At 39.0% G+C, this 144,179-nt stretch overlaps 2 protein-coding genes and 1 long non-coding RNA gene across 4 annotated transcripts; 2 read left to right on the top strand and 1 right to left on the bottom strand.

Annotated features, from left to right (window-relative positions):
- Window positions 1–18,613: 18,613 nt before the first annotated feature.
- UTP23 (UTP23 small subunit processome component) lies at window positions 18,614–22,439 on the bottom strand. Its single transcript, XM_026110152.2, has 3 exons — window positions 22,193–22,439; window positions 20,044–20,218; window positions 18,614–19,114 (listed from the first exon to the last, which is right to left on the bottom strand). The coding sequence occupies exons 1-3, from the start codon at window positions 22,378–22,380 to the stop codon at window positions 18,704–18,706; spliced, it is 774 nt and encodes a 257-aa protein (XP_025965937.1). The 5' UTR covers window positions 22,381–22,439; the 3' UTR covers window positions 18,614–18,703.
- A 10,241-nt stretch (window positions 22,440–32,680) lies between these two features.
- Window positions 32,681–117,436, top strand: EIF3H (eukaryotic translation initiation factor 3 subunit H). 2 transcript variants are annotated; one of them, XM_026110099.2, is made up of 8 exons: window positions 32,681–32,854; window positions 51,691–51,847; window positions 100,552–100,719; window positions 102,204–102,303; window positions 103,689–103,838; window positions 112,156–112,276; window positions 114,449–114,581; window positions 117,172–117,436. In XM_026110099.2, the coding sequence occupies exons 1-8, from the start codon at window positions 32,735–32,737 to the stop codon at window positions 117,267–117,269; spliced, it is 1,047 nt and encodes a 348-aa protein (XP_025965884.1). In that variant the 5' UTR covers window positions 32,681–32,734; the 3' UTR covers window positions 117,270–117,436. The 2 variants fall into 2 exon arrangements, with proteins under 2 accessions (XP_025965884.1, XP_064363894.1); XM_064507824.1 differs by lacking the exon at window positions 32,681–32,854 and adding an exon at window positions 46,149–46,178.
- On the top strand, window positions 57,572–62,024 carry LOC135327361 (uncharacterized). The gene is made up of 3 exons (XR_010387477.1): window positions 57,572–57,882; window positions 59,983–60,108; window positions 61,973–62,024. It is a non-coding gene; the product is annotated as an uncharacterized LOC135327361 (long non-coding RNA).
- Window positions 117,437–144,179: the final 26,743 nt, after the last annotated feature.

The following is a 144,179-nucleotide window of genomic DNA, read 5'->3' as shown; positions in this document are numbered from 1 at the left end:
AAATTCATCGTGCAGCTTTGACCTATCATCTTTCTAATACTCCATCTCCTTGGGACTTTATCATTTCAAATTTCCCTGCCTCCTCAGCTGTTGCTCTGCCTCCTTCTATTCCTTTTTTTTTCCTTCTTCTTCTTTTCCCTTTATTAAAATCTGACTGAGGGACAAATGTTTCTTTGTATTCCTCCAGATATGGAAATCCCACCTGTTCTAGGCCAAAGGCAAGTGAAGCCTATCCAATAGTAGTGGAAGCTTGGCTACATGGAAAAACATCACCCTGAAAAAGTGGGGTAACTTGTCACACGTAAACAAAAATTGGCTGAAATCCCAGCCCTGTTGAAGCGAGTGGAAATTTCCCCATTGCTTTTAATAAAGTCAGTATTTCAATCCTGGAATTTCGGACCGTGGAGCTGGGCTATCCGGGGGTACACACACTGGCATCAGTCAGAAATGCCAGAGATCATGTCCCAGAGGAGCAGAGGGAATCGGGAACTTGTTCTGTGTCACGGCTCTCTCGCCCATCTCCAGTGCTGTACAAATAGAAACTGTTTTGTAGCAAGAGGATCTTGTTCATCACCCAGTGGGAATAGACCCCGGCAGATCTGCCACACGCTAATGAGTGCTGTGGCTGTCCCAGGCGATGGCACTGGGCAAACATGAGCTGCTCCCTCGCTGTAGGTCTCAGGCTCTCTTCTTATTTCTCTCTGTGCCAGAGAAAGTTTAATAACTTAACCCCATTACCTGCTACCAGACAGGATCCAGTGCTCTCCTTCAAAGGATATTTATAAGCCTGACAGTTTAAAACAAGACTAATAAGTGACACTACTAGGAACTGAAAAGCTGATTTATCAGGATTAAGAGAATCAATGGATATTTCTTATGCTGATAGAACAAAATTAACATTCAAATATTATCATTATGAGGCCATTTTCCAATCTGTTCAGTTAACTTATGCACTCCCCTTTCATTATAGATGGCAAAATTGAGAGAGTCAGAATAGGGCCTCATCTGTCTGAAACACAATCCACCCCACAGCCACTACTGGAAACAGGAACCCAGAGAAGTATCACCTTCCTCTGAAATACAAAACTACCAAACACTACAAATGGCTAGTGGAATTAAAAAGGCAGTGTTGAGAAGGAAGCCTACCCCTTAATCTTCTACAGATTGACCAAAGTAGATCAAAGTGACGGGATCTTTCAGAGTTTAAGAGATACAGGGGCAAATTGGCTGTCTGTCTCAGGTACCGGTTCACTCTTTAGATGACCAAAGGGAGTGAGATAGAGTTGGCTGCCGGATGAATATCACAGTTCAGTACCTATTGCTGTGTATTATTTTGTTTTTCTCAGGAATTCTTTCCTATTATCCTGTTTTAGCTGTTGTCTGCTAGTTATTTCCACGTTCAGCTACAACTTTCAAGGTCATTCTCCTCTCAAGACACTTGATTTGGTGAATGAAGGCAAGATGGGCATGCAATGGACTTTTCCTTGAATCCTTCAATTCAAATTTCTTTGAATCAGTTTGCCCTGCTGAGCAGGTACCTTGAAAAAACTCCTGGATGTAGCTGCTGTGGTCTTTGTCTAAGAGTAAAAATTCAGACGGGATGTTTGATCCTTCCTTAAAATAACCTCAGACCAAATTGTGTCCACCTTGGGCAATCTACCTCTACTATCCCATCCAGACATACCAGCAAGCTAGCTACGGTGGGGCTGTCTGATGCTCCCTGAACGGTCCTCATTTCTCTGCTTTGTCAGAAACAAAAAGACACCACACTTTGTGGTGGAATACTCTAAATTGATCTTTGTAGGGTGACCTGATCAAGACACCTGGTCTTTGTAGGTAGTTAATCTGGTGACTGGACACCTTCCTGGGGGAAGAATCCAGAGATATCTGTTAGAAACAAATCTACCAGCCCCCTCAGAGAAGCGCTCCTGGTTGCTGCGTTTGGGATTGCATCGGGGGAAAAATTAGCATAGGCTTGTCCTACCTGAACCTGCAGATGCCCAGTGCTGGCTGTTGGAAGCAGGATACTGAGCCAGATGGACCCTGGGGTTGGTCTTATGGTCTGCACAACCCCCTACCTTCTTGAAACCTGTTCTGACCGTGTCCTCCTGTCCAAGCTCCAAACCTGCACAAAAGCCCCTGCTCCCTTGTACAAAGCCAGGGCTGGCATAGCATTCACATCCGATGGAAATGCCGGTTGTTTCATTATTCCTGAAATGATTTGCTGAACTCAAAATAGTAGTGCCTGGCACGGAAAGATGCATAGCAGATACCACAGATCAAGCCAAGGAATTTGGGATACCTTATACCTACCGAGGGGTAAAGCTGATAAAGCCCTCCCGCCCTCTAAAATGCCCCTCTTTGTGAGGGTATCAGGGATATTCAGACTGTATTGTGGTAGTATTTGGGAATGCTTTAAAACGCATTTGCAGGCCACATCTAGCAGGCAGGCAGGTTGTCATCAGCTCTGATTTTGCCATTTCATTTCCACTCTCCCCGATTCATGTGGAAAGATCCTGGAGCGCCCTGGGCTGTGATCTGTTCAGTTCTATTTTTGGTGCTCTCCTTTCTGAAGGAAAGTGATTTCTCACGTGTGGTTGTTTTCCAATTATCACTTGTTGAGACATACCCCCTGGCCATATTACAAAGAGAATCAGATGGCAAGTACATATTTACAAGCCTTTATTCTAAGGCACAGGAATGCCTTATTGATCTAAGCTTTGAATTGAAAATATATGGACTCTCTGGAGTCATATTTCTTATGGCTGAGTTGATTCAGCCTCTTACTCTTCCATGGGAGACACAGAAAAATAAGTATCACCCAAGTTCCTTGCATGTGTGAATAGAGCGAGGAAGGTCCGTTACATAAGACTTAAAAAATCCAAGTGTCTCCTACAACGTGCTGTAACGTTTCCATTGTACTTGATATTAAGCAGGCTTTTTTCCAGTCACTGTCCACCCACTCCACACCAAGCTGTGACCCAGCTGCTTCCTTCACTGCAAACAAGAAGCTTTTTTTTTTTTTTTTTGCTTTATAATATTAGTTTGTAAAGCACTTTATCAGGAAAGCACAGATTTATGCAGGGATGAGTGCAGCTAGCAGTGCTGTGGCCTTTCTATTTGCTCTATTCCGGTCGCAAGATACACGGGATTATCTCTGAGCCCTCTTAGCAGCATAAGTTTGAAAACTGGAAAAAGCGTGACAATAAATGAAATATTCCCATAAGCAGACAGCAGATGGAATTGTTCTGCATCAAAAATTAGCTCAAATATTGACAATATCACAATAACACACCGAATACAGAAAAACAGAAGCCTTGGAGTCGGTGGCCTCAGCTTCAGCAAAGGACACCAAGGCCTGAGCAGAGCAGCACTTCTGCCTGTCGCCTGCTCTCAGCGAGTCCCAGCCCAGGTCCCACCAGCCTCCAGGGCATCCCCACGGCCACAGCACGGCCCTCGGGGCCTTGCTTTGAGCAGCCGTGTCAGCAGTGGCGGCTCCTTCTGCATGAACCTGTAGCACTAGCACTGTCGAACCCTCGTCCACCGGTTTTCTTCCCTTCTGCAAGCTCCCAGAAATGGCAACAGTCCCAGTGGGATCTGCAGAAAAGAGAGGATCTGTCCTGTCTGCACTGTAGATGTTTCACGGCTCATAACCTCTGATTTTTTTTGGCAGCAGCCCTTTCCTTTGCACCAGTGCAGTCAACAGCTGTCTTTTCTCCTTGAACTTGAACAAATTTGACATTTTTCTGCAGTTTCAGTTACTTCGGTGAGCAATTTGTTGTTCAGGGTCTGAGAACTCTAGTATTTGTACCAGCTGTTTTCCTTTTCTAGCTGTTTGCACACATCTGATGGAATGATTTTATTAGAGCAACTTCAGGCTCATTGTATTCAATGCCCCAGTTTCTCTTATAATTCATTTAGGTGCAGTTCATTTTCTTGCTTCTCGTTTTGGAGACTGAAATTGAGCTGCATCAACATTCTGGTAATTTCTGGTTGTTTCTTACTCATCTTTTCATTTATAGGCATCCTACTTCTTCGAGGCAAACAAAACAACCATTATCCGCCTTCTTTCTACACATTGTTTGATTCAGAAAATGCAATTTGAGAACCAGCTCATAGAGCTTTTCATCTTCAAAGGCATGTATTCAGTGAGTTGTTTTGGCTCTATTTCATATAAAAAAGATGTAAATAGTTAAAACTTGTAGGGCCAGGGAACTTGAAGGAGAAAAACAGCATCGTTGACAGTGCCAGAAGGACAGAAACAAGTAAGCGTAGGAGCTCTCTGCTTAAGATGCAGGGACAGTAAGGAAAGGGGACCATGAGCCTGGGCTGCACAGGCTTATTTGGTAGCTGTGTTTTCAGTGTTGGAGCTTTCTGTGAAAAACAGCTAACAGAAAGCACACTGGGAAAGACATAAAAGGTATGATCATGTTGCAAAAAGCATGGGCAATTCGCTGAAAAGTTCAATAGTAATACCAGATGGCTGGAATGGAAAATGCCCTAAAAATGTATGATTACTCCCTAAGCCAAACAGTTGAAATTTCAATGCACTAAGTGGACTATTTCCTTATCAAACATGACAGTAGGCAAAGCTGGCGGTAAGGTAATGTATAAATATGAACAAAGACCGGTATTTAAAGCCATCCTACTGAATCACCTCAAAATCCATCTACCAGTAAGAACAGTTATTTTGTCCATGTCTAAATCACATATCTGAACCTTTTTTGTCTGTCAGTAGTTAAGTCAGAAATAATTGCAGTATACAACAGTGTTTTTTCCAGAAAAAAAATCAGAAGTATGAGAAAAACAGGTCTTTTTTCCCTATTCAGCTTTGTGTTTTCCATGGCTCCCTTCTGTGTTGCTCTCACTCTCCAAGTTTATGAGGTATTCGTATTAATTTAAAAGAAGAATCAAGTGGCCTGGAAATACCTTATTTTAAATTACTTCTGCACTTGGGCTTCTGACCCATGCTGCAATCTCATGTAATAAACTGTTGTGGTACACTTACAGATTTTATTGAAAAGGATAAGCAAGAGAGTTTACTCTTAGGGCAGCAAGGGTTAATCTACTACAAGTTTGCTGGGTTAATTAAAAAGGGAACAATGCAGTGATCACATCAGGGTTCCAATTAAGACTAAATTGATAAAACTAAGGGTTGAAACCACAGCATCAGCAGATTAATGCAGCGGGTAATCAAACTGGAGTATGAGGTTGGAAACGTAAGGAATTATTTTGTGTCAGTCTGGTGTCAAGCTCTCCTGAGAGCAAGAGACAAAATTTAAGGAAAAGCCAGCTTTCTTTCTGCCCGAGGCTGCAGGCTGTCTGTAGTCTAACTAGAACACGAAATTATTTAGCCAGTGAAGAACCATTCTGGTCTTAGGCCCACGCCAAGATTGCCCAGCAGATATCATAATCCTGTCCTCTTTCGTTTTAAGGAAATGCAATTTAGAGAGTTCTCAGTGATTTCCCTTTAATGCCTCCATTTCTACTTGGCTGCTGTTACCAGTTACGGGCTAACTGTTCTCTCTGAATACCACAAAAGCCAGAAACTTCTCAGAAATGAAAAAGGACTCCTTCCATGAAGTTCAAAAGAAGTGATATAAAAAGGAGTCCACTGCTCCCTGACCAAGTGTTCCTTCCCCTCCCCAAGCACTTGGTTTCATCAGCAAAGTGTGGGGCAGCGCTCTTCCAACCCGCTTCCTTCTGGGGATAGTCTATTCCAGCACAAAAGCAAATATATGCTGTAGCAATTACTCCAATTTGGTAGCTTTGGAAGTGGAAAACTTACTCAAGAATGAAGTCACTTTTCTATTAAAAATATTCACCGTTCAGTATAACTAAATTACTCTGAATTTGTTATTCCAGTATAAAATGTCCATCAAATTGTTTATGGTGGTCAGCTTGCTTCATATCAGAAAGCCCCTCGTGTGGATTTCACGGTGCATCCTTTCTCTCCAGACCTTTGGGACTACAAATTCCCCCAGGAGACTGCCGTCTCTACCCACTGTTGCTAATCAGCCAACCAAAGGAAAAGTCCTCAGAGCTCAGAAGAGTTTTGAGTAGTGGATCTGTTTTTTGTTTTATTTAACTTTCCTTTAAAATTCAAGATGTTGTATTTCTCAGAAGAAGCCTCAGCCTCCTTGGTGCAGCTGTGCCTTGGTTGCTGCACTGCCTTTATCCTGGCATCTTCAGGGGAACATACCCTGTAAAACTAAATGCAATGCCAGTTTCCATGTATTTTCTTCTCAAGACAGAGTAGTGCAAGGAAAAAAGTGAGCTTTTATCTTTGAAGATTCAGTTCAGGCTTCACTGGTGAAGTTTTAAGACCCAGATTTTTAAAGATGCTTAAATAATTGAAGATCCTGACAGATGACTTGTAGGATTTTCAGTACTGCCTTTAGAGCTATTTGTAAATGTTTTAGTTTCTAACTCTCACTAAGATCAGTGTCTTTAGAAATCTGGTATAATGCCTAATGAATGGATGCTCTGACCAGGTGAAAAACTATCCTATGCATTTCCCAGTGTTTTTTAAAAAGTCTGCAATTAATCCCACTGTGCAAAATGTTCAGCTAGGTATCAGCTAGGTTATGATGTAATGTCTCAGGTGAGTGTGACCATCAGAAAAACATGCTCTTTAAGGATTTATTAGTCTATTATGATAAACACAAGATGAGGAAGCCAAAATGCTGTTTTGTTTTGTTTTGTTTTTTCTTACACATAAATTGGGGAAGTTATTTCTGCCTTTGTTTCCTTACACATGACATAGGGTAGGGAATTGTGCCCCCTCCTTCCCCATGGTCTGTCATCACAGGCACATGCTGTAACACTGGGGAGAGGGTCAAAGCTCTCTCTCAGTCAAGGTGGCTCCACACCTGATTTAGTATATTAATCCCCAGCAAAGGATGAATGGTGAAAATTTGGGAACAGCGTTCCTTCAGTGGCCATTCGTTAAAGTAACTGCAAATTCGGGAAAAAGTATTTGGCTGCAGTGGACAAATGGAGGTGTAGAAAGCTTGCCTTGGCCTCATGAGTGGTCAGTGATAATCAATGTATCTCCTGTCTTAATGCAAGGAAGCGCTGTGTGGTCCCCTTATCACACAGAACTGAAAAAATGGCCAAATGACTTATTGCAGCTGAAATCATTTTTATTGTTTAATGGCTGGGAGGTAAGCCTGCTGAGGATAAATACATTATATCTGGCAGAGCAGCCAGGGTTGTGCCACAAGTGGCTGACTCTAGAGGGCTGGATAGACAGTGATATCCCTGCCATAAAGTTCTATGGGATAAGTGAAATACATACAGACAGACTAGCATGCTGTATTGGATTTGACATATTGTTAATGAATTAAAAAAAAAAAAAAGGTAAATTCATTAAGACTTTTCCATGGGGGCTCTAATGTGAGACATAGCTGGGATTTAAAGGTCCTGAGACAAGATGTAGAAGTTTTCCCTTTGGATGAGGCCCAGGGAATGCACTGGCAAGATAAATGCACACTTCTCCCATCCTTGTCTTCTTCAGGACTCTGCAAAACATTTAGGCTTAGCTCTCCCATGGAGATACATTGGCACAGTTTCACTCACCGTGGCTGAGCTACAGTAATTTAGAAAGGCCCTATGCATTTTAAATCATGTCAGTTATGACAGAGCCAGAGAGCATACTCCAGACCACTGTCCCCTCTGAACTATTGCATCCCCTCCATTTCCCAGTCCCTGCATAACTGTTCTCCTCAGCTTTGATTTAAAACCAGACTTGTCATACATCTTCCCATCCACCAGCACAGCAGTTCTGACTTGAACCTGCTACAAAATCCGTGGAAATATGAATACTATTCTTTTGATGAAGCTCTTCAGGAATTAAACCCATGGTGGCACTTCATGCCCCAGAGCTGAGCTCCTAGACACTCTCATGTCCAAGCTGCCAAATGTGCCCCCAACCAATGAATTAAAAAATCAGTCTTCTGTCAGAAAATCGTTAGTGATACCCAGACAAACAACTCATAGAGCCCACGTGAAGGGACTTTCTAGCCCAATGATGAGGAGAAGTCACCTGGGGTGGGATGAATCCCTCCCCGACTTGCTGCAAACTGAATTTTAAGGCTTTTGACACTGTCTTCCATAACATCCTCACAGGCAAGCTCAGGAAGTGCACAATAGATTACCAGACAGTGAGGTGGATTGAAAACTGGCTGAATGGCAGAGCTCAGAGGGTTGTGATGAGTGGTGCAAACTCTAGTTGGAGGCCTGTAGCTAGCAACGTCCCCCAGTGGTCAGTACTGGGTCCAGTCTTGTTCAACTTATTCATCAGTGACCTAGATGAAGGGACAGAGTGCACCTTCAGCAAGTTTGCTGGTGATACACAACTGGGAGGAGTGGCCGATACACCAGAGGGCTGTGCTGCCATTCAGAGGGACCTCGACAGGCTGGAGAGATGGGCAGAGAGGAACCTCATGAAGTTCAACAAAGGGAAGTGCAGGGTCCTGCACCTAGGGCAGAATAGCCCCATGCCCTAATATAGGCTAGGTGCTGACCTGCTGGAAAGCAGCTCTGCGGAGATGGACCTGGGGGTCCTGGTGGCCAACAAGTTGACCGTGAGCCAGCAATGTGCCCTTGTAGCCAAGAAGGCCAATGGCATCCTGGGGTGCATTAGGAAGAGCATTGCCAGCAGGTCAAGGGAGGTGATCTTCCCCCTCTACTCAGCCCTGGTGAGGCCACATCTGGAGTACTGTGTCCGGTGCTGGGCTCCGCAGTACAAGAGAGACACGGAACTACTGGATTGAGTCTAGTGAAGGGCAACAGAGATGATGAAGGGACTGGATCATCTCTCCTATGAGGAAAGGCTGAGAGAGCTGAGACTGTTCAGCCTGGAGAAGAGAAGGCTGAGGGGTGTATGTAATGTGTGTAATGTAACTATCTGAAGGAAGGGTGTAAAGAGGGTGGGGCCAGACTCTTCTCAGTGGTGCCACTGACAGGACGAGAGGCAACGGGCACAAACTGAAACACAGGCAGTTCTGTCTGAACATGAGGAAAAAGTTCTTTACTGTGAGGGTGACTGAGCACTGGAACAGGTTCTCAAAGAGGTTGTGGAGTCTCCTTCTCTGGAGATATTCAAAAGCCATCTGGACAGAATCCTGGCAAACACGCTGTAGGTGACCCTGCTTGAGCAGTGGGTTTGGATCAGATGATCTCCAGAGGTCCTTTCCAACCTCAACCATTCTGATTCTATGAATTTGCTGTGGAGGCTTTACCCCGGTCACCAGCTGCACTTGCAGAGAGCCTGCAACGGGAGGAATGCTGGAGGGCAGAGACAACCCACAGCCCTGCCAGCTCTGACCACGTCTCTGCAGAGGTGGCAGTGTCATCCTCAGTGCCACAGTCCTGCTGTTGGCTCACAGCTCACGGGCTTGCTTCTCTGGGCAAACCCACCCCAAAGTGTCCACCTGCCTGGGAGTGGGCAGCCATGAAAGGAGAACAATTCTGAGAGTGTCTATGGGACAAGAAGAGCCATAAGGAGAAAAGCTTTAACCCGTAATCTGAGAGGTAGCTCCATGCCTATGTGCCTGGACCAAACAAGTATGCGTGGTTTGGCCTGCGGTGCTAGTGCGAGCAAATTTGAGGCACTCTGCAGAATGGCGCCCGTGCACGGCCAACATGACCATTTTACTGGGATGCCTTTTCAGCCTTGCTCTGAGCCCTAGAGTGTGTTCAGGCTGCTTCAATGGACAATGCAGGGCGCTGCATCCCACCTTGTCTCACAAATCCCTGAGCCTTCTCCTGGCGTCTTTGCAGATTTGGGTGTTTCTATTTTAACAGTCCTCTGAAGTAATTAATAGAGGGCTGTATCCTGGTTCTGCAGAGCCCATTAATCACTTTTGCTGAGGCAAAGCAACTATTTGTACAGAGTTTTCAGAGACTATCGCCCTGGCTCCAGGATTTGTCACGTTGCATTACAAATGGTATTTTAGTGAGCTCCTCAGTTCCCAGTGGGCCAGAACCTGTCTGAGGCAAAGTCAAATATTGTTGAGCAGGAGAGGTTTCCCAAGAAAGGGCTTATCTGTTCCAGATTGCTTGATTATATAAATAGGACTTAGATCTGGAATATAAACGCAATTAATTCCTTAAGGGTTACATATGATAATAGCATAGAAATTAATCTTTAGTGGCAGAAATAACACTGTGACCGTTTCATAGAGTTCTTTTTTAAGTAAAGACCTATGGAGATATCCACTATCCCACTAAAAATATTAGCTTATTTTCCCTTTTAAAATAATATATTTTATTATATTATTATTCTTTTAGCTCACTAAGATTGGAAACTGATATTTCTTATTTGGAAATGTTTTAACAGGGATTAATTCATTAGTAATTCAAAGAAAGGGCACAGCATTCACAAGCTAGCCTAGCTACAAGCATTTTACTGTACTGAGCAGGAGACTGAGCCAGAATTTCTGGCTTTCAGATCTACCCTCCCAATCATAATTTGGCAGAATAAAGAACTGAGATTGAGCTTTACAAAGTCATTTAGTTTGCCTAAATACTCCAGTGTGAGTTAGGTGCCTAATACCTTTAGGGAGCTGATCCTATATAACATAAAAAGTCATTTTCCAGCTATAGCTGGGAAACTATTATGCGATAACTAGATAAATCTCATGTGAACGTATCAAGAGATGCTGAACATAACATAAACTCATTCCTGCAAAAATTTACTAAGATAGTCATATAAGGACAGTCACAAAGCTAAGTCACTAGTGAATAGTAAATATTTTCAGGGCTATGTTACACATTTTTCAGCCCTCCCTTTTGCTTTCTACTAAACAGCAAAAATTCCACTGACTTAAGCTTTTACTTCGATAAAATAAATCTAGTAACTTAGATAGATAAACTTAAATTTATTTAAACTTACCTAAACTTAGTAATCTATATAGTTATCAGTTCATTTTGTTTCAGGCCAAACCTTTTTTTCTGGTCCCCTTCTACTTGTATATGTAAATACAGCCAGTGTCCTCCCCCAGTGCTTGTTCTCCATCCCATAAATCCCAGTTCTCCTCAGTTCACTGTCCATACACCTCATCTGTCCATGCAGAAGCCTTGTGCACCTCCAGCCCAAACTGAACATCACAAACTTTCCTGTGGCTTTCTGAGAGGAGAGACCCTGCCAGGGAAGGAGCAGTGAGCGGAAAGGAAAGAAGAGGCAAAGGCCAGTGGGACCTGGCTTTGGTGCAGAGCTTCCTCAGAGGTGCTGGTACAGCCAGAGGTAAGTGGTGTTTGTGGCACCCTCAAATATACCAAACAAGTGACAACACTATGCAGGTGAGTAGGATGTCAAGAGAAATGTGCCCAAGGCCCAGGACACATTGTTTTAGCCCAATGAACTGTAAAAATGCCGAGAAATCCTTCAACAAAAAGCAATGTGAAAGCAGGGCACTGCTGGTCTCCTTTGGTGGAATGGTACCGGGTTTGTTTGTGATGGAGGCAAGTTTGTGCCTAACCAGGGGGTAGCTGAAAAAGCCTTAATCAAGTGATGAATGGAGTTTAGAAAAGCATACATGAAAGAAAAGTTTTGTTATTAAAAAGTTCAGTGATTATGTATTATGAGCAATCCTACCACCTGCAGCTTGAGTCAGCTAGCTACTTCAGAGACTTTTGGAAGGCAGAAGCGAACAGATGGTGTGTTTTTGACACCATCAGGTAGTGGGCACTGAATATTAGTAAACTGGCAAGTATCCATTAAAAATGATTCCAAAGCAGATAATTAAATAAGTTATAAATAACACACAAAAAAATCTAAATAGTTGAAAAGGAAGGAATGGGGAGAAAGCATATTTTCAGATGAACTATACATTCTCATTTCTTACCTTTTCCTAGCCCGTTATATGCAGAGACCAATTAAAATTCTAATAAATTAAACATCCTTCAGATATTTCCTATAACTGAAGCTAATTATCTGCCATTTCAATGTGGTCAGGCATACGTAATAACACTGTTTCAGCTCACATTAGCATTAAGATATAAATACAGAAAGACACTTGAAATCAAGTTCCCCAGGTGTCACAACGAGCCAGACAGAAAGAAGTCCACTGATCGGCACAAAGCAGTGAACTGTATGAATGCCATATCCCCCTTTAATTGTACTGCCTTAAGTTCAGAAGCCTGGCCAGGCTTGCCTGTGTCCCAGGAGCATCCTGGTCACTGATTATGGTTTGGATTTTTTGTGCAAATTTCCCTGTAGTTCAAGCTTGACATCAGTGGTATTGTTCTTGTTTAGGACAATTTATTTGACTTCTTTTCTGTACAATGCACAACGAACTACTGCAATTCTGTGAGCATTCTAGTGATGATGCACAAACCTTATATCATTATTCAATATCCAGGTTAATTAAAAAAAAACTTAACTAAACAAGTAATTCCTGTTCTGAAAACTCATTGTGGAAAAAGATATTGAGAGGTGAGGGCTAATAGTATGATGGACATATGTTCATGAGACTTGGGGGAAGATTTTATTCAAATTATCATTTCTATCTTAATTTACAGGGCAAGTCTTGTGTGCTGCCATGTTTTAGTTAAGATTTATTGTGTACTGGGCCAAGTCTGGGCTCTTACAATGGTGTGAGTGCAGTAGTCCATTGACTCATGTGTGATCATAACCTCAGAAGAGCTTGGGAGCGTCAGGAAATATTTACACCATTATTGCACAGATGAGAAACCAAGACATGTCCAAATGCAATGACATACTACACAGATACCCAGGGAGGCAGTGGCAAGCCAAGCACCAAATGCAGGGGTCCTGTCTTTGGGCCTCTTCTAACAAGACTCTTCTTTTCCACACTCCACCTTGGGGAACGTTCAGCAGAAAGCAGAGACTCCCTGGCCCTCTGAAGTGGGCCTGAATAAGCTGGAATCTGCTATCTTGCTAGGTGCTGCTGTTTGTGATGCAGAAAACACTTCAACCTGAAAATATCATAGAAGACTTTATAGTCATCAGTGGCATGGGAAGCGTAGCTAAGGAGTGGCTGTTCATTGTTTCTTCCATTACAAGGACTAGCCAGTAGGTAGCACATTCAAAACAAACAGGAGAAGATGTTTTTCACAGAACATATTTGAGTTGTGCAACTCTTTACCACAGAAAATTATAGATGCTAAACATTTACATGGTCTCAAGGAGAGGCTGGACAAAATAGTTGAACAGAAAATCACTGAGTACTATTAAATATAAAACATTGTTTCTGAGTCAGGAACTCCCTAGCAAATTGTCAGAAGCTTGGAAAGTAATCTGGGGAAGCACCAAAAAATGCTTTGTTTATTTTCATCCCATTCCTAAGGAACAGCTTTTGGCCACTATTGGAGGTATGATGCTTGGCTGCGCAGATTTTTGGACTGTCGCAGCACAACCATTCTTGTATTCTGAGGAGCTGGCAGAGAGGTCAGAGGTAGAAAGAAGGAGTTATGAATTCTGTGAAGCTTCATTTTTTCTGATAACTTGCCCATCTAAAGGGGTGACAGTTCAGAGGTGAAAAGTTTCCTCAGGTGAAAAGTTTCAGATAGTCTGGGACAGAAACCACCCTGAGGAGTCAAATCAGTAGCATCTTTGGTCCCAATGGAATGAACATGGCAAAAAGATGGTTCTGCAACAACTAGAAGCCAAGACTGCAACAAAAAGCTTTGAAGTCTTCTATTGAGTTCCTAGGAGGAGATTAGGCTTAAAAAACATACCATGCGTTGGGTCATGATTTCCACAGGCAGAAGAGCCTAAGTCTGTCCCAGGCTATTGCTGCGAGGATCCTCAGGAGCAACTAACTACATGGACTCACCCTATCAATAATGGCACAAGTAAGATTGCTCCTGGATGTCGTATCTGCGTGCCAGGCAGTGAGCCGCATGCAATGTCAGGCTGGCTCTCTGGAAGGATTTGGCTGCAAACCTGCCAGTGGTGCAAAGCGTGTAATACTGAAAAAACATAAAAATGAGGAATGTTTTCGCATAACGAAACTTACACTCTGTGGGAACTCTGAGACTATAAATGTAGTATCTGTGACAGGGTTTTGCCGTGCATTAGTCAATCCAGACTCCTGTTTTAAAGATGCAGAAATTGAGTCGGAAAGGGCAAGAGAATATTCTTAAGGGGATTAGAAAGATTTTTCTATTTGTTTATGGCTTATTACTCCATTCCCTATTCTACTTGACAGCTAAGCCATTTCTGCCTCACCTTTCACTATTGGCCAATTCTTTCCTCAAGTTAACACCTAGAGATGCTCTTTCTTTTTTTCTTTTTTTTTCCTTCTCTCTCTCTTTCTTTTCCTTGGTTTCTTTTAAATCCCAGTGACTAATCTGCTGTCTTTTCTTCTTCCCAGCTCTTGGATCTGGGTTGTTTTTGACAGGATCCTTGTTAACAGCTTAGTTGTTTTCCTGTATCCATACACAAAATGCAGCTGTGTACTCTCAGGCCGAATAGCAGAAGAAATCAGAAGATAAAGTCCCCCCGAGAGAGCCCAGCCTGTCTCTTCTATAACAAGCTGAAGCAACTTTTTCAAAATGACTGCCTCTGTGGGCAGACAGCTGAGTTCTGAGATGAATTTTGGGCTCAGAGCACACAGACATAATCATTACCGAAATACATCACAAACCCTTCTCCACAGCATTAGTTAGCCTATTCCTAAATCACGAGGTGCGTTCTCTCTTTCACTCCTGACTCTCTGGGTACTAAAACTGTGCTTTCTGTCATTTTCTCTCTGTACAATGCCATCTTTTTCCCTGAAATTGTAAATAACACCTGCTGGGGCTCTTATTTGTTCATTCCCTGTATCTATGGTTGCTCCCTGTGTGAGATATTACGCCCACATAAAGGTATGAAATATACAGTAGCTTGTTGTGAAACTTTTATATGAAAGATGTACTATAGCTATATATAATGGTATTGTTCTTATATTCTTCATCTTGTACCTGACAGAATACATTCAAGAAACTACATGAACACATTAAAGCTGATGGAGAAGTAACTCGCACTGTATCAGTGTAGCAGAAGACAAATGAGCAGGACTTCTCTGGACATCCTATTTTCCTTTCACCACCAGAACACATTTATTTTTCAAGTCATACCATATTCATATTTACTTTAATGATTCATAAACATCCTAGGTTCCAGAAGCTTCTAATTAACTCATCTATTTACTGTTGTTAACAGATGTTCAGGGAGTGATTTATCATACAATACTGGATCACACCAACATATAAATCCAGCCAATTGAATTGGCAGACTCTCTTGGTAAGTATTTTCTGCTGCTGGTAGATGAGACTCTTCATCCTAAATTCGGTATTCATGCCCTGCAGACTGTGGCTGAGGCATCATTGTTTTCTCCCTATTACCTTGCAAATGTAGCATACGTTGCTGCCTACAATAGTTATTTCCCTCACTGAAAAAAAAGTAGTGAGGTACTGCCTGGAATTTGGGGTATATATTTATCCTGTCTGAGAAAAGAGGAAATCAATAGCTCCAAAGAACTTCCCACTCAAGCTCCTTTTAATTTACCTGTGGTTTTCTGTAGTTCTGAAAAGACCACCAGCCCCTCAGACATGCTGCAACAAAATGATCTGAAACTTTGTTAGAAAAGTCACACTGGGGACCTTCTCTATAGTAGAGATATGGCCAAATTGCTAGACCACTTGTTACATTGATAAATAAACGAATGAGACTAGCCATCCTCACTTTGGGCAGAACATTGAGCTGAAGCCCAGAGTTAGATCCAAGAAGCACTATGGGTATTTCTACAGCAGGGTTTTAACCACCACCTTGGAACATTCCCAGTAATCTGCACCTTCAGTTCTTAGAAGGGACCCTGGCATCGTTTCCAGCCCAGGCCTGCTAAACCTTCACCAATTTACTGCTAGGTATATAGTCAGCACAGGCCAGAGACCAGCCACGTGGGCCATTCACAGGCAGCCTTGGTGTTCGGGAGGCTGCAAAAGCCCAGTATGGATACAGGCCAGTCCCTGCCACCTGGGCTCAGTGTCACAGACTATGTTTAGCATCACTAATTTAATAATATAAATACAGCCTTTCAGTTTATGCTTGCTGCCTGAGCAGCTCTTTCCCAAAATGGAAAGGCATATTCATCTCAGTAGCCAAAGGCTGCAGACAACCTTCACAGATTTCCTGTCAGAGTTCACTCTTTCCATTCCGGTCTTTCTCAATGGCAACACCATGATTCGATTTGCATGGATGAAAGTACGAAGGGCACATGGATAAATACTGTTTTCAACTCTTAAGGTAGGAGTCATTAGGGGACCTTTAAATTGTTCTTTCTGCAGTAATTATGTTCATTTTTTGTCTGTCTTAAAAAAAATGTATTTTAGTTTTGTATTGCACCTACAATGAAAGTGGCTGTTTTAAATACTATGGGCCTGTATTCTGCTCACAGGTAATAAATAAATAAATAAATAAATAATTTCTCAAGTTACTGCTTTACTATACTCTTTACTCAGAACAACATTTTGAAGATGAACCATCCGTGAAAAAGTCTGCCTCAAGCTCCCTATATAGCAGCATTTCTGATTTTAGGTGGGTTTGGGAGGGAAAAGAAATATAAGCAACACTTACAGGAATGGGAAGCAAAACTACATCAACATTACATTATTCCCAAATAAATGAGAAAATGAATAGGACAGCTTGGGAAAGGCGGTATGTGTTAAACAATCAGGCTGCATTAAGGAAATTCTAGGAGATATGAGATTTCTCTTCAGGACCCGCTATGTATTAGCAATCAAGGGAGACACGAGAGATGTGCATGACTGCTTTAGATTTTTAATTAAAGCTTTCATCTAGAGTATAGTATCCTTCTTTGCTGCTCCAGTCTCTAGTGGTCACTTCCTAAGGTATAGCTTCTCATACAGAAAACTGAAAGGTACAGTGCACGCTTAACAGCTTTGTTGTGATGAACAGTTTTGATATGGGTCTGCAACAGCAGAGTACTGTGCTATAAGTACTGGATATACCGACATACTTCTCTTTCACCGGCTTGTGGGAAGCCTCTACAGGTTCTAGGGGAGGACCTTGCCATCTCCCCATAGGACTGGTTAACTCTCATTCCTCAAGCTGATTTCTCAAACTCTGTGAAACAATTGCCCTTACAATTAAAAAAAAAGGGAGAAAAGCATCATGTTATAGCTGCATATGCTCCTAGCATGCACTTAATGTAAATACTTAAGGATCTGTCCAGATAACATACACACAAGAAACATTTTGCAAAATGTATGATGTATACATTTAAAGATTACTTAAAAAGATGGCTTAACCTTATGTAGGTGGAGAAAAAAAAGTATTCTTTTTAAGAATTACATCTTGTTTAAGCAGAAATGCACAGAGCAAAGTTAAAATTGGTAAGATATGACTGGGAGCAATGTAACAGCATACCTATGTATTATATTGCATACCCCTGTATTATGTCATCTCAATTATTTAATTGTCTCCTAAAGTTATCAAGCGTGCATGAAATACCAACTAAAGAAAATCAGATACTTGAAATATTTTTTGCAGCTCCAACACAATTCCATTCTGTCTTACAGAACAGTGAAAGAATTGCAGCAGAATATTGCTCCTGTTACCTTGCCCTATTTGAGAAGTCACCTACAGCCGTGCTGTACTGCGACGGCATTATAGGTCAGGCAGTGCTTTGATTCAGTATGTTTCAGTTACGTTTTCCTTATTTAAATACTAGAGCACTAGTGCCTGAGTAGTGAGATCATAAAAGAGTTATGCATAAAGAGCTAGCTCCTATCTATTGAACCAAAGAGCAACACATCTGTCTTTGGAGAAGGATTAAAGCAAGCCTTCTTTGTCAAGATTCTCGAGTTAAGAGATGTGGACAGAACAGGCACAGAGAACTGGGGTGGCAGTCTACACAGTCCCTGAAACTTTCCACAGACAAGACAAAAAATAAGCTCTGGCAAAATCATTAAGCTATCCTGATTAACTCCAAGCTGGCTGAATTCGACTAAGTGCTTTTCTAATATTTTAGGATCTTATTTGCCAGGCTGGACACCAGCTTATGTGAATGAAGAAAGTGAGGTAAGTCAAGACACTGAGTTTAGGAGGGATGTCATAATAATACATTCCAGGAGTATCAAAACAATCACACATCCTACAGCATCTCCTTACTAAATGAAGACCATAAACAATAGATGCATTTGTTTACGTAGAACTTACAGAATAATTTAGGCTGGAAGGGACTTCCAGAGATCACCCAGTCACACTGTAGGAGAATTCACCTTTGTAAGAGCATATTCAAATAACACAGACATGTAAGATAAAGTGCTCTTCTACATCACTTTTCTACATCAGATTTTGTAAAACAGCTGTCAAAATTAGCTTTAGTAAGAATAGCAATCTAAATTAGAAAGAGGATGGGTATCCTACCAAAAATTCATGTGACCCTCAAGAAGTATTTTCTAAAAACTGCTGAAGACCATGTGAACTCTCTGGCCTGAATCAAGGTGCTGGAGAACGATGCTAAATAATGAACCATGCGGGTTCCTAAATATTTTGTCACAAACTCAATTACTGAATAACAGAATGAATTATCAGGGCAATAACCTGCAAATATTGAGGATGCAATAACAAGCAGTATCACCTCATAAAAATAAGTTTAATATAAACAACTTAATTTCACATTATTGCATATTAACCTTTCTTTCTGCAAAGTTCAAACAATGTTTTTCAAGTCCTGTATTGATTAGAAAGACAAATTTCTTCTTCTTCTTTCTTCTGCGCTGACTGCATGGCTTCTGTTTTAACCCTCTTTCGCTTTCTTTTTCTTTTCTTCTTTTCAGCAGAGAGCTCTTGGCTCTCCTGTGTTTTCTTTTTCTTCTTCAGACAGCTGAGAGGATTGGGGCCACCTGCCCTTTTACGTTTTCTCCTCTTTTCACCTTCTTGCTTTGTTAGGCCTTCTTTTTCTTTAAGTTGCACAATACTTTGTTTTTGGTGCTCTGGGACAAGTTGATTTGTCTGCAACATCTGAACAAATGCCAAAGATTTAGGAGAAGGTTTGTCTAGCACCATAGTGTTCTGAATAATAAAAAGGAGAGGAACACCAGCCTTCTTTTTCACTTTGTTTGCTAAATCCTGGTCCTGTAAAATTAAATACTTCAGTCAATATTTTGGGATTACACAGTATTTGCAATTCAAATGCACCTACTTTTAATAGAAAACCATAAAGATAAACTACATTATAAAAAAGGTAAGACACTTAATCTAGCAGATATTTCTGGCAGCATCTTTCAGAGCCATTTAATTTCAACTTCTATCCCTCTGATTAGCTGTACTCCTGGTGGAAAATTAATAAAACGTTTCCTTTTTCCTTGTAGGTATGTGCATATGTACATTTTTTGAGGAAAAGCCCCAGTCCACAGTATTAGCTCTAGGACTTTACAAGAAGCAACATAATTTCTTGTAACAAGTCATTTTAAATTCCTTTTATTTTATGTAAGTATACAGAATGTTATTCTAAACTATTTTGTATATTGTATGTATTTTACACAGTCACAATAGCAGACCTAAGAAAAGATAAGGTATCTTATTTGCACACAAGTTTTACCTTGATTTTTTAGTTAAAAACGCCAATATTCTTTCAAATTGCAGTTGAATAGTGGTTTAACACAATGTAATTTCACTTTACAGACTAATGTGCACAACAGAGTGTGGTGGGGGGAAGGTGTGCACACGCAAGCACAAAATGTTTCTGTTTGCACTCAATACACACATTAACACTCTTCAATTGTTTTCTTCCATGTCGATAGCTATTCTATATGTTGTCTACCCTTTGTGCTAAACTGCAATTAATACGCTTCTTGAGCAAAACAAACTAGTGGTGCCAGTAAAACCAAAATATTCCCCATTTCATGACCTGTAAGTACATTTAAAGGTAAGTAAGACTTAAAGATCTGTTTCCACAAGCTATTTAAAATCTCATAATCAAGGTTTCTGCAGGTTTCCTTATCCTTAGGTATCAAAGGATCACTTCCAAATGAAATGGAGTTATATCTCCTACGAGCATTTACCTGTGTAGCAATAAAGAAGTGATGAGGATTGCCCTCCTCAATCATGGAAAGTAAACAGGCTGAACCGCTTACAGGATTCTTGAGGTGAGGACAGTTTCGAACTTGAAATCTTTGGGCAATTAATTTTGCTCCATACAGCGCTTTCCCCAAAGATTCCAATTCTTTTAGAACACATCTGAAAAGCAAAAGTAACAGCGATTTCTAAACAAGAAAGTTTTTACAACAGCAAAAGATCGACATTATGAATTCTCACACATAAGAAGGAATGAACAATGCCCACTTGTTTAGGCTGTATGATTTGTAAATGGCACCCAGTAATCTCAAAGGAGTAACTAATTTGAACATTTCAGCAGGATTTCCTTGGTACTGAACAAGACTGACTAGTAACAAGTCATGTTACATGGATTTTAAAATATTTTGTATTGGCGAGAACGCTAATTCCTGACAGTTCTGTCTGGATACCACCTCACACATAAAATAATACTGTAACAAGTAAAACAAAAATAATCAGTTTGTGCTAACTTAAGTAATCACTGCATGCAAGTTAAACTCTGCATTAATGTTTGGCCTTGCTTCGAATTTGCTATTAGAATCCAACTGACTCAGGCAAAAGAAGAATGAGATTGTCCATATGATTGAGAACCTCGATACTGATGACTGCACAACACCCCTGTAAGACAGTAAAATGCAATCCTAAAATCCTCCTCTTTAGCATGACTTAAAGCTGTCAGGTGTGCACAGGACAGTGTAGCAGTCGACGAGGATGCTAGCTTGCATCCTAAATGCAAGAAACTCAGAACTGATCAGGAGCTAAAACCTAACTCACTTAGGTCACTGACCCTTCCTATTAAATGTGGGAAGTGGTAGGAATATACAGCCCTGCAATACAACTTCAAGGATATGGTAGCATGGTGATTCATCAAAAGAAGCAGACATTACAAAAACCTCTTTCAAACTATTATTTAGTTACTAGCATCTCTATAATAACTGCAAGATACTAAATAAAACTATATTCTTTCCAGAGAAGAAAGTTTAGCCTTTGAGGACAGTCTTTGTGGAAACTTTAACCCGTACTTTTTGCAAAGACTCTCAGAGTAAGACAGCTCATTTCTCTGGAGAATCTGCGATCACATCATAGAGGTGCTCTCTGACCAATCTAGCATTCCAACAGCTGGGGGGGTGGCATAAGTCCGAACAGGTTGAAAAGATTAGTAGATATTGCTAAAGGAAGCAAGAAGTGACAGCTCAAACATGACCAGAATATAGTTTGTCTCAAAATGATTCCTCAAACCTTTTAAAGTCATGCTCAGGTTATAATTTGATACTTTCTACTGTCCAGAAGCATGGATCAGTTCTATATACTTTCCAAGATGGATCACCACTTGATTTTTGTAGCCAAAGATTTACATCTTCCTGATATTTTCAATACTTACACTTGCTTCAGTGACAGGTAGCTGGCTATTCTGTTATTGCAAAAATCCAAGCTATAGAGCTTTCACTATACGTAGTATTTAAAGTCAAGTAAAAAAAATGACATCCAAGGCAACTTAGACTCCTGGCATTCATATTTTAATGGCTCATCATCTTTATCTAGCACATCTTTGTTTTCTCCTGAAAACAGCTACTTTAGAAAGAGTCCCTCTCTGGCAGGCTGAAACTGCAGACAACCACAGCTCGCATGCCCCAGAGCCGAGCTGGCCGCCCTCGTTCTCGCTCTGCCAAAGCAGGCCGGGAGCGGGCAGAGGCCCGCCCAGACCTCACCGGCATGCTGGGGTCACCCCTCGCCCCACCCCAGCCCTTCACCCCCACCGCGCTTTCTCCCATCTCCGGAAAGGCACGGGATACTGAAGGAAGCTCGTATCCTTCTGCCAGTTAATTAAAGGCCACAGAACCGAAGTCTACTCGTAAGCTACACCCGACGTGAGAAGCAGGACCCGCCACCACCGCACCCGGCCTATGAAGCGAGACTGCGGCTCGACCGCTGCCGGACCCCCGCCCGCGCATGCGCACTACGGCTCCTTGGCTCCAGCTCCCTTCCCCGCGCATGCGCACTGCGGCTCGCTCGCCGCCGCGGTCACCAGGCTCCTACTGGGCATGCGCAGTGCTGCGCGCTGGCGGCCGCCCCGTGCCGCGGCAGGCGGAGACGTACCGGGTGGTGCAGAGCTGCGTGGCCCCATCCAGGTAGCCGGGCAGCTGCTCCCGGATCTGGATCTTGTTGCGGAGCGCGGCGTGGCAGAAAGTGCCGTCCAGCAGCACCTGGAAGGGCTCGCGGAAGTGGAAGTTGTGCTTGTAGAAGCCCATGTTCTTCTTGGCGTGCTTCTGCCGCGTGATCTTCATCCTGCCGCCACCTCCCCGGAAGCGGGCCGGCGGCTCACCCGGAAGCTGTAGCCGCTTCAGCCCGCGCGGCAGCGGGGGCGGGGCTGCCAACGGCCGCGCGCCACCCCCGCTAGCGCCGCTGGGCTGCCTCAGAGCCCGCCGCCTCCCGCTAGTCTTAAACAAAGTGCCACGTACGGCCCGTAGTGCTGCTAGGGCTAAATACTGCACGTCTTCTCACCTTGGCGAGGGCTGAACCGCCTTTTTGCACTCCCTTCTAAAGCTTAACGAAGGGCAGTGGGCACTACAGCTGGGAATCAGTCGTGCCCCCGCGCATAGCTCTGGGGAGGGCTCAGTATGCCTTCTTGCCCTCGGCAGGGGACAAGTGTGTGAGGCAAACAGGTGGTCTCATTCACTTGTCACGCACTTCATGCGTGCTACCTAAAAATGAGTAGTTTATTTTGTAGTGCCAGTCTAACTCCCAACCATTGTCAAGATCAGAAAAAACACCAGATGTTTTTGCCTAATTACTAACTTTAAATTACTGTCCTGGAGACTTGAACATGGTTTAACCATACATCAGCATACTTCCTTTAGGAAGGCATATTCAATGCCTGCTTGTATTGTTTGGCTGTGTTTGGTACACAAACTCCTTATGTTCTATGTGCACAGAATTCATCTATAGTTGAAAAGTATATATTTTATGTTTTAATACTCCTCTTTATATAAAACAAATAGGCAAACAGAAAACTTAACTTCACTGTAATGTGGGGAAACAGCTGTCACTCAGAAAGTTAGACTGCACATAGGGAGCCCCTCCTGTTCATCAGAAAACCTGAGCACGCCATACATTTGGCAGTTAAGAAACTGAACTTAATGTGTATATATTAGGCAGGCGAAGGGAAGTGATGTCTTATCACCATCTAAATGATAATTAGGGACATCTGTTTCTCTGTACAGGGACAATAGGAGACATCTTTCTGCCAGGGACAACTGTAGTGCAAGCAAAAAATGGGAAGTACCTGACAGCTCAGTTGTAATCAGTCAGATTGCTCCAAGGTCATTTAAGTAAGTATCCACCTGTCACATTGCTCTTTTCGTTAGCAAATAGACATGAGGGATATCTGCTTCCAAGCAGGTCAGTTAGTATAATAGAAATTCAGTTTACTGAAAAAAACTAACCAATTATTATTCTAGGAATTCAGATCAACTTTAAATGGAAAATATTTTAAAGTGCTTATAAGAAAGATAAAAAGTGTGAAGAAGAATAAGTGATTGAGAGTATTTTCCTTGTGATACAACTGTGCTGTTGACAGTGTTTTTCTGTCTGTAAATCCTTCTTTCCCACTTTTCCCTAACTGGGGACAGATCCATTTGTTCGTGAATGGACATGCATGACATTCTATAGTTAAGTGATATGCTGAATTCATCATTCTTTATTAAACTTCTGCCATGTAACTTGCTTATTCTCATATTGGCATGGTATCCCAGTTCCTTTGTCTAACTTCATAAAGGAATCATTTAAAAAAATCAAGCCGAGGCACTCAACAAGAGTCCAAAGAAAAACATTATTGGATTAATTCTTTTTTTTTTTTTTTCCAAAGACTCTTTTCGCCAAATTAACTACCCACAGATAGGCAGTATTCCCTGTTAAGAACACTTTGCCAACACATCTCACCCTGCAACTGTCAGTAGAATGCAGAATCTATAATGATTGCAGCTGCTTTTACAGAATGGAGAGAAAAAGAAAAAGCAAGTGAATGAGAGCTTGAACTACTCATCATTTTGAACTAAATACAAAGTAAGATATAATCCAGGGCAGGGCATTAAATACCACTGTGATGAGATATTCTTTCCCCTGCTTATCCTGCTCAGTTGGTAAATAGTGTCATCATAGGCAAGCTGTCATGTGATTAGTATGGTAAAATACGTTCAGAAAGCTAGCAGGCAAGACAAGAGCACAGATTACTATTTCTTTGTGCAGAAGATAGCATTAATTATATGATAAACTACTTGCAATACCATTCTGCCAGTTGTATTTCAATTCTGTGCAATTCTTTTCAGATTTTTAAAATAAATTTTAACTGATAAAAATAATGTCTGTAGTTCAGAGACGTATTTTTCTTCAAAATTTTGATATTTTTGACAAAATTTTATTTAAAGTTCACTGCTATCCTTTTAAATTCAATTAATTTATTATTCCTCTATGTCTCCTGTACAGTGGATTAAAAAAACACAAAAACTTGTTAAGGTCATTATGGGAGCCACTGAATCCAGTGCACTCCAGGACTAGGGATTCCTCCTTCCCAGCTGCTCATGTCCAGGTCCTGGACTGCACTCTTAAGAGCCAGGAAGAGCCTAACAGGCTGAGCATGTATCGAAGAGAGGCACATATACACACACACACTACCTCATATAGAGCACTGCCCTTAGCATTGCCAACATACAACAAACACTACCTGAACTCACATAAACTCACAGAACTCCTGTTCCTCCTCTTCAGCCCACCAGCACTGAATTTACTAGTGAAAGCACACAGATCCACTCCGATCCTTCCCTTTCCCTGTCTTTGGCCCTTCCCTTGAATACCCCATAGTAAGTTTTATATAATCCCACAAACCCCTTCTGGTATCCCGTAAGCTTTGCACAGTCTCATAAGCCCCTTCAAATATCCCTTAATACTTAGGATAATCATGTTTTCTCCTTATCAGTGATTAAGTTCAAGCCTGAGCCTGAGTAGCTCCTTTAATGGCCCATCAATCAGTGGCTGCAGAGTTCTGGTCTTCATTATGGTCTCCATTATCACCTGCTTATTTGTTAATATTTTTGTGACTGTGTGTGTTTAATTTATCATTTTCCTTATTATTTGTTATTTCTTTTATACTGAATAGTCCGTAACCAGATAACCTAATGAACCAGATGCTCTCACATTCCACATACCCTTGCAGAAACTGTATCTGTAACACAACAAAGGTTGTCATAAAGCTTTGGGGATATCTTACTTGAAATTACTTGCTATTATATTTTAAATTGAGAATTTTCATCAGTTATCCATTAAAGGGCTTTGAGGGTTGGGGTTTGCTTTAAAGTAAGCATTTTATTGAAGGACTAACAAACCAAAGAATTGCTAAAGAATTGCCAGTAGATTGCTAACCATGGGTATCATTGTGGAAGTGAACCTGAAGAGGAGAGCTGAAGGTGTTGACTTGTTTGTTCATTGACAGGAAACAGAATCTGAAATGCAGAATTTCTTTTTCTAAACACAGGACCCTGACCACTGCCAGACAGGATGCTGATCTAAATTACATTTCTGATCTAAGAAAACAGTTTTTATGACTCTACCAAGAACATTAATGCACTGTGGGTAAATATATAATACTTAGGAAAATAAGTTGTCATGCAGAAGAAGGAGGCCGTCTATATACCCAAAGTATGAGAACAGTTTTGTACTGAACTTATCAAATGTGAGCAATGATGAGCCATGCATTATAGGAAACCAGGATTCACCGGTCGCATTGCTCATGAAATTAGTGTTTCAGTAAAATTTTAGCTCTTGCACAAAAGACTATCTCCTGGCATTCATGAGTTCAGGTCTTGTTTTGAGATAGTAGGTATTGCAGCAGTAGAATTAAATAAGATTAATTTGCTGTGACACATGGATCACTTGAAGCTATAGCTGTTCTTTAGTTGTTCTATGTCTGTTCTTTATCAAAAGAGCTTTGATGTAGGCCTAATAACAAAGATTTTTCTTAATAGTTGGCACTTGGCAAATGCTTGTAGCTTGGTGAGAAAAAGATCTGAACTCCTGATTCTCCCAAACTTGCCTTGTGTCAAACCTTTTTAATCTAAATGTGTTGCTTTTGGGCAAATGTGCTCTGTGGTTATCTATGATCATTCTTAACTTCAGACAAGCTTAAATACAAAACATGATCTTATTTACAAAAAAGAGCAAAGTTTTCAATTACAATATTTGGAAACAAAGCTATAATAAATAAACACAGGAGAATAAAACATGTTGTTGCAGTATGACTGAAGATACTTTCCTAGATGTAATTTAGAATTTTTCAGAGGTATGTTTTGGACACAGAAGAAGATTCAGCACCATTTAATATGCAAAATGATATTTGTCAGAATGTTTATTATTTATGGCTGGCCCTTCCTTCCATTACCTTCAGGCTGCTTTTGCTGTAGGAAGTTCTCTTGGAGCACAAATCATAGCCTTCATTATTTAGATTTACTTTTTATAATCCTTATTTTTCTAGTACCCCATGGGAATGCAGCATCTGGACTTACAATAAATGTGACTGTGACAAGCCCTGTTTTTATTTTATGAATGGGGTATGAACTCAGCACATGAGAATTTTATCTGTGATGAGAAGCTCTCAACCTTTTTGGCGCTACTGTTACCCTATGCCTTAATTAGAAAACTACCGCTGCCTTCAGTACCCATAATATCACAGTATGTTCCACATTAACACTTACCACAGTTTGTAAATTGTGTATCACAAGAAGTATACATTTAACATGCAAATGTTAGCACATTTAGGTACTTACTGGTGGCTTCCATAAGTAAGAAAAAGAATACATTGGATACATAGGGTTATAAATACTTATAATAGAGACTACTGTGGGAATGCTCTGGAGAACAAAGGTTTCACAGTCAATTTTAGCTTTCTTACGAGAGCTGAAAGAAAATGCAGAGCTGAAAATAACTAATAGGGTTCTCTACAGCTTCTCAAATGTTATGCCACCTTTTTTTTTCTCTTTTTTTTTTGACTTTGAGCTAAATTTACACAAATGCTGAACAAAATGGGATCTTTTGCATTTCTGAATGGATACACTGAGTACACATCACTTAGTTCATGCAGCTTTTTCAGTTGATGCAGCTCTTAAAGGTGTATGTGTTAAACAAATGTTTTGATGCTGCTGTAGAAATGCACAATGGCATCCTTTGAGGGCAGCTGTTCCTCCCTGCCCTGTTCATTGAGATCTGCACTAGTTAGTTGCCACTGCACTCTACGCATGACGTGTTGCAGTACTGCTACCTCTGCTTGCAAAGCTCTTAGATGCACCTGTGCTAAGAGTAAAGTAGAAGTGTCATCATGTGGAAGAACATACATACATAGGATGCCTTGGTAGAGGACTCAGGATTGTCACTTAACTTCAATTTGAGGAGCAGAAAGAAAGCAGAAGATAGGAAGATATCTTGCCAGACACTAATTATGTGATAGCTGATGTGATAGGTAGATAGTGGAGAAGAAGGGACTGATGTTTACATGGTGTCTCCTATTGTGCCTATGAAAGTATCTATTGTTTCGTTTTGTGCACAACATCCCTCTCCTCCTTTTTTTTTTGGTAGGAAGTAAATTTATGAGACCCAGTTTACTTCTTTTGTACAACTACACTGATGTCTTACTTTGAAGATAAAATATTTTGTATTTTTGGAAAGCTTACTCTCATTTGCTTCCTCATCTCTTGCTCTCCTGAGAGAAGATTGTTATCTTAGACATGTGATAGCATATGTGTCATGAAGAATCAAAAGGTGCATTAGCTGATTGTGAAGATAAGGCTGAACAAATTGACAACACAAGTGAAATTACCTGGGGAGCATATCTCAGATAAGAAATTAACTTTATGGCCAAAATTCTGATTTGTGCAACAGAATTCAGTTCTGTTGCATGAGATATATATGTCTTTTCACCCACTCATTGATTTCAGGGTGAAATCTCTCAATTAATTGGAGGAAGAGAAAAGCAGAAACTTTTTATTGTAGTGATGGCTTATATATATTCTCTATGCTTGTATAATTCTCTAACTTCATAATATAGCAAGAGTGTGGCTCTGCTTAGGAGCTTACAGTAAGTTTGTGCAAATAATTATTTTCTTTGTTTTACAGGCCAACTGTTGAAATGCCTCAGTCTTTTCCATCAACTACACTTTCATATGGTAAGTTTTTTGCTAATTCCTGTGTCCTTTTTTCATTCCTGTTAGTTGTATGTTGCAGGTTTTGAGGTGCTATAGTAAATGATCTATTAACAATGAAAATTAGCTATAAACACCTGGAATTTCAAAGAGTAGATAAGAATAGGAGGTAACTGAAAACAGTTATTGGAAAAAGCAGTTAAAAATATTGAGCAGTGAGAAAGATTTTTCTCTAGGGAAGAGCTCATATTACTAAAATACTTACTTTGTGTGCAGAAATATCTTCTTATGGCACTGCTCAGGATAGCTGCTCCATTATTTTTTTACTGTGATGCTTTTATATTTAGTCAAACAAATGCTAAAAGGTTGCCTTTCTAAAAGCGTGGCTGAAACCAAGATTGGCCTCTGAAACCTCCATTCTTGCAAAAAAGAAATTGTATTTTCAAAGCTCACATTCTGGTCCTGTAGTTCCTTTATTACATTTGGTGTTTGTCTCCAGGGCTTTCTTATGCTGTTGCAGCTCCCACCTTTACCATTGTGCTATGACTGGTGCACCTTATTATTTTTCATTTCTTATTTCAAATAAAAAATCCAATAAAACCAATTTCTTCACTTTGATTCTTTTGATGAAAATTAGAAAAAAAATGTGGACTGGGCCTCAATATAGGCACTAATAACTTCTAAAATCACAATTAGCCTCATGACATATACTAGTGCTTAAAAATTCTTTGGCACAAAATGCCAATGCAATTATATAACCTGATCTTACATTTTCATATTAAGCTAATATGTGGAAAGTGGTAAAGAAGTGCTGGATGAGTATCTGGCACCTTAGAGGATTATTATTTTTCAGTGAAACAGAATGTGGTAGATCCTGTAGAGGTAAGTATACAAAGGACCTGATTCTTCAGTGACTTGCATCTGGTGAAGTGATTTATATCTGAACGAAATAGGTGTAGAGTTCTACCTTATTTATCAGTGAGAGCCTTGGTCAGCACAGAGTTGATATGCCAGGGGATATTTTATTCACTTTAGAAAGGAAATTATGCAGGGTTTGTACACAACTCTGCTTCCTGAAGCTGTAGTAGGTATTTGAAATTGCCTGCACATGGCACTCAGTGTTACTGAGTTACATATAGCTTTAGTTAATGGAAGGACTAATGAATGCAGTTGCCAAATTTGTGACTACTATAGAGACCTGAGGGTTCCTGTTACATGTTTCCTCTGACCTCTTTCATCTGTAAACAAAGGAAAGAAGGGAATCATTTAAGACACCTTGTCTTCCCCCCTTCAGTATCGGTTTCTGAAACTGGTGCTGCTGTTGACACAGAGGGAGCCTCTTGTCGTAAGGATTTTCAGTCTCTCTATGGGATATGAGAATGGTATGTAAGTGAGAGGCTAATACTAAAAGGCATTCTGCGAGTAAGAAAGGGATTTCAGAAGGGGCAAAGTGACTGTGTCATTTAGCATGTGTAGAATTATGTGGAATAAGTTTTGTATTTGAATGCAGGAATTTATATTCACTAAAGCTCTCTCAAATACAGGCCTTACTTTAGACAGAAAAGGTGTGAGGTTTTTACTTTATTTTTTGAGTAATGTACCCACTTGCTAAGGCAGAGTAGGTATGTTATATGTAATGGCAGATTGAAGGAGGTCAGTATTACCCTCATAAGGAGAGGTGCCAAGTATTTGTATATCTTGAGCTTGAATACCTCATCTCTTCCAGAAAACCGAGCTTTTCTGAACTTGAAACTTCTAAAAGGGCACAAGATATTACAAGGCAATTTTAACTCTGCGTTAGGAGAATCTCTTACCACTGAGTTCTGGAGGTTATTTTAATGGAGCTAATTTCTTTTTGTAGATAATGAACGTTGTTTTAGGCAATTGTGGTTATTAACGTAGCTTTGTATTTGGGGTGCTGTTATGTCTCAATACAAGTACAGACTGCTATATGTGTTTCCTAAGTGATTTTTCCCTCTCCTTTATACTTTGTGATAATGAAATTAAGGTATTTGTTATGCTTAGAAATATTTGGAATTGTTGAGAGGGCAGGGAGAAAAATCACGGAATTCAGACACAACCCATTTACCAAGTGGTAACAAGTCATTGCAGGTTAGCTGATCTCTGGTAACTATTCCTGTGCACGCTCTTAGCCTGCAGCATATACAAAAGTAATTCCAGTTGGGTTAGCCCTTAAGGTAAAGTCAGTCTGACATTCTGAAAGGGATTACATCTTTGAACCTTTAATTAGATAATTTCCATTTAGCAACATTAGTTCTGCTCATAGCACTGATATGGTACAGCAATGCTGTAGAGGGAAATGATGCATCTAAGTTATACCAAAGTTTTTATTTAAACAGGAGTGGAGAAGAAGGCGGTTCTGTTCTGTTCCATCTGTCTTCTGGCTTAGAGTGTCATTTAAAAATGATTAATAGAGTTTGTGCACTACCTGAATTTTCTAAACCATGGTGGGATGCAAGTCTTCTGTTCTGTGGTTTTCCCAAGTAGCTTGGGCAACATGAGTAACATTTTTCAGTTTGATGTCTTTTTTATTCAAGAATTCAGTAGTTTTAGTAGTTTTAGTGCTAAAATTTTCTACTGTGGTCTCTTGACTTCCACTGATCTGATGAGTTATATATAGTAGAAAGTTGATGTTTGTGTTTCATTTTTCATGTTAATCATAATTAACCAAATTGACTGAATTATTTTGGCAGTGGATTAAATAATGCGAGCCTTATGCTAGTCCCTGTAATAGGGCTATTTTGGGTGCCCACAGCAACCTCCTTGAACATGCTGATGTTCTGTGTTGCAGCTACCGTGTTTTTTTTTTTTTTTTAATTACATGGAGTGTCTGTTCAAGAAGATCAGCACGAATAACGAATCACAGTTGATTTATCTCAGGCATTTTCAATCTTCTTCAATTTTTACATCCCTAGGAATTTGCCAGTGGTGAAGCACTGTGCATTTACTGACAGAAGGCATGTTTTTCCTTTTTAAGTACCTTTCACCAACATCTTTGAAGTAGCCCACAAATCTCCAGGAGTCCATGGACTGGAGTTGAAAACCACTGTTTTACCATAGTACTGTTTCCTAGCCTTAGTTTTCTTTAATTAAAGCTATTTGATTATATTTGTAAATTAAATCTGGATATGCATGTGCATATAACAGCACTGTGAAATACTAATATTGCATTAGGAAACTTTGCTCTCTAGAAAAACTTCAAAAGGCAGTGCCAATGGGAGTGCAACATTCGGTCATGGAAGTCTGCTAAGGGTAGGATTCAAATTTACAACACCTATGTGATGGTTGAGCTCATCAGCCGCAGTTACCACCTTGAAACTCTTTGTTGTTATTGCATTAGCCTCTCTACAAATCATACTTTTAAGAACAACGCCGTAATGCTGCTGCACATGCACACTTCATTCTCCTTGGGGCAGTGGGGCACATTTGACCTCAAGAATACCCCAATTCTGAACTTTCATCTCAATCTCCACTTAATAGGCTTTTTTCCCTAATGGGAAATTTAAGTGGTATTCATCTTACTTTACTGTAGATATCTATCATGGGGTGTTCATTGCCAAGTGAGGTATCCAGGTTTCTTGCTATAGCTAATGCAGATGTAGTCAGTGGAGCCAGTGGCATTGAAGATATGACTTGCCTGGTGGGTGCAAGCAACGTACTAGATTCTTTGCTTGAATTTCTTCTAGCCCTGACGTTAGGGATGTCTTACAGAACAGCAAATGCCGGGTCTGTGTCCGCTGGGAAGATGCAGACACATCTTGGTATTGGCACTAGTAAATGTGTCTCCCTCCTCCAGTTAGAAATTAGTGTCAACTACATTGTTAGAAAGGTCTGCAGTGAATTTTTATGAAGTCACATACCTGGCACGGAGCCTGGAGAACTTTGGGGTGTTTGATACATCTACCTATCTTTCAAAACCAATTTCATTTTCAATAGACTATGTAGGGACTGTGGTTTTTTAAATTTATTTTAAGCAAAGCAAAACCAGCAGTTGATTTTTCATATAACACTTTAAGCCCTTTCCTGAGAACAACATGAGGCATAGCCCAGGTTTTTGTTTCTATTTACCCCCCTCCCCCCCCAAACGCGGGTCGGTTACTCGGCTCAAGGCACACGCTCGCCCTGCCTCAAACGCCCTCGTTCTCGCTAGCTACAACCCCGAGCTTTCACAGCTGCCCTGCTGAGAAGCTCTCCTCCCCTCACTCCAAGCTGGTTTCTTAGCTGTAAATCCTCCCTCCAGTCTGCGGGAGCCCGGTACAACCCCGCCACCACCGCCATGTCGCCGCCGGGGCGCTGCGCATGCGCCGCCGCCCGGCTTCCTCGCGACCCGCTGCCCGCGCGTTTCCGCCCGGACGCGTTTCCCTGCGCGCCGCCGGGGCCTCGTGCCCGCTTCCGGTGTTTCGTTTTTCTCTTTCCGGCCGGCGGGAGGGGAAAGATGGCGTCTCGCAAGGAGGGCTCCGGGGCAGCCGGCAGTGGCTTCGGCGCCTCCAAGGGCAAAGGCAAGGCCGCCGCCACGGGGGACTCGGCCGTCAAGCAAGTGCAGATCGACGGGCTGGTGAGCGGTGGGGCCGGGGCCGCTGCTGGCGGAGGGGCGGGCGGGACGGGGCGGGCGGCCGGGGCCGCGTGGGGCTGGCGCCGGGGCGGTGCCGAGCGGGGGCGGCGGGGCCCGGGCCGGCGCCGGGGCCGCTGTGGCCACCCGAGTGGCAGGAGCAGCTTCATCCCCTCCCGAGCTTCCTGACGCCCGGCCCGTCTGCCCTGCTTAGCCCTGGAGAGGGCGACGTCTCCCTCCCTTCTGTAGACGAAGGCAGGGGTATTAATGGCCCTTCAGTATCTTATTCCTTTCTTCCTTCCACTCTCCTGCCATAACGTGCTAGTTTTCTGTTCCACCTTTCACCCCTCAGATTATTGAAAGCTGCATAATTGTAAGATATGGGAAGCAGGCTGGCTTTTTCTCTCACCAGTTGTCCTTCTTGCCTGCTTGTTAAGGCTGGCTGCATCTACAGACATAACCTTATCTTTATAAGAAATAAAACAGAAGAGTAAAGGGGTTTTAGCAGACAATAAAGTCTTAGTGGAGGCTGTCTGCTTAGACCTTGAGTGGAAGAGTATTTAGTCTTGGCTTTGCTGCTCTTTTTTTGTGTGTTTGCTCATGTCTCATACAGTTGATAATACTCAGGGTGGGAAGAAAAAATAACTACTTAATTGTTTTAAGGACAGAAGTATTGCTTGTCACTTCTTTGTTGTGTTTGCTGAGTGTCACTGGAACATTGTGCAGCTGAAGTGTAAAGGAGAATCAGTATAACAGTCATGAGAAAAGAAATCATACTTCTGAGGTAAGCTGCGGAGCATGCCTGGCATCTAGTAGTGGTCATTATCCTGGAGTTATATGGTATGTTAAGCATTTGGGTAGGGGAACTTATAAGCACTTGTATACACAAATGAGTTATGATTGGAAAGAGACTACTTGAATTAACAGGTTCCTGTAGGATTCTGTTTGATTGTTGCATATTTGTTGAATGTGTTTTTTTCAAGGAGGAGTGAAAACTGAGGAGTCAAGATGTAGCCCTAAAAAGACAGCAACTGGTAATAGACTGCTGCTGTTGCAAGCAGGCTATAGCCAAGTGGATAGGGGTGTATGGCTTTTTCATTGTTATTCAAGTTTGAGGGAAGCTTGAGAAAAGAAGTGGTTGAGTGCAGGAAATAGATTGGTACCTTTAATGTCATTTCTGTGGGTTTAAAAATGCTTTTTTCTTTTTTTTTTCTTTTTTTTTTTTTTTTTCCTCCTCCATGAATTCTGGATGAATTCTAGACAGCCACCTGTTGAATTGCTTCCTTTTGATCTTATATTAATGAAATAGAGAACACAGATTTGAAAGTCCTGTTCTCTTTATCAGATATGTAATCTGCTTTGTGAACTATTCTTCATTCAAGTTAGCTGTCTGTAGCCCCAATGGTCTGCTTTTACAGGTCCGACAGATGCCTGTGAACACTTTATGCATTTTTTTTGTGTCCATGGGTATTACTCTGATACAGCATGTTGGTGTCTCTGGCATAGAGTCTGTGGAGGGAAAAGTGGCTTTCTATTTTAGCTTTATGTCACCTGCTGGAGACTTCTGTTGGTGGATCTTACACAGAGCTCTGTCAGGATACTAACTGTGTTGTTCATAAATTTCCATGGTGCCTGTAGGGAAGAGAAGTCTCAGCATAAGTTTATTTGCTTTGTAACCAAAGTGGCTCCCATTGAAAGTTCTCAGAACGTCTCACTGAAATTCTGCTTAAACTTTTCTAATATCTTCCTGTTCTTGAGGTCTCATCTGTGCTCTCACAAAGTGATGAATCTTTGTCAGTCTTGTCTTGATGGTGACCAGGGTAATTATTTGCCAAAACTTGGGATGAATTTTGGGAGTCAGTGGTCTGTTACATTCTGCTGATGCCTCATCTCTACTAGGCAGTACCTGTCCTCCTCCTCCCCCCCCCCCTTTTTTTTTTGTCGGGGGGAATGGCATAGTCCTCTAGTTCCTTGAACTCTTCTGAGTGGTACTATTCTTCCTTCCCAAATCCTTATTCTTAGAGCTGTACATGTTTGTTCCACTTCCTCCACCAGCTGCAAGCAGTCCCATAACACAGATAACATCTACCCCTCTCAAATGGATGAACTGACTCATAGCAATGATTTTATTTATGCCTGCATAGCTAAACAGTGATAGAATTAGAAATGAGGCTGTTTGACTGCTAGGCCTGAGTTGTAACTTTCTTTTTTCTTCAGAAGAATGGATGAATGCTGTTAACTAGCATCATTGTGATTTAATTGGTATTAGTTTAGTGATAGTTAAATGAATAGCAATCTTTCTTCATAATTTTTAATGAAAATGTATTTAGCTTTACTATAAGTAAAACACAAATGTTGCATCTGAAATATAAATATGAAATACTGTTTTCCTAAATACAAACACATCAGTGATAAAAGATTGTTTTTACAATATGTAATATGATCAGTCATACATATGATCACTGGTGCATAAAGTTTGGGTGAACAAAGTTTTTGTTCTTCAGAGGTAAAAGTCTACAATTCTATTACTTTCATCACATCTGGTAGGGATTTTTTTTTTTTGTAAATAGCCTTATTGAGTTAGCTTTATTAAAGGCAATTTAAATGACTGCTGTTTCAACAAGGACTTGTAGGCCAACACCTGCATGTGGGCATAACTAATTCTTTCAAATGGAACTGTTTTGAAAGCAAAGACACACCATATAGGTTGCTTTTGAATCTGTATCTATAAAATGGAGATGTATCAATCTTCTGTATATGTCAGAATGTGACAGGAGTTTTAGAAAGTCTGTTATATCAGAGGAACAGTAAAATAAAAGACAGTAATATTAGTAACGAAGAGAAGAATTAGTAGTGGCAAACTGTGCTTGCTCTACAGATCACTATGCTTAACTTGTCCCTAGTGCTTTATGTATAGTCTATATAAGGATTTGTACAACTGTAGGGATAAGATAAGTTTAGTAGTATATTGTGTAAGGTCCTAATATGTCGCTGGTTTATGCTATTCCGAAGCGCTCATGTTAGCTTATATTGGTTATGTGCAGCTTATACCAATTCAGCAAACTGTCATATGTGTTGTGAGCTCTTGTTGATGCATCAGTGTGTCAGGGGAAGAAAAAAGCCTAATGAATACAGCTGTAGTGAAAGAAGTTTCTAATGTAGATGACTTAGCTTTGCTCTCTGCAAGAAATGTTAGAAGTCACAAGAAGAAGCTCCAGAAACCCACGTTTACAGTGTGATTCTGCCCCCCCCCCCCCCCAAACCCCCCCGGTGGAAAGACCTTGTAAGTTCTTGTGTATTCGTTTTGACTCTTCTGAGGGAAAAGATAGCAAGATCAGTGCAATACATAACGTTCTGTTGTCTTCACTTCTTGTAGCGGAAACTTCAACAGAGTAATTTTATTAGTTTCCACTGTGTTCCCTTTACTCAAATAGCCCAAGGAAAACTTGTGATCACAATAGTGGTGGTCACATGGATTAGGATATTTCTGCCTTTTTTGCAGGCTTTCTGTATAGCTATAGGTTAGTTGCCTTTTCATTTTTCTTTTTTGAGGGATTAGCACTTTCCTGATCACTCAGGTATGTGGTGATTATGATTACAAAGAAGTTTATGAAGAACCTTCACTACTTTCTGGAGTTCTTAGAATTTACAAATGCTGTTTCTATCCTGAGTGCCTGTTTGCAATAACCATAGAAGAACAAATGATGTTCGTAATGTATAAATCCAAGGGTTTTTTATAGTTCCTACAACTTGCTTTATAGTAGGCTTCTTCTGGACATAATTAAAGCTCACACCTTCTTAAAGGTCTTTCTCCATTTGGAATACTGTAATTTTTTTTCCCTTTGTGTGGATTGCTTTCTAAAGGCATTTTTAGAAGATGAGTGAGCTTGCTCTTTCAGTAGTCTCCCTTCGCTGAGCTGTTTGCATGAATTCCATTAGAACTTACTGCTGCAAAAGAGCTGTCTCTTTTAAGTTTACTGAAATCACCAGCAACTTTGAAAGTATAAGTGGAAGAACTTGCACTGTAATTATGCTCATACATAAGCTTTGTTTCTATAAGGAAATAGGCTTATGATTCCACTGGCTTAGTACCTTGTGTTACTGGAACATGTGCATCATGGTCACCTCAAGCTGTATTGTAGTTGTTTTAAAAGAAATAAAGGATTAAGGTTGCCCTATGGTGTCTTCTGCCATTTGACAACATGAAGTTAAATAGAACTCAAACATCTGAAGGCCAAAAAATACTTTGGTTTGTTATTAGCTCTGAAACTTTTGCATATTCTCCCTTGCTGGTCATAGGTGAGGCCAGCTGCATTCACAGTTGATTGTATTTAATAGCAGGGGCATTAATTAGAGGTTGGAAGAGATGTGCTTGTGGCCAGGCATCTGGGAGATCTTGCCTCTTGTAGTAGGTAATTACATTCTGTTCCTGCTCGCTTTCCTTTCTGGTGAAAGGAAAGATATGACGCGTGCTTTTTCTAAGCTTCACGTGGGGATGAGAGAGGGTAGCACAGATCCTGGGATTGTGTGTGTGTGTCTGCATCAGAGGAAAGAAAGCAGCATGCAGTTTCTCCAGTTTTTATATTTTCTACTGTTGAAAGTACCAGGAAACACTGTAGTCCTACTAGCAGATTTCTATTTTGCCTCAAAATTTGGAGACTGGTCTAGAATGTTTTTTTAGTGTAACTTGCAGCCCTTTGTACATTCAGCTGTCTAAAGTTGACTCCTTGCCTGCATTACTCTGCAGTTCTCTCAATTTCAGTAGCGACATCAACCATTTTAAAATATAAAACTGTAAAAACAGAAGTAAACTGGCATGTCACTCAGCGACATAAGATCAGGTAGGATGAGTAATGTTTTCACTAAATGAACATGAAAGCTGATGTGATGTAGAAGTTGAACTAATATTCAAAACCATAGTTACTTCATGTGGTGAATTGTGGGTTGTGTCTGACCACTAGTATGTAGATAATGGGTATATGGAAAGTTTTTTCTAAGGTAATAACAACTGTGGGTTGGGAGATGGGGACCTTCAAGTCAAGCATGCTGACGGGCAGACCAACCAAGTATTTCTTCATTAATCAGGTTTGCCTTCTAAGTAGTCACAAGGAAGTATTTTGTTATTGGGAACACTGTTTCATTCTTTGCATGTCGTTTGCATAAGGATATTCTCAGAAGAATAGTAAAAGTAAGATGAATAACAGCAGAGGTCTTTTGCAGAAAAACAACTTCTCATCCAACTAAGTTCTCAAACACCAGTATACGACTTTGTTTTTAAAAGTCCTAACCTATTGAATTTATACATGCATTCAAAAAATTATACCAGTAATGCTTCTGGAGAACACAATGTTGACTGGCAGAGTATAGTTTTCCCTATATATTGCTCTTGCATGGCAATGTAATTGGAGCCATAACAACATGATAAAGTGCTAATTTCCTACTTTGTCTTATCACTTCATTAATGAGAATGATGCATCCTTTTATTATTAAACCATTGTATATATGTTCCTTTTACGCTTAGGCCCATTGCACACCAATCTCATATAGTAGGAAGCAGCAGAAGTTATCCTAGGCATCTCAAAACCTTAACAGGTTTCTGCTTTCCTTTGTGTCTGTTAATGTGGAAAGCCTTAATATAAGTAACAAATTATTGTTCTGTAGTTAATGAAAATTGTCAATCCTTTCAACAGAAGCCCTTATGGATAGGACAGGCAAGGCATACCTGAATCTTTAGGCCTTCAAACTTGAAGATTAGGGATAGGGACAATGTTAAAACTCAAGATGATCTTCTAATGCCAGGTTATATTTTTTCCATCTGCTTAATTCTATGAATCTTTAAATATATATTTAGACACATTTTTAAAATTGTATACAACTTAAACTAAGCCTTAGGGTGTCCTTTTCTGTGTATTTAATTTAAATACAAATGTACATTGGCCAAAACATAAGTGCATGTCAAGAACAAGTCGAGGAGTTGTAGATCTTATCTGCATTTGTATTTATTTGCACCAGTGTAACTAGTGTAGATGTTTCTCTTGTGTAAGATATGACAGATGTACTCCCTGATTATTATTGTAAGCTTCATTACTTTGTCCCTGCTTCTGTGATGATGTAGTGTGTGTAATGGTCTTTATTCTTGTCTAATAGTATGCAGAGTTTTTTCACCTAGGTGAAAGTTTGAGTCTAAGTTTCTAAAAGCCTTAAATTTATCAGACTTTATTTTGTAGAATTATTGTAGAATTCATTAAATGGAAAAAATAATAAAAAACCACCCCCACGAGCATGGCTGCTCATGCCTTGTTTTCCTGCTACTAGCCATTTTGTCCTGAAGGTGTATGACAAATAGGGTCATATCCACAACTGTTTATAGGGAAGGCCTAATTAGCTTCTTGGCTGAAGAGATCTTTAAGAGGATTTGTTTCATTGTAATAAATAAAACAACGAAGTATCATGTTTATTGAAAATCAATTTTTGAGATTTATCTTGTAAATCTTCTTTTAAGCCCTTTCTTTTCTTTAGTGATTGCTTTCGATGCAGTCAGAAGGAAAGCAGTTCATTTCCATAGTATGTGAGTACCCCTCATTTAAAATCAGTAATGACAATGAAGCCTATACTTAAGTGGTTAAAAACAACTTTGACACTCTGTTAAGTTGTGAATATTCTGCTTTTCCTACTTCTTGTAGTTTCTTCCCCTCTTCCTTCCCCTTCTCTATGAAGGTTTTGCAAAGGTGTCCAGAGATGAGTCTGTGGCTGTGTGTTGGCTGCTGTGTTATGGCTGCAGCAGTCCAGACAGTTGTTTGACGCTGTCCAGCTGTAGAATGGGATCTTGGGGTAAAATATGCTTCAGGCAGTATTTTGTTTTGCTTTTCCTCCCATGGAGTCTGAGTGGAATTTTAAATAGACGCTTAGTCGCGTTGACTTTTCCTTGACCTGCTTCTCTAAAAACATAGATCAGAGATTATGCTGGCACTGAGAGTTAGTGTGTGAATTTGAGTACTAGCTTGTTCTGTTTGTGGATACTTGAACTGTGGTGAAGATGGAAGCATTTAATGTTAGTTGGATGGTATGTATAGACGTTGTATTAATCTTCAGACACAACAAATTGCATGAATGCAGCCTGGAGGTGAGCTGTTGGCTAGTAAATCATGCTCACATCCAGAAGAGAAAGGACTGAGGTGTACTGATAAGTCAAAGGGGAGAGAACCTCCTTGAAGAAGAATAATTTCCATTTTTCAGGCATAGCGAAGTGCCGGTGGAATTGTGAGACCTCCCATTGCTTTGACTGGTGGCAGCTCCCTTTTTCCACCTCTCTCTTTCTCCCTCACTTCCTCCCCCAGCTGGCTGTGTTGGTTTGTAATACTTCAGTAGGAGAGGAGACATCCTGCAGTGTCCAACTCTCTTGGTTTCACAAGTTGGCTTTGTACATTATCAGAGTAACAGCAGCACAAATCAAAGTGGTAGAGAGTTGGGTATAGTGACCCAAGTACATTTTTTTTCTCATTCCTATTTAAAACAAAACAAAAATGTGGGGATGTGTGATTCTTTCTTTTTCTTTTTTTATGTCTTCCCTAACCTAGAATTCCTTCAGCTCTTGGGCAATTGGCAGTTTCTTCTAACAAGGAAGGGAATTTGCTTTCTTTATTTTTCTATTACTTTTAAATTCTAAACTCTGTTCTTGATACTGATTTCACTCTTAAGTTGAAATCACAGAGGGGGTATGTCTATATTTAAAACAGGTAAAGTATCTACAATCATGGTGGTCTCAGGATTAAAATTTCAGCATTTCTTGTCAATGGAAAGCAGGTATACTTGCTAACAGAGCACAAACTTTAAATGATTTGAAAGAGTGCATTAGTGCACTCAGCATCTACTAAGTGTCAGGGTAAGTATACTCTGGTGAGGCATTTAAAACTAAAACATCTGGTATTACTTGGTACTGTGAAGCTAGTGTGCTGACAAAAGAAGTTAATCTAAATGTGAAGTTGGTTTAAATGTGTTGAACAGTGTTACGCTTCAAGACTTGAAGGGGAAAATATTTGAAACAGCCTTTTTTCTGTTTGGATGAACTAATGTGTTGCCCTCTATGCTACTGTCATTAACAGTTAAACTTCTCATTACTTTGTTTTCTTGTTGTGTGCATATCAAACTGGTCTCTCGCATTGTGACTATGTATGCTTAGCTGTTGACAAGAGTAAATCATGCTCTTTGGTACACATATGGCTGTTGTAATACCAAGGAAAAGAATTTTTTTCCCCAAGTATATTCAGAATGTTATGTTGAAAACAACCCAGATAGTAGTTAAATACAAACGTTACCTTCATCTCTTCTTTTAGATGATCAATTTGACTCAGCATGGAGAGGTGACAATTGCTAGGTTTGAAACTGAGACAATGCATTATGGCCTCTTGCTCACTGAAATGTTAAATGTACTCCTTTGGTCTTCATGTTACTGCAGGAAAATTAGATCTTTGCAGTTGATATGCAGTATGTTATAGTTCAGGGAAGCATGCAAAGTGTAGCAGGCCTCTTGCTGAAAAATAGCAGATACAGAAGCCTTGGAAATCTGACTACCTATAGAAAGGCCCTTTATAGTACATACAACATGAACAGCTTTTGTACTTTTTTTATATATATTCCGTAGGAATGTTTTCTTTTCTTCCACCTTTTAAATAAATCCTACGGAGAAGCCTTGGAAGAAATTTTTATTTTTTTTCTAATCTTCAGATTAGGAAATTATTAATTTTCTTATTGTTGCCATAGTCTTTTCTATTAATCTTTCTTTGCCACAGATGTTTTTTTGATCGGATTTGTGTGTTATTTTTCCATGTTTACGCACACACCTGAAATATTTTCAATGATGTTACAGTTTTAGCATGTTCTTCCCCGCCCCCACCTTCCAACCTTCAGGTAGTGTTAAGATTGCAGTGATGTGATATCTCTTTTAACAGGCAGTTAGATGATATTACAGCCTGTTAAATGGTGTCATCTTAATAGAAAGTAAGTGCATTATTACATAAAGTGTTTTGGAAACTTTCATGCTTGTATATCTGTATACTAAATATTATTGTTAGTATTTTATAAGATTATTGAATAGTCTAAAATCAAGGATCCAAAACAAAGAGAGCATATTTTGCCATATTTCACTTGAAGTGAAGTTTGAAGATGCACCTTAATTTTGCTGCATATGTGCATGCAAGAGCAGGCTAATTCTGTTATAACTATTTGATCTTTTACTTGAAAAGGAAGATTGGGATGCTGCATTGAGCATGTAAGGCCTGCCAGTCCCTATCTTTGTTCTGCTAAAATATTATATGCCAGTTTGTAGTCCTTTTACTGTGCATTCTTCCCATTCTGTGGAGCCCTCTATCTGTGCAAAAGATAATACACATACCTGTGCACGTTTACCAAGCACCATATTGTACCTGCTTGGTGTTTATTATCTTAGATGAACATATAATTCACTTTTTGTCACTGTGCTTTTTTTTATGTAGACCTGAGGAAAATATTTCATTAACATAGGGTTGAGTTTGGAGTACTTAATCATGGCATGGTTTAAAAAAAAAAAAAAAGTTACATCACTGCCAAAAGTCAATCATTTTGAACTTTTTTAAACTTGCATTAAGATGACATGTAGGGTATTTACTCTAGCTGTCATATCACTGTTGGAGAATAAATTGAAAATCATGCTACCTTATTCATTGCTGCTATCAGTGATGAAATTAAAGTGGTTGGTTTTAATCTTACCATGTCAGCTCTTACGGAAGTGGTTTTCACATTTACATCTTCAGATGGTGGCACAAAGGCAAGTCTCATCTCTGTTTTAAGGATGGGGAAGTTGAGGTTACCAGAAGTAGGTGACCTTCTTGTTTTTCCTCACTTTAATACATTAAGTCAGCAGGAAAACAGAGTCAATCCACTCTCTGTCCTCTGCACTGCACTGCCTGTTACTGGGATGATCTTTTTCCTTCTCAGTCCTTTGTCACATAACCAAGCATTTGCCAGTAAGGATGAGTGCCTGAACGTGAAAAATTTGTTACATTAAGGTTATAAATGATTAAAATGGCAATCATGTCCAGTAAGGATTTTACTGGCTACTTGTAAGTATGTATTGAATACGTGTGGCAGTCATGATGTTAACACACACACGCACACTTATATATATATGTATGTTCACACACATGGACTTTTTTTACTCTAGTGATGGGAATTCTTCAAATTGTGTTGGGTGGATTATGGTCTTCAAAGATCAGTAGTCTCTGAGCAACAAGGCACTCCCAAATGGGCAAAGTAAGCTTGTCCTCTCTCCCCCATCTAGCTCTGCCCTATTTTATTAAATTTTGAAGACCAAGCAAGTATGGGTAACTGTCTTTGCAGCTCTTCAGCTTCAAAATGACAGCAATTCTGCACAATCTGAAAGATAGGCTGTTTGATAAAATTTACTATTGCTGCTTTTGTCTGCCACCTTTAAATATTTTTATATGAAACTGCATAAAGAGTAAACCTTTTACTTGCAGATGCGCTCCTAGCTCTATGTGCACTGCAAATATTTGAAGGCTGATGGTTTACTAATGCATATAGTGTATTTCAGTGTACAGTCAATAGCTATAAGACTGTTGTGTACCAAGTGAAAAACGTTGAAACTGCCCATGCCTTTAATATTTCTGTATAATTTCCATGTGCTGTGCTCTAAAGGAGTATGCTCATGAGATTTCATTCTTAAAGTGCTGGTTATGTGTTGACATTTATTAAAAAAAATAAATTTTATTTATAAAATTGTCTAAATGCTTGCAAAATATTTGACTTCTGTGAGACTTGGGAAGTGGGAAAAGTAATCCACTAAGAAGTACCAGTGAAATGCTCTGTCCCACTTGTATCTCGCAGGATTTTGGACCTTAATCTTATTACAGCCCTATTGCTGCCTCCTACCAGTGTGGTAATAACATCTAATGCCCTGCTGCTTGCACAATTGGATCCTGGGGCTGTGTTATGAAATGTTTCTACAAGGAAGTCATTCAGCAGTGCCTGTGGCCTTGGTGGTTTCCATGGAAATGGACATGAATCTCTGTACTGTGAAATTTGTTATGAAACTTTGTATTGCAGAGAAATACATTATACCAGTGTGTGAATAAGGCAATGGGGAATTTAAATACACAAATGTAATGGTGCATTTTTTTACTTGTATTGAGGTAATATTTAAAGCATATTAATGACTTGCAGACGGAGAGGAGATAGTCGTTAACCTGAACAGCTGTGCACACTAAAAGAAAATGAGGCTGGAAAAAATCAAGAAGATACTGGTCGTCTAAAATTTGACTTTTTTTCTACGTTCCTTTCAAATAAACTTTTGCTTTTCTCCACTGTTTAATGACCTTTCCATTTGGCGCATTGCAGTTTGTTTAACTTCTTCCCTTTGCAAGACCAGGCGTCTCACTTGGACATAAATAGATAGATGACTTTAAACATGTTTCATGGTAGCTACAAAACGTTAGCTGATTAGTGTAAGTTCTTGACAGAGTTAAGGAAAACCTCAGCCTATGAAAGACTAACAGACCTCTAACCAAAACCCAGGAGTCTCAATTTCTAATGTTTCATTCCTACAGAAACAGGCTTAATGCTTGTACTATTTCAGGTTTTTCAGGCCAAATTCCACCTAGCTATTTATGTCAGTAGCAAAATCTTTTTCATTTATAGGACTTTTAGATAAGTATATTTACCAGTTTTGGTTCTAGATGTTAAATAATGATGTTTCATGCTATATGCTTGTTTTTATATAAACCCATTATTTTATAAATTGGAGTGGCTTGCTTCCCCCCCCCCCACCATAAATTTGATATTTTAAGTCCCTACAGTTTTTAAAGTATCCCAAAAATGGAATGAGTGAGAAGCAAACCCATATGTATAGGAGGCATGTGTGTGCCTCTAGTAAATACGGTATGTTTCTGTGACTCAGCTGGCAATGTCCATAGTGAACCTGAACTTGTACTGTGTGAACAGCCACTTTTATTGAAAAACTTTGGAAGTTTGTAGTTGCAGGTAGGCTGTATTTGTTGCAAAAGAAAGCCCTGTTTTTGTTAGAGTATGTTTCCCCCCTCCTTGAAGGAAAATTATAGAGCTTTTGAATCACAGCATCTTGGTAGTATTTCCTGGTTAAAGTACATACGGGTTTCTCTCATACTCAAAACTTAATGTAGTCAACATCTGTCAATGTGATCTCTGCTATAGCTTCTCTATGGAAGTAGTCTTTACAAATAATTAAGAATGTGTATTCTAGCCTAAAGATCTGTAGGTCCAGCTATGTTAACACCTTCTTTGTCCTGTTAAAAATCACAGGAAAGTATGGAATTAAGTGGCCATAAGCTCCATGAATCAGGAGGTCATACAGAAAACTGTGTAGATTCCTCAGGTGCCCTATAATTGCGGGCTGGTGTGGTTTCTAAATTAAGTAGAAATGATAGAAAATTTTGATGTTGAATGAGTAATCCTTTACAATTTAGGTAGTTTTCCTCAGCCTAAGGTACATGTTAAAAAGGAGTGCAGCTCCAGAATGGAAGTTACTGATGATACTTCTGTCATTAAATCAGGTGAAACTCTGGAGTTTAAAAACTAAGTAGGTGATATGGTACCAAGTGGTGTCACAGGTCACCCAGGGAATAAAAAGCTTAGGCTCCTTCTTATACCCTTTGTAGTAACTGAAAATATTTAAATGCTATAGGCACTTTAATTCCCCCCCCCCCCCCAAAAAAAAAAAAAACCTACAGTTCAAGGTGGAGTCTTTACCATTCACTTTAACACAAATTTCCAAAATGATGACTGAGGATCTGTATGAGACAAGACTAACAAGAGTCCTACCATTCATAATTTCCATGTGACAATACATGCAGTATCCGCTGCCTGAGGTGTATTTCACTTATAGATGGACCTTCTCAGATCAATATGCATTGTCTGTAATAGTTGGAGTCACGCTCAGCTCCAGGAAATTTCCAGTATACCGTCGAAAGAGAAGTTTCTGATACTTGCACCTAATTGAGCTGGCATGAAATGGCAACCATAGTTCTGTTGTGCCTCTTGTAGAATTACTGTTTTTAAGCATCAAATTTCTGTCAAGCTTAGGAATAAGGGTTTTTTTTACATCTGGTGCTTATTAGCTGCTGAATGACATAAAATGTAAGCTTACATATTCCAAAAATGGTATTTTCAAAAGCTTTGTAAATGTTGGTGTTAAGGCTCTAGCAAGTCAAGATAAGGGTAAAACACGTGTGGATCATTTATTTTTTCTTTTTTTTTTTCCCCTAGGTAGTCATCCTTTGGATAGCACATGCTACAAAGAATGGTGGGTGGTAGAGTTCTTTTGTTGTACACAAATATATCTATTTAATGCTACCGTAATTTTCAGGTCTACTTAGTCGTGTCCTTCTGGCTTTAAACCATGTACTGTATATTCAGATTGGGTATTTTTCTGATTTCTTGTTAAGGAACTTAAAAAATTAAACTCTTTGCAGTAAACATTGTTAGGATTGAAGATATTTGTGAAAACAATTACTTTAAGACTTTGAAGGTCTTAATAGAAAAGAGGTTTTTAAAAATTTTTTCCTGAGATCAAAATTGTTTTAACAATTACTATAGTTTTTAATTCCAAATTTAACTGTGGTTAAGGTGCATCTGAGAAGAAAAAAGAGTATTTTTAAACATTCTTCATGTCAGGAATGGTCAAAAAATCAACACTGTAGGTTCTGTAAGAGAATCAAGGAGAAATTCAAAAATCTTTACAGGTAGTCTAGAATATGCATTTAAGTAAATTGAGGCTGTGATTGTCAATAGAAATTGTTGCATTTCTAAAGATTGTTATAATGTAGAAAATCCAGTTTCATCTCTAGCCTTGAGTTACCTCATGGTACTACTTTGTGGTGGTACGGCAGTCTTGTGTTGTGAAGGTTCATGTATGAAACCTAAAGGATTAGGGTATCGACCTGTCGATTGCATGCTTTTGACATGGTATCTATCATCAGATAGAAGAAAGTTTCTGTGGACCATACTGATTAAGTTAGAAAATTTTGTCTGTTTTTGTAAATATCTGTCTCCTTAATCATCCAAAAGAGATAAGTATGGGTAGTAGACATGTTTTCTTCTTCTTAACCAATGCAATGGTACCGTAAGTTTATTTGAGAATTTTTGTTCTGGTGGCAGGAAAGTTGAGAGGCTTTGTTACTGTGTTTTCAAGAGGTGCTGTAGCCAGCAGACAAGCGAGCCTAAGGCAGGTTTTTGTTTGGTGAGCTTCCAGAACTTGTCTTTTGTGAGTGGAGGATAAGCACTTATCTACGGCATGTGAAAACATCATCTGGAACTATTCAAAAATGTGAACATTGCCCATGCTTCCCTGTATCCTGTTCTAATTTTCTTTTATTTTTTCAAGTCTTTCTTGAGAACAATGCCATTTCACAGTTATCTGAGGATTTCAGAGCTGTTGTGTTTAATTTCATTTTCTGAATTGCTCTGCAGTAGCTAATGAGTTAGCTCTCTTTCTCCGCACTGTGTCAAAAGTGAGTCTGCAGCCTGTGTTGTGCTGAAACTTATTCGCCTTGTCTCAGGCAGGTCCACAGAAATAGAGATGCTTGATTATGGGTATGTATTCATTTAGAGACTAAGCAGATTACCTAATTCTGTTTTTCCGAAGGTGCCATATGCGTATTTTATATATTTTAGGTAGATGTCTTAATTTTAGGCATCTTTGAGTTTAGAACCATTCAAACTTGCTTGCATGAGTAGTTGTTAGTTGTGGTGTTAGAGACCTATCCGTCTGCAAAAACGCAGTAACAGTTTCTGCTCTCATCTGAACTTTTGCTATGCTAGGAGCGCGAGTGAAATTGCCATTCAAGCTGTCGCTTTTAAATGCAAAAATCTGCTATTTGAGGTGTAAGAATTCACATGGAGAAGGCTCCAGAATTGTGATAGCATGCATTCAAAATGTCAGATACCGTTAACTGTATTAGTTTTGGAGGACTTTTTCTGCCAAGATAAACACTGATCAGAATTTCACCAGCATTAAAAATATTGAGGGCGTGTGGATATCTTGGCACCTTCTGTGTTTGTTGCCCTTGTCAGTTACGGTTGATTTGCAAATGGCTGCGTAGGGAAGCGTTACTTGCTCTCTCTGCCTGTCCCCTCCCCAGATGCTGGCCCCTTGGGGCTAGCGGTTGTGCTGATGAAGCTTTCTTGGGTAGGGAAAACTGTTAGGCTTTCAAAACACTTAAATACTGGATTTAAGAAAGTAAATCTGCTTGTTACGTCATGTAAGAAGTGCTCTCTCTACTGGATATTGCATCGCTAGGACAAAATATATCACAGGTACTAGAAACCTGGTTTCATCGTGGTGGTAACTTCCAGGTGTCTGCAACATAATTATACGTGAATCTCTAGAGCTCCAGTACAGCGTCACTTCTTTTCAGAGAAATATGAGAACATGCATCTTGGCATATTCATGATGTTACAGCTGAATGTTCCTAGGATTCCCCAAAAGGCCTATGGTATCTCAGCTGCCAGTTCGTGTTACAGGTGTTTCTATAATGAGATACACACTTCTTAAATTAATAATCATGCTATCAGAAGTAACCAAAGTTTCAAATTTGGCATTATACCTTACCACTAACGTATCTTGGATCATTTTAGCAGTTTCAGAATGGTTCTTTTCTGTAGTATGACTTCGTTTTTAATGTTTGAACAGTGCTTTGAAGATCAGAAGCAATGCTGAGCTACAAGCATATTTTGTTAATTGAGGATTAATGGCATTTAAATCTGGCAAGTGGCTACTCCAAGTGATGGAATTGCTTTGGGATTTTGAAGACTAAATTTACAAGGCTGGGGGATTCATGAGTTTTATTTAGTAGTTATTGTATATCCTTTTTTGAACAGCCTTTGTGTACTTAAATATTTCTTATGTACCAATTGTATTTACTATATTTTGCTGCAGGCAACTGTTGGTCTGCTTCCACAGGTATATGAAGTAGTATAAATGGAAAAGTGTTTCTATTTTAAAAAAGAAAATAAAAAAGAAAATAAGGATATTATGGATATATGAATAACATAAGAATGTATGAGTATTAGTAGCAGGGTCTACCTCAGAAAGGCTGCTTTAAAAATGAATAATTGATAGATTTAATGCCTTATGCGTTATGAGGTATCAGAATTTAAAAAAAGCTGTTTTTTTTTTTAATACAGTAAGTCATATTAACTGATATGGTTTCTACTTGTGTATGTAGCTTTTCTTGATATAGAAGAATATACCAAGAAATACCATTTCACCAAAGATGTGCTGCATTACTTAAAAATAACAAAGACAGTTGAAATGTGGTTTTTGTTACTGTTAGCTTCATGTAGCACTGTATAGCAATGATGGGTCTAAGGGTATTAAAAACAGTTACAGTTTGTACAAAGAGGCAGTATCTTTTGTTAGATGGTAGGGTTGGTGGATGGGAGCTAGAAATAGTATTTGGAAAAGTGAATCAGCACTGGATGAAAGGTGGGTTTTACTGGTGCTTATTCAGATTTCTTTGGGATATTCCTTTATTTGTCATTTGGAAAAATTGATTTGTAATTCTGAGTGTGTTTTGTTACTTATATTATTTTGACACTTCATAGTTTTATTAGTCTGAAAACAAACGTATTCCGATTCTGTTCTGATAATTTACAAACCTAATATCTTTTGGGGAAATGTGTAGGTTAGTGTTTATTTTTGTGGCTTACCCAGTATGAAGCATTAATTTATGCAATAAAATCGGGAAATGTCATGGTGCTGTCATTTGTATAGCGATGAAGTTTTCCTGCGGTTAGACCAGTAAATGAGTGGAATGATGTGTTGGCATCTGAAACTGGTCTCCTTGGTATCACTAACAAAGCGAAGTAGTTCTACTTTATGTTTGAAGGTCTGTTTTTAGTACCAAAATGCAGAATACCGGTGCGTGTTTCCTTATTGGTCATATGTTTGTATTTTGATGGCAAGTGTTCCAGTCCAGGTTTAAGATCCCGCTATACTAATGGTTTGTGTGTTACATACTAAATAAAACTCTCCAGAAGAAAGTGAAGGCAAGAATGAGGTGTTGTTGGATACATTTCTCAGATTTCTTTCTTTATTTTTTCATAAATGATTTCAGTAGCTAATGTATTTTACAGTGCAGCCTTAACTTCTGCAACTTGTTAATAGATGTGGAGTTTAGAAAAGTTATTTTAAACCTGGAGTTCGTGAGATACTTTTAAAGGAGTCTGAGGAAGGTAACAGAAAAACCAAAGCTTGTCAGCAGACCTAAATTCAATATATTGAGGTCTGCATCTCCCCAGGTAATATCTGCCAGGATATTCAAGTTAAAGATTGAAAACTGCTGACCTAGGACATAACTTCAGTTTGTATTTGGGGTGTTTTGTTAGCATTTTAAGAATTTTGAACACACGAGAGTGGTATTATGAATATCTTGGTGATAAGTAAGGATTCGGTGAGTGTTAGCCCTCTAATATTTATATCCAACTTAGTTGGAAAAAGGAATTTCTTTTCCACCTTTTTTTTTTTTCTCACCTTATTTCCCAAAGCAGGCTGTTCATGAGATGAGGTTCTTCTTTCCCCAGTTTGCCCCAAGAAGGAATAATGTTTGTAAGGATTTTTTTTTTCATTTAACCTGTATTGTGCCAATCTAATTCATTATTTCTATTTGTTATTACTTCTAATTCGTTTAAAATTTTGACATGTACTTAGACTAAACAACCAAGGAAAAAGCTAGGGAAAAATATATGTTCCTGATGTGTAACTGTGAATTTAAAATTCCTTCCCTGTAGAAAAGTCACTAAATGCCAGTATTTATATAAAATCTGTTTGCAGAGTGGTTGAGCTGAAATCTATTATGCGAGTGGGTTTGCCTGTGGACGTAAAAGTAGTATTGCCTCATTAACTTTGTAGTTATCAAACATTTCTAATGCGGTTTGCTTAGATGGACTAGAATTTAGTGAAATAAGACCCACTTATTCTGGACGTAGTGTAATTTTTGTCAAGTCTGTGTGTGTGTAGTTATGTTTCTGATATTTTTTATTTTTTTAAAAAACCTACAATTTTACCTAAGCATTTCTAGCAATTAGTTGACTTTATTTTTGAGTGATTGTTTTCCCCGTCATGCTATTTCTACTTACAGTATCATCTCGTGAGAATAATTCATTGTAGAATTCAGATTTAGTATAGGAAGTGAGAATTATTTTGTTAAAGATACGATAAGATTTTGCTTCTTGTTTGTGTTCCTTCTTTGGCCATTGTTTCATTATTCTAAAATATCCTTTGAAAAAAATATAGGTTACAACATAAGAATAACATTGCCATCTGATGTAAAACTGCACTAAGATGTAATCTTGAAAGTTAATGCAACTGAAATTAGATGGATCTTTTATGTTTTAAAAAATTCCTACAAGTTTCTGCATAGTTAGTTTTAAGGTGTTTTGATGGTGTTTCCTGTGTCATGTCTCCCTCAGGAGGGAGCTTATTGCCCCTCTAAGATAGCTTTTAACAGTTACAGCAAAAAGGTAGAGAAAAAAGGATCAATATTTCATTTTAGAAAGATGTTTCAGAAAATTGGTTTAGAACTGCGTTTTGACCGTTCGTTTAACGGTCTTTTTTATTCCCCTGTAATTTTAGAATGGCCTTCTGTTCTTTAACCTGTGTTAAAATTGCTGGTGTTTTAGCCAGTAGCTTGCTTGGTTTGCAGCTCTAATTTAGAGAACACTTAAATTATATGTCTGGAGTTTTAAAATTGTTGGAGGAGAAAAAAAAGGAAAAAAAGGTTGCTTAATACAGTTTTCTTGCCTTTGTGTTTTAGGTTGTATTAAAGATCATTAAACATTACCAAGAAGAAGGACAGGGGAATGAAGTGGTCCAGGGAGTGCTGCTGGGACTTGTGGTGGATGACAGACTTGAAATCACGAATTGTTTTCCTTTCCCTCAACATACAGAAGATGATGCAGACTTTGATGAAGGTAATGTTTAGAGCTGTGGAAAACTTGAGAATAAAGTTGTCATATGTGCAAAAAAGTCCGTCTGTCTGTCCCCCCCAAGTGACTGGAAATTTACATGTCATGAGAGAGTCTTTTGTTTGACTCGAGGCAGAAATGCCATTCTGCATATCCAGCTTGAATCTTGTCTACGTGAGGAAAATTATAGGAATAAATATTACACAATATGCATACACTTATTTTAGAGTAAGATGGTCCACACAAGAAGTTACATTAGCTTGCAACCTATGATTCATATAGACTTTGAAAAATTTTTTAGGAAAATGGCTATGTGTGTATATTCGTATATGTGTGCATGTTTGTGTATGTACATTCATGTATATTCATATATATGTATATGTGGTTAGGCGTATAGATTGCCTCCCGGGGATTCATGTGTTAAGTACTCACTGAAAATCTGGAAAGCAGAGCTTTTTAAGTTTAAGAGACACTGTTGACTGGAAATCTGGATGATCTTTTTGTTTCTCTGAGTGAGCTAGAAGTAGTGTCAGTTGTTTACATCTGTCTCCCTTGCTGGCTCTAGAAACATTTCCTTAATGCCTGTGTAAGTCAATATAATCTGCTTGCCACAGAATGATACAAAATTTATAAATTAAATTCAAAAGGCATACAGTTCTAATCTTTGTTTTTTATTTATATGTATATGTATAAATAGACGTGTGTGTGTTTAATAACACTAGTCGGAACACTTTTTTTGTTAGAGCTCAAGACAGTTTAATTTTGAGAGTAACTGAAAAGGCAATATAGTCAAAGTAGTTATGATTGGATGCCTGATTGTATCTAATTTTGATAAATCAGCTTGAGCAAGATTAATCTTGCTTACAGTGGTATTAGATATATTTAAATTTTATCTTTATTACTAAAGAATTGTGACTCTACTTTTTATAAAAGAGACCATTTTATGACTTTCTTGACACTTGGTAAGGTTGCTTAGCTGTTTTTTGCTTCTGTTGTGGGATCACACAATTCACTACGTGGAAAAAAAGGCAAAAGACGAGAGTGTGTTAATTGTCCTACTGTAATATGATGCTATGGTCAGAACTGTGTTTTATTAAAACCTAAAAGGGATTTAAAAGATGACTTCTCTCTTCTGTAACTCTTCAAAGGACTGGGCTAATCCAAGTTTTTAATTAGAGCCCATGCTTCAGTTTTTCCTGTAGAAAATGGACTAATTGTTTCAATGTAGTTGATAGAGGAGCAAGGAGTGAAATGAATTTCTTCATTTCCACGAAGGATTCATCAAACCACATGATGGCTACCATGCAGACTCTGTAAGCCTGTGATCTTTTATGTAAGCTTCAACTGTAGCTAAACATAGAGAACAGCTGTTCCCGCTCAGGAGTAACTTCGTTCCAAGAAAGTGTCTGTCGTTACCAATCTTCTATTTTACTTTCTCAGCAAATAGACAATGATCCTGGCATAAGGTGAAAAAGGCAATGCCTGTGAACCTTCTCTCACCTGGATGCCTTAGCTTGTCAGCCTTCTGCTCCTGTCCTGCAGACATGTGTATGAAAGAGCAACAAACTCTAGTCAGAGTAGACAGTGAATCTATCACAATTATGTTGATGTTGATCAGCGCTCCTATGAGCGTTAGGAAATTTGCAGGCAAGTCAGTCACTTTTGCTTATGCTGAACTATAGAAGGCTACGAAGAGGTTCTCCGCCTTCTCAGTAAAATATATTTAAATAGAGTTAACCATTGAAAAACCCACAACTCTTTGGTTGAGAGGAATCACTCTAGATTCCCTTTACTGAGAGCCCCTTCAGCCCTTGGACTCTTGTGGCAGAGGCTAGGGAAGATTAAAACCAAAACAAAATGGCTCTGGAGGTATCCAGCTGAGCATTAGGTGTCTTTTTAGCTTCTACATAGAATTGCCCTCTGTCTTGGCAATGTGAAAATCAACCACACTTTATAAATACTCTGTTCTCCCTGAAGCTGTGTTTCCCTAGGTAAGTATCCTGCCAGCTTTTCAGAAGATTCTTTTGTTTCTTCTAGATACAGATATTCCAGAAAACAAATTTCTTGTTACATACCAGAGCCTTAAAATTCAAACAAACAAATGAAACAAGGCACCTCCCAACCCGTAAGTCTTGTACATTCATATATCTGCACAGGTTTGGGCCCTAAGACACGGAGGGAAAGAAGGAGGATATCTGCATTTCAGTGCCTCTTCTACCTGGAAAGGTTCACTCTCCTCTCTTTGGTCAGAGTAATGTTGTCTTGTCTTTTCTTATTGCGTAGTATATCTTTGGATTTTTTTTACTTTCCCCTTGCCTAAGATTTTGGGATAGGGACAATCCTATGGCAGTGTAAACTTCTGGGCCTGCAAGGGGTATTTCTTAAAGGACTTGAGTCATAGCTGACCTTGGGTTAATGTGGGGACTGTTGCACGGGTTGAAGGGCCACGTTACCCCAGCTGCTGTCTTCCTGAGAGGTGGAAATAGGGAGCAACCACTGTTGGGTTATCTGTTGGCAAACTCCTAATCTGCTATGGAAAAAATTGAATGAATACACTAAAAAGAAAGATTACTTCTGCGTCATTTTGCAAGAGTGCTAGGAGCAAGGCACCTGAAAAATGTCCATTACCCTATGGTCTTGAGTTGATGGAGGTAGTTTGGATCATTAGTGCTCAGGTTTATGAGGGCCAAGAAGCTCATGTTAATTGTAAAGTTGAGGAATTTTAATTCTGCAGTATGCAGTTTGTCTAATAACAAAATGTGATGTCAGAGAAATGGAGTCATCATTGTTAGGAGAATTAAGCTCACCTACAGGAAGGCGAAATTTGGGCAAATGAATGGCTGGGTAATCGGCAAGAGACATTTAAGCTCATGATTTCCTTTCTTAGAGGAAATCTTTTAATATAAAACACATTTTTGAGGGTGGTAACAAGATACGATTAGTTTAAATCTCTAAATAGCTATTTAAATAGTATGACACTTAAGAATCAGTTTGATAAAGATGGACTTGTAAATGTTAAGCATATCTGAAAAAATGGTTATTGCTTTGTTATCGTGACGTTTTGTCTCTTATTGCTAAGGCCTGAGCTAATGTGAGTTTTAACTATTTCTCTCAACAGAATTCTCTCAGAAATGTTTTTTTTTTTTTTTAATTTTAAAAAATACTGGTTCCGTTATTGTAAAAGGAGTTCAGTTTGGATTAGACTATTTCTAGAAACTACATAAAACATGAGAGAAATTTTTTTAGCTCCCAATTTTATAAATCTAGGAGGATTATCTTAACTTGTGTGAACTCAACAAACAGGTATTTTTCTGCTTTTTAGAAAGTTTCTCTTACAATGTCATCTTCTTAAGGTATTTTTTTTTTATGAAGTATAATTTTTTTTGCAAGATTTTCCTCTCGGGGAAGTCTTGTGCACTTATGATGGCCTGCATAATATTTTCTGGGGAGAATTTCATTCAACCTAATTCTCTGTGTTAGAAAGCTCTAGGTGAAGGTTAGTTGATGATGTGTGAGTTAATAGAGGAAAATTGCTTAACTGAGTATATTTTGAGTGTCTGGCACAAGATACTTCAACAGGAAAGTTGGAAAATGTTGGGGCTGCACTCCAGACTCATGTTCAGACATTTGCTTTCAAATAACTTTATTTCTCTGTTAGTAGTGTACTCGTAAATGCTCAGAGCTTTTGCATTTACTTTTCAAAACACAGATGTTTTAAGACACGTTCGGATTACTTTTTTTATTTTTTATTTTTTTCCCTGATGGATTCACCTCTTCTTCAGGGAGAATCAGATTTCTACTGTCAGGACTTTTGGTTAAAGCGTTTCTGTGAAATGATGCAGTACCCAAGCTTGTCTTTGTGACGTTAGATTTCTGAGGATTACTTTCCCTTAGGATACTTCAAAGTTTTTTGTCTGACCTCAGTTTTTCTTTCTTTCAGTTAGGGTCTACAGAAAAAGTGGAATTTCTTTGGCTTTGAGATTGCACATTAGATGTGTATTTTCTTCCTGAGAAATAAATGCCTTATTCTTGAATATAAGTGGTGTCTCTGAGGGAAAAGTTAAGTTCAGTCCTTTGCACTTCATTGTTCTTCTGTTCTGCTATTCCTTCAGTAGCTTTTCTTCCTGTTTAAAGGAAATGTATATTCCTTTCGTGGAGAGCAACAGTTAACAATGTAGTGTATGTTTTATAATTCAGTACAGATGTTGTGTGAGGTCTAATTCTGATAAGGCATTTTGAAACAGATTTTATTCCAACCTGGTATGTTTTAGTTCCTTACTTTTAAAGCCGGAATAAAAAATTGTTTTGGTAATTATGCCCACAGAAACTTCAAGTAAATTGTATAATTATATATCAAAAAAACTTCTAGATGGTTGTAACTTTTTTTTCTTTTATAACTATGCCGAGATTTCATTAGATTCCCTGTGAAATACTACAAATAAAAAGGTGATGCCTTTTTTCTCCCCTTTTGCCTCTCCAGTGATTTTTGCTTCCTTACCTGCTATAGTTTGTATTTGATTATATCATCAGTCAATAACAACTAAAAATAACAGGGTGAGTACTTTTTGTGGAAGTTTTGCACTATTTTCTTTATTGAGGCTAAATAGGAGTCAGTGTCACTTATGGAGTAGTAGCACGTTGTAGCTCTTGTATAGTAATTTTTCCGGGCTTCTAATCAAACAGCAGTGGTAGCAGTTTCTACCGCAGAGTCTTTCTTGCAATATTACCGGTATAGTGATTGGTAATACATGATCTTTGTAGAAGCAGGCGGCTTTGGACAGCTAAAAGGAACTTGTGTGGAAAAGTTTATTTAAGATAAAGTAATGGAGTACATGTGTGCTTTTGAACCATTGCTCACTACAATGAGAATGAAGGACGTGTTCTCGGTGTTAAAGCCCTTCCCGTTTTATTGCAGGAATTGTTGCTTGAGGGTAAGCCTGTGGTCTGCAGCGCTCTGGTTTCACATTACAGGGGTTTCAGGACCAAGGGATGGGGGAGTCCTTACGCGCCAGCCTACTGTGCCGCAATGCCCAGCTGTTGTGCTGGTTGCTGGCCTGATTCAGCTTAAAAAAAAAAAAAATTACCAAAAGGCTACCGAAAAGGCTACTGTTTTCTGAAGATATATTTATTCTTTTGTTCACTTAATAGTGCAAGCTCCACAAACAGTCTTGTGAGCACGGCTGCAGAGCTAGTGTGCTGCAGCATAGGGGAAGGAACCTCTAAAGCTTGCTGTAAAATCCTTATGCTGCTTAAAGCCCCTTTGTGGTCAAACCAGAATCTTCCGAGAGGAGCGTGCACAGCTATGGGGACGTAATGGACTGTGTGAAGGAGGAAAATGTCTTGGGGTAGTACTGCTGTAACAGTCCTGATGTCATCAAATCACAGCCCCTATCTGTGTGGAATCATCTGCTTTCTGTAAAAGCTGACAGAGGTGGCTTACCTACTCTGACAACTAGAATAATTTCTGCTGTTTCTCTTGGAAATACTAAGGCTAAGTTTTCCGTTTTTCTTCCTCCTGTTGTTCTCATTTTAAAACTAGTCGTAATAATACTCAAAGGATTGTCACTGTAGACACATCTCTTATTTCTCTTGTATGGTTACAGGAAGGAGTCTGGACACGCTCTAAGTGTGTCCTGAATGGGCAGGAGCAACTTTTAGCTGGCCAGATTTCCTCACTTGGGTTTAAGAGTTGGTCAAAACAAGGACATACGTCTGTGTGTTGCCTTTTATTCAATGGAAAGGGAATGTTTATGAGATAACAGAAATCCACTCATACGGACTTAAAATTTTATTTCGCTAGTGACAGGAACGAATGACCCCAGTGCTCCTAAATCAGAACCGTGTTTCTGGCCCCAGTTGTGATGCATTCATGTGAATCTCGCAATCATGTTTTTTTAAGTTCCCATACTATTTTAGGAAGAAGGTTATATTCTGGTAATACTGACTTCTCGGCTGCCAAGTGCTGGCAAAATTTTGCACGTCAGGTTTTTGTGTGCGTTTGTGAAGTTTCATTCTGCTGCTTGTATGAAGAACTTTGAATTGTAAGTTTGATTTGCTTTATCACTGGGGTGGAAGGAATTTGTGAACTAGTTTGTAGACCCAGTGAGGATTAATTTATACAGGGGATTCTGATGGTCACGTCAGAACGCAGGTGGTTGCTTCTTAAAAAGTAAAAATATAGAGTCTTTTCCAGTCTCACATGTTTTGAATCTTTTTTTGGGTGGGTTATCAGAAATAATTTTGGAATGTACTCAGATTGGCAGAGAGGTTGGTAATTAGGTGTGCTTAACTGTCACTTAATGAGATGTAGCACGTGTGCTCGAAGTTTTTTACTAAAGCTGTTAATCGCACCTGGGTTATTTGGTACTTCACCTGTGGTTGGTGTGAATTCCTGATTTGTTTCCTAAAAGGAAACTAATGTTGACACGTTGCATAATTGTAACTATTCAATCAAGTATCAGGCATATAGCATATTAAATGTTTTTGCTAAGTTTTTGTACTGTGCAGACCTAGCTATACTGGATGTTCTTTTCTTTATTGGGTAAATTTAATTTTCCTTGAGATTAAATTAATATTAAACACTATTTTTCAGAGTGAAGTCTAAAGTTTATGTGTGGATGTATGGGCTCGCCTGTATTAGATACATAAATGTACCCCTAAAGTATGTTTTTTTTCTTTTTTTTGGTAATAGCAAATCCTGAGAAAAAGTGTTCTTAATCATCTCAAATGCGATAAAGAAACGTGAAGAGTATGTTTATGCAGTCTTATCTTCATTTTAAAGCGCTTTACTTTCAGTCCAATAGCCTGATTCAAATGTGATAAAAAAGACATTGGTTGGCAAGGCAGTCTCATTGAAAACTCCATTAGGGGGCACTGTTACCAAGCTTACGGAAACCAAAGACTAATCTGATTTCTTAGCCAGGAAACCTGGGACTTGCAGACAGAAGAGGGATAAAAATTATTTTCATCTGATAAGGTTCAGATAATGTTTTCTACAAATGAATTCCTAAAATATGTTATAAAGTGCATTGAATTAAATGCAACTGTAATGACTCACTTGTTGCTGTTGTTGTTTCTTAAAGCAGTCTAAATGTGCTACACGTTCTAAGGAACCGTATAGATCAATATAATTTGCTTCAGAGGTTTTGTATGTGTATCCTAAGCAGAACAGTAGTTTTCTTGTTTTGCAGGTTCTCCCCTTCATCCCTCAGTTTTAACATTGCTAACTAAGAAAGGGGAGATGACACTTGTGATGGGTCTTCTTAGCTTTGTCCTACCGGATTGTGCAGATTTAAAAATTGCAGACAAACTATTCCTTTTCTTGATAGTATTACATGAAATGCCTGAAATATTTTGTTTATTGCATTGCTGGATCTTTAGTTGATTTTTAGTGTGGATTCAGTGCTTTAAAGTGGAATATAAATCTTTTTGTTCAAATTAATTTAGAATCAAAACAGAGAAGTTACTTTACTCTTTAAAGCACTAGACATGTTGAAGTTTTATTTGAATGCAGTTCCATTAAGATTTTTCAGCAGAAGGAATTAATGTAATTTGCTTTTAAGCACAGAAATGTTGCACCATCTTTTATCTTTTTTTAAAAAAATATACTCAAGGAAAAATGTCATGAAGTGATTTTAATCATGGAAACTTTGACTGCCTAGATTCTGACAAATTCAACTATATCTTTCATTTGATTTTATAACTCACATATACATGGATATTTAAACTTTTTGCTTGTTGTAATCATGCTGAACTTCACTGAAAATTATGCTTAAGAATAATCATTTAGTAATACTAAAATAGAAGTTATGGAAGAACCTATTTTAAGTGAATAATGCAATAGGTGGTTTACTGTGTGTAAGTACTTGTTGGAAGCATTAGAATGAGCTAGAAGACTGTATGCAGCTAAATTTTGCATTAAACTCTTTCACTATACGCAGTTTTGAACTTGAAGCTAGCAGACTTCTATTTTGTAGATTTGAGTTCTGTCTTAACTGTATGCTGCATAATAATGATGTAGGATTGTTTAGTTTGCTATATGGATATTTGGTATAGTTTTATAACTCTTGCAGAAACTCATTAATTTTTACGTAATCAGCAATATTAAAGCCTGATTTCTTTTTTCATTTTCTGCAATTTAGGTAAAACATTATAAATGAGCTACTCTGAATTTGATTTTTGTTGCTAATACAATCAGCTGAATTCTGACTAAAGAAATTGGAATGCACAGAAGAGGATAACCAATTAAATAATAAAAGTTTAATCAGGTATTTTACATTTGCTTTGATTTCAGGTATTAGTTCTGTAGTTTTATGCCTATATTATAATTGCTGATAGTGATTTGAAAATATTAGACCTTATGCTTACTGTTTTTAGAGGAGGAAAAAATGTACAGGTTGGTTACACTGAGTATTCAAAAGTTTTTCCAATCATTTATGATGAGTTACAAAGAATCTGAAAATTATTTGATTTTTACAAATTCATTTCATGTATTATTTGTTCAGTTCTGGGCAAATATGAGAACTTAATATAAAAAATATTTTATGTTCCTCCACAGTTTAAATCAGGCAGACACAAATGACCTCGTGTTTACATTTTGTTATTAAGTTGTGGAAATATAATGGTAAAAAATATCTCATATGCTAATTCCCATTAAAAGTAGAAACTGTCAAATAACTTTTAGCTCTTGTATTATTGATTGGTTTATGAAGTGATGTTACTGCAAACATATGGCAAAGGTGAAACTTGCTGGCTTTTTTTTTTCCAGACTACTCTATTTTTTACTGAGCATTTCAATTTTACTTTAGTTCAGTTCAGAAAAGAATCCTGGATATAACCATTTGTGTTTTCAGATAATACTGTTTTTTCAGGCAATTGCTACAACATATGATAGATATCCCAGTAGACAGATAGCCTGCTCTCATCTTGCCAAACTGGGGTGCCTTACTTAGGTTCCTAAAAGTTTTATAAAAGTAGTATCTTTAGGCTACCTCTGTGTTTGAAAGAATTAGAGATTCATCCAAAAAGCAACTCGGGCCATGTAAAGACAGTGTTGTCAATAGTGGTAAACCCTCCTACTTTCTCCATCTTTGATTATGAATCTTCAGTAATGTGCTACAGGAGTGGAAATTTCCATTCCATTTAACTGTGTGGATCACTCCATTTGTGATTTTTATTTATTTATTTTTAAGTTTATGCCCTGTCCTTTCTTAAGAGCCTAATTGCCTGTGGTCCCTGTGTTCCCCTGTAGCTTTGGCCCATTATTTTGACTCTTGATCCATTTGTTCCTTATTGGACTAAGAGGAGGAGAATGCTCTTTTAACACCTTCTTACCCCTTTCCACTCCCCCTCCTTTCCTTTTCTGCTAATGCAAGTATTTAGCCATTTCCTTCCCTGAAGAACTCTGAAATAAATTTGAGGGAGCTGAAAAAAAGCACAGCAAAATCAACAAGTACCACATGCTAATATCTTATTCTGGGAGGCAAAGTGAAGTAAATGCATATTGTTTGGTTAAGCAACAATTCAGATTGATAGATCTGGGTATAAAATAATGAAAAATAATTGTAATCACAATAAGTAGAGGTAAATTGGATTTTTTTTTGTCTGTTTTATATTGTCTTCCCTTATCAGGGGCATTTTCTGTTCTGGGAAGAAAGCAGTGCTACTGATAATTTTTTTTTTTTTTAGTTATCAGCTAAAATCCTATTGCCAATTTTTAATGAATGTAATGGCATTGTTAATTATTCTGAAAAAATTAGAATAGTATGTATTAAACCATAAATTTCATGAAAAAGTTGCCTATAGGTCATGAAATACAGAACTTTCATTGTATCTTGTGGTTTAAAGGCATGGGATTGCTCTGTGTGCTGAATCGGTGCTGAAAGGTTTCTAAATGATAAGGCCAGAGAGAGTATTGAGCTATGTGAATAAAAACTGTGTGAAACTCCAGCTTAGGGCAATTAAGTTTTTAGACTGATTAATCAAGTGCCAATCAAAATGTTATAGGCCTCATCCTAAAACTCAAGTTAATACAGCCATTTATAAGACTAAAAAAGAAAGATTTGGTAACTACATTAACTAATTGATGCCCTAAAGAACTAAATACTATTGATTCCCTCCCCTTTCCCCCAGACCCTGATTTTGCAGACCATTTCAGCATCTGTGTTCCATGAGCTGAATATTGTGAGAGGTAAGGTTTTAACAATACAGTGCTGTATTTTATCGTAGGAAACTAAAGTTTGCAAAACGTATTAGGGCTGAGGAAAAACTAGTCCTTTTTAAAATCATGAAACTTTTACAGTTGTACCAAGGCAAATGAATTTAAATAATTTCAGTTGACTCTAGTTTTTTTTTTTTTTAAGCTGGCTTGTACTTCTTGAAACTAATTTTCAGTATTTGGGATCCAAAGATTTATTCCAAAGCTCTTTTGAGGCTGTTAAAATAGCAGCTTTTTGTATGAGCTTTATTATTCTATAATGTTTTTTCCTGAGGAATAAACTTTTCTTACAATAAAATGTAGTTATCAGAATTTTTTAAATGAAAATAGACTGGGATGTTTTAATGAGCAAGAAAAGTTGCTGGTGATACCAGAAAATTTTTCCTTACTTCTTGCTCAATATTTTAGAAATTATTCTGGATTTTCAGAACTACATAATTTAGAAGAATAAAGAGGCATTATTCTCTTCTAGAAGAGAGCTATGAGTAGTAAAGGTATAGAACTCATTAAAAGCAAATCACACTTTTTGTGTATAGTATTTGCACTTATTTTACTGATGGGAAGACTGAGACGTGTTACTGGCTCAAGATTCAATACTGGCTATTGAACTGAATACTCAAGGAGTAGTCTTGAAATCCTTTTTGCTAACAGGAAACATTCTGCAGCAGTAGAGTTGAAAGGATATGAATCTGATTCACAGGATTACTAAACTTAAATGATTTTCTAGGGAAATATCCTTGATAGAAAGGAGAAGACTCCTTAGTAGAGTTTAGGTCTATATTTTATCGTTATTTGTTTTTGATCTATGTAAGGTTTTAAATCCAATGGTGCAGTCAAAAATATGTGGAAACACTGAAAAAAACTCAAACCGAGCAAGTCTTGAATTTTGCTGTAGTTTGTTAAGCCACTGTATGAAAGCTCAAGAATGGCAAAACTTAAGGAAATGAAAACTTTTTTAAAGCTTTACTGAAAATGACTAGGATGCCACATGCATGTAAGTGTAATAGTTGGTTAAATTTATGTAATTCCTTGTCAGCTGTATTTACAAAATATATTTATTGCAGTTAAGGTAGTTCTCACCCATCTAACTTTAAGACATTTACTTTATTTTGGCTTGTGGTGTGTTAGTTAGGAAGTTGCTATAGTATGCAGCTTGTCCTTTGTTTCACTGTTTGCTAAAAACACAGTTTGATTTCTTTTATTGGATTACATGCTTGAGTTCAACATAAATTCATGCAGTAGAAAAATACACATTAAAATAGATTGTTTACTCTTCAGTAAAATACTCTTATGTTTTTGTAGGTTTAATGCGATAAATTCTCGATGCATATATTTGTTATAGCCAACATTGCAGTGTTGTGGAGTTTTATTCAATAGTAGAAATGGAAAGATTTCTTAAAACTTTTTAGAAAACAAGACAGGCATGTTCTTTGTGTGATATATTTAGGTCATAAGGGACATCTGCTAAGGATAATTTTTTAACACTTGCTAACAATCTTAATATAATATGGCCTATTCATCAGTCATATTGTTCCTGACTTGGCTAGTGTGGATTTTAGTGATTCCCGATGTGCATTCAGACTCTCTTAATTGCTAGTTTCTTGCTGTTCTATCTTATTGTTTTGTAGGACAATGCATAAACGGGCATAGAATAATCAAAATGGTTTCCCTGGCCACATTAGGCACCTAACAGAGATTGCTGTGCAATGTGTACATGTTTTTATAAGTGGAAGTCTCATTGGAACAAAATAAATCTTAACATGATGGGGAGGTAATGCAAAAAGAAGACTTGAACATGCTATCCAGTATATCTACCACAAACACATCCATGTGATCTATCTTGGAAACGTTTATGCAATGGAGAAATTAGAGGAGTAAGTTTGGGACACAGCACGAACACTGAACTTTAGGGCTTTGGAGATCTTGAAATGTTGCATTTTTCTATTTTTGTGCCCTTGACTTAAAAAGAAAAACTCGTTCAGAAATATCTGCATTTTAACTGAGATTTAATCTTTTACATTCTCATGAACTCAGAATTTTACTTAGCTGTAAGGTATTTAACTTCTTTAGAAGTACTTGTGCACATTGGAGGAATATTACATGTAAGATTGGCATGTTAAGGTGGGCAACACCACATTGGATTGTTTGTAGGGAGAGAGGGTATGGCACACTTGTGTATTTTAGGTTTTGGTATTAGTGAGACAGGCAAACTGACCAGCCAGTCTTGCAAAATTACTGAAAGAGGTACTTGCAACTTATATTGGAGATGCTTCCACTTGTAGAAGGAAATTAGAGTTTTTCCAGCATGTTTCTTTGTGCAAAAATCATGATGTTTAGCGGTTCTTATTGCCCCCTGCTGTGGTCTTACCTACTGATAATTTGTTTAATGCTTTTGTATAATCATTCTAATCATTGACTTTTTTATCTTAATCTGGTTTGTGCAGCTCTGAACTGGTTATGGTGGTGAAGGAAAAAAACGTAGAAATTGGAGTTTTTGCAGTGGGTTGAGAGAAGCTTTCCTTATAGGTTACTCCAGGTGTTGAATCTCTTTTAAATAGAAGTCTTATCCCTCTGATCAATTTTGGGAGGAAACAAAAAGACTTTATCTGCTGGATTTGTCACTGTTATCTTTAATGAGTTTTCTCAGCCAAGCACAAATAGATGATTTTTAAAATCCCAGATAGTTGCAGAGCATCATCAGCCTTTTATTTTTTTAATACTAATTGTTTAGGTGATTTTAGCTTTATTTTCACAAGATGTTTAATAAAATTGGTTTGGGTTATTCCAGCAATCAGAAATAAATCTTGATCAGAAATAAATCAGCTTGTGTCTGTTAAGTCAGTTGTTCAGCGCAGTTGAAAAACCATAGTTGACACAAATGTTGATTTCATTCAGAGTTTAAATCAAGTGTTAGTTGAAGAATTTTATCAGATGTGGTAACTGTTCTCCATAGGAAATAGTTGAAAATTTGATTTATCTGTGCGTTGTTGATTAAAGCAATTTGGCAGAAGCTTTGTGTAAACTGCCTCACTTAAAGTACACTTTACGCTTAAACCGCGCGTTTCACAGTGCTATCGATTTTCTGTGGCCGCAGTGTGGGAGCGAGGAATGAGGAAAGACAGTGTGAAAAGGAAACCGGAGGAGCAGTTGTAAGAATTCAGTTTGGACACTGGGTGCCACTCCTGGTACGCACTGAGGCTCCAAATGCTGTTTCTCAAGCACTGAAACTACGAGCGCTCTCAAAAATGGAGGTCTTTGTTACTTGTAAAATGCTGAAGGTCTTCATCCTCTGAGTTGAGTGGTTCATTGAGTTGAAAAACACATTCGTGAGTCCTACAAGCAGTAGCTAAAGCTCCACGGGCTCCACTTTTAGAAATTCTTTTGTCATCCCTTCTATGGATGATTTTCTAGACTGGATATGTTGCTACCTGCTTATGTAGCTGCCCTCACGTGCAAGATGGACAAGGTCACTGCACCAAGGTTGCAAAAACTAGGCCAGACATGGCAATTCACCTTGGGAATGGGAGGAATAATTTGAAAACAAAGAAATCATAAGGAAATGCCTCCCTTGAAGTATGCCAGCTCTTTGTCGTGTGCTTATTGCTCGTTAGAATATACTCTTAATGGAGAGTAGTGTCCATACCAAGGCAGAAGTCGTCAGGTGGTGTTTTACTGATGGAAGACTAGGCGAAAGAAGGCAGCTGAGGACTGGTTTGGGGTTGAGCTCCCAGACGCTAGACTGGAGGGATAACAGCAGGTTTAAGTAGGCATCAGGTTTGGAAGATGAGAAGAGAAATACTGACGGTGTACAATGAGGAGAGGGAGTGAGGAGAAGTGTTGAGAGGTAAATTGGAGCAAGGTTAATGTTCCCATCCTGAAAGCTATGTGGCTCTCAAACTAGGAGGCAGAACATGATTTATGCTTTACTGCGATCATGCCCAAAGATGTCAGCTGGCTCTGAGTGCTCGAAACATTGTACAAACACATGCTTGCTAAAACATTTTAGAAATGACATGGGAGTTTAGGTGTCCAGGTCTTAATGGCTTTCGGTGGAATATTGGCACCTCTGTCCTGGAGTAGTTTGAAACTGAAAATTTCAGCAAGGTGAATGGATGTTTAGAAGGCTAAATGCTGTAGCATTTTTAAAATATTAGCCTTATAAACCTGATTTTCCTTTTGCATTTTTATCCACTATTTTGTTTGAAAAGGACTTGTAGTACTGGGTTAGAAATTAAAATGTGCTTGAAGGGGGAAAAGCAAGACACTACTAGAAATAGTGAATTGCAGGATGCTGTGCTAGGGTGAGGGATGAGGGGTTCTTTTGTAAAATTTGACTTTGATACAGTTACGTAGAAGTAAAAACAAAAAGTTCCTCCATCCCCAAAGCAGAAATCTGAGCTGTTGCGTTTTACTTTTAAAATAACATTTGAAAATGGATTACTGTTACTCATGGTGCTACGTTCTGTGATGTTTGACTGATTCCCCCCAGCCACTTTTCTTATAATGATGTTTCAAGTGAAAAATTAATTGATGTATTGGATGCTTAATGCACGAAGTTAAAAGAATAAATGCCATGTCGTCTTACTCCATTTTTTGCCCGCTTGCTGTCAAAACTTATGCTCCTTTGAAAACTAAAAACTTGGAAAAGCAGTTAGGAATGTTGAGTAGTTGGCAGGTTAAGTCACGTAACAAAGTTGCCATTACACTTTTTAGACTTTTTAGGGCAAACACGTTGGCCCACACAAAACTATGGCAAACATGAGTCATCTGGTACCTCCTTTGTAATTAGCTTAGCTTTATGTAGATCGTGAATAATACAAAGCCACATTGGTTTCTGTGGTTTTGCCAGCTGTGGCAAAAAGCCTGACTTTTAAAATAAATAAATATGTATTTAAATTAAGCCTTCTTATCAAAAGGCACCAGGTACATAAACAGAGCAATAAATGAAGGAATTAGCAAGAAACCTTTTCTTGACAGCAGGTAATCTATTAGCTGGAGCAAGTGGGGAAAAATGAGTACTATGTATGATAAGCCAGAGCTACCTGTGTTTTATTAGGCTGCATGATGCTTAGATCCTGACTTTATTTAAAGAGTTGTCAGTTTAAATTGCCAACGTCCCTTGTCGTCTGTGTCATTTAAATTTAATTTTGAGGGAATTCAAAGAAGGCTTATGAAACCCAAGGCGCTACTCCTGTCAGAAACTGGTGTGGAAGAGGTGCTCTTTGACTTGCAGCCGCGTGCGCAGGGCTCTGCGCGGCGCCCAGTTCAGCTCCCGCTTCGGGCTCTCCGTGCCGTAGCGCAGCCGGCCTCGGTGGGGCTTTCCTGGGCTTTCCCTTCAGCAGCGAGTGGCACTGGGACACAGAAAGAAGAGTGCTTAGATCCTTCAGAGGCTCCTGCTTGGTAGCAGATTAATAACAACTGATCCAACTTAATAACCTGGATGTGGGAAAGAGCTGTCTTTATTGTTTCTCTTAAGAAAATTTTGATGCAGGTTTATGGAGATAAAAAAATAAAATCTTCACTATATACAAAACGGCCAGATTGCTGTTGAGCCTTTTGCTGGTTGGCAGATCTATGGAGCTACCTTGCTTGATAGCACCTGTGTATTTGGGTTGGTGGGAGATGTTTAAGCTTATTATTCAGACTCTAACAGTGCTACTTTCCTTGCTGAGCTTGTCAGATGCTTAGCATTGTGCTACTGAAAATCACGTGTGTGTGTATATTTTAAGTATGTATCAGAATAATAGATATTATTAAATAATAAGGGTAACCATAGTTCTCATTTGGGGATTGCTTTGTTTCTGTTGTTTGTTTTGGGGTTCTTTAGAGTGGAGAGGGTGAAGGGACATTTGATAAGTCTCCGGGAAGTAAAATGTTTCTGCAAAAGGAGAGAGCATTTTCTTTTTCCATATTCAAGATGTCTAGAAGAAGAAACAGTGGATTTAATTTTTCATTAGGGGAGGTTTAGGTGAGTCATTAGGAGAAGCATTGTAAGGATATCGATACACTATGGTAGGTTGAGGGGAAGTTTGTGGAGCCCTCTAAGGATATGTCAGCCAAACCTTTACTAGAAGCAATATAGGTACAGTTAGCTGTATTGAAGTGGGAGGAGACATTAAATAATAACTTTTAACTCTGTCTCTATGATTCTCTTGCCTATTTATTTGGAATTTGGAAAAGACTTATGAAGTACCCAAATTATTCTTTTCTGCGTCTGTAATATGATTAACGCGTGTGGTAGTCTTTTCCATTTTTTTTTTCTTCCCCTTCCATATGTGAAACTCTTCGTGCAGCAATTGATGTGAAGGTAGTTTGATTTCACTGAAAATATTTGTGGTGATGAAATAAAAAAAATCAGTTTGTATGGAAGCTTATCAAACATATTGTAGTTCCAGTATCTGAGACTAGTACAAGGGAAGAAATACTGTTTTACTCTTATTTTTTTGGCATTTTACTCAATTTTATATAACATAGTTTTCTTTTTTTGACACAGAAGATGGTAGTTGATGTGAACAGGGTAAATAGAGTGTAATGGCCTAATGTCACTGAGATAGACTACATGATAAGCTGATAAGAGGTCCTGGGGGGTAGTTTAGTGGAGGAAAAATAGGGCAAATCTTCCCCCCCCCCTTTTAAAAGTTAGACTTTGTTTTTATTTTCTGCTTCTGGTTAATTTGCATACAAAAGTTAAAGCCAGATATTTTTCCTGTAAAATCTAATTTTTCTTCATCATCTTAAAAGTGAATGTTCATTAAATATATGCAGGTTCATTAAGTGCTTGTTAAATATATGCAGGTAACTTTCATTAATTCACATTTTTTCTTTCAGAACAAATGATTTTGATAAAGCAAATTTTTAGTTATTTTTATTTTATGATTTCTTAGATTCAAAGGAGTGCTAAACATGGTTGAAATAGCAGTAGGCCTGTATTTCCAAATCATGTATGCATGTAGTGCATTTATCATTCTTATTTATTTCAGGTATCTCCTTTCTTTGAAAATTCTCAGCACTGTGTGTCTTCCTTGTGCTACTGTTCTTTAATTCGCCTCAAAACTCAAGCAGATCTCTCTAAATTTGTGTCCACAGAAGATGTGGCACTGACACATGCGGACCTAAATCCTGTAACTCCTGCCAGTTGTGCTTCTGTGCTGAGCAAGGTCTCCGGTTCAGTTATAATTAGTGGTGTTTCACGGGCCTGAGCGGGCAGTTCTGCCAGCGCAGTGAGCTTGAGACTTACCCTGAGAGGTGTGTAGCAGTGCCCGGAGCTGTGTAGAATTGAACTCTAAAACGTATAATTTTATAATAATAAAACAATATCTCCACAGGAGTAGATCTGTTATTGACTATGGTTATCTAGACCTAGCCCATGTACTTAAGAGCTCTACAAATATCTTATGCAATGACTGTGTTTTTCTCTGGATCAGTTTTAAGACATGATGCTAGGTCTACTGTTAACAAATTATTGACCAAATAAAGCAAAGAGTAGGGATCAATTTTTATGTTCAAATGCTGAAGCAGAATACCAATACACACACCCCTACCCTGCTAACTGTTCTCTGCATTTTAAACCAGATAGAATATTGTGGAAGTTTGTGTCCCTGTTTTTTTATTTTAAGTCTTTCCACCAGATGTGTGTGTTTAGCTTAGGTTAGGAGTTCATTAAATGATTTGTTTATTGTCAACCTGAATAAAAATAGTAGTAGTTGTTACTTTTAAACAGCACACTTCGTATAAGCCATTGTTAGGAAGCTTGCTGCTAAACTTTGAGCCTTCAGCTCAGGTAGACTATTTTGTTTTCATTTCCTAGTAGGGTCTTGCAGGTATTTGGCTCAGATGAGGCCCATTCATATTTTTCAAAATTACAAGAAACCGTTACAAGAATAAAGCAGTAAAACTTCCACTCTCATGAAAGATCATCAAAACCCAGAAAGGCTTTATCAGGGAACAACTAAAATAGTCGAGAATTAGCAGCCTTCCTTTGAAAACATTTGACCTCCTGAACCAAGGGGGGGGGGGGGGGGAATGTTAAGACAGTTGCAGACATGGCTAGATAACTCAAGTTTTCACTAAATGTATTTCCTACTATTAAATGTATTTTGTCTATAAATCTATTCAAAGTCTTCAAAGATTTAAAAAAAAGATTTTTGTTATATAGGAATAGAATTAATCCTGACATGAGTAATGTAATAGATCTGGTGTGTTTGAATACTCCAACAGTCTTTTAATTAAAAAAGCATTACATACTCAAAAGTGCAGTTGGTATTTTTCTTCTCAGAATACTTTTTTCTCCAATAAGGACTTCTGTAAATAAGGTGTTTCTTTTTGTCTCTGTATAGCACAAAGGTGTATAGCTCACTGAACATCTATAAAATGCTATTGCTGTTGGCTCAGTGAAAAGGGCAAATATTCAGAAGAGACTTGGAAGAAAAGAATGGAAATGGACCACAGTTTCAAGCCCAGGGAAATGCAAAGCACTTCTGAACTGCTGGAAGAAAAAGTGGCTTAGTTTATAGAACTATATCATAAGTAGAAATTAGAGCGGATGCAAAACTTAGGTATTTAGACAGTGTTGTGTAAGTTTGATCATCACTATAGTTTGTTTTGCATTTCCTTCTTAGTGTCCCATCAGGCTGTCTTTGAATGGGCTTTGTTGTCATCATGTCATCCACACGTACAGACTCTGGAGTTGCTGTTCTTCCAGTTTGTGGAACCTTGTAAAATGCTGTATTTTCTTTAATTTCTTGAAGCATTTTGCTTTTTCTTGTGTCTTGCATGCAATATCACTTTCTGGTGACTTCATTTTTACTATCCCCTCTTTCTAACGTTTCTCCCATCTCCCGCCCAAAATACAGCATTAGGGTAATAGTTGATTTACCACTATTTTCTTCTCACTGCTTGATCTTTCTCTTTCTCTCCTCCAGCTCGTCCTCTTAATGTTGAGCAGATCTGCCCTTGCTTGCACTGCTGCTTTTATCTCCTGCACTTCCTGCTTTGAAACCTTTTCTTTACTTGGTACTCTGACCTGTAGACTGGGTTGATAAAAGTAAAATATACTAGCTCTGTCTCTTTACGGTACTCTCCCTTTTGCCAGTTCTGATGGATTCATGTCACTGAATCACAGCTGATTTTTCCAGTGTTTATGCTCTTGGCTGCTACAAACTTAGGGTGGTCTTATTAATTTAGAGGGAAATCTTTCTATAATGTATTTATTTAAACAGTGTTATGAAAAATGAAGAGTAAGTGCTAAAACTGGTTATAGACCCAATGTATGTCTTAAAGTATGCAGTTAAAAGTTACATTTGCAAAGACAGCTAATCATCTTTTTGCTCCTTTTCCCACACATTAGTGCTTCTATGCAAGTTAGATAGTATCTGGCAGGATATCTGTTGCATGCAGCTGACAGAAGTTTCATGGACCTCATAGTACCGCAGCCAAAAAACTTGATGTCTGCGTGCAACTTATGGGCTGCGTATTTGGGCATTTTACCTGAAGCTGCAGATGTCTTGAACCAAATGCCCTGTTTTATGCGGGAAAGCATAGGTAGCTGAACCACAAAAGTGCACTGTGTCTAAGATGTCTGCTGCGCGGAACCTTGCCAATGTGTGTAGTAGAGAGTTTAAATGGTTGTAAAGCTGCCAACACTTGGTGTAAGGTGGGATAAGAGAATGATTTGTACCTAGAGTGTGAGATTAATACCCTGCACTTGCATAGCACCTTTCATTTGAGGATCTTGGCACACTTTATGATCAGTTAATTGCCTCATAACCTCTCTGTGAGGTAAACTATCACTAGTTTACAGTTAAACTGATGCATAGAAGAATTTAAGTTAACTTCTTTGGGATGCCTGTTTAGTTGTGGGAGAAATGTGTGAAGTTTTGCTCTCTGGCTAATTTTGAAATGTCTAACATTGCAACATTTAATTTCCCTGCACGAAAGGCAATAACTTATTGTCATTTTTCCTTACTCTTCCTGCTCTTCAATTTTGTCAGTTACTTTTCTGCATTTTTTTTCCCTGTGGTCCTTTGAACTACAGTCTTACAAGTGGCAGCTGTAGCTTTAAGCTGTGGCTTAAAGCCTCCCCATATGCTCCCCGTTTTCTTGCCACTTTGAGAAATTATAAAATAGTAAAGCTGTAGTGCCTGATGTACCATCCTCAATTACTGAGTGTGTGTGTGAACCATACTCGATCACTGAGTATGTGTATTGCTGGTGATCCAGTGATCTGGATCTAAGTCTGTGCTAACTAGTTGTGCTCACGTTAAGGCATGTCTTTGGTCTCTGTTAGGTCTTACGTAACTTTGCTATGTTAGTGTGTGAATTCACCTTTTTGTGGTGTGAAAGAAAACTTTTACTATTGGTTTATTCCTAATTGGTCTTTTCCATGTTCGGAATAAACCAATCAGAACTATGTTTAGTTGCTTTAACCATCTTTATTTAAAATTCCTCCTTGTCTACACTGGTTGTAAAGTCAGCCGTAAGTGCAAGTTAGTATGTGCCAAAAAAAGGATGTATTGCATATTCAACTGAAGAGGTGTTGGAATATGAAAATTAAATGTATCTTTTAGGGAAACAGTGCTACAGACTGCATCCTTTGTAGTATATATAAAATGCTATCTTTAGAAAGGTGACTGACAGTAGTAATTCATAAGATAGAAAAGTGCTTCAAAAATGTTTGGAAACATGACAGTTTATATTTAGTTTGAACTACACAGTCTAGATAAAAATGGGCTCTGAACTCTTTCCCCCTCTCCCTCCCCAATTCATGAAATGTGATTTCTTTATTATGTGTACAAGCCCTTGTTAGTAGTGACTTTCTTGTGTTTTTAAGAAACTGGAGGATGAGAGGTGATGAAAGAAAGTTGGGATGAGCCATGTGCTCGAACAATAAGCAAAACACATTTTTGACCTTTGGCGTCGGAGAAGGAAAAGAAAAAAGTAAGCGGGACTTTCCCTTAAGATGCTGTGCACTTGACAAGACTGATACTTGGTTTTAATCTTTCACTTCAGCTGCTGTTGCCTCACAAGAGAAAGTTTTCTCTTCTGCTTCTTAATAGGCAATAACACAGCTCACGCTGCAAAGCAAAATCAAAAGGTCAAATATTCAAGATAGACAAAGTTTTTTGTAACTTACATATACTTTTATCCCAAACCTACTGCTTAATTGTGCTACTTTCCTGATCTGCATAACATTTAGCAAGCAGTTATACAGAATTTCCTCCTTTAAATAAGAGCAACTAGAGCCTGACATAATTTAAATAGTTTCTTTAAGAGAAATTAAAAAAAAAATTTACAAAGCTTGTCATTGTTAATAGAGACAATTTTAGAAACTCTTTAGCTCGAACAGTGATGACTGTTATTATTGGAAAGGTAATATGTCATTTCCAGAGGAAACGTACCAGTTTTAATTTCAGAAAAAATAACAAGTTGAGTGATTTTGAGCTAGATGCATTGCTGATGCTGTTTTTAAAATGATGCTTTTACACCTGTAAAATATGGCATACCTGCGGTATTAACCAGCTCGCTCTAGCTGACCATCCTACTCCAGTAGGTTAATGAGGGTTACCTGCGGTATGTTATAGTTCCACAGGTTTATACTGGTAAGGGCTCAAGTTTGCATGAGGTATAACTGAGCAGAATTAATCCATTGTCTTGTAAGTGTGCCTGCAAACCTTTTGACCATAGCCGTTTTCTTCTAGTGTTTATTAATACTTGTTCTGCATTGAGGATGTAAGTAAAGAGCAGGCAGTACTGGAATACCACCTGTTGCTGTAGCCTCAGTACGGTTGTGATTTTGTTCATTTCAAGAAAAACAAATACTTTTTTTTTGGTCTTCTCTGTGGTACAAAAGGTATGGTGTTAAGGGATTTTTATTCCTTTATATGCCACTTCTGCTTGGGGTTTGTCTCCCGACTGACTCGCAGGCATTTCTCGTTGTTGAAATGGTACTCACGCGTTGCCCATTTTCAGTGCTCAGTTAATTTGTCACGCAGAAGATAACTGACTCTGCTGGCCGTAAAATTTGTTTTATTGCCAATACATTTAAACACTTCTGATTAACTTTTATTGGGGTCATTTTATTAAATTTGATGCCTGAGAGTATCGTGCTGAGTTAAAGATTGCTGCTTCAGATGCTACAAATCTATTAATTTCTTATCTAGGAGCAGGGTGCTGCTTTGTTGCGGGCCTGGACAGCAAGTTCCTGTGGAACTTGGCAAAAGAGCATGTTGTTCCCTTCATTCAAAGGGGCATCATGCGAGATTGTAAGGCCTGGATTTATAGCTCCCACAGGCTTTTCTACATGTTTTAAAAATAATTGTATAAAACCAAAAACTGCAAAAACAGTTTTTTAATAACTTAGACGGCTCTTTTGAAGGACAGATTTATTTGCTTTGCCGTTCTGTTCAGAGGGAGTACAAAATAATAATGCCCCCCAAAAACTTACCTTTTGGTAGGCAGTTTTACTGTCTTTACAGAAGACAATCCAGCTGACCCATTTGAAACAAATATTTGCTGTTTCCCTTCACACTGGGCTGGAAATGAAGTTTTCAGTATTTAATATTTCAGCCCTGGAGGAGTTGTATATATTTTACTGAACTGGCTACTTTCTGTGGAAGTTAATTAGTTTTTACTCCCAAGAAGAGTAAGACACTGGTATGCTTACTGTGTCTCAATACGGATGTGAAGATTAAATTTTATTAATTTATACTTCAACTATATTATAGTTTATTAATAAGCATCACTGTTAAAAGTAGATGTTCTTGTTTATGTTGATGATAATTCATTTTTACGTTATGAATGCAAGAAAGTTGTATTTTGAAGACTTGAAAGTAAGTGGTATTTATTTGATATCAGAGCAGTCGAATAGTATCACTGCAAGTCCATCCTGCTGAATAATAGAGGTGTGCCAAACAGGTATGTACTGGACTTGAACAGACCAACTAAGGTAATAATTTCAAGTGTAAAATGGGGTACTAGGTAATGTTTATCTGTTCATCTCAGGGGAAAGAATGTCTTTAGTAGGCTTTTGGAGTCAATTTTAGAAGTATTAGTCCAGGTGCCCAGCAATGAATAGAAAGACCAAGCAGGACTGACAAAACATACTGAAGAGCAATGCTTAGGAGAAATGCAGAACATGATAGTTCACTACTTTCATATTTACTCGGTGAGATCTACATTAGAGTATGCCTGGAAAGTAAACAGGCAAAGTGGGGACAGTAGAAAGAAATACAGAGATTTAATTGGCAAAGAGAGATCTGAACAATAAGACATGAAAAGAGAAGAAGAGAATTTATATGTTAAGGAATAATGCATTTACTGTGGTGTGAGTTGTAATTTGAGCTTACTGGGAGGGAAATAATGGTGGGAACTGGAGGCTTTAAGGCAAAGTATTGATCTTTGAGCATGGTCTGTTTTCATAAACATAAAGGCTAAAATAGGGAAGTTAATTTCCTAGTTTGCAAAAATTGAAGTATTTGATTCAATGCATCAGACTTCTCAAATGCGTTTTTATGGACTACATGCTAAATAGTTGTTTTACGTCCAGTGGAGACGCTGTGGACCTGCAAGTTTTTGACGCTGAGGAAAGAGTGCAGTTCTTTAAAATAACGCCTGCTGCTAACCTATGTAAAGAGAGAACTTTTGCATAGAAACCTAATAGATGTTAAGCCATGCCCAAAAACACAGGTAGGATTTTTCATGTAGACTTTTCTGTGGCTTATCATAACACAATTGCTGAATATCTGGCAGCAATGAATGCTTTTCGCCATAAATTGTTAATAATCTGTGCTTGGGGTGAGAAGAGGATAGTAATCTTTCAACTTGTGCCCTCTAATCTGATTTTTCAATTCTTCAGTTGTGTAAACACTAAAAGGTCAAAACATGGGCATCTAGTCTAGAACACTTGGTGATTTCTTTTTTTACTAGTCATTGCCATTTTCAGTTTGTATCTTCCATTAAAAAGGATGATTTTTGGTGCTTTCGTTGACTAATCCTGTCCCTTCATATTAAACCATGGATTTCTTTTAATATCCCGCTTTTCTAAAAATGAAGGAAGTACTGTGGATTTTTTCATTTTAAGCATTACATATATGTGTATATACCTAAGTATAACCCCCCACACCCAGTTCCCAGACTCTTTCAATGGAACGTCCATTGTGCTTTTAAAAATTATTGAAAATATTTGCTCGATATGTGCTGCATCACAGTACACTATATTTCATGATAAACACATCTAATGTAGAGATTAAAATAACTTAGTGGACTGTATAGATGATAGTGAGGGTGATCTGTTCACATACGGTGAAAGATGTTTGCTTCTACTCAGCAAAACCAGACTATTTTTCTTAAGCAAGAGAGCTGTTTATACAAAATATTGTTACTTCAGGATACATATGAATTTAATGACTAGATAAATATGTCTGGAGAGCCATCAGATGGTGGTGTGGTTTTTTGGCATACAATACTTAGTATTCTGATCTTTCAGGACAGATTTTATTTTAAACAGATAATTTATCTGAAAACCGGACATGTAAATAATGTCCCCCAACACAAACACAGCCTTTTTAAAAATTTTGTCCAGGTTGTTTAACTATGTCATTGTGAAACCAACTGGAGAAAGAGATGTGAACAGATACAAAAGAGTCTCAATATTTGAGTTTTGATTTTTTTTTCCTGCGTTTTTACAGGAATACTTGATTTGATATGAAAGCTACAAGTAAGAAAGTAAATTGCAGTAAATTACTAAAGCTGGATGGCATTCATGGAAGTTGAAAAGGGAAGAAAAATAGCTGAACTGCTAATAGATTGTATAATCTGTTACTGAAAAAAGTGATACTTCATGGCCGTTAGAAGACAGTGGACAGTGCTATAGCAATGAGGTTCTAAGTCATTCCAAAGTAAACAAAATTTGTAGTTCTTTCTTTGGTATTGAAGGGAGGGGGGAGTACATTCTTTAGAAGTATTTTAGCATACTGTTTTTGTAGGAATAACTAATTAATGACTGAAGTTTTTTCCATGTAATTCATATAAGTCAACTATGACTAATATTGAAAAAGTTCAGATTTTCAATTATTTTGTGTAATTGAACTCTCAGTGTTTACTCTATAGACTGAAGGTACCCTGTATAATATAGGCTCCTTTTTTGGGCTTTCTTAAATTACATTGAAGTGACATGGAGGTTTTTTCATTACTTTTAGTCTTTGGGTGTCTGTGGTAGCTTTAGCTGCCATGGGAGTAATAAGCAGTGTAAGACAGAGGGAAAGTTTACAGAGGAGAAGAAAGGGATGGAGTAGTTATTTGTGAATGAACTTTGATAGTATCTCTAAGGCCAAATTTATCCTATTGAGACCCATCTCCGTGGGCTCATTCTTCACTGATGAGGGAGAGAAGCTTAACCAGTGTAGCTAATTTGGTGTCAGGGAAGCTCTTGACTGCAATGTTATCCCAGAGTCAGAAAGTGAGTACCTATGATCTGATGATCATAATAAAAGCTTATCACTGAATGGAATTAAGCAACGAATGTTAAACAAGTAAAAGCAAATATTTATCACAGTGTATAAGTAACCTGTGAAATGTTCAGAGTATTACTGAAGGACATGATTGTTTCTTCAAAGTTTAGAAGGCATAAATATGATGTTACATGCTCACAGAAACATGCAGGCGAGGAGAGGGTAAGGTAAGAGTTTACTAGAGGCAGGAACTATTTCTTAATGTATAACAAAACTTTCATATAACACCATATGTCTTCAAATAAGAGTCTGCCCTTTAATCAATTTTTTTCTGTGCTTTAGCGGATACAGTTTAATTTTTGCTAAAACTTTCTGGGTGTTTTATCTAAGCACATTTTAAACAATAGTTGCATTAAATGTTCTGGTGAGATGGAGAAGATTCGATGCGTGTGATTTTGTTTTGTTTTTAAAAAAGATATACAGAAACAGCTTTTAAAAATCTTCTACTCTTTGTTTCCTCGTCAGCCTTACCAGTATCCAGTGTAATGAGCTCTGTTCAAACAAAAGAATGTTTCCTCCAAAATTGGCCTTGGAGATGCTGTCAAAGGACATTCACGAATGGGGAGCGTCAAAGCTAACGAGACTAATAAGGGAGCAAATGAGTAGACTTTAAAAGCCAGGAGATAGCCTGCCCTAGGAGTCCCATCCTGAGGTGTCGAAGGAGTAGATGAGCAACAGTGTGATTGAGTGGGAGAGGAGGGAAGGAGTGCTACTGAGAGGAAGGCAGACTGGAAAGAAGAGTAAGATATACTTGCTATTTTTTTGTCAGTAATCTATTTAGAGAGGGAATTGAGATGTTTTGAGAAATAGGGAAAAGGTGGTTTGGCGTGTTGGAATAAAGCATAAGCTGGTGAAGTAGTGTTCATTCAGTAGGAAGATGCTTGAAGATATCACTGCTTTAGAAAGGAGTAGAGGTGTTAGCTGGTGCTATGGGAAAACTCATGCTGCTATGATCTAATTTGAAGCTATCAAACTCAATCTGGGACCTTGATCTTGCGTTTGCTGCAGAATTACATGTGCTCCAGTCCTCTTAATTGTTTAGCTATTTTACCAGTCTCCTAAGAATAGAAATCTGCAATAACACATGAAATGTAATTCACCATCGGAGTCTGAATTGCAGCCTTTGATTCTTCTTGTCTGTATAGGATTCTACAGAGGGGAAGAAATTTTCTTTGATGGTTTCTTTGTTGACTTATTTTCATGCAGATCTTAACTGATCATAGGGTGATCCTACTTGACCTGCTGACAGCACCAAAAAACTAGAAAAAAAATTTTTTTGAATCCGCTTGGGGGTGGGGAGGAGAATGCAGAATGACTTTAAGCAAAATATGACAACATTTTGAAGTCCTGTAATTTTATTTGGCTATATAACTTTTCAGAGGAACTCTTTCCTATTTATAACTTTATTAAAAATATTCAAATCCATGATTGTAACTCTGAGCAGCTAGTAGACCTTTAAGCTTTTCTATTTCCAACTTTATTGGTAATTTTGCATTATCATTACAGTGCATTCTGTGCAGTCTTAACATAGCTGAAGACTTTTTTTTTTTTTTTAAGAGATTTATTCTCTCAAAATTCTGAAGCTCCTTTTTAATCACTCACTGCATAAATCCTGTATCCTTCTATAGGGCAGCCTGAATAGAGATTTGCCCTCCTTCACATTCTCAACTGTAGTGAATTATAGTTTCTAGTTAATGTCACAGGGCTTTTGCTTTGAGTGTTTTGCAGTCTTTTTCAATTCCTGGTACGTGAAAAACAAAGTAAGGATATACGTATGTATTTTTTGTTGTTGTTGTTTAAATCCTATGACTTCTGGGTCACTTTAAATAATTTTTATGCTATTTAAATTTCTTTCTTGTGAAAGTAGTATGCATAACTGTTAATTCAGTTTTAAGGATTCCCCTAGTCAGGTATAGTTCTTGTTAGGGTGCAAATTACTAGAAGAACAGACCATTTTATAGCACTGCCATTTTTGAAGCAAATGACTATTGTTACAGGGAGACCTTTGTAGGCAGAGTTTAATTTAAATATGTTCTTACAGCAGTCTCTTGGCTGTTTTGTAATTCAAGCATCTGTCATTCAGAGCTCACTCCCTGGCAAAGCAAATCTTAGGTAACAGAGGCATTTATATTGTGGCCTGGAAGCAGTAGCGTATTGATTAAGTTGGATGTTTTCAAGAATGGTAAATTAACCGTAACGTAGTTTATCCCTTCTTTGTTATTTTAGTAGGGCAGGTATTTTGAGTGATGTATAACAAAAAAAAAATTGATTGGGTGTTTCTAGTTACAATATTGTTTATTCTAGAAGGAATGATTTGTTGTCTGCAGGTGAACTCTCATAATACATGTAATCTAATCTAGCAGGCAAGGGACGGGAGGGGTCCCTCCTGGTCCCCTCTGTGCTTGGCTGCCTGTTCCTGCCTCCTCCCTTGCGTAGGATCGAGCGATTGCGATTGTGTGACTGCCGAGTGAGTCAGATGAGTTTGTTGATCCGCTGGAAAACAAATCCAACATGTCGATGCAGCTCACGTAGCTGGAGGAGGAGGTTCAGCAGCAATTTGTAGTGTATTAAGTTTAACATGAAACAATACCTTTTTTGTTCTTGGTTTATTTACGGCTTGTCTGTTAACACAAAGGAGAGTTTATTTTTATCAGAAGCTGATTGAATTGGCTTGTTTCTCTCTTAGCAAAATGTCTAGCTATTGCGTTAGCTACAATAAATCAGAAATAGGCTTGAGCAAAGTCTTATCTGTACCACAATCTTAGACTTATTTGTCAAATCATGCAGACAGGCTGAGCAGCTGTTGTGTTTCTCATTAAAGGGAGAATCAAATTTGAGCTCGCTATGAGAGTTTAGTCAAGTATATATCTTTAAATACTGTTGCTTGAGATTCTTGCAAGCTGCTATTCATGGACAAGGTGGTGTAAGCAGATATTGATTTATAGACCCTAGCATACAAGTCACATAGGGGTGTCCTTCTCAGGATAATACTTGGTCATTTGCACTGGTCGCAGTGTGTGGGTTTTTTTTTTTTCTTTTCTAGCTGATCTGAGTTATGAAAAACTTTTTGCATCATGCTTATCTTCAAAATGATTTCAAAGCTGTGTTGCAAGGTAGATTATTTGCAACAATTATTTGGAACAGAAGCTGAATCTTGTTTGCTTTCTCTAAAAAATCCAAGAACAGCACCCCCCCCCCCCCCCAAACACACAGCTGGTTTTCAAATTGTGTCAAAAATGATCCCTTGCCTTACCCACTCTTCTGGAATCCCTCAGCACATTTCTGCAGGGTGTCAGGGAGCAGGACACACGAGCACAGTATCGCTACCAAATAATTTGGCATTCTTGGTTTTGTATCTCTTGTATCTATTGTACAATTCTATTTGTATATGATATGTTCTTGGTATCACGTGTGGTTTTGGTATCATGGTGCTACTGGCTTATCCACATATCTTCCACAGCCAGTTCTTAAACTCTGTTTTCCCAAGTTGGTCACGTAACATTCATCTGTGCCTTGTTTTTGTCACCTGTCTTATACGAAGTACGTGTAGAAGTTTCTGATTATTGTAATAAGGGCGATTAGGCAGAGGATAAGTTGGAGCGGACGGGCACCCTGTACTGAGCTCCCTGCAACATGTTTTGTGTTACCGTGTGGTCTGCTCAGTGGAAAAGTTTCAGTGTTGCTGTGATGGCATTAAACATTTTAATCACTTTCAATTATAACATGAAGGTTTTATCTAGGAAACATAAGCTTGGGTCTGGATATCGTTTCTTGATTTTTCTAAGTTTGACTAACCAAATGCCCATTAGAGTCCTGTTCTTCTGATTTTTGTCCCAGGTTTGTTAGAATGGTTTAGTGACCGTGCTCTGTTTCCACTGTCAGTAATGTTCCTACCATTTATAACACTGTGTAAAATCCAGTCTCTCTTTCATCAGTACTAATGGAAGTGAATGATAGTATGAGGTGATGGAAACATTTTATTTCCTAAACACTTCTCAGTTTGCCGTTGATTTCAGTTACTCTGGAGGACTGATCTTTCACAGCTGTTGCAAAGTGTAAGTGGGTTTTTTCCCTGCTGTGCAGATATCTGCTTTTTTCTAAACTCTCTGTGGCACAAAAGGGTCTTCCTAAAATGTCACAAATACAAAGCAAGTTATGTTGGCATTAAATGTAAATGTTTTGCTGTGATTGTTTATGGAAGAAATTGAAAGTTTAGGAGGGAATGGGTAAAAAAAGATAAATACTGAGCAACCTTCTTATAGAAACAGGAATGTGAGTTACACACAGTTTATTGCCCAGGAAATATCTTATGTTTGGTTTTATCAGTTAGTATTTGAAAGTACTTGTGGCTTCAGTTTTATGTAATTACAGTAACGATGGCTTTTATTGTCCGGTTTTGCTTTTTACAAAGAAGTTTTTGGTGGATATGGTGGTATATGGATGAATTGATTGTTAAAAGTTTGTTTCCAGTCTAAGAGTTCTGGAAACTATACATATGCCTATATATATGTCTATATATGCATGAAGACTGCTTAACTCCCCTATGATATAAAATAATAGAATAGATTTTCAGCGTGATAACTTTACTTTTAGGAATTTTTTTCCACTAAGGGCTAGCACTGGCCATTAATGCATACATATGGAAGCACAATGTTGATTCAGATGGAAGAGGAAATATCAGTTTAGATTGAGGAATGTGTTCCTTATAATCCTCCCTGTTCTCAGTTATTCTTATAGAGCTTGTAGCTATGTTGCAGGAATACTAACTTCAGTAGCAGATGTGAGCCTGAAGCTTATTACATGTTTCACCAGATGTTTCATTTATCTTTAGGGCAACCTTCTGGTTTGTTTTTTATATCAAACACTATGAGAAATCAAAATTCAGAATGTATTTTAAATGTATTTTGAGTATTTGGAGATAAAGGAACCCTTTTATAACCTGAAGAAGGATTCTAATCTCTCATATTAAATATCTTTTCCTTTTAAACTATATTTCAGTAGTTTATAATTTCATGTATTAAGAATTTTGATTCAATTTTCTGTACACTAAGTCTGTAAAGAAAAAATCTAACATAGTAAACGGAGCAGGCTTTGTTTATGTAAGCTCATTGTCTCCTTTTATATCTCTTTATTAATAGTTCATTCATTCTGATTTCTTATATTTGCTGTAATGATAACCAAGAGTTAACATTTTTTTAAACATAAATATTTAAAATTCGTTTACAGTTTTAAATAATCTTTTGGTTAAAGAATCCTCAGCATTTTTAGGAATTACTCTGAATTTCAAGAAGAGATACTTTAAAGAAGGGTGATTCAGTTGGTCACCGTGCAAGGAATTTGATCTGTGGAACACTTCTGTGGCACGCTTCCTTTGGCTTTGGGCAATGACCATCACTTCTGTGTGGGACGGGAGGTCAGAGATTCAGCTCCTGTGTGCCTGCAGCTGCTCAGGTGCTTAAAAACATATGCTGTCCTTGTCATGATTGAGTTACAAGGTTATCCTAAAGCTGATGTATGTTTGGTAGCTGTTAAGGAAGCAGTTCATACTCCTGAGTTGGGGTTGAGAAGTAAAACAAAACTAAATTTTGGAAAGTTTTACCAGTGAGAATTGGTAGGGGACAGCAAGTGAAATGGCTATAAAATCCATTTGGTGATTTCATTCATCAGGCACTTTCTCTCACTTCTGTCTTTACTTTTGTCACTGTATTAGATCCCTGTTAAAGAAATAAGATATTTCTAAACTTATCAAAAAAAAGTCTGAATTATTAGTCAATTTTACCTAGAAAGTAAGTGGGAACAAAGTAAATGGTTAAATCTAACTCTGTTCTGCAGATCTGAATATTGTGCTTGAGTTGTCTGGAGAAAAAATGGCAATAAAAAATTGACAAGTTTTGCAAAATCAAGCAAAGATTAAGTATAATATTTCTGTTTGAAATGCAGCATTGGAAAATGACAACTTTTTACTGCTCATGTCCTTGAAATGAGAAGTATCAGAGATAAGTCACTTTAAAAGCGTTTTGGATCAAGAGTTTGTGGACTTTTGTGTAACGTGCAGCACATCTTAATAGAGACTCTTCTGTGTACATTGTCTTCCATTTGCGAATCTCTCATTTGTGGCTGTGCAAATGTCTCTCCCCTTTGGGACTTAATTACATAACCTCCTTGTAACAACTACAATTGCTTACATGGAAAAGTAATATCAGGAGAGTATTTAATGCATTTATAGCTATCTTCTAAAACAACAGCTGGCAACCAGAGCTAGCATGATGTGATCAGCAATTGCTCTCCAAAACAGAATTTGGAAGTCTATTTTGAAAGCTAATTGGCATATCTTTAAATCTAGGGTAGTATTTCTCTTCCTTCTCATAGTTCCAAGATAATCTCTAAAGAAATAAGCCTTGAGGATAACTTTCAGTGCCATATGAACTTGTGGAGACTGAGGAGTGCAGAAGGAGGAGCAGTCTAGGCTTCGCTTCACCTTTAAAAGATCTACAGGGAATGGACAAGTGCTTAGTTGTGTTCTGATGATCACAGAGCTAGTTTATCCAGGTACCTAAAAAATCTCACTGAAGACTTGTCTTCCATGTCCACTGCATAAATGATATCATTTACCATGGATGTGGCTACACTGAGTCAACAGAAATCTGGATTTGCGAAATCATTGCGGATTCAGCTCTCGCACTGAGTTTGTGATGTATTTCTGCAGTTGTCTATTTGCCTAGTTTTTCTAACTGAGAGGACTCTAAGGCCTTTTATTTGTTGTGTGGAATCTCCTCTTCCACCTGCTTGTGGAATTGGACACACAATTTTCACATTCCAAGTGTGAAAGTTTAGAAAGATCGTTTGTAGAAAATGTTATTCAGACTCTTGCATCAAACAGTAATTGAAATGGTTTACTATATGGGAAAAAAATCTCTTTTGTTACCCTACTGACCAGTGCAGTCTAGCCAGTGTTTTATGGTTAAGGTTGAGCAAAAGAGGACTCACTGAGTGTGCGCACACACCACAAGCCATGTGGCTATGCAGACACGTTAATGCTCTCTCAGATAAGCAGAGCTGTGGTTCACTTTCTCCTACAGAGAGGAGGAGTTTTTCTTTTTTTTCCTTTGAGTGTATTCTGATGATAAAATATGGAGGAGGTGTTTAGAAACACAAACTGTGGTTTTTAAATAGGCGTTTGAGACTTTGAGAACTATATGAACATCTAGTTCTTCTGAAATGGAGAAAACTTTTGATGAAGTTTCCAGTATTTTCTGCAAACTTTTCAAACTTAGCTGATACAGTGATTGCGATGTATAAAAATAAGTTGGGAACTTTAATAATAGTTACTTCAATTAGGCAGAAATTGAGCTTGTTCTTACTTACTGAATTATCGCATTTCCAGGTCCCTCCAAGTTACCACTGTTCAGCCCATAAAACTTTTTTATTCTAAGCCACTTTCTGATATGTGTATCTATGGTATCTGTAAATTTTCCTTTCTTAGAAAAGTACTGGAGAAAATAGCTTTCTTTGTGGTAACTTGTACAGAAATGGTCTTGAGCAGTTTATCTAGATTTTATTCTGACTGAACTATTAACATTCAAGAGAATATACTGACTTTGCTATTGATGACTGCAACAGTCTTCCTCAGTTTTCTTGATTTAAATGCAATCTTAAATAAAAGAGACCATAGTGAATGTACTGAGATGCTTTTTAATTTGTTATAGTATATTTCTTTCTGCTGTGTTTCCCATCAGCAGAACAAAAGGAATTCTCTAGGCCTTTCTTGTTCAAGTAGTCTGCGTTGCAGTTCAGTGTTATTCAGTCTCTGATTGCGTTTCCTTTCTATCCTTTGACAGTTTTGTATTTTCATGTTTGCCTACCATATTGGACAGCAGTTGCAAAAGTTTGTGAAACAAAATATTTTCAGACTGGCTTGCCCATTTTAATTTTTGAAAGCATTTCCATTGCATTTTTGACATTCACTGCTAATGGATAAAATAAATATATTCTGTGGCTATGGACCAAAGATTTTGTACCTACTGTGACCAGTGTCATTTGCATTTGAAAAAAATATTTTTACTGAATCCTTTGAGAATTATATAGTGCTCTACATAATTGCTTGTAACGGTTTCAGTAACTAACAAACAGATAAATGCAGAATGAAAATAAATGCTTTTGAAACAGCAAAAGTCTCCTTTGAAATTTCACACCGATTGTTTCTAAAAGCCATCGTTTTACTCAAAACCAAACTTGGATTACTTAAATCACCGTAATTATTCTTTAGCACTTCGCAGAACCTTTGTGATCTTGGCCCTCTCTTTAAATCTCAGACCACGATATTTTGTGTGTCTTGGATTGGTGCACGTGTGTGTGGGGGTGATTTTTTGTTTTGTTTTTGTTTTGTTTTTAACAGTATCCTGGCTTATTAAGCTGTCTTTTCCAGTCATTGAATCATTGAATAGATGAGGTTGGAAGGAGGAGCCTCTTGAGGTCTCTGATCCAATCTCCTGGCTCAAAGCAGCGTGAACTAGAGCAGGTTGCTCAGGGTTTTTTTTCGCTTGGATTTTGAGTTCATCTGCAAGGATGGAGACTCCATGACCTCTTTGGGTAGCCTGTTCCAGACTTTGTTCACTCTCACAGTAAATAATTAAAAAGTTTTCTTCTGTATGTTTAAGTTGAATTTCCTGTATTTCAATTTGTGTCCGTTGCCTCTTGTCATGTTCTTGAGCACCACCGAGAAGAGTCTGGCTCTGTCTTCTTTACTCTCCCCTTCAGGTACTTAAACACATTGATAAGACCCCCCTGGATCTTCTCCAGGCTGAATAGTCCCAGCTCTCTCAGCCGTTCCTTGTACGAGAGATGCTGCAGTCCCTTAATCACCATTGTGGCCCTTTGCTGGATTTGCTCCAGTATGTCCATGTCTCTCCTGTATTGGGGAAACCCAGCACTGGATCCAGCGCTTCAGATGTGTCTCGCCAGTGCTGTGTAGAGGGGAAGGATCACCTCCCTCGACCTGCTGGTAATGCTGTGCCCAGTGCAGCCCAGGATACTGTTGGCAGCCTTTGCCGCAAGGGCACATTGCTGCCTCATGTTCAAGTTGTATGCCAGGACCGCCAAGGCCCTTTTTGCCAAGCCGCTTTCCAGCTGGTCGGCCCCCAGTCCATACTGGTGCATGGGGTTGTTCCTCCCCAGGTGCACGGCTTGGCATTTCTCTGTGTTGAACTTCATGAGGTTCCTGTCAGCCCATTTCTCCAGCCTGTTGAAGTCTCTTTAAATGGCAGCACAACTATCTGGTGTATCAATCCACACCTCTCAGCTTTGTATCATCTACAATCTGCTGCAGGTACACTCTGTCACATCTTCCAGGTCCTTAATGAATATGTTAAACAGTATTGGCCCCAGTATGGACCCCTGGGGTACACCACTAGTGACTGGCCTTCAGCTGGGCTTTGTGCTGCTGAGTACAACCCTGTAGGCCTTATCATCCCTGTGCCTTTTATCTAAAGTCTGTTTGGATAGGATTGATCGTGATGAACTCTTTTATCCAGCTATAATTTAGGTATGTATATATAAATTAATGCTTTCTTGGCTGCCAGTGAAGATAAAGGTATCACCAAGTGATTCATCTTTTCCTCAGACTGGGCTGTTTTGCTGTGAAGTTGTGGGCTCATAGGAAATGGTGGTTGGTGTCCCAAGAGAAGAAGCAGGAGTGGGAAGAATTGACCTGTGCAGTGCCCATCAGTGGGTCCTTCAGCTGAGCAAGTAGTATAATTCCAGTCTCCTGACTCTAGCTCCTGTGTTTTAGATGTTAGACCATGCTCTCTTACTCATCAGAGAATTGGTTATAGTGGGTTTGTCCTCTGCTTCCCAACTTCAGTTTCCCATGTACAAACCTACTTTAAGTTTATAACTTCTTCCTTGGCACAGAATACTTTCTGCCTGCTTAAAGAGGGTGTGAGTTTAGTTCTTGGCTACTTAAAAAGAACAAGCCACACTTAGATATAAAAGTTGCAAGTGTTATGTTGCTGAAATATTAGCTTTGGCTTGCAGAATTCTGCCATATGATGTTACAAACCATTGAAAGGGGAGAAATTCACCCTAATGCTGTCTCGTGTAGCTTGATCTAAAAGCCATGAGCTTTACTTTCTAAATTTAACAGTCTTGAACTGTTGAGGATTTTAGTTTTGTTTAACTAATTTGGTATCTTTCGCATTTGATTATAGTGTATGACCTCGAGTTGTTAGATGCCAAAGACTGCTTATGAAAAGACATGACTGTCTTTCACCTCAAATATCTAACCACTCCTTTTTTTATCGTTCCTTCTGCTGTGCTATGGAAAAGACTTATTGAAGCTTGTCTGCATAGTCTACATCATTCTGAATTCATTGTTTCTTTGAGGGCATACTAAAGAATTTATTGTAACAATAGCACATTATTAATGTTAGCCTGGGCTTGAGATTCTCCACTGAGGAACACCAGTGTTAATGCCCTTCAGTAGATGCTTTGCAGTGTTATAGCATCTAAATGCGACAAAACTTGACAGTTGGGAATTTCAGACCAAGGCAACTAAGTATTATGGATATCTCTGTTTAACTGCATGTTAATTATCTAGGCAGTAGTGTGAAATCATAAGCTTGATTTGGGTAGAGATGAACCTTGTAATACTGCAAATGAATATATGCTCTCAGGCTTCGATATCTTGTTTGTTACTGGGAAATTGGCTTTTCATTACTTACTTTTGAATTTGAGCTTAGTATTGGTAGACACATTTTTACAGTTTGTTTCAAGGCATAAGGTGTTTATAGAATTACTTGTTTTACAACACCCTTTTTCCAAGTTAATAAAAAATATGCCCGTGAGTAACACTTGGTATGGTATTCACCTTGATTTTTAGTTAAATGAATGTTTAAATAAAGCTTTATTTTTACTAATATGTGCTACGTATTGTTACTATACATGTGCGCACTCAAGCATGTGACTTAAGATGAAAACAAGGTAGCAGTAAGATGATGAGAAGAAATCTAATCTCCTTGGAGAGAAAATGGGACTTGTATCTGGGACTGATATAAAAACAGTTTGGGGATTTGGAGAATGTTAATGCATCGACACAGTTGGGCTGGATCTCTCTTGGCCAGTTGAAACGTCATTTAGTTATACCAGGTTTTCCTTTCTTCGCATCTGTGCAGAAAGTCTCTGAAGACTAAGCAATGCTTATTTGAATACTTCAGTGGATTTTTGTGGAGGGGTTTTTCTTTTTTATTTTTTCCTTTTTTTTTCTTTCACTATGGCATGCTAAATTGTTTTGTTTCTTCTCCAGATTAAGAAGTGGGCAGTGGGAGAGGTAGAAAGGGAACTAGGAAAAAACTGGCTTTCATGTTTGCTGTCTCAAAATGGCAAAGTTGCCTGCTACCAGTGAGCCCTTCAAAACTCCACCTGCTAGCTTTCTTGGCACCTATGTTGCAAGTTGCTGACTCTGTGTTAAAGCATCACAGTAGGGTTGTTTAGAAATATGTACTGATATGCTTGAGAATTTATACTTTTACGATGTAAAGTACCTTAATACTAAGTATTTCAACTCATTGTTGCACGTGCTGCTTAATAGCTGTGATGGCAGCAGTAATGTAAGGAAGCAGTGCAACGGTGCAGCAGTGATGTTCTCCTTGAACATCTCTGAGTTGGGAATGGTATAAAAGCAAGGTTTCGCCTAATGAAGCATAAGATGCTTCTTCAGTTGGTTAGCTCCAAAGTTCTTAAGGCATCTTTATTCTTCTAACGTTGGTGGGGGATGAGGTGTGCTAAAAATTTGGATTCTGTCAGTTCTGGGTGACAGTTTTCTAGTTGGAATGTCTGCTTTCTCATCACTGCAGCTTCTTGCTGCCTGCTTGCTTCTACGGCCACTAAATGGCTCCTAGTTCTCGAGTTCACTGCTAATGTTTTCACCCAACACGTCAACATTTGCATTACATTATTTGCCTTTAGGAATCACAGAAAGGGGGCTAGTTTCCACATGCCAGAAAGCACTGCATCTATCCAGATTTGATTCCACCTGCTGTTTTGTGGTGCAGCCAGCAGCTCCCAAAATGATTGTGCCATGGCCATTTGGCAGGGAAAACTTCATGACATGGCATAGCTTTTCCTGAGATATGAAACAGTCTTGTCATCTAATTGCAATAATTTAGGAGTCTTTCAGGCAAATTCTTGCACAATTTTTGAACCACTCGTCCTACTTTTTTTCCAGCATTCGGTATTTTCTTTCAGGCTCCCTAGTACATTTTAATTGGGGTCTTCCACTCTTCTGCCCACCTAAGGTCACAGTTTCCTTTGTGTTGTTTCCCAAACCCAAAAATCTACTCTAACCTCTCTGTTGAGAACAGCTCTTGGTAACCACCAAAAAAATACAATAAAATACCACTGTTACGTGTATTCCCTCATGAATATTTTACTGCACAAAAAGTAATTTCAGTAATTGTTTCAGATTCTCTACTCTGGCTCTCATTAGGCATCAGCCAAGTATGGATCCACAGCCTCCAGATGTACAACACAGGCCTTTCACGTCATCAACAGAAATTGTTAGCTGGAGAGGTGTTGAGTTATCCTTTTGGAAATTCATATGTTAAGTTTTTGGGGGTTTTTTGTTGTTTTTGTGGGGGGTTTTTTTGCTATCACTAGAGCAGTAGAGGTCAAGATTTCTTGCTCTGTTTTAAAGAGTAGCCCAGTGATGATAGATGGCATGGTTGAGTGTATTTTTCTTGTATATAGTGGTTGAATCTGTAGCTCCAGAGCTAAAGCAGCAGGGAAGCGACATCTCTCAAATCCTCCTGGGTGCAAGCCAAAGAAAGGTAAAGATTTCAATAGTAGCAGGGATTGCAAGGAAGATGACTTGATTCATTTTATCTGAAAGACAGTGCTTGGCAAGGTGAATGGCTGACCCTGTATCTCATGGTAGAGAGATGTTTTCTCATCTTGTAGGATCTATTTGACAGGACTTTGGCTTTAAACTTGCTTCTGACTTGTGTGAATGATAGTTGTGTTGTTCACAGCTTGAGGACTTGGTCGATAGAGACTGGGAGCACATGTAGGCAGTAGTAGAGCTGAGGCCCAAACCTGGGAACTCTTGGTTGGTACTTTTGTTTGGTTTTCTTGCTCATTGAGCTCTAAGATAGCTAAAGGGGTTGTCTCCCTATTTCTGTGTGTCGTGGACAATTAAATGGTTATATTTGATGTGGGAATGTGTTAAGCAAAGGTGTCAGGAGTTCTTTTAAAAATGTTACAAGGCATACTGGAATGTCCTTGTGATACTGTGTTCATCTAGGTATTATACAAAAGTGCTTAGTTACTGCTTTAAATGAGGGGTGAGAGTTAACTGCTACACTCGCTGAAAAGAAATAAATTAGTATGGCATTTTACTGCAGCTTAATCAATGAGTAACAGCAGCTGGACTATATAAAACTAGTAGACTTTGTAAAAGCTAATGTGAATTTTGAGGGCTGGGGGTGTCCCTCCTTTCTGCCTTAAAGGAGTAATACCCGTTGACTGTTTCTAGCCTACCTGGCACGCAGCGAGATCCCGCGCCGTGAGGATAGGCCCCCGGTGGAAGAAGCTGCAAGCCTGAGGCCGAAGACATGCTTGTCTTTTTTTTTCCAAGTACACTTAACACATTTGAAAGCTAGATACTTGTGTAATTTTGAGTCAAAAGACATGTGTTTCAGGGGGTAGCTGCCACATTCTTGTTCTGTCTTGCCAAAAATTAAAACCTTTTTTGACCATCTCCCTCTTCCAAATGTTTCATGGTGTTATCCCTATGTAATGGACTGATGGAGGTCACAGGAAACAAATAGCTTGTGTAACTTTTACCTGAAGAAAGTCTGTAGCCATGATTTTTCTCTTAATGAATCTGAACTTGCTACAAAGACAATTCTTGAAAATTGTTGGGTGGGAGGGGGACTGGAGGACTTCAGTGTTTGGAGCACGTTTTGTGAGTTCGTAACTTGAGAACGGTGTGAGAGATTCTCCAAAATAGGCGCGTGGATATTTAATACCAAGCCATGAGAAAACCATTTGCTTCATCCTATCTGGTAAGGCCAGGCAGGTGTTTCAGCTTCACCGAAGCCACTGAAGATGTCCGTGTTGTGTCATGCTGCCGCTCCCCACCCAGCATTTTCACAGTACAAACCTTAAATGTTTTTAATGATGTTTTTTTAGGGGATGGGGTGGAGTAAAAAGCCCCAAATTCCTTTCTAAGACATTATTGGCTTTTTTTTACTTATGGCAAAATTATTAAGAAAACAAGGCTGATTCTCTTGTGATAGAACCTGTATAACACTACTGATTTTTAAAATGCAGCAGGTTGCTGGGTTGTTTCCATTTCAGGGTCTGTCCTGACTCCGCTTTGAAATTGTTAAATATGAAAATCCGCATTAAATTAAAGAAAGTAAAAATGACTATGTAATACATAAATCTTTAAACAGTTCCAAAATTGTTTCCAGATAATTTAATAAGGTCACTGAACACTTCTGTATTATAAAGTTTTATAAAAATACATTGAATCATATCCAGTCATCTGATTGATATTCGTGTGGGAAAGGAGTTACAGACTTTTACCACGTGTTTTTGTTTTATCATATGCTTGTTTTGCAGCTTTTAGCACTAAGGTAGATACGTTGGCAATATTTTGTAAAGACATAGCTCTTAAATGTTAAATTAGCCTAACATAAGTGAACAAACAAAAATCAATGGCCGGTAAAGCAACTTAAGAAAATTGTCTAGGAATTTGTCCTTAATTTTTTTTAAAATTATTTTTAAAGGAGATGTTCCATCAAATATGAGGTTACTGTAGCAAATAGTAACCTCATATTTGGCTGGTTCTTGACTGTGCTGGTCCATCTTCATGCTTTCAATTTAATTTTGCATTTTAGTGGCTGGAATCATAGGCATTAGACACAAATTGTATAAGTAAAGGCTTCAAGGTGCCGAAGTTGATAGGAGTGCATTCTTAATAGAAAACATACTTGATGCTTCCTTGAGTTTTCATTAGGCATTTGATTTTTATTAGAAAATGAGATACCCTCTTTTTGGTCTTTTACGAGGAAAGCAAATATTAGGTTGCCCTGCTAGCATTTTTAGTAGTATAATTTACTGCTGTCATGACAATATAGTGCAGATTGTAACCATTTTTATTGATGAAGGTTTTAATCTTGTATCAAATCCATTTTCAGGCAACATAAAAATAGTAGTGCAGTAAGCCAAACGGGTGCTTAGATATGGAAAATGTTTACCTGCCTTAGGAGGAGATTGAGTGTAAATGGGTGAGTGTTTGCAATGTACTGTGAAGATGTAGTTTTCTATATAAATGCCAAGATAACTACTCTAAATATATGGCAGAAGACCTTCAGAATGCATTGCATTTGTCTGCTGACAGTTGCTTCTTAAAGAATGTTGTCAATGAAACAGCAAAACTTTGTTATGTGATTTCAGCTTTAATTTCAAAATGTTATTTTAAAATGGATTTCTGGATTCAAAAAGTGTTTTTTAAAGACTCAATTGTTTTAATATTTCTGGAAGTTAGTATTATAACCGCTTTTATCCTTTGGAATACTATTGCATACTTTAAAAGATGACTTTGCAAGTCTTATTGATGATCCTGCCCATCTCTTTTTGAATTTTTCTGAGGTGATGGTGCGTCTGTTTAAAAACAGTACAAGCTTCCGTTGCCTTGAGTTGTGTAGGGAATCATGTGGTCTGTGGGCTTTATTTAGGTTTTCCAAGGCTTATCTGAGCATTTGCTCGTGTATTAATAAGATTATATGATAGTTTGACTAGTTTGATTTGCCTTCTGATTCTGTGATTATATGCTTAATCCAGAGCCCCAAGTTCAGCTGTCAGCGATCCTGGGCGAGTGCCAGCACATGTGCAGGAAGCAGAGTGGTCTCATTTGCTCTCCCCCTTCTCCTATCACGCACAGCCCCGCTTTCGCCGTCCTCTTGCTTTATTCCTTCTCTCGGAGGACTTGTCCTCGTCCTCTTTTGTTTGCACCACTGGCAGAGCTGTCCTTTCCGACTCCGTGCTCCCTGCCTTGCCCTCCTTTGGCACGTGTAGGATGTACGACCTCGTGCTGGCTCGGGCCGTGGAGCAGTCTCTGGAAAGCAAGGATCTGGTGAGGGGGCAGTAGCTGCTGGTACTGCTGTGGTGTCCCAAGCTGCAGGACAGCCCCCCTGCACGTGCGGTTACTGCCCGTCCTCTGGTGAGCTGCTCTGGGGGAGACGGCCTGCGAGCAGCTGCTCTCTGAGCTGGTAGTAAACGCAGGTCTGCAGGTACCTGCTTACATCTTGGCTAAGTGCCTCCGGACAGAAGCGCTCCAAACATGCTCTTTTTATTTTTGTTATGTTCCTGTTACTTTTCAGCGTTCACTTACTGATTGCCATACCTCCTCTAGGTACCACATACTTTCTTTGTACAGCGCTCTTCTTAACATTGCTCATGCTGCAGTAAAGCTGACATTTGATTGTGATCAACATTAAAAATGATTGAGCTTGCTGGGCATACGCAACTAATAGGTACTTTATAGTTTTCCCTTCTCTTCTCTGACTTCTTATAGTGAAAGGGTGGAGGGTTTTTTGGCTTTAGAAAGCATTAGACGCTAATAAAGCTTCAGTTGCTGTAAGGATCATCTTGTCTGAGTTAGGCTCGCTCTAGAGCAATAGCATCGGTTAGCATAGAGCAGTGCGGCTGGTGGAGGTGATTGCTATAGGTTTGGGTTTTTACTTTATCCTGTAGTCTCTATAAGCGACGTGCAGGTTGGTAAAGCTTGCTTTTGAGATGGCATGCAGTTTAACCATCCGAATTGCCAATGTATTAAAATGTAACAATTCTTTAAGAAAAGCTCAATCCAGTTTGGACAAAATATATTTTGCCCTTCATTTTTCATCTTCAAACTTAGCAATTAAAACTGAATTGATTTAAGCCTTTTGACTCACTTTTGTTTTTGTGGTCTTGACTATGACTCTTGGACTTTTGCCTGTTTTCAGGTGATTTTCCCATTTGGCTGTTCACAGGCCCTAGTCTGCTCAGCTTCCAAGTTTAGAGGAGATCAGGTGCTTTCAGCCCAGTATAGCAAAATGCATAAAACAGAGTACTGTTTTGTAACCCTGACTTGATATTTCAGAGGAGGAAATGAATATTATTGAGGAAGGCAATATTTACTTTTAATTTTTTTCTCCTGAATAGGTGAATTGTTGAGTTACTAAGCTTGTGCATTTGTCTTGGGAGAAGTGTGGGGGGGGTTGGATATAGATAAAAATCTGCAAGTACGTGCATGTGGGTGTGTGTTACATATGCTTAAATATATTTCAGTTGTATCTAAAGGTTCTTTCAGATGAAGTATCACCTTTACTGGAATTAACTGTGTTTTCTTTGCCCATCATTTTTTATTTTTTTCTACCAGAATAAGTGGGTTGTGTTAGTAATTGTTTGCATCTTCACAATTTGAGTTGCTATCGATAAATGCTATCTTTGTGATTCGTAGTTTTTTAGACCATTAATTGAGATTGGTTGTGTGGAAGGAAACAGGTTAATCTGTTGCCTCCATAATTCTCTGTGCTTAATTAAATTAAAGAAGTCAATTTTCATTCCTTTTAAATGCATACGCCAGTTCCTTGAACTAGCATCTGCTAACTTGTTTAGTCATTGAAGATACTGTCTGAAGCATACATGTGGTTTGGCAAAGCCGAATACATGTAGAGAAAACAGAAAATTTTGTGCTGCTAAAGAATACCATGTAGTGTAGAGCACTTGTGTAGTACATTCACTACCACATGGTAACACTTCAAAAGAGACAAATTATTGCCTTAAAAATACTACCCGTGTTAGTAGTAGTGCTATAAAAAGAATATTGTAGTTGTTTTTCAATACAGTTTGACCAGCATAACTGAAATTGGCCATGTTCAAGTTGTCGCATAAATTCAGAGACATGTTAGTAGAGAAGCCGAATACTTTATCTTCTGATACACAGGCTTTAGCATCTCTTGGAAAACATGCTTGGTGTGGCGTAAGTTTTAGTTAGTGACAACGCTGAGTTTTAGTTTATCTTTCTTTTGAATTGTCCATTTGTGAGAAGAGTCTGAGGAAATACTGTCCATCCTCAGATAATCCACATGGTCTTTTTGAGGACGCCGTTGTGGGTGTGGGTACACCGAAGGTCTTCAAACTGCTTTTGAAATTTGGTGAACTGCCTCATGAAGACATGCAGTTTTTGCTGTTGAAGTTCAGAGTTGAAGGACAAATTTGTTCAATGTAAGTCAAGACAAACACTTAATTACAAAATCCAGACTAAAGGTTACGCAGACATTAGTGGCTTCTAGTGCAGGATTGTTAATTTATTTGGTAATGCAGCGTTTGTTTAAGGTACACATCAGTGAATTGGATGAGCAGGAATGTAAAAACAGTCAACAGTACTTTCAGAAGGGATTTGGAGTTGGGTACTACGTTCTTTCACTCTGGAGGAATTTGGGTTTTATAGGAGACATGTTGGTTGCCACTCTGAAAATGCAGTTTCTTAAGATGTATCAACTTAAAATTTGGTTTGGAAATGGGGGCCTTGAGCCTCTAAGGTGCCAGGTCATCTTTGATCAGGATTTCACATGTCATAATATTTCCAAGCAATAAATATTATGACGTGAAATATAACGAACTATAAGTCAGGCTGAATTTGGCCTGACTGAAACGCATCTGATGTGATGGTTACAGTAACTATTTAAGATTAAATTTCTGCGACACATACATCAATATGTGAATTCCTGAGTTATGGATTTTAATGAATTGTTTATAAACAAATGAAAATCCTGCAATTTTGGAGTGTTAAATAAACTTGCATCATGTATCAGGTTACTACAGTAACATTTGTTTCAGAACAGCTTTAGAAATCAGCTGTTATTTCCTGAGGGATGTAAATTTACCAATTGTTTGCAAACTCTGGTGTCTTAGAGATTTATTTGCTTTTTAAAGTCATCACTTGGCCTGTTTTGGGAGGATGGGGGGGGTCAATGATTCAGTTGATTGGACTGATTCTTAAATTAGGTTTTGGAATATGAATTTGGAATATGGATTGACAGAGGATATTTTAAGATATTTAGAGAACATGACTGAGTTGTCCCAATGTAAGACAGGTCATCACTTTTGTGTTCAGTTCCTGGCTTTGTCTCTGATTTATTGTATAATTTCAAATGTTACTTGCTGTTTTTGTAAAGTGGAGGATATACTTTGTACACATTAAAGCTCGGATAATGTTGCTAATCTTGGCAGTACAATTTGGAAAAGGAAAAAAATCTTGACTTTTTTAGTATTTTCTTAGTATTTTACAACTAAATTGTTGAAACTTAGTTTAATTTTGGGGGAAAAAAATCCACCTTTAGTAGACTTTCTGTAGTTCAAGTCATCATACATCTTGAGTCAAGGGATTTCATCAGTCATGCCAGACGTACCAGTCAAATTCGAGCGAAACACCCATTCTATATAGTTTTGCACATTCTTTTCTGTTCCAGAAAGTTTTCTGTTCTAGGTGAATTTATTGTAACACTTGCTAACTGCATTAATTCTTGCTCTCTCTTTGTTTGCAGACTTACAAAAAATGGCAGTTTTAGATGAGGTAGTTTCTTCAATACTAAAAAGAGAGGCTGTTGTGTTCAAAACAATTTCTCCTCTGATAGCAGCTCCTGAGATGCATGATGTCCCTGGAGATAGAGGCCATGCATTCTTAATGCAAGAAGTACACAGTGATGTGCAAATGTTTACTTCATTATAAGGAAGCTTCTGAACAAATAACTTCTTTTAAAAATACAGATACAGTGGTAAATGAAAAAGCTGTTCTAATCTGACTGTCGGACTGTTCCCTTATCCTTTTCCCCTACTCGCTTTGGCCTTGAGTAGCCTCAGACCTGGTGGCACTGCTAGTGGCATCTTTGCAAGTGGCTTGGGAAGGAGGAGGGCACCCATGTTCCTAAATGCTACGGTCTGAGACAGTGAACTGCTTGTTCGTAGAGCTGCACGACTTTCGCAGGTCCTAACAGTTTGAGGACTAGGTGGAAGGAGATCACGTGTCTAGTCTGTGCTTAGCTTCTAGGTAAGCAGAAGATGTTTTGTAGGTTGGGCAAAAGATGGAAAGAAATTGTGGTAATGATATCAACAAAAGCAGCTTGGGGGCTGTTATCCATTTGTGCAATTTGGCAGCTTCTTGGAGCTATCTAGCTACTAATACATGTTATATAATATATATGTTTGGTTAAAAGAGTTTCCATTTCTCTCTGGTGGGGACTGCATCATGTTTTAATTTCTGCAGTTGTTTTCCCAAGGCAGAGATGCTAGCTGTTGATGCTTTATTGGTTCTTTGAGATTTTTCCGCTATTGCCTTCATTATCATTTAACTGCTAACAGTCATAAGGGAAGGAATTGCTGACATGAAATCTGGATGGTTTTCAGTGAGTCTTTTTTCTCCTGTAGGATATCACTTACGTTTATGTTCAGTTATACATTGCTGGTTATATTTTGTTTAAGAAAAGAAAATGTCCTGGAACTTAAACATTGCTTTCTTCAGATAGTTATCAGTTACCTCTCAGATGAATACTTTCAAGAGCATGGTATATCTTTATTCAGGATCATAAAAGATCTGGATTTTTTTTAGTGTATTTCCTCTATTAGATTAGCCTTCTTAAGGGAGAGAGTCTCTGACTAGGCCAGCCACATGATTTCATAGAAATTTGTATGTGAATATATATTTTCTCATCATGGCATGGCCACCTCTACTTTGACACTGTCCTCAGTTACAAGTGAATCACCCATGCAAGGAAAAATAGAGCTCAGCTATCTAAACATCCACATTTAATCTCATTCTCAAAAAATGTTTTATCTCTTTCATCTGCTTCTGAAAATCACTTTCCTCTACTCTTTCCCCCCCCCCCCCCCCCACACGTTCATGACTACTTCATTTGGCTAGGAAGGGAACTAACCATAATTTCATGCAAGTCTTGTTTGCTTTCCACACAGATCTATCTTTGCAAACCTTCTTTTAACCAAAATAGCCTATTATATCTATATCCTGTGCTTTTTATATTCAAATCATACTTGCACAAATTGTCTCGTAGCTTGTTCTGGGAAAGGTGTGTGTTCTTTAAGTCTCTAAATTCTACAATTAAGATATAACATCTTCAAAAAGATGAAGTTTAAGGGCTGAGATCCTCTTACTAGCTACCTTGGCTTTGCTTTCATGAGAAATATGGAAAATGTCTTGAGATACTACCTGTTAAAGCATCAGGGACTGCTGTCTAAGGGGTGTTCTTGAAACTGGCTTGTGTTACTGGAAGTTGTGCAATGAAAGAAGGATTAAAATAAGTTACTTCATTTTGATCTGGCAAAGGGGAAGATTTTCGTACTGGCTTTAAAATAGCTGTTTGATCCATTCCACTTAGCTGTTTCTCCTGAAGGAGAGTGGTGGTGTCTTTATATTTATCTTGGTTTAGAGTCAGCCAAATGGTGCAGGCCTTTTCTTTGCATGCAATCTATGGGATTGCAGACTGCAGCCTGGATATTTTTGCTATCCTGGTTTTGAGGTGCCATATTAATTGATGTCCTGGCTGACACACAAATTGCAAATCATTTATATCAAGATATTATGAAATAGAATGCAAGTACCAATGTATGCTCTGGAGAAAGTCTGCAAGTGCTTACATAAGTGTTTGTAGATTGTTTTAAAAGATACAATTAGTAAGATGTGGCAGTTGAATGAAAATAGGCTGCACACACTGCAGAATTTATTTTGTGCTTCATATATGATAAGTTGGAAAAAATATTTGTCCATTTTTGAGGAATGTCTCATAATACCTTTAGAGAATGTACTTGGAGTGTTTCTTTCCTAAAAGGAATATGAAGTGGGGTCTGAAGAATTAGCACATTCTATCCTCCAATTAATTTATGTCGCTTTCCTTTATAATGAATATCATATTTTTGTTTGTGAAGAGAAACCTTGAAAAAAAATTTACAAAAGTAAAATCATGCATGTGTCTCTATAAATTTTGCAACTGCAGGCAGACCTTAAGGATTATCTAGTACTGTTGCATTTGATTTCCTATCAGTTGGCTCTCAGCATTGGTTCATCTGATAATCACACTGAACTCCGTTGCCTTAAATTTAGCCAGCAGGTACAGTCTCTATCTTTTTAAAAGGTCCGATAAGTAATAAGGTGTTGATCTACTTGATTGGACCACATTAAATATTACCTTTATGGAATAGGATTCTGTTAAGGAATCTGCTTGAATGAGGCATTTAGTAGACACAGGCTGCATTCATTGGTGCAGCGATACGTGACAGCTACCGGCGTAAAAATCCTGACAAAAAGTTTCTCTCTACTGTGTAAAGTAACTTACCACATATAAAAAAAAAAAAAAAAAGACAGTGTTGAAAAATTGAGGATAAATGCAATCAAAAATTATCTAACAGCTATTGTTGGTGCCCCAAACAGTAGTACTGAAGACATACTTTTATACTGCAATGGAGACAGAAATGACTTCTCTCCTATTTCAATTCTACAATTTTTCCTTTTGATTATAAAAGTTATTTAATTCCTGACAGTATTACAACTTAAATCACACTTTGCTTGCTACTAAACAATAAATTGTTATTGCTTTGTGAAGCGCAGTATCAGAAATTTTTATGAATGAGCAAGGTAGTACACACTGTAAATCATATGTAGCAGTTTGATCACTTTAGCAATTAACTGCAGCTGGAAAAAAAAAACAGTCTGCGAAGTCAGGCGAGTCTTGCTCTTACTCTCTGAGGAAGCTCTGGATTTTAATGAAGATAGTCCTGTAGTGAATAAACAAACTTCTCTATGCAGTTGCAAAAATGGAAAAAAAAAATATGATTTACTTATATTAAGCTCTTTAGAAATAGTAGAGATTGTATAAATTTACTTTTTAAACTGTTTATACTTTTTAAACTTTTATACTTGTTATTTAATCCAGTTCAATACCAGATGGAAATGATGCGAAGCCTTCGCCACGTAAACATTGATCATCTTCATGTTGGCTGGTACCAGTCCACGTACTATGGCTCTTTTGTCACTCGTGCCCTCCTGGACTCCCAGTTCAGCTACCAGCACGCAATTGAGGAGTCTGTAGTTCTCATTTACGGTTAGTATGAGGTTTCCTTTATTATTCTTTTCCCCTCTTAATATTATTACTACTATTTTTGTATTCTGTCTTTTGCCTGTAAGAGTAGCCTGGCAAGCCTTTTCAAGTAAATACCAACCCTGTGTCTACGGCAGCCTCAGCAGCAGCTAAGTCTAGACAGGGTTTCCTTCTTTCTGTTTATTTTTCTTGCTATCAGAGCCCTGATGTGTACGTTTTGGAATGCTGGAGTAGCTGCTTCATTTTTATTCCTCCATCTCCCCTCCCTCGCTGAAGGGGCTGGTGGAACTAGACCAGATGTCTAACAAACCCCGATTGCTAGAGTGTCTGGCTCTGTACGTGACTGACCAATCATAACACGAATTGCCAAGTTTTTTTATACCTCTGACAGAAGCATACAAAACCTGGACTGTTTCTTAGCACAAAGATTTTTTTCTTTTCTGCCTATTTAATGGTGTTTCCTCAAGCTCTCCAGACCAGATGTTCTGTGCTGTATCAGAACCGTAGGCAATTTAACAGCTTTATAGCCTCCCCCTCCCCAAACACTCACAGTTTGCCATATCTGGCAGACTTGCATATAGTTTCCAGCTGAGAAGTAAATGTAACGTCCTGAGTATCTGTCAGAAAAAATACTAATGAATACGATCAATCTTATGAGCTGCCCCAAAATTGTTTCAGTATGTTAACAATTGGATTACAGTAAAGAACAAGTTGTTAAAGTATACTTATATTGGCTGGAAACATTGCATCATCAGACCTTGATGAATTTTCCACTTGTTTCAGTCTATTTTGGTTTTCATTTTATCACCGATTGCTAAAAGTTTTACTGTGTTAAGTTTCAGACAACATGAATGTTAACACAGCTTTTATTCTAATGTTGGCATGCTTCAGCCGTTATCATGCTGCAAGTGTTAAGCTTTCTTGTCCTAGGAATGTAACAGTTTGTTTAGAAAATTTTCCCCTAAATTCAGTGTAGTATGTCAAGGCAAAATTAATTTTTTTATATGCCAGTTACATTATTATGCATGAAGCAGCAGGGCAACTTGATCTGAATTAGCTTACTGCTACTCTTAAATGCTATATTTTGTATAAAATGTAGTTTAATGAATATTTTAATTTACTACATAATGACTAGAGGCAAAAATATTTTTTTAAATGAGGTAGCTCTTATGCCCGAGTTCTGTGGATAGTTCGTATGAAGGAAAAGAAAGTGTGAATTAGAACTTTAATGGGGAAACAATGTTGTGAGTAGAATGAGCCTAGATCCCCCATGTTCTCTAATAAAGTTTATTAATCAGCTGCATTTGTAGTTCAGCTGTGTTTTATGTTTCAGTACATCGTGTTTACTTCAGCTATAGTTGTCTTCCTGTCTTAATTTTTTTTAATAAGACTATTTAGATTTTTTCCTCATGTTTAAATTAAAGATATTCAAATAAAAAAAACAATTTAGTGTTTGTAATAATATCCTTCCTCCATTTTGATTATAGACCCCATTAAGACTGCCCAAGGGTCTTTGTCACTAAAGGCATACAGACTGACTCCCAAACTGATGGAAGTCTGCAAAGAGAAAGACTTCTCTCCAGAAGCGTAAGTAACCTAAAAGAATATTTTCTCATAGGTTTGCTGGGTTATTTGAGAGGCAGAAGGGTACGTGGGATGATGAAATACTGTATTTAAAATAGTGTGTGCTGGGGAAACTGGATACGTATGTGTAGCGATAGATATATACTGATACAGTGGGCTAAGAAGGAGTGAACGTCTGAGTATCTAAATCAGGGCTTAAGGGGTGGAACTTTAACTCATTTTGGAGATGGTCAGCGGGCTGGCTATGAGGAACATGGCGAAGATAGCTGTATCTGGGAACAGAGTCAAAAATATAAAAAAAGAAATGTAGAAGGGGAAATAGCTGGTCTGTCCGTAAGCTCTTTTTTCCAGAAGGAAAATTGAACAGGTATTCTGGAATAGCTATTTTTCTGTATTTGTTCCAAATTAACTCCCCCGTGTGGACATAGTCTTCTGGAGTAAAAGTAGGATAATTACTCTGTTTCAAACGATTAGCCACTTGTAATAGATGTAGGCCTCAGTTGACATCTTTTTCCTAAACAACTTGGTGTTCAACAGCAGAAACACAAACACTTGCTAAACTTTCTTCATTCAGAAAAAGTGAATCATTTCATTGCTCAGTGTCTGAAGAGAACATTTCTATAATGAACAAATGAGTCTGCTGCTTAGTCAAAAAAAAAAAAAAGTGAAAGCAAATGTTTTTGTCCCAAATTCAACACTCATACAAAGAGGTTAGGGATATATTTCTTATATATCATGCCTTTATTTCCAGGTTTTATGAAAGGTATAATGCCTATTTTAAAGCAATAACCATAGCTTTTATATGTATACTGTAAAAATATATATTAAAATTTATATTCTAATATCTGCCATAAAATTTACTTATTATTATTTAATTATTAATGGAGTACCAAAACACACTATTTTGTCGATCTAATTTTTGGCTGGTAAAAAGTATAATTACTCAGCTATAGAGGAAATTGTTTTTCATCACAGCAGTTACGATTTTAAAACTATTTCATTGTCATAGGGTAACTAACTATTCACTTCTATTTAAGAAACTCTGATGGTAGGGAAAATAGTAAAATATTTTGGAAGGGGCAGAGTTAATCCTGCCAGTGCAGTCTTTTGCTGGAGGCTTTTTCATGTAAGTAATGTATTAGCGAGTGAAGCGGCTGCTTGACTTCTGAGAGTTTTTTCCTTGAGCAGCTTTTACTAGTCTTTGTAAACATGAGGTCTTGCCATGCAAATGCTCTCTTACCAAAAAGACTTGATTTTAGCTTGATTGTGGAACTCTGGAAATTTGGAGTTCTACAAAACTGCCTCTTTCATGTAGCTGGAGCAACAGTTCAGCAAATTGAAAGAGAACTACTGCTTATATTAATAAATATTTTTAATTTGTTTCACAGATTGAAAAAAGCAAACATTGCTTATGAAAACATGTTTGAAGAAGTGCCCATTGTAATTAAGAATTCATACCTGATCAATGTGATGTTGTGGGAACTGGAAAAGAAATCCGCGGTAGCTGATAGACATGAATTGCTCAGTCTGGCTAGCAGGTAAGTACTTGTTACAATAATGGATGTATTTTTATTCACTTTCCCAAACCACAGTTTAACACCTTGGGTGAAATCCCAGTCTCATTACAGTCCATGGAAGCTTTACCTCGACTTTAATGGGGTTAAGACTTTACTCTTCATTTTCTTTTGCTGAAAGAAAAGCTGCGTGGTAAGACTAGCATGAAATTCAAGGACTAAATTCAGTCTATAATCTATATATATCTATAGTTCTTGCTGTAGACATTCTTTTTAGTATATTTCTTCACTTCAAGGAAATAATAGCATTCAGAAGATTAAAACAAATAGATCTGGAGATGAAAATTGCTTTTGTTAAGTATGCCTTAAGTAATTATGTAAATAATTTTAATAAAAAGTAGATCACATTTGTTCTACTTTGGTAGTAGAATGCATTTGAGGAAAAAAAAAGTCTCTATTTGAGAAACTAGCAAAAATGCTCAGACTGGTTTTAATGACAGGCAGCATTCATCATGTCAGATTTGTTAAAATGTGTCATAACCTCACAGTTTGAGGTGCCAGAGGAAGGTGCTATGTGGAATCCTTAATTTTTTTTTTAATCATTTAAGAATTTTTAGAATGAGCTTCTCATAACTTTGTCTAAGAATAACTTTTTTTTTTTTTTGGTAGCACTTTGCCACAGAACTGTATTTATGATCACGAAGTAGTCATGGCCTATAGCAGTACAGTCAGAAATTTTGGTGGTATTTAAATCTTACATGACACAGTAAAATTAATTTTGATTATTATTGGACTGATTGAAATAACCTGATGCACAGAATGATGAATTATCTTGTTGCATAGAAACTAGGATGTATTTTCTAAAAGATTTTCAGAGTAGAAAGCTTTCTTTCTTTCTTTCTTTCTTTCTTTCTTTCTTTTACCCCCGCCCCCCCCCCCCCCAAGGTATTATCTGCCAAGATTCTGATCCCCTCTATTGACTCTACAGCACCAAATTAGCTGAATAATAGTGGCCTTTTTTTTCTCCTCCTATGTAAGGCTATTGTTAATGGGTCCATATTGTTAGTGGTCCATATGTTGCCTGAGTTAGCAGAAATCTTCCACTGTATTTTCTTGACCATTAGCTCCCAGCAGGAGGAGGGATTCTGTTTTTCATGAAACTTATTCTTTCAACTTTGAGGTTGCCATGAAGACAGTCAGTCTTTCACAGAGTGCTGTGAATAGTCAGGCTTTCAGCACACTGTTCAGATAAGTTTTTGAGTCTGAATAGGGATGAGGGTAAAGATAATGGTCTGTTTAGAGTCGTAGTATATGGAGCTTATGTGGATGTATCAAGGATTTGATACTTTCAGAGAAATTAGCTAAAAGAGAACAGGTATAGGGTTGAACTCTGTCCAGGAGTTGACAAATGTCACAAGATATTTAGTTAATTATTTTGTCCAAGTGTCTTTGCACCTTGTATTTGATCAGTTGGTGAAGAATTTTTGCCAAGGTGGTCTGCCTGACTTTTCAGACTTTCTATCAGACTCTTTCCTTGGTCAAAGATCACAAGAGAGCGCTGGATGTAGGAGAAAAGTGATTCCTCATGAACTCTACCCTCTCAGCACGGGCTGAGATTCACGTATACATTTCTGGAAGAGGAAGTGAATTTGATCTGATGAACTGATCACAAACTGTCCAGTGACTGTAACATACTATTGTCCTGACTCAAGATAAATGATTGTAACTGTACAAATGATTTTTCTTTTTGGAATGATATTATGGAAATTCTGGCCTGATGCAAGATGGGCTGTTGTGTTGGTCCTTGCACCAGAGAAGTGCAAGAGAAAAACATGAGCATGAAAGAAAAGAGAACTCTTCGTCATCCGTGCTTAGGAATCCTTCACAACAGAAAAAAGGGAAAATATATTTTCTTAGTGAAAGAAATCAAAGTTTCTTTTCAATGGATATTTTTGGAGGAATGCAGCACCATTCTTAACAATGACACAGGCTGAACTGGGTTCTTGATAAACCTGTCCAGAAGTGCCTTTTCAAATTAGTGTGTTTCTTTGAATTTACACAGTTAGTATCTTATATCGGCAGCAATTTTTCAGCTTACTGAAGTAATTATTGAAATCTAGAATTTCCCAGTAACGGGGAATTAATTTAACAGATTGATCAGTTTTCAGAGGGATTTCTGAGTTATGTCTCCTAAACTGTCTTTCCTGGCAGAATGCTTGGCTCACCAGGTCTGCTTGAGGAGTTTAAGGTCCTAGGTTGATCTGAAGCAGACTAAAGCTGTTGAAAATGACCCCAGTGATTTGGGGGTTTTTTTAGGTTTTTTGTTTTGTTTTGTTTTTATATTTGATAGCTGTTTTTAGTTACCACCAGGCCATTATGTAAAATGGCATTTCACATTGGTATAACTCAGCTGCAAATTAGAAACACTTTAATACTGATTTAGTCAAGGTAGGTTGGCTTATACTGCCTTCCTAAATATTTAACTCTATTTCAGTTGACTTCAATTATCAAGAGTTCTCTGTCTAAGAATACGTTACCTTAAGTAGGGGAGTTCAAACTTCTACTATTCTGGAGTTTTATTTTCATTTTGCATGTGCTCATTTTTGTCTTTGAATAGTTGTGGCTAAAAGCATCCCAGGTATCATCTTCTGTTCATTTTTGATGCATGTTCTCCTTACTCAACTTTGCTGTCGCTGAAGCATTAGTTGGCAAGAACTTTAAGGCTACATGTTTGGGTTTGGGACGGGAGGGGATGTCTTTTGGGAACATCCCTGAACCTTTTTTAATCTTCTGAAACAATGGTTTTGGCAATGAAATTACTTACCCATAATTCTTCTCTGGAGAGTTTGTTTCATCAAGATTCTAACATGTTCAGCCACCCACCTCGTTTGAGTCTGGAGCTATTTGAGGTACTTTGCCTGCACCTTAATATCTTTCTCCTTTTGAAGTACATTTGTGATAATTGTATGGAGTAGTTTATTTTTTGGGCATAAATGTGTATTTCTCTTGTGAAATCTGAAATGACTAGAATATTCTAGGGAAGGAAGTTAAAGGCAGAATAGCATGCAGTTAGCAAGTAATAGCAAGTAAAGGCCTTTTGCTCAAACTGTTATCCTCCTGCTACCCTTAAGGACCAAAACGTCTTGAAGACCTTGGAGTACTGCCAGTCTTTTGATAGAGACTCAAGAATTAAAATCCTGTCAGATAATGTTCCAGATCTTCAGAGCAATAATTACAACCAACTTTCCCATTCTCATCCATCTCTTCCCTATTCTATTGATGATCTAGTTTAAATTAAAAAAAGCTTTTTTGTGGTCTAGCTTCATAATAGGGTTGTTCTATAATATCTCAATTTGTCTCAAGCAATTTTTCTAATAGTGTGCGTCAGTAGAAGCAAACATGTGCTGAACATTTACTACAGTAACATCTACTTGGCAGATACATTTTTTCAAACATCAGATGCAGTGTTTTTTCAAAAGTGACATAAGGAGAGTTACTTGGCTTTCAGAAACAATGTTAACCTTTATACATTGTACTGCTTATTCAGAAATCTCAATGTGCTTAACGGATTATTAAGATAATTATGAAAATCTCTAATTTGCAGATGGGGGAAGCTGACACAGAGAGGGTAAATGTGTTGCCCAAAGGCACACATCAAAGTCAGAGTAGAAAAGGGAATGGAGATCAAGACTCCTGACTTACATATCTCATTCAAAGAAAATCCTCTTAAAAAGAGCACAGGTTGAACTCGGGCTGAAATGCTGAGATATAAACAAGGTTTTCAGCTAAGTGGTGGGAACATTCCTTAGAAATATTTAATCAAAATGATGTGCTTTGCCCAGCAGTACCTCTCTAATCCACAAAAAGCTGCTCCTCCCAGGAGGAGAAACACTGCTCAGGGTGGCACCTTTCCCAAAAAAATGGGACTCTGACAGAGGGGCCTCAGTACAGCTGATGAAAAACAGAAAAATGGAACAGCAAATACACTATTTTCTTATACATGCCGCTGCTGCTCCCATTTCTCATCCTCCTTATCCAGACTGCCAGCAAAATAAAAATAATAAGGGAGGGGATCCATTTATGGGGATTATCGGCAAGTTTAGGGGACCATCATTTTTGGACAGCCCCAGCTTCAAAGCTGTAGTGCCCAATATTAAGGTGGCTGGATACAGCATGGTGATTCGGATCAGAGGCCTCTGCTCCCTCTCAGGCTGATGCAAGTAGGTAGGCATCTGTGAAAGTGTGAACTGTGAGGTCCGCAAGCTGTGCGTAGAGACAGCTAAAACTAATGAATAGGGCACGTGAAGCCAAGAACTGTGTGAATGGTTGCCTCTTTTTGAAGCTTTGGTGTCAGATTCAAGACTGCATTTTGGATGTTTCAGACCTTCAGCAAGTGTGTCTGGAGTCCTTTCCTGATGAAAGATGCTGAAGTAAATGTGGGCTTCATGTGTAGCTCGCTGTTGCGGATCTCACAGAAGCACAGCCAGTTTGAGGTTCCAGCCCCCAGCTGCTTGCATCATTCCTCCCCACTGCTCCCATTTCATCTCTACAGCCCTCCCGCCCTCAAAGATTTTTATTCTCTCATCTGTTTCAGAGCACGGCTATACAAATGGCTTTGTGGAGCAGTCTGATTGAACAAGACAGGCTCCCATTCTTCCTCCCTACCATCCTTCCCTTCATCCTCCCTTCCATCCTTCCCTTCATCCTCCCTAACAAAAGGAAACTCCAGCACAGGGTGGTTTCATGTTTGCGGTAGACTATTTTATTGAAAGGGTTTAAAGCGTACCCACGCAAACAGCTGAATCCACAGAGCTGAGAGCGCTCTAACCCCTGGTCAAAGGGATGAGGGAGAGGCAGGAATTTGCTGGTGCAGGAACCTTTGCTCTCCTTAAAATATATCCCCAAAGGGGAGCTTGGGCAGTGCAAAGTGCAAGTGTTCGCTTAGAAAGAGGGTGACTGCTGTTTTGGTCACTCTTAGCCGTGTCTGCATCCTTATAGGATGCTCTCATTGGGCAAATGATACATGAGAATAATTGATTTTTGGTTGATGCGTTCTCCTTCTGTGGAAGCTAGACTGTAGCACAGCCAAAGGCAAGGCTCATCAGCTGGAAGAACAAGGCAGTAAGGACCATCACTGTTCTGTATGGATTAGGATGCTCAGTTCACAGGTTTCCATTTCTCACCCTCAGGATTGTTTGTCAACTGTGTATTTGGTGATTCTTAAGCAAGAAGTTGGAAGTAATCCATGTATCATAGACTTGATTTCATGTTTGCCCTTCTTGGAGAGGAATAATAATAACCTGTGTGGTATTAGGCTGTTACTGAAAAAGTGCACAACACCAGAAACGATTTTGCAGGCTGTGTGTGGTTTTTCTTTTCTTTTCTTTTCTTTTCTGGGAAACAATGCTTCTTTTTGATAGTTTGTATGTGTTTGTCCATGTTTTGTACCTTTTGGTGATATCATCCAAGCTACACAGGTAAGTCTCATGATAAATTTCTGGAAATTTTACAGGTGGCCAGGTACAAGTGAGTGATCCTAACATTTCTAGTGAAAGACTGCTCTCACATTGGTTTATTTCTTCATTAGATTTGTAAGAGAAGCTCCAGCTTTTGTGGAGTTTTGTTTGTTTGTTTTTTCCAGCCCCCTGTGCAGACTTTGTGATGCTTAGTTTAAGAGCCGTTCTGCAGCTACAGCATTCGTATTACCTTCCTCCCGTATGAATTCAGTGATGCCTCAGGTGGTGATCTCCTGTTGCTAGTTTAAGGTAGATCTGTGTCTTTTAGCGCAATTCAAGTGTGCTTTCTAAGCACATCTCCTGATCATCCCCACTTAGAGTGATCTCAAACCTAGATTTGTTTCATCTGAAACAAAACTGAAAAATAGGCTTTAGGAGGACCTAATGGGCATTCAGATCACTGGACAAGCCAGAATTAGTCATAAGAAACCTCCCTGAAATGCACTGAGTAGGGTGCTCCCAGAACAACTTGTCAAATGCAAGTGCTGAGTTCTTGCTGTTGTCTTACGTTTGCCTGTCACAGAGCATTGGGGGGAAGTGGGTCTTTATGCGGATGTGAACGCACTTACCTGCACCCTTGCTCTTTTCTGTGGATGGCACTGAGGCTTAGGGGGTATTTAGTTACCTAGTAGTGGGATCTTTGAGATCTTTTGTAGGAGTCCGTAATGTAAGGAGATGCCTAAAAGAGCTTTCAGGCAAAGTGAGTGCATGGTGAGTATTATGGAGCAATGGGGATTTAAGTTTTGAAATCTCATCAGAATAAATTTCTGCTGAATAGAACTTTAACCTTGTATATATACTTTTTAAGAGAGGTGGAGCAAAAAAGGGTATGAAGCACTGAGATAACTGAGGAAAAACTGATCCTGTATTTGGAGCATACTTATCGCTTCATGTCTCAGTTCACATCTGTTTAAGTTATCTGTTTTTAGCTTTTTGTTTCCCTGGCAATGAGAGCAAACACTATATTACTGCAACTTCTAACAATAACTCCCTGTTTCCCTATTCTGCTGCACTGCTGTGGTCCCACAGAGATTCGCATAAAATCGTTCTTTGTAACCAGCTATATTTTGTATGGACACTATGTGTAAAATAATTATGTATTTGTGATGTCCACATGCCCTACAAGGCTATTAGTGTGTACCTACAGAGGCATTTCTGATAATATCCAGTTCTAACACTAACTCTGTATAATATAAACTCTATAAAAAAGTGAAAATATGCACACCCATGGCCATGGCAATATTCCACAGTGCTAAATATCATAGGCTTGAAATGTTCAACTGAAAAGACAAAAAACCAACAAGAAGTTTAAAAATAATAATTATAGTGGCGCCTTTCTTGCTGCTCTGTAGCTGAAGTCTTCCTCACCATTTGCCTCTGTACAGAACTGAGTTTTAAAACTTTGTCTTGTAAATAAATTGTGCCCTGAAACTACTGATACAATCTTTTGTTCAGGGAGCAGGCAGCTCAGCTAGTGAAATAGCTATTCTCGTACTTGGAGATAATGATAAGTGTTCTTAGCTACCTTCTCAGCATGTATGCTTTAGTGCCTTTGTTCATTATCAGCTTTTGCCTGCAACTATGAATTCTATGGATTTGGGGAATAATTCACATTTGAAAAGGGCTATGTGTAGTATTATGTATGTAGTTCCTTTTTAACATTATGGCACTACTTCCTACTGGTATCTGCCAGTTAGAATTTGCATTGTACATAGCCTGTAGGATGGTGGGAATGCATTGTAAGAGCCAGTAGGAATTTGAGGCAGTGTGGAGAAGCAGCCACTGAAGGATATGATTCTGATGTAGAAGTGCACCAAACTGTTTTTATTTGAAAGAGACTTCATGAATAGTAGTGACTTTCAGTTGAGGAAAAGAAGAATGGAGTTTAGCCCTTTGACTGGCTGGCCTTCAGCCAAGTAGGACTGGATAAGGCTTAGTTTGGAGCCGGCAAGCTAGCAGCTCCTGATCAAAAGGGATCAATACAGAACAGTAAGTGTCCTTCTCTTACGGGCACTACCCTATACACACAGTGTGGGATGAATACTGTCTCCATGGTCACCAACCTAAGAACTTCCAAAACTTTAACTTGAAAGCTATACCTTAAGTTAAACATTCCTGCAAAATACTGAAGCAATTGCTAAAAGTGGTTATAATAAAAATTGTTTAACAGACTGCATTTGCCTGGCCAAGGCTGTAGATCGCATAACTGGAACTGGACCTGCCCAGCCTAGCTGCTTCCATGTTGCCTCTGGTGTGGAGTATAGTATTGGCTGGACTGGGCACGAAAGCTAGGAGAGAGTGGTGTCTGCTGGACTTCCAAGCATGGTTTGATAGTCTTGCTAATGAGATGGAGTCTTGAAGATTTAACTGTCCCATCAGTGGTTCAGAAAGATTGTAAAAAGCTAGCAGTAACTTGAAACCAAACTTCTTGAACACATCTTCTGGGACATTGTTCAGGGTTGCATGTCACAGAAGCATTAGATGTTTCCGCTCCCTCTTCCCCCTCCCCCCCTTTTTTCTTTTTTTGTACATTTGACCTGGATCAGAGTGAATTCACTTAAGGCAGTGGTTTTTCATAACTAAGGGGTTCCATGCAAAGACTAAAACACTTAAATGTGGTAATTGCAATGTAGCAAAGACACTAAAGAAGGCGATAACAAATAAGCACATGAATGAAGATAACTGGGAATTTGAAAATTTATGAATTGTGCCATTAGTGCAGAAATGCTGATCAAGTGACCTTTAATAAATTTAAATTTTTTCCTTTTTTTTTCCAGGAATGTTTGTTTCTTATATTTCAGGAATGTTTGTTTCTTTTATTTCAGTAATCACCTAGGGAAGAGTCTGCAGCTGCTGATGGACAGAGTGGATGAGATGAGCCAAGACATTGTTAAATACAATACCTACCTGAGGAATGTAAGCAAACAGCAGCAGCAGAAGCACCAGGTTGGTGATTCTCTGGTCAGAAATATCATTTTAGTCTTGTTTCGTATCAGGAGATAGTGATACTGATCAGATGATGTTGGCACTTAATTCCTAATGCCAAAGGGGCTGTTTAAAACCCCAAATAGTCTGATTGGGGTATGGAGACTGTATTACTTATTTGTTATTGCTGCATGTGATGCAGTATTGTGTCTAATTACAGAAGAATGCTGGTAAAATGGAAAAAAGCTCTCTGAGAATGGTTTAAAAACCTGAAATTGGATCGCAGTTCACTTCATGTGATAAATGAAGTTAGGGAGTGACCTGCTTATTCTAGAAATACCTGCATGAAAAATAAATTTGACCTCTTTAATCTAGCAGACTGAGATGTAACAAGATCCAGTATCAGCAAAATAAAAATGGACCAGTCCAGGTTACAGATAAAGCTTTGCAGATATTGTTACGCAAAGAAGCTACTTATTAAAAAGAAGATCTGTGATTCATGCAAAATGCTTCATCACTATTTTAAAACTAAGATTTTTTTTTTTCATTTAAGTAAAGTTGTAGATTGATTGGGAGATACTTTAGGGAAGCAATATATGATCAGTGGTCTCTCCTGGCTTTCTAATTCTTGAGGACATATAAGCTTGCTGCATGCTATCTTCAAAAAACTTGCTTTTTTTGCTGCCTGCTTTGAATAAAAAGATGGTAGCTAATGGTGCTAACTTCAAGGGTTATGTGTATAACATGGGGATCTATTTACTTGGAAGAGCAGAGCGAAGTAGGTTCCATGGTGTCTCACTTATTTCTTTACTAACTATAACTGCTTTAGTAGTGGCTCATTGCAGCATAGTTAGTGGTCTTAACTTTATTTTTAAAATGGAGCAATTGTGATTAAGAGCAAGCTGTTTCAATAGAGAATAATAGGCAGACTGCTGAGAAGTGAATGGGGTAATGCAAAGAAAGAAGAAAGTACATGAAATTCACATACAAATATGGGCATTTAAGATTTTATTTTTAACATTGTCCAAAAAACTGTATTTGTCACTACTACTGGAAAAAAGATTATTTAATTTCAGTATGCCACTAAGTATGAACTATTTTCAAATGCTTATGCACAGATAGATTTAAATGAGAGAAAACACTGTACAATTTGGCCTGTTTCTTTAAAAAGTTTTTTTTGTGTTAAATACAAGGTCTTAGAGGGATGAGGCTTACAACTTTACATTTAATAAGTATCCAATCCCAGCATTAATTCTCGACTATGACATATGGTATGAAATCTCACATACAGGTTTTTGAATGTAGGCAGTTCAGCAAGAACAAATATTTATCCAATAGCTGAAAAAACTACCTGTCTTTTAACTTTTATGAAATTTGAGTTGTATGCATGGAAAAGGGAACCACTCTAAACAAATATAATTTTTTTTAATAGTAAATTAATCCTTACAAATGGCTACTCTAGTTTATCTTCTGGTAACCCACAGAGAAATTATATCAAAGTAGCAGAAAAGCTAAATAACTTGAATAGAGAAATGAACCATTTTGCTTTTGGGAAGCATTTTTGTTTCAACCATCACCTTGTTCTCAGTTTATAAGTAAAATGTTTTGGTTTAAAACACCTTGATTAATAAAGTTCTCTTCCCCTTTCACGTTACTGCTGTTTTGACTTTTAACTTGCATAAAGTTGAGTATTTCTATCTTGTATATAACTGTTTGAGACACTGGCTTCTCAAAGGTACGTATTCTAACTTTGCTTTTCTATTATGTTTGGGGAAAATGGAGCTGTTTATCTACCATACAGTATTCTTTCTAGCAGATGCATTATTTATCTCCACAAAAAAATCTTAAAAACAACCCCTTCCATCTCAGTATAGCATAATTTTCTACTGCATCACTTCTCCTCTTAGGTGCCAACTCCAGAAAGAAAAAGAAATGCTTGCTATCCAGTGGACTGAAGTAAATTGAATTGCATTTGGGGTTGTCGTTTGGAGCTTCAGTTACTTTTATGCTTGGTTGTTTGATTTCTTGGATAGGGAGTGTTGTTTGTTTGAGGTTGGCTTGGTTACTCACCCCATGTGGGTAAATATAATTTTTAAAACATACCTGCTGGTTAGGTAAAGAGCATTTGAAGAGAAAAACTTGTAACTGTTTTGAAAGTCCTGTTACATTCTGTTTCTCTTGCTTTGTTTCTAGTACCAGCAGAGACGTCAGCAAGAAAATATACAGCGTCAAAGCCGAGGAGAAGCCCCTCTTCCTGAAGAGGACATCAATAAACTTTTTAAACCACCACAGCCCCCTCCAAGAATGGAGTCACTGCTTATTGCAGGTAATGTTCTAGAAATCTCCTTCAACTCATAGTTCATCTTTTCACATATTAATGTCACCTTGGGTAATGATACAGTTGTTACCTTTGAAAGCATCTTCTTTTTTTTTTTTTTTTTAATTATATTTCACATTACAGCATGATATTTTGACACTGGTGGTATTCCAAATACTGTCCTTCATTTGGTCAAAGACAGTGATTTCAACTTGTGATCTATAGCCTTAGTGTCTGAATTATCCAAAAAAGGTAGTTAATAAAAACAAGCCTATTGCTCGTAGGCAGGCTATGCCTCTCTTAGAAAATGACCTTCCACAAGTCAAAGAATTTTAAACCACTGGTCTAGGGAAGTAACTGAGGCTTGTTACAAGATACAGTTATGAACATATGTATTTTTTAAAAGCAAGGTACCCTATTCAACCAGAAATACTGCATAAAGCTTTAAATTTGATGTATGAATTTGGAAATTATCTTCTTTTATTTCTTATTCTGTGGTCAGAATAAGTTCCCTGACTGACCATCGGTGCCCAAGGGATTGTTGGAAAGGGAAGGAGCAGCAACCAGAGCCCTGTTCGGCAGAGGTGAAATGGGATTTGAAAGCAGAGCAGGAGAAGTGCCCTGGAGAGCATGGCTTTCTGCACGAATGGGTGTAGCAGCTATTGCACTTAATAAGCTGCTCTCTTCCCTCACACCCCAGCTCCTCCCTCCACACCAGAAATTATGGGGCCATACAGGTTCGAGGCAGGAATAAGCTGTTTGGGCTGGAACTGTTGAGTCAGAGCAAAGCAGTTGCCTGCCTTGTTATCTGTGGTCTGAAGTTACTGCTAACATCCCTAAGTCTTAACAGCTTGTTGCAGCAGCTGAGAAAATTTCACTTCTAATTCCGTATAGAATTGGGCAGAGGCCATGGCTCCACACTGTAGCTCCGTGGCCAGAGTTCAAGGGAAACAACCTCCCTCACAAACAAGGTGTATGAAAATGTAAGCAGGAACAGAGTGTACATTTGTTTTGTTTTGTTTTGTTTTCTCCAATTCTCTGGTATGCTGCAATGTGTAGCCACAGCTTGATTAAAAAAAAATTAGCACCTTTCTTATGTCTCCAGTCTGGAAGGGCAAATGTTTGGGCCCTCCCAATGGCAACAGAGAACAGAAATCCCAGATACCCTGCTAAGTAATCTAAGTTTGGAAAATGTGGTGAAAAAGCAAATTGCTTAGCTATAGCAGGCTTCTTAGACCAATTAGCTATCACTGTTAATTATGACAGTGATTTAAAAACTGGATGTTAGAGTGTTGATACAACAAGGTTCTTATGTTTTGTACAGATGGAGAATTAAACTACGTCCTGGTAGTTTAATGTAAAGAAAATATTGAGTGATTTGACATTAAAAAGTGAATTTGACCTGCTGCTTTTCAATTTTGGAGTGATCAAATTTTAGCAAGTTTTTTTTTTTTTTTTTTTTTTTTTTTTACAGTGCTGCTTTTAGAAGAAATAATGCTCTTGATTGAAAGACTCCAGAAGGAATAATAAAAAATGCATTGTTTTGGTATAGTTTTTACCAGTTAATGAATGCTAGCAGCATTAAAGCATTTAAAAATTCAGCTTTAGCGTAGTTTAAGAATACAACAAAAGGAAGTGTGTGCATGTATGTACACACATGTATGTTTTACGATAGTGATAGTTTAGGATGAATCGTATCTTTTAAGAGGAGAAATTGAAAACTGTTATACTTAAAGGAAAAAACAGCTTTCAGCCAAAGCACTTTCTTCATTTGTTCTTTTACCGTAATCAGGGGAGGAATTGAAAGCATCCACTTCAATTCAGATGAAGTAAAGTTTGTGGATAAAGAATAAAACTTAGCTCTTTTGTCTCTGAGGCATTTAAAAACTTTTCAAATAGAGCATTAAATTGGGAGTTTATTGGCCTTCTAAACAGTCTTAATTTTGATTAAACTGGCTTCATGTTTTGCTATTTCTAGCTAACAAGGGAAATAACTTGTAGCAGTACTTGTATAAAGATGTTTTGATGGGCATGTTTGATTTATATAGTTCTAACAAGTCTTCACACTGTGATGATTTTTGAAATGCCTAATAAAGTGAAATATTAGGTGAAAAAAAGGCTAGCAAAATGTCAAATGAGAGCACCACAATTTTCAATCCAATAGTGGAAGATATTTATTTCAAATACTTTAATAGGGACAGCAGATGCATAAGAATTGAACTGAAATTCAGCCTTGTATTTTTAGGGAAACTAAATTTGAACAATTAATTAATGTGATTAATCTTGCAGTACAACATCAAGAATAGTTTATTCTTTTTATTGTCCAGTGTCTTTTCAGAAGTTGCATGTAATCAAACTGTAGGAAAATTAGTTTGTTTTTTGAGCATACCAATTTACCTATTCTGCTGATTAAATTTCTTCTTCTTTTGGGAATACTGAAAATGTAAAAATTCCAACTCAGAATAGTCAAGCTATTTTGGTTGCTTCTCTACATAAATGCTATGTGATTCATGCATTTTGTGTTTTTAAAAATCTCGTTCTAGGATTTTGGGGGGAGTTTCACAACTGACAAGAGCTTATTCTTCTTTCCTATTGACAGGTCAAATTAATACCTACTGCCAGAATATTAAGGAGTTCAATGCACAGAACCTGGGCAAACTTTTCATGGCTCAGGCTCTCCAAGATTACAACAACTGAAGAAACTTTGCTATAACCCTCATCAGAAAAAAAGAGTTATTTACAGTTTTATACTGTTCATGATCTTCTTGAAAATTTGGTATATTGGGAGAAGAATATTGTAAAACAGAGTCACCTTGGTTTGTGTAGAACTCTCATCTAAGAAAAAATAAAGACAAATTTTAATATTTTAGTATTTCCTTATTTGTTAGCTAGATTGGACTGAAATTTTCTGTGGTCACTCAGGTTTTCTAAATGCTTGGCAGTTATTCATGTTTAGTCATAGCAAATAATAAAGGTTTTATTTAACTTGGAATCTGAAATAAAAACAAATTATTACAAATGTTCAAGATAGCTGACTTCACAGAAGAAATTTTATGATTTCCCAGCTTTGGTTGAGAACTTAAAAATCATAATGTGCTCATCATTTTTAAGAGTTGTTTGGTTTTTGTTTTTTAATCTATTTGGACAGTCTGGTATAATGGAGCTTCCACATTACAAGTATTTCTTAAGCTTCACAGTTGGAACATATAAAATTATTGCAATATTATATGGAGACTGATCTCCATCATATCATGTTAAGCTGTTTTCCCATCTTGCATTGCCACCACCAGCTGGATTTAAGTCCACTCATGTTACTGAAGTTGTCACGAAAGAAACTGTAGAAGTAGTTTAACCTGGAGTAGCTAGTGTGCAAATGGACACCATATTTACTCCACATTGACTTTGCCATCTGGACATGCCTTTATTCCTGAACTTGGGAGACTTTACTTTTTAACAATAATGTTCATTTAAGGTTTTATTACATGCCAACTCATGCATCATAGTGTCATCAGATTTTAGTTCTTATGCCTTTCTTGTGTGTCACTGTGTGGATGAGTCCTGAGAGCCTAAAATGGCTGAAGGAAAGTGGTTTGGTCTTTTAGAAAGAACATCATTTTCTAAATACAAACCTAGCATGGAAAATTTCAGCCTCCAAGGTGAATGTTTTGGAAAGTCAGAAGTGTGTGAAAACTGAGGGTTTAGACTAGGAACTTATTTTTTCAGTCTTAACTGTAATGATTGCAGTACTTATGTAAATATATATGCAAATTTTGTTCAGCCCTCAAGTACCTGGCAAATTGCCAGTCTGATCTTTTGCCTTGGAAACGTTGGGCACCCTTGCATTACCTTTCATACAGTGAACTTATCTGAAATCAAAGATCTGCTAGGTATCCCACTGCTGTGCCACATGATTGAGTTTCCTTTCCTATACTAATAAAATCCAAACAGTGTTAGTTTCCTAGTTTTCTGAAGGACCAAAGAAACCACGGGACAGAAGTAGGAGCAGGTAATTAGAGTAAGATGAGGCATTTAAGGTAGAAAAATTTATCTTCTAGATAAACTGGGAATAGAAGACTGACTGTAGTGACTGTGTGTAGAAGGAAGCGGAAGTTACATTATACATATTAGAAGGTTTGCAAAGAATATCTTAGCAAAATAAATACTTGGAATAGGTTAAAAAGTTGTGTGTTTTGAATCAGAGCTCTTTAAGAATGAGGGATGTAAATGTGAGAAGGAGGGCAGTAATAGTCTACTATATTGGAGTTTAACAAGATCAGTAAACTTCATGTAACTAAATCGAATGTGCTAAATGTTGATGAGAGTCTATGAAGGAATATGGAAGGCATAAGTAGAGATTTGTGGCTTCTACAGGTAGTATGAATTTGAGGCAGACAAGGAAAGGAGATAGAAAAGTAAATGAAGCTGGAGTAGATTTTGGAGATGAGTTGACTGTTCTGTTCTGAATCACACTTTGGTCTTCTGAGATTGTCACAGGGAAAAAATCAGATGAAACCTGTTTGAGCAAGGGTGCTAGAGCCAATTAAAGCTGTCACTCTATAAATGAGAATCAACAACTGTGGGGTTAGGAATTAAAAGAGATGCAAGGGCTGGGGCTGTGTCTCTATGCTGGGTTCAGTAACAGATGTCCCAGCTAGCTCTGTATTCCTGGAGCTTGGCTGTTTCTTGTTCTTGCCCTAATGTGAGCAGGCTAGGGCAGCTCATTCACCATAAGACATGTGCTTTCCATTTCTGATCATCATAGCACTATCTCCCCCCTGCCACCATTCTTGTCTGTGAAAAGCTTTTCTGTAAACTAATGAATATGCAGTGACATCAGAGTCTTTAAAAACACCTCTAGAGATGTTAGAACTTTTGTTGACTAGTCATACAGAATTAAGGCTTCAAAAGAAGCCTTGTATTTTCTAGAGGGCCTGCTTTGGTCTGTCAGCGTTCCATATGTCTCCATTTTCATAACGCAAAGATGATGGATTCTGATATCAGTAGTGAGCTGCAATACTAAATATTTTCCTTTCTGAATAAGCTCACTCAGTGTTCCTAAGTCTATATGCTTTCCATAAAGATCAGCCCTAATGAGAGGAACTGCATGGGAGACCTTGACTTCCACACGTTGCATGCAGTTGTTCCAGAGATAGAGAGAATCATTTTCTGTTTATTGACATTGGCTGGTCTTTTCAGTCAGTGATTTCTCTGGCAAGCAATGCCTCTGCACTGTGGTCCCATCTTCGTCATCTGTCCAGAACTGATGCGTATATACAGTGAAAATGAAATGTGTATGCACTCCATGTGCGGAGGGAAGTACTGCCCTATTCTTGAGGAGTCGGGCAGCAGGAAAGACTGCAGTCCTGTGAATTATTCATGTAGTCCACATCTAGCGATCATCTTTCCTGTGACATGCCTAACTGTTCAGATCTGCGTTTAGATAACTGCTGTTTGGTAATTGCTTTTTATTTGTGCAGAACTATAATCATAAGAGAATATGCTAGTTTGGAATCCATCTCTAATTGGCACACATCTTACGGCAAGTCTTTTAAGCTAAATGTTGTAAAAGCTTTTCAAAGGTGAGGTTTGAAGTAGAAAAAAGGGATGGCTATTGTAGTTTTGATGCTGAAAAAACATTATTTCTTCTAAGTCTTTGATATTTGGGATCTTTACCAGTATAGCTCTAATTTTACTGTGATGTTTACTGCCTCTGTTCCAGTGCTACTAGTAAAATGCACTAATTGTACTAATAATTTGAGCCTATGTGGGAAGCCCTCTCCCCAAACTGTAGCCCTAGCTTGGTCATATTGCCATGACTACCTACTTACAGCAGAGTGTGGTCCTCTACCCCAACTCCGTTTTCACGTATAGACAAAACATACCATTTTTACACATGTAGGGTAGGGTGGATGAAGTACTTGTAAATGGTTAGAAAGTTACTGTTCCCATGGTTAGAGGATAACACTCTCCCTGAGGAGTCACAGCAGTGGACCATGTGTGCTTTTAGGCAAAGTGGGATAGGTTCATCTCTGAGCCTTTTGAACAATCTGAAATGTGTCCAGTTATACTGACTTTCCTGAGGTTATCTTCAGGACAGGCAATAGAAAAAGGACACTAAACTTTGGACTATCTACTTGGGTGAACTGAAAGAAAATCTGTAATTCTTTAGATATGGTTGACTGTGACAATTGTTACAGATTCTTATCTTTAACGTTAATATTTGATGAAAATGTAACCAAATGGGAAAGAGCTTTTAATGTAATCTAAATGTACTTGGCGTGCCTGTATCTCTACATCAAGACAGTATTCCATTCTCCTTTTGGCATTTTCAGAGCTGGACCAAATTCCATCTGGACTGTAAATATTCTGCAGCTGAATGGCCTCATAGGAACTGGAGGAAACCTGGGCTGCTTTATGCAGTTATTCTACATGTATTATCATGTTCTTTTTCTCCTCAGTTCTACACAATATTTTCCCCAGATACTCAAACTTTTTAGAATTTGACTCTCTACTCTTCTGCATCTTGTCAGTCTGGACTTCTGTGCAGAACTGAACAGAGTAAGATACTGCCAAATAAAAATTGCACTGGTTGTGCAGATGTAAACAACCATACAGAATGCACAGTGGAGGAGACTTGGGCGATGTTGCAGATGTCCTGTTCTGGATTAGTGAAGACATCAGATGGGATTGGCAGCGGCAGCCAAAACACTTGTAAAGAACATCTGAAGTCTGTATGTCTATGCCCTTTATGCTTTGTAAATTCCTGAGCATCGAGTCATTTTTTCATCTTCCTGTTGTTTGGTCTCGCCTGATTTTTTGCCTTCCGAGAAATCTCTGATGTGGCAGATCACTGATGATGATCTGAAACATCTCTAAGAAGCAAGCTCTACTTGATGGTTGTCACTTGATGGTGAATGGACTGCAAGAACTCTTGGTGCTCTGTTAAGAAGTCATTGGGGGCTGATGAGGCAAATAATGTTGCCAGCCTAAATATGTGCAACGTGTGCAGTAAGAGAAATTGAATTGCTCTCTGTAAGACCGCTTCTTATCCAGGTTGCCAGCTCTATGGTGAAATATATATGTGTCTCATGATTTTTCATACCTGTGTGTTTCCTTCTGCACTTTTTTACTTGCTTTTAATTTATCTTCAGATTTTAACCATAGGTTGTTAATTTTTAAGCAAGAGGAAAATGCTGCTGATGTCTGTGCATTAGGTGCTTTACTTTTCCTTGAATTCTTCTGGAAAGCCTTGTCTGCAGTTGAGGATATGTTTTAGATTTTGTGAGCAGAACAGTAAAGTCACGGTGGAAATTTTGGTAGATTGGTTGTCAGGCATGCTTGTGGGTTAAGCTTTCGCATGCCCTTAATCTTGTGGTGTTAGGGACTGAATGCCTTGGCACCGCTCAGAAAGTAATGGTGCTGGTGGTACTTGGTGCCACTCCAGTGTGAGTGATTCAAAAGGATTTCATACCAACTTTACAACTTGAAGGAGGTTTATACAAAGTTGGGCCTGTGTTTTATTTTTTGATCTTTTAATTGACAGAACAGATTGCTGTTGACACAACTCATCATATGCTGAGCAGTAGCAAATTGTACAGAGCTGTTAAGGATGGCATTAAAAACAACAGCTTTGGCAAAAGGCTCCTTAGTGAAAGAAAAGTTAATGCCTTATTTCAATTAAAGCAAACATTTATATGTGGAAAAATAGCCAGATCAGTTTTACAGTGATATTAAAAGGCATCGTGGTGTCAGTAAACTAAACCGTGAAGGGTAGCAGTGCATTTATCCAGCAGAAACACAGCTAAAGACTTCAAAAACTTATCAGATGAAAAGAATGTGTACAATGAGGATTTCCATTGTTCTAAACGATCAATTTTTTAATCTGTCAGTATTATTGAGGGTGGTGTTCCTTAAATATAGTATGATGCGTCAAAGCTTTTGACTGAAATTTTTTCCTGTATTTGAGCAATGCAGTTTAGTTTTATATAAAAAAAAACCCATGTGCTATTTTCTTCATCCAGTGTGTGATTTCAGCTTTTATGTCTCAGTAAAGCTGACAGAATGAGAGTCATTCCAAACAGGTTACAAAGCTGAAAACTGATTGAAAGATTGAGGAGTCTCATCCCACATCCAATGTTTGCATATCCTGACATTTGAAAACAAATCACTGAAAGATTTGATGTAGTTTTTGTTTGTTGCAAAACCTTTCTTTTTTCCTTCTTCCCAAATCATTCACTTAGCTTCTTTAACATCAGTAAGCTTAATTTTTAGTTTATAGATTGCATCCAAGACAGGAAAACGTATTACATAATCGGAATGTACCAGTGGCAGTAGTCTTGCCTGTTTCAAGCTGTGATAATAAATATGCCTGAGAGTGAAATCTGATGATGACTGTATATATTTTAGGGCAAGAAGTAAGCAATGTGATGATCAAGGCTAGTCTGTCTTACAACAGATTGTAACATTTCAGCAGTTTCTGCTTTGGACCAAATGTGTGAATTCCATACCAAATTCTATGTACATACCTTAAGCAAAAAATGCAGTCATATTAATTCCTATAACATTTAACATAACTCAGTATTCAGGTAGGCAAGTACATTTTTACTAGCTGTGAAAAAAATGGCTTCCAAAAGAGCTAGCAATTATGAGCTTCAACAATGCTAGCTTCTTGTACACATGGAATACAGGGTCCCATTTAATTTCATAATTTCTGACATGACTCCTTAAGTCATATTCTGATGTTTCTACTACAACTTTGCCTTCAAAAAAGGCCTCAGAAAAAAAATAATAGCTTGTCATTTCTGGTAGAGCACTTTCTACAGTTATGTATGCGAGCACAAGCATTTATGGTCTTGGTTTCTTGTGGCTTTTTGGTCTTTAGTTCAACCACAAATAGCTTTTTACGATGACTCCTACACAAATGCCACACAACCTTCAGCTCCCCCCCTAAGTGTTTCTTATCTTCCCTCTTTTGAATGTGCTAGTCAGCCTCTTGGGCTATGTGTCACGCAGGTCTGTTGTGTGATCTTAGGATCTGAGCCTATTGATAGCTCAGATTTAGCTGAATTAGACAAATGAGTTTAAAAGTTACTAGAGTGGAGTTAAGAGACAGCAAAACCGCATAAGCCTATTTTTTTAGGAAACTAAGCTAAAAATAACTGTTTACTTATGCTGATATTATCTACAACTGTGACTATTACGGTGTATGTGTAAAGCAGACAAATGCCAATGAAAGCTGTACAGATCTGGGTTCACATGGATTACCAAAATCCATCATGGGGTAAATAATGTAGACTAGAGTAGAACCAACAACTTAAAAATGGAAAACTCTTGCTTGTTCACTGATTGATTTTCTTAAGACTTTAATGAATCTTTAATGAATCTCCACTCTGAAAGGAAAATTTTCTACATGGAAAGGGTAACCAGGCATTTTAATTTTATACATCTTTGTAGAAGGGAAATAAGGAGGTCTATGAGATGAAAAGGAGCTGTTGGATCAAGAGCTAAACCAATAACACGTTCCCAAAGTGACAAGATTGTAGCTGTCTGCAAATTACATACACTAGTGTAAGAGCCAAATCCCATAATGTTTGTTAATGTGAATATTTTTCTTAGTCACAAGAATTTTCATTAAGTCACAATATTATTAGAAGAAACTTCTGTGTATTTATGGCATTTTCAGCTATCTTAAAACAAATGACTAAAGCTGCTCTAGTCTGGCATTTACCTGAAACTTCTCATCCCCTTTGTAGGTGGCCGCTGCTGCTTCCTTTCTTGGGACAACTGAATCTTTGCTTTTCTTTTACATAAAGTAGGAGGGCTTTTCTCATTAAAGGAGGGGAAATAGGACATAGGCTACAGGCTGAGCAGTCTCAAAGGAGGAAACCACCAAGCCTGGAGAAAAGTTTGTCCCTATCTTGTAGCCTACTAGCCACGAGCTCGTTTTCCCACCATCGTTGACAGTCAGACAGGAGCTGTGAATTTGCCGCTCCTGTTACTAGTGTTGTAAGTAGTAATATTGGTAGAAATTGGTGAATGTATTTTTTTTAATATATATAAATGGAAATTGTTCTTGATACAAAACATACTGACTGCTTCATATTTTGCAGCTGCTTGGCAATCTAGACATGAGTCTAGAAGGGAATCCCATTTCTAAACCTAGATTCAGGAGATCCAGATAGCTTTGTGCTCTATGGCAAGTTCATTTTATGGGCCTGAGCAGATCATTTACTCCCTGCACTTCAGTTCTCCACTACAATAGGAATATTATCAATTCTGTCTCTTTTGTATTTTTAGAGTGTAAGCTCCTTAAAGACAGTGTCTGTCACATGCACATAAAGTGCTTAATGGGCTCAGTTCAGCCCATGCTCAGCAGGGCCTTGATATCATTTGGAGAATCTAAGTGTAATTGCCTGATTATTACATCTCATGGAGAAAATGGTGCATGATTATGCCATTAAAAGGTTGTGTGCTGAGTAACTGGATAAAGATTGCACTGACAATTCAAGTTTTTCCTGTCTTTCAAGGGCTCAAACTTCCAAAGCTCAGTGAAGCAGGTTTTATGCTGTGAAACTGTATCGGCTGCCATGCTGGCTCTCACTGGGAGCTGTATTGGAAGTACGGTTATCCCCTTCTACAGCTAAAAGAGTAGAAAGTGGTATAGCATGATGCAGTTACCTACTGTATGGAGGGACCTGAGAGCAGAAGGGCGTTAACAGGTTTCTTAGCTACTTGCCAAACAGCAAAGCGGTGTTGAGGCCAAGACGTGTAGGTGTGAGCGCTCTTAGCCTTGTAACCCCATCAGCCGGGCAAGGTTGCTGCCTAAACTCTTCCTAGCACCTGCTTTCAATTTCTTATGTCTCTTAGCTCTGTAATTAACTCACCACTTTCTTTCTTTCCACCCATATTCTGTGCTCTTTTTCAGCATTCCTTGCTTCTTGGTCATCTTTGTGATACTCTGCTGAAAATTCAAACCCTTGTTTTACTTTGTGGAAGCACCAGAGCTTTTTGTGTGAAACTAGTTTGCTTCCCCTCCGCCTGCTTTTTTTTTTTCCCCCCTGTAACCTCAATCTTAGAAATAGCTGAGTCCCTTGAGCAAAAGCTTCCCAAAAAAGATCGCATTAGTCAGACAGCTAACATCAGGAATGTTTAGCCTGAATTGTTCAAAGTTATCCTGAAGCTGAGTATTACAATGGAAAATGTTAAGTAGCCTCCACATGAATGCAGCTACTTGTGCTGCCATTAATAACCTTGGCTTTGTAGAGAATGTTCTTGTGCTAGCTAAATTAGATTAACCAGTAAATTTTCTCCATCTTTAATGTCTATCAGATTTAAGACTTCTGGGCTTAATCCTACTGCCACTAACACTGATGGTAAAACTCTGTTGAATTCTGTGTGAACATGGACTTTTCAGCAGATGTTAGAATTTTGTACTGTTAAAATCTGTGAGTACTAAGAATATAAATATTACAATGTTTAATGTAAAATTACATTTTTAATACGATAGAAAAAATGATGAAGGGTTCAATTCCATTTTTCTGAATAGTTCATATATCTAAAGAATTACAGCTCTTGGGAGAGCATAATATAATAGCTAAAGTCATATTGGTATTTAATGCTTTATCATTGTAGTTCTGTTTCCAGCCTCTGCACTTAATTCTTTCACCACCGTGATTTGCTGTGGCGTTATTCAGATTTGAATTGCTTTTACTATTCACTGACAAGAAAGCAATTCCAAAAATATTGTCTACATTGCTTGCTAAAAAATGTAATAATATAAACTACAGCCCTTTTCAACTGGTGATTGCTCATGGTGCCACCATTAAACAGCAGGTAAACAAGCAGCATCCTAGCATTTTGCCTAGTGTATCATCACTCTGGTATAGTACTGTATGCTGTACTCCTAAATGCAGATGAGACATCTACAGATCTAAAGTGCTGAGATATTTTGTCCTCTATTTTGTACACAATAGGCAATTTTTTTGTCCCCATATAAAGCCAGAGTATCTCCAATGCTGTTTCACTTTGTTTTTCAGTTCTAGATATTTTTCAGGGATAGGAGCAGCAGAGCTGCTGTCAAGGCATAGGCCAACCCTGCGCTAGCTTGGGGGCAAGAGGCAGTTCAGTAGGATGAAGCTTTGGCTAGGTTAACTCACCTCAGCTCTTTGCTAATCTCACTGGACTGCTGTGGTATCCTACCTTGAGTACTTTTGTGCTGCTCTGCTGTGTATGGTATAGACAACCTTCAGGCAGAGATCATTGCAGAAAAATCTGTCGTATTGATGAGCTGAGCCAATCTGCTCGGTCTGTGCATCGTTCCACATGATATACCAGAAAGTAAAGAGGAGGTGAGAGGTTTCAATATGTTTGGGGGTGGGAAGGCTGCTTCTGCCTCAGTTTGAAAGTGGGGGGTGGCACGAATTGAAGTGAAGAGATTTACTGGATGTGGTTGTAGAGTACGAGCCTGCAGAGGAAAGCTGACATCCCAGAAAATGTGCAGGGACAGGGGTAACATCCAACCCCAAAAGACAGATTATCTGCATGCTCATATCCATCTTCCAGAGAATTCACAGTAAGTGCTCATAAACGATGACCCTACAGAGTGGTCAGATCCAGCTACAAATGAGCAACTCTGTTTTGGAGCACTCTGCTGAGCTAACTGGGTGAACCTCTCTGAAGCTGGTTCATCACTAGCGTTAATAGCAACATTCTCATCTTGGTGTGTGGGGCTTTAATTGTGCACGTCCCATTAGTGCTAATGGGGAATTACGCACCTGAAGTCCTCGGTATGGAGATGAGAAAATAAATCTAGGGTTACAATCTCATTAAAGACATGGTTGCTTATTTCATGTGTAATAGCCCTTTTGCCACCTTTAACTTTGATTCATGGCTTTATTTGTTCCTCTGAATGAAGTCTTCACAACTCCAGATCGTAACTGCCTCTTATGTGCCCCGAGATGACTGCTCTCACTTTTCTCCAGCTCTATCATTCAGCATGTCAAAAAAAGCCAGGACCCATCCCAGAGAATTATTGGGAGCCTGATACAGAGAGGATTTTTTTCTTTTCAGGCCTCATCAATTTCCTTGTTATGTTACATTATGAATGCTTGAAACTGCTGCTAGGTCATGCCATTTCTCAGCACAGTTTACCATTGCTTTTGAAAATCCAGCTGTACTCAGCATTTCGTCATGGACTGCAAGAGCCTGGGGAAGCAGGATGCAGGGAGTCAGACTTGTGCTGGAGAAGGTGGGTGTGCATGCATCGAGGAATGAGCCGCTGTGGCACACAGGAGTTTTTGGAAAAGACGCTTGGATAAAAGCAAGGGAAAGAAAGGAGAGGAGAAAGCCAGGGGAGGGCTGGGGCTGGCTGAAGTGAAGAGGTGATGGGAAAAGGTACTCTAACCCAGTGGGATGAGGGAAGGGTAGCTCAGGGCTCCTGCAGGATGTAGCATGCAAAACTGCACGCTGGGGCACTGCAGTGAGCCAGGAAGCCCTCTCCGTTGTGGCCCATGGCTGCCACCGCTTCAGCCCCCGTTACCACCTGCTCCAGGACATGTCCACCACTGACTGGGGCACAATGACTGAGTGCTCCCTTTCCTGAGGAGCAAGTGGCAGCAGCTGATGGGCAAAGAGATGAGTTTCCTGAATGTCAGATGTTTTATAGAAGATGGTGATTTCTGAAGGGATTGAGTATACTGAAACCAAATCGTCTGGGGGGGGGGGGGCATGTGGCAGAGGAGCCGTTTGCTCTGGTGCTGCTGGAGAAGAAACCTTCTGGCAAGTAGGTACCTCATCACTCCTGGAGCCCGATGAAGATCATCATCTGTCGTGTAGTCTTTTCCTTCCTGAATCCCTTCTGTCCCCAAAGTGTGTTATGAAAGGGAAGAATGGAACCTTTCTTACTCATCATATATAGCAGATGACAAAAAAAAAAGAGGATTTTCTTTTATTCTAATGGGCATGGTTTTGAATATTTTAGTTTTTCAGCAAGGGTAATTTGGTTCAGATTGATCATAAAAAGCTTTGCTAGCTATGGGCCAAGGTATTCTACAGCAATTAATAAGCTGAGTGCCCACCACAGATTGTCTTAAGAAAGTCTGGTTTGCCAAAGAAATTAAATGAAGCTTGAAAACTATCAACGGGGTTACTTCAAGATTAATGGTCACTCAAGTATATTGATCTTCCCTTCTGGAGATCAGAACATGGAAGGGTTGAAAACTGCTTCTGGATTTTGTTTTTTTAAAGACTGTTGTGCTTTCAGCAGTGAGAGATTGTGGTTACATGGAGGACTCTAGAAGGAAGCTTGGAAACAGAAGGGCAGATCTCAAGAGCAGAGGTAGGAAGATGATAGTTAAGATGATAAGCAAAGAGGTGGGCCATTTAGGAAAGTTTTGGGGGTAGAAGAAAAGGAAGGGGAGGAATGAGAAAGGTGCAGAGCTAACTTTCTTCCCTAGCAAATGAGCTGACTGGAATGGCCATGTGCGAGGAAGACGTTAAAGGCAGACATAAATGTTGATTTTCCATATTATTGAGTGGGGAAGAGTGCAGCACAGGGGAGGCTGAAACTAGGTGGAAAAATCATGAGTGTGAGGAGCCTGGAGTCTATAGCAAGCAGCTAGGCAATGCTGGTGAGCTGGGAAGAGAGAAAGTGGAGATTTGAAAAGACACAGTGTTAAATGGAAATGAAATTGGTGGAATAGGAAACTTTTTCCAAGATAATAGTTCACAGACACCTTCTTGAGAACTGGAGCATTCAGGCAGCCTTGCCAGCGATGCTGGACCCCAGGCTCTTCGTTGAGCCCCTGATCTCAAAGTTTCTCCCTGATACCACCCTGCTTTGTCCAGTGGTCTCTGTTTCAGTCCATGTGTGTGAGTCTCTTTTTGAATAAGCTTTAATAGCACTGCAGAACTCCACTTCTGCATTCAGTTTTCAGTATGCAACTCACTGCGTTAAAACATGCTAGCTACCACTAAGAATGAAATGGAAACAGCTTGACTGGAGGTCAATCCAGAGGAGACGGCAGCAGTATTGAACTCTGTGCTGTGGATTGAAATAGTGACAAAATTGGAGCATCTTTGATATGTTCTTATCATTTTCATTTTGTTTTCTTTTTCATTTAAGTGGGTAATTAAGATGCAGGTTGCCCTCAAGTACCTGTTTAACCTGAGGACACCTGCGAGCTGGGCATCTGAACCCACACGAGTAACCTTAGTCGTGTTTTAAGTTGATTTAAAAACTCATTTATCTGAGACAGCTCTGAGATTTCAGGTGTTGTACTGAATGATTTTGCTTTCTCCAGTGAGATAAAGCTATGCCGGTCATTGGCAAGCATTCAAACTACAGCATTAGAAACACAGCCAGTATCCGAGCACAGCTCTCCCTCTCCCCATCAATGATTGAGACCATCGTTTCTCAGCCATCCCTTAGTGCCCTGCTGGCAAAGCAAGCAGATGAGCTGGCCCTGCAGTCATCCAATTCGGGCAAACCTAGGGAGAGAGTGAGCACCCTTCAGTCGAGGGCTCTTCAGTAAAACTGCTGGCTCTACCCCTTTTGTGATAATCACAGACATTTATCTATTAAAAGAAACAAATTTAGATACTGTCAGTTCGTACCTTTTTTTTTAGTCTTCCATACTGATATGTTTTGTTTTTCCAGAGCTGTGCAGTTTTTGATGTTTTTAATTTTTTTTATTCCTTTATTTTGAACAAGTCTGCACAAAGTAGTAGTGGCAGTAAAAGTCAGGCCTTTTTATTTTAACGCCTAACTTTAGATTTTGAGTCAGACTGCGTAATGTTTGACATAGCGAATAAATAAAGGCATTCTCTTGCTTCTCTGTCAGAATGAGGTTTTTAGGGCATTTAGGTGTGTACTGTGCTACACAGACAGTTCATACCATATAGTTCCTCACAAAACTTTACTAAGTGTGGGCCAAGTAGGATAAATGTTTAGCAATTAACTTGCTAAGGTGCTTCCAGTGTGGGGAGAGGTGTATGCTTAGGCTTTAGATGGAGCCTGTACATCCAGGCAGTGACAGCACATGGAGATGAGGTGTCTCCATTTCATTAAGGGTCTCAAGTGATAGGAGGGATGACTGGATGGTAGCAGCAGCCTGGAGCCCTTGGTCCCAGTTAGATTTGCTGAAGAAAAGGAAGATTAGTACCAAGTCTGTAGTGACATGAGGAACAGACCACTTTTTTATAGCTCTCGTGAGTCTTGGGTTTGGGCTATGCTACCCTTGTTGAGTCTGTCCTTGTGAGAGAGAGAAAATGCCCCCTCCTGGCATGTGCACCAAGGGGAAGCATCCCCGCTGCCTCCCCCTGCCCCCGCTGACTTTGCATGCGACGAGTCTCCTCACGGAACTGTGCTCTCCTCAGTCGGGTGTTACCAGCAGGTGCTCGCATGTGCCTGCCTGCATGCTCTGCAAATCAAGCCTCCCCTGATAATCAAGCTTCCAAGTGTGGTATGTGCCCGTCCTAGTGAAAGAATCATGTTGGTTACATAAAGCATATCATGTTGCCAACTTTGTCGATATTTTTGTATAGCTACAAATATTTTCTATCAAGTTTTATTAAGTGAGACCCACATACTTCTTCCAGCTGTGACCGTGCGGTCTGTTTTCACATAGCTGTTCACCCCGCCCTTGCTCAGTAACACTTCACAGTCATGCTGTGGTGCAGATGAAGAATTTGGGTTTGAAGCTGGCAATCTGATTCCTATTAAGGCTCTGTGGAAATTTGCCACACACCTGCCTAGGAAGCTGGAATAAATAATTCAGAGCGGCTCAATGATACCTAATGGTAAGCAGATAACTTGGATAACCTTGTCCTGGGTGAAGATGGGCTGCTTCTCATCAGTGCTCTATCCTTTCCTGTCAAGAGAAGGAAAATGCCCAAGACAGAGGTGGAGAGGTTAAAAAGGGCAATGGACTTTCTCCCTCATGGAAGCAGCTTTCAGCTCTTCTGAAACGAAGGAGCTGACATCTGGTACAGTTGAGGAATGCAGTAACAAGAGCAAACTGTTAGACCCAATAATACTCACTGTGGATAGTCAGCAGCAATGAGAATGTGGCCGAGTTAATTGCTACATGTTAATAGCCATACAAGGCAAAAAAGAGTGGGTAATCTTCATGTCCGACTCCCATTTTCGGAAATACCTTCAGACTTTAGGATCAAGTGCCCTAAGTAGAATTCAGACTCTTCATTGCCTGAATCACTTTTGCAAATAAGGCCACCTTCTTTAGATAGACCTATTAACCATTAACTGTTGGAGCAAATCTCTTGCAGACATGATGGATTTGCCCTCACTTGGATGCCGCTACAGAAAGTTATTTTGAAAGCTACGTGTATAGGAGCTGTGGGCAAAAATTACTAGGTTTGGGACCTGTGATGCTTAGGAAGTCAGCTAGGCATGCTGGTTTCTTACTGCTTGATTCTTTGCTGTCTACATGCATACGGACACTTGGTGATTAGTGTCTGGAGTTGGAGCAAGTGTCATCAGATCTGACTATCGTTGCTTTGCTTTAGTTCTTATAGCTCTAAAAGGGTAGGAATCTTCATTACAGGGCAAAGCCATAATTTTTCTGCCCCATCCTGCTCTTTATAAACAGTATGAGATCTTTTTACTTCCTTCATCCAATATTCTCAAAAGGAGGTGTCAAATTAGCTCCTCTCCTCCTCTTTATTAAAAAAAACCCTTTTATTTATCTAATATTTCAGAAGAAACTTTTTGGTGTTTTTTCTTTTGTTTTTTCTTCTTCTGGAGTTCACAAGCTAACCTATGAGAAAACGATCTATTCTAAGAAATCTGGTTTACATAAAAAATTGATTTGCATAAAATCACATTAGCTTTGTGTCTTCAACGCCTTTTAATTACCATTGTTCCTTATTCTTGAAAGTGAAATAATCCCTTCCTCCAGGCTATTGGTGATCTATAAGCTATACTGAAGACAATATATCTAATTCTGCAAGAATGATGAACTAGCCCCAATACATGATGCGAACTGTCAGGAAAGATAATCTAATCTAGCTAAATATATTAATATATCAAGAATGGAGTAACTCTAACAATTGAAGTTTGTGACTTTGGGCTCACAGGCTTGAATGATGTGACAGAAAGCATGCACTTACCAAAAAATGTTCTCCTGCCATGTTGCCAAGCCTACAAATACACCGTAGGCACAGCAGATGGTTGCTATTCATTATCACCAGTAGCTAAAATTGCAAAGACTATGTAGACACCCATTAATCCTTTGCAAACCTTTTACCTACAAAGTTGCCGTTATCAGTCTGGCCTTGAGTAGAAAAAAAGAAAACCAAACCTTTGGATGGTGTCAGGTATGCGAATCCAAGCTGAAGAGCAGCCTCATTGCGGACCTCTTTTTGGCCTCCTGTCCTGTTGTGGTAGATTGGCGGCGGCACCGGGAAGGTGGTGTGCAGTGCTGCAGGAGAAGGGATCCCGCTGCTCCCGCTGGCACAGGTGCAGATAGGGAGAAGGTTTGCTGAATAAGAAGGTGCCATTTTCAAACAGGCACTTTCCAGCACTGCAAGCTCTCTGGGCAAGTATAAATAATAGCAGTGTATTAAACAGAAGTGGTTTCTAATATTACGTAACTATTGTAATTATTTACAAGTTGTACGGCAATGAGATTTTTCCAGCATGACCGCGCTCAGAGGGAAACTGTAGGTATGTCTGTGCGCTCGATTTCAGTATTTAATCTCAGGACAAGTAGATTAACAAGTAGTCTCTCAATGACATTACAGTATACTGTGTTTATGATGTCAAACTAAGGCCATTCTGATTTTTTGACTTCTATAAAACACCCCATATACTGTAGTAGGAAATAGTCACTTTCTTGCATATGATGTGCCAGCTTGGTATAGTGAGACAGGCTTGGTACATTTCCAAATAAACTAGACTTGTGGGATTTTTTTATTTCATTCCACCCAATGCAATCTGATCTACTGTGGGTCCCATGTGAAGTGAGTTTACGTACCTTTGGCCACGCAACCTCATATGATTACTAGCTGGCTTTCTTGGCTCTTAGAAAAACTCTCAGGCAATTTCTGATGCTACCCCCAAACAAGGAGAAGCAGGGAGCTTACTGCTCCTGGTTCAGCGCACCAAAGTATGATGGAAAAAACCTACATCTTTTCTTTATATAAAGGGACATTTTAAAAGAACAACTGAGCTGTTTTTCTTCCATCTGAGCCATTATAAGATGCTGGCTTCTTTACTGGGGAGGAGCAACATTGTCACACCCTCACTGCAGCCTGGAAGGCAACTTGAAGCAAAAAATCTAGTTCACTAATAAAATATATCAATCAGCCAAACACTCATACCAAATAATTTACAGCAGATCATGTCCATATTTTAGAAACCTTATAATGAAATAAATACTTCTGCAGAGCTAGGTGTTCATTTGAAAACTAGTGTTTTTGTAATATTTTAAAATATTGTTTAGATGTTATTATTTCTTAATATGTGGTTTTGCTTGGCAACGTTGCCAACTTTACAAATGGTGTGGTCTATTCACCCTTTATTCCCCCACCGGCCTCACGCCATCTCCCTGGTTCATCTCTGGCTGTCGTCAGGCTGCACTCCGTGTACCCAGGAGTGCCCAGTGCGAGCGGGTTAACGCCGGCGGAGGGTGGCTTTGGTGGAGGGTGACCATGTAGGGGCACCACTGTCCCCAGAGCTGCACAAGGTCCAGGTCCTGACCCCGTGACTGCCAGCAGGGCAGAGAAGAGTTCTGGGGAAATTTGACTCTGGTTTTGCAGCTTGACCCTATTTCTGCTGCCAGCCAGGGAAAACCCTGCTGGTAGTTCGGGCGTGCTGGAAAGACGGGGGGAAGAGGCAGCCGGTTCCCGACGGAGGGCAGAAGGAGCAGGCTTCGGGGGCTGAAGCAACAGCGCTACCCTCTTTCACAGCAGCTAAATGAGTGTTTCTCAATCTTTTAAAAAGCAAGCCTTTTTGATCTGAGCACAGGCAGCCAGGGAGCTGACTGTGCCTGTGGGCAGGTGCTGGAATAAATGCCTGCCAACTGCGTGGGATGGTCTGTGTGTGTGTTTTGCTTTAGTTTCTTAATTATTTTTCTGCAATCAGTTCATGGACCACCTTCTGGCACCTTATGGCTTGCTCGTTGCCTATGGGCCCTGGAGAGTAATGCTGAGCTCAGTGGTTGCTGCTTACCAACTTAGGCTGCACCGGAGGCATTAGAGATGAAGGATTTATGTGCTGTTACTGCTTCCTCAAGTAATCGCCTCTGTCTCAAGTATGTTGATACAGATAAGTGACTGAAGTAGAATCTGTGTTCCTATCTCCTCTTACCTGCCTTGTTTTGCAGTTATCCAACCTTGCTGAATAGTTTCCTAGGCTTAAATTCAGCAATTATTTATTTATAATGACCTAAATTAGTTCAGGTATGGTATCCAAGGTTTTAATCTAGTGTGTGAGTTTGCCATTTCAGGTGAAACATTTGAAACCTTCCAGCATCTGTTATAATTTTTCTGTATTAAATGAAGGATTTTTTAATTTAACATTCAAAAAAAAAAAAAAAAAAAAAGGGTCTGCTTCAAAGTGACTGCAAACAGGAAACTGGAAGATGAATGTTCTCCTTTTAAGCTATCTGAAAATTAAAAAGAGGTTTCACAGGAGCTAGAGTTTTAGGATGGCTCAGTGGAGTTGTGGTATACTGAGCTCGCTGTACCACAATAAACTCAAAGTTCTTGGTGAGGAAGGATTAAGCGACTGCAACTGAGTGGCAAGCCTGCGGAGGCTGCTCTGCCCTGCCGGACAGCTGCATGTGCTGCTGCCACCCCGTGCCCTTGTCGCTGGTGGTCCTTTCCAGTGACACTTGCTTCTGTTTCATCAAATCAGTGAGGCTCTTCAGCTGTTTGACTCAGCAAGCAGTGTTCGCTGGTCACTAGCCTGAGCTGACAAAATGTGGACAAAAATCCGTTCTTCCCTCAAGCAGAAGTCACCATCATGTTGGAGGTCTTGACAGGCAGTGGTGCACCAGGTGCCTGGTGCAGGAGGGAGGTCTACCTCACTGCAACAGGACTGGTATTACTTCTTGTGGCAGGCTGTGGACACACGCTAAGGAAAAGCCGCTCTTCCTTCAGAAAGACGTTGCCTACCTGTGTTCAGGGCACAGCCAATGGCTCCATGGGGAGCAGCCCACCGTGGCAGGTGGCTGAAGGCTACGTCCTGGTGACCATGGCCTCGGCGGTCTCCTGGTCCAGCAGCTCCTCTCCTCTCCAACATCATATCCACCAGTGTATGTCCACGTCTGAACAAACACGGGCAACGGGGAGCTTGGGAAAGGTGAGGGCAACCTCCTAAAATGCCAACGGAAAGGTAAATCAATTCTTATGTGTGAAAAGGCTAATTAGTGAGCAGGTTACTAGTTAACAGCCAGGCTCTCAGGGTCTTTGGTTAGGCCATTTTTTTTTTTCGAATGTGACTGATAGCTTGGGTAAATACATCTTGTTTTGTGGGTAGCTGACTAAAGTGATAAATCTGACTACTCTGGAACAGAGCTTAACCCTGCTTGTGAACGGCCACTGTAAAAACATTTGAGGCATGTGCTGCATTTTAAACACTGATGTCAAGGCTTTTTCTGTTGCTGTTTCAAAACACTGGAAAAGACAGGCCTATATAGTTCTCTGGCTGTCTTTTGCTTGTTGCTAATCTTAAAGTGATTTTTTTTTTGGTCATAAATAGCATTCTTTTCATTTTCTTTTAATTTTGTCTGCCTCTTTGGATGTCAGGTCTGTTTTATATACTTTCAGTGTATACACACACTCCTTGAAATACAGGGATACTGATATTTTGCCTAAGGCACTTCATGGCCCATTCCAGATTATAGTAACAGCAAATCTACTCTAAGAGCAACTCCCTCTTGCTCTGCTAAGTATATGACTTGCAGCAACCCTGGTGCAGACAGAAGTTGGACCTTTATGCTCTCTTCATACCCTGCCTGTTCCACAGCTAAGGAAAACCAAGTCTGCCCTCATAGCTGAGCAATTAGGATTGTTTTTTGGCCAAAGGAGAGCATGGGGAGGGGAAATTTCCTCACCTGCCCTGTATGAATGTCAACTCTCTTGTAGTCACCTTAGTGGCTTGGAAAAATGGTGGTTCAGTGACTTTCTTGTGTGGATCCTGATGCTGATTATTTTCTTAAAGCACTGTTTCCTGAGAGTACAGAAGAATCTCAGATTTCATTTTATATTAGAAGAAGGTAAATTTCTGAGCAGTGCTTTAAGTTTGTTGAAGAAAAGTTTGAAAGAAAAACTTCAAGGCTGAAAACCCAAAAGGTGAACAAGAAAAAAACCCACAAGGTATTATTATTAAGACAAGCAAACAAGTCAACCAACCAACCAACCCAACAAATGAAGATTGTCTGGCCCGATTCCTGATTGGGGTTGGCAGAGCTGTACGCGTCTGTCTTTCGTACTGACGTTGTCAATACACCCTCTGTTCCTCCTCCTCCCCCTTGTCTTCTAATTTGGTGAATGATATTTTTATAAACAGTTCTGCTTGAGCATGTTTGCTGTTGGTGAAGAGAGAGATCAGGATAAACACCATCATTAGATCAGCTCTGGGTTTGGTTGTGTTTTTCTGTACACATTTCTTATTTGCCGGCTGTGCTGCATGCCTCCCTGATTGCTTCTGTTCTGGGTCACTGGGTATCAGAGACTTGGGAGTGTGCCAGACCCTTGGAAGGCTGATCTCCTTGGTCAGAGCACTTTTACAAATATGCCTTACATCGATCTAATTGTCCCCTGTGCTAACAGAGCTGACAGCCTTCAGACCTCCCAGGATGTCCCCTCTACTGCTTTTTTGCTCCATCATTTCCCATGCCATGTCTATCTATCTCACTGCTAGGAGAGCTCAGCACTGTGCAGGGAGTGGAGATATTGTGGCTATATTTGTGAGCATCTGTTATTGTTATTTACTTTCCCTATGGTTCCTATACTAAGGGCCATCACAACTCATGTTTTATTTCTGTCTGATGTTTGACAATTCATGTAAGAATAATGAACACTTAATTTCAAACTCTGCCTGGAATTATCCACAGGGGTTATGTTAGGAGTTGCCAAATTTTGTAGCCTGATAGAGGTGAGGCTGCTGCAGCACACGTGCCCAGGTCCAGCCAGTAGCGAAACCAAGCCGCATGCCCAAATGGCACATGTGCGCACACACATGGTATATGCATGATGTCCATGGCTGGCCATGCAAATAACAGACTCAAGCAAACACATATGGCATGAATAGCCTAATCCTATCCCCTTCTCTGGCAATTCAGGATGAAGATCTGTTGGTGGGAAACATATACATATAAATGATGTGGATCTCTCCAGTAGCTGGTCTTGGACACTCAGTCTATCCAGTATTTGGCCCCTTGATCCTCTCAATCCCAATCACCTCTTACACAGACACATATATGCAAACAGGTCTCTCTGTTGACCCCCAAGCTGTACGGTGTCTGGGGTCTCTTGCCACCCCCTAGTAGCCAGCCCACAGACCTGGTCTCCCCAGTATCTGGCTCAGGTTTATGGCCACTTCGATACCTGGCTCCCAAGCCCCTTGCCTTATTTTGCAGCTAGTCTTGCTTGATGTTTGCTAGCAATGGTACACTGACATACATACCCACAAAATACGCATGCGCTCTGGTCTCTCCAGTTGCTGGCACTGCAGACACGTGGCCCTGTGACCCGAGGTCCCACTCCAGTTGCTGTGCTCAGATCTCTACGCACATGTGAGCAGGACAGGATAGACTGTATTGACCAGGAGCAGGGCATGGCCAGAAAAGCGTATAGACTTGCAGCTTGTTTACGCATGACCTTCCCCTTTTATTTCCTTATCTATCTGTTTTCCCACTTCTGTTCCTCCCCAGTCCGCCTTGATGCCTCCCTTTCCCCACCTTTGGTCCTTCCCTTAGGCATCCCAAAACTAGTCTTGCACAACCCCAGGACACCCTTCCCCTGCACCCTATAATGAGCCCTGCGCCCCGGCAGTGCCCCAGCCTGCGAGGGCCCTGGAGAGCCTCTCTGCTGACCACGGGGACTGGTCTCCCCCCACCCGCAGGGCTGGGGCTCTCCTGGGACAGCCCTGGGGGCCGGGCAGGGGCTGGCAGCTGTGACAGGGTAATTGGGGCTCCCCTGCCTGCCCTGGTCTGCGAGGCTCCTGTGCGTGTGTGTGTGTGTGTGGCGGGGGATGATCCTTTAATCATATAACTTAACAGGTTATTTCTGAAACAAGAGCTATCCAGAAATGCTAGAGAATACCACTGGGAAAGCTGTGACTTAGACGTGTTCAGAAATGCCTAAGGGGCTTAGCAGCCTTGTGTCCTTCCTTGATACTTGGGAACATAAAACTTACTGCAAAATGGATGCTGTTCATGTTCCGAGGTTGCTTCTGAACAAGGGGCTTAGGCTTTTTTTTTGCAATATTTACTCCTGTTTTGACTAGAATTGCACAGGCCATAGATTTTGTACCATGAAAACTGCTCCCGCCATAACAATTTATGGTGAGGCTGCAGCACATATTTTAGAAAGATAGAGACTTTAAGTCAGAGCTGGATAAATAATGGAAAATGCATCACACCGTTTAGCAACTTGTTCTAATAGCAACTTTGTTCTAACAGACAGTGATTTGACAAAATCCACCATCTAAAACCTAATTGAAACAGGTTGTGCTGATTGACAGAGTCGTAGTCAACAACGTTCAGCGTAAAAGTAAGCAGGATATTTTCTTCCCTGTGTGCTTGTTAGATTAAAGAGCTCTCAAGGATCAGAAGACTTGTCTCTGTATAAGGAACAGAGGCATCTGTGAATGGTAGGGGTGTAATTTCCTACCCACCTCCAATTACACTCTCTTGTGATCCATCTGTCTGGGAAGCTATCAGGTATTGTGTTTTATAATTACAGCTTGTTAAAAATATCATCTTTGTTGGAAGTTTAAAAAAGGAAATCTCAAAAGACTCTTAAAAAATGAAAGCAAAGCTACTTTTAGAAAAACTTTTAATGAGAAGTAGATTAAAATGGGAATACTTTACAGAAGAATTTGATCTGAGAAAAAGACAAGTAGAGCATTTCAATGATACATGAAATGTGTCTATTTATGAAAGTGTTTTTTTGTCAAGTAAGTGCATTAAAATGTTTAGACGAAGATGTCTTATTATAGTCATAGGATTGCATCCTGAGAGGTGTCCTTTGCTTCTGAATGTGCATGATGGTGGTGATGACCAGGTGATGATACAAGTTCAATCTTCAGTGTAATGACTGCACCCAGCTCCCTTTATCTGGAAGCCAGATGTTACATCTAAGTGACAGAAAAGATGGATGTATTAGTGGTGGTATCCAGATCTCCTGGGCATCTGATTTCCCCATAAAGTAGAATTTGGGCAGATACAGCAGGTGCTTCACAGCCCTGGTTTTCCCTTCAGGTGGATGAGAGGGGACACTGTAGCTCTCTTCCAACCTATTTATCTGGATTTTCTTCCTACAGAAGGAAAAGGTTGTGGCTGAGATATGCATCTGGACCTGGGACCTGGAAGCTCCTCCCCGTCCCCATTATGAATATAGCCAGGATTCACCCTTTGGAGGTCTTTGAGGGCACTTCATTTCCATACTTAATATATAAGAAATTTAGCTTTGAACTGGGATTGCTGCATTAAGCATCTGAGGGGCCTTAATTAAGTGGATTTGATCCCACCTGGACCAGTCTTCACCTTAGTGCCACAGTGAACTGTTTAAGCAAGAAAAAGCACTGGCACTTAGAACGGTCTGAAAACTCATGCACAATCCTAGCGATTGCAATGGTACAACTTGTTGCATGTGCTGAAATAACAACAGAATTTGCCCTCCATTTATGGATGAAATTATGCCATTTTGATAAATATCCGTTTCCTCAACCTAGATCTCACATCACCATTTGCTTCTACAGAGAATTGGATGTCACCAGCCCAGCTGAACCAATGCATTTGAGAAAACTGATTCAGTTCATATTGCTTTCTCCTTCCAACTAATTAGTTGCCTCCTGTTTTCCTTTCTTGGTACCTGGTCACCCAGATTAGTCATCCAGGATTACAGAACTATGGCATTTCCTTGTGTGCCATCTGTTACAGGAATTGACCCATCTTTACTGATAATAGCCTGATAGGACATGTAAGTCTAGTTGGACTGTTACCTCTTCCTCCAGTCTTATGTGCAGAGGAAGCTCATAGCCTCAAACTCTCATTCTTCATGGCCAGGCAAACATAGACATTAGGGAAGGTGCTTGGCCAGGCTATGCTGCAGCATTACCAGGCAATGGATTTGTGCAACTGAAACTGGGAGACAAGAACGGGAAATGAGGAGGCAGTCTTTACAGGGAAATGACCAATTGTGGCTCACGAACATAGATTAATCATTATTTTGGGATAAGGCCATCCAGATGGTGTGTATCTTCAGCATAGCACCTTCAATGAAGCCATACCAGTTTCTGTTGGCTGAGGATGTAGCTCTTAGCAACTGAGTGGCTATTTCTTCCTCTGCTGTATGTAGTTGATCAACATGGGAGGGAGAGAATGAGGTGGATTTTCAGACTGGAGTTCAAATTGACTAGCCAGGTTTAGGGAGAGTAGCCGTAGCCCTGCATATGCTGGGAAACAGTTAAAAACTGTAATTCCACTTTGGGCGTCCAGAGGAATCATGACTTTTACTACATCCCTCTGTCCAGCAAGTATAGTAACAAACTGGGTGGATGAGGATCTCTCTGTTTGTAGAGACCAAAAATAATGGTATTTGCACAGCAATAAACTGCTGTGGAAATAAAAACAGCTCTCAGATGTTTACTGCTGGCAAATGGGGGGATCCTGAAAAAAAGACTCACGTAAGGATTTATGTTTTGTGATGAAGACAGTGACAGTAAAGCATATTTTTAAAAAAGCCCGTATTCTTACCTGATATCATGGACAGACTGTGCTTCTTCATGGTTTCACCCCCTGAAATGTATTTCGCACTCTTTGTAGAGGCAGTACACTTTCTCTGCAGAATGAGAGCTTGACAGCTTTTCTTTAGTCCTCTTCCCTACAAGCTTGTTAAAAGGAGTAAGAATAAATGTGTGTAGGAAATGACTGGTTAAATTACCCAAGATCCAAATAATTGTGGGGTATCAGGTACAGTTTGCTTGTTACTCTAGCTAATATCCCAAATCGCTCATCCAAAGCCCATGGAGTTAGGGTGGGGTAACCAGAAAGATACCCTACCTTTAGTCACAACTCAGATGTTGCTCTAGCGATCCCTGTGCACTGAATGGGCAAGCAGCTCCCCCCACCTCCCCCCGAGGAAGGTCTAGAATTAAAATACTCTTGAAGCCCTGCTATATGTACCTTGAGCCCCTTGGGAACTTCCAGAGGTGAGTGCCTGGCTGTAGGACTCCTGGGATTTCCTCCCCTGGACCACATGCGCGTATTGCTTCTAGGGCACACGTAGCTTTTCAGGTAAAAAGTATTCTTAACTGGGGCGATGAGGAGGATGGGATGAGAGAGACAGCCACAGGGAAGCAGGCTGAGATGTAGCTGAGTCCTTCTGGTGTCAAGGTGCCCTTGGAGGGGCTGCAAGACCTCCCTGTGGCAGTGGCTGGAAGCAGAGGGGGAAGGACCTGGGCCTGAGGGAGGGGAGAAATTCTGCGTACAGAAGGGAGCCAGCTTTGCATAAGGAAATAATCTTGTACGACAGTGTGATGAATTTGTGTTCATGTATATCCCTGCTCGCTGCTGGATGCCGTCCAAGCTACGTGTCTGTGTGCCATAGGCCCTCTGCGGCTCAGAGCAAACAGAGGTTTCCCGTTGCGCCTACGTGGTGGGGGACCGTCCTCCTGGCACAGGCAGCCTCCCGGCCAGGACCCAGGGCTCGCAGGTCACGGGTCATTTCCCAAACTGGACGTTTTTGCTCGCACATTAACAATGCTCAGGAAAAGGATTTTGATTTTTGCTACTTTATACTAGCAAAGTAAGACATGATTAATTTTGCACTGCTATGCTTAGTTAATTTGATTTGGTAAAGGCATAGCTTTCCTGGTAAAAGCCGTCTTTTTCTGGCGTGACTGAAAGAATCCGTCCCTGCTGCTCTCCCCGGCCGAGCCCACTCCCACTCAGCTAAGGCCTGAGCAGTTTAGGGGTGAAGGGCACCAAAGCAGCAGAGAGGCCAAGTCTTTCACTCTCGTATACATTTGCAGCGGCAAATAGCCGTGCGCTTCGGCCCGATAGAGCACAGCAACGAGAAGTGGGTAGCGGAGGGCGCAGGCGGCCATCCCCGCGGATGCCGCCGGGGCGAGGGGTCTCCCCCAGCAGGAGAAGCGGCGGCGGGGGACGGCTGCCGGCCAGCGCACACCTGACGCGGAGCCACGGCGTGGACTGAGCCGTCTCTGTTCCCGCGCCGCGGCCACCCGGGCCTCCCGCTTTCCCAGTGGTTACGTCACGGCCTGTGCGCTCTGCCAGTGGGTTTGATACGATTGACTAAAAGCACCGTTTTCCTGGTAAAACAAACACAGACTCCTTTTTAAAAACACCTTTTGATACTTTATGAGCAGGGCTGGTGTATGTAACCTATCAAGACCAACATATGGCTTATTATGACATCTAGCTGATTAAAATAGTCTAGACATAAACTTGAGATTTCAGAAATGTTTAAGCTAAGACCGAAATACATTTTAATGTACAGTAGATGTATACTGCAATTTGGGCCACCTGTGTCCCTATAGGAATTATAGAACAGGAAGTACTTTTGACTCAAGAAGTGTGTCTGAAAATTGAGGCTGTAAATTAACAACAGCTTGTCTATTAGATTATTTCACCCATAAAGGAGTCTGTATATTTCTAAATGCCTCATGATTTTCAATACCTTGCTGTCGTTACTTTTATTAAAGGAGGAGGTTGGCAATGGTCTGGGCTTCTGGGTCGAGGCACATTTTTAGAAAAATCCGGGAATAAATAGCAGCAGCCAGCCAGACGGTGGTGAAACATGCCTGTGGCTACACGAGGAGGAAACCCCAAGATGGCCTGTTAGTGGGCATGGCAGTGCTGGTGTCCCCTGGCATCTGAGAGGCTCAGCCTGGCTCGCTGCAGGCGCCGGTCTCCTCCTTGGTCGTTTCAAAGCCGAAGGCAGGGCACCGCGTGTGCAGTGCGGGAAGCTGGCTGTGCAAAAGAGGCCACATAACTTGCCTCTTTGTCAGCTTCCCGGTTGTGCTGCATAACTTCACGTCATCATCTTGCTTGCCTGCCTTTCTTCTTTATTTTTCCTCCCTTGCAAGAGTTTGGTCTATTTAGGGTTGTTTGGCTGTCTCTGGAAAGGCCAGAATGGGAAATGAAGGGGAAAAAAGAAAAGGGTCCTGTCACATGAGCTGTCCCAAGCCTCCCTGGGCCAGCTCTCAAAGTGGGGAGCAATGAATCCTGAAGTCTGTGGGGAGGGGGGCATCTTCATAGACTCTTAGGAAATGGTGCAAGAATAAGGCTGAATAGGGGTAAGAGAGCACCGGTAGCCGGTGAACAGGACTGGGAGGGGGAGAAATAATAACTATGGGGAAACTTTCATATAAGGAGGCAGTTACTGGGCAGAGTATTC

This window comes from Dromaius novaehollandiae, chromosome 2 (assembly GCF_036370855.1).
Source record: "Dromaius novaehollandiae isolate bDroNov1 chromosome 2, bDroNov1.hap1, whole genome shotgun sequence".
NCBI classification, from domain to species: Eukaryota; Metazoa; Chordata; class Aves; order Casuariiformes; family Dromaiidae; genus Dromaius; species Dromaius novaehollandiae.
This window is presented reverse-complemented; position numbering and strand designations above follow the sequence as displayed.

Excerpts from the sequence above, each read along its gene's own strand:
- UTP23 (XM_026110152.2), bottom strand. The coding sequence starts at position 22,380 with ATGAAGATCACGCGGCAGAAGCACGCCAAGAAGAACATGGGCTTCTAC. Across the intron at positions 20,219-22,192 it reads ACGCAGCTCTGCACCACCCG|ATGTGTTCTAAAAGAATTGG; the intron begins GTACGTCTCCGC and ends TTTGCTTTTCAG. Across the intron at positions 19,115-20,043 it reads ACTTCTTTATTGCTACACAG|GACCAGGATTTAGCAAACAA; the intron begins GTAAATGCTCGT and ends TTAATTTTACAG.
- EIF3H (XM_026110099.2), top strand. The coding sequence starts at position 32,735 with ATGGCGTCTCGCAAGGAGGGCTCCGGGGCAGCCGGCAGTGGCTTCGGC. Across the intron at positions 51,848-100,551 it reads TGATGCAGACTTTGATGAAG|TTCAATACCAGATGGAAATG; the intron begins GTAATGTTTAGA and ends TATTTAATCCAG. Across the intron at positions 112,277-114,448 it reads AGCAGCAGCAGAAGCACCAG|TACCAGCAGAGACGTCAGCA; the intron begins GTTGGTGATTCT and ends CTTTGTTTCTAG.